At 41.7% G+C, this 121,896-nt stretch overlaps 1 protein-coding gene across 15 annotated transcripts; it reads right to left on the bottom strand.

Moving 5' to 3' along the window:
- Positions 1-6,840: 6,840 nt before the first annotated feature.
- ESRP2 (epithelial splicing regulatory protein 2) lies at positions 6,841-69,854 on the bottom strand. Of its 15 annotated transcripts, none has more exons than XR_010592527.1 (18): positions 69,729-69,851; positions 69,370-69,522; positions 68,344-68,472; positions 38,335-38,448; positions 37,984-38,098; positions 37,145-37,243; positions 36,954-37,014; positions 35,358-35,468; positions 33,262-33,394; positions 32,809-32,851; positions 31,654-31,955; positions 28,329-28,550; positions 26,619-26,817; positions 25,114-25,309; positions 24,125-24,302; positions 21,068-21,218; positions 13,114-13,225; positions 6,841-8,180 (listed from the first exon to the last, which is right to left on the bottom strand). XR_010592527.1 is itself a non-coding variant. In XM_065566994.1 (17 exons), exons 2-16 carry the CDS (start codon positions 69,502-69,504, stop codon positions 13,136-13,138), a joined length of 2,127 nt encoding a protein of 708 aa, XP_065423066.1. In that variant the 5' UTR covers positions 69,505-69,522; positions 69,721-69,854; the 3' UTR covers positions 6,841-8,180; positions 13,114-13,135. The 15 variants fall into 15 exon arrangements, 13 of the variants coding, with proteins under 13 accessions (XP_065423066.1, XP_065423065.1, XP_065423068.1 ...); XR_010592528.1 differs by having other exon boundaries at positions 26,631-26,817; XM_065566994.1 differs by lacking the exon at positions 21,068-21,218 and having other exon boundaries at positions 69,721-69,854.
- Positions 69,855-121,896: the final 52,042 nt, after the last annotated feature.

Here is a 121,896-nt window from a genome sequence, read left to right as displayed (position 1 = left end):
AAGTCAAATTCTACTGAGAAAAATAGAAAGGCGCATAAACTCTGGCAAGTCAAGTGTAAAAGTATAATTAGGTAGACCAAAAAAGAATCTGAAGAGCAACTAACAAGAGAAAAAAACAAAAAACAAAAAACACGGTCAGTTTTTGTAAGTACATCAGTAGGGCAATGGATGGTAGAGGTGCTGAAGAAGAACTCAAGGAAGACTAGACTGCTGCAGAGAAGCTCAATTAATTCTTTGCATCACTCTTCACTGCAGAGGATGTGAGAAACATTCCCACACTCAAAACATTCTTTTTAAGTGACAAATCTGAAGAACTGTCACAGCTTGGGGTATCAGGAAAGGAGATTTGGGAACAAATTGATAAATTAAAGAGTAATAAGTCACCAGGACCAGATGGTATTCACCCAACAGTTCTGAAGGAACTCAAATATGAAATTGCAGAAATACTATGTGTGTTATGTAACCTAATCACTTAAATCAGCTTCTGTACCAGATGACTGGAGGATAGTTAATATACCACCTTTTTTTTTTTAAAAGGCTCCAGAGGCAATCCTGGCAATTGCAGGCTGGTAAGTCTGTCTTCAGAACCAAGCAAATTGATTGAAACTATAGGAAGAAACAGAATTATCAGACATGTAGATGAACACGATTTGTTGGGGGAAAAGTCAACATGGCTTTTGTAAAGGGAAATCATGCCTCACCAATCTATGCGAATTTCTTGAGGGAGGTCAACACATGTGGACAAGAGTGATCCAGTGAATATAGTGTACTAGAGTTTCAGAAAGCCTCAAAGACTCAAACAAAGTAAGCAGTCATGGGATAAGAGGGAAGGTCTTCTCATGAATCAGGGACTGGTTAAAAGACAGGAAACACAGGGTAGGAATAAATGGTCAGTTCTCACAATGGAGAGAGGTAAGCAGTGAGGTCCCCCAAGAATCTGTGCTTGGACCAATGGTGTACAACATATTCATAAATGATCTGGGGGAAAGGGTAAACAGACAGGTGGCATAGTTTGCAGATTATGCAAAATTAGTCAAGCTAATTAAGTCAATAGCTAACTAAGAATTACTCACAAAGCTTGGTAACTGGGCAACAAAATGGCAGATGAAATTTAATATTGATAAATGCAAAGTAATGCACATTATTTGTATAGTTGGGATTATGTTTTCCAAAATGATAACATCTAAATTAGTAATTACCACTCAGGAAACATCTTGGAGTCATCATGGATAGTTTTCTGAAAACCATCTACTCAATATGCAGCAGCAGTCAAAAAAGCGAACAATGTTAGGAACTATTAAGAAAGGGATAGTTAGTAAAACAGAAAACATCGTAATGCCACTATATAAATCCATGATACGTCCCCACCTTGAATACTGCATGCAGTTCTAGTTGCTCCATCTCAAAAAAGATATTAGAATTGAAAAAGGCACAGAGAAGGGCCACAAAAATGATGAGGGGTATGGAACAACTTCCATATGAGGAGAGATTAAAAAGACTGGGAATGTTCAGCTTACAAAAGAGATGACTAAGGGGGGGGAGACTATGATAGAGGTCTATAAAATCATAAATGAGGGGGGGAAAAGTGTTATTTACCCCTTCACATAACACAAGAACTGGGGTCCCACAATGAAATAAATAAGCAGCAGGTTTAAAACAAACATTAGAAAATACTTCTTCACACAATGCACAGTCAACCCATGTGATGGCCAAAAGTATAACTGAATTTTAAAAAGAATTAGATAAATTCATGGAGGATAGGTCCCTCAATGGCTATTAGCCAAGATGCAACCCCATGCTCCAGGTGGCCCTAAACCTCTTACTTCCAGAAGCTAGGACTGGTTGACAGGGGATGAGTCACTCAAAATTGCCCTGTTCTGTTCATTCCCTATGAATCTTCTGGCACCGGCCACCATCATAAGACCGGATACTGGGCTAGTATGGTCATTGTTATGTTCTACTGGGGGGTGGGGGGTAGGAGTTCTTGCTGGTAGATGTGTAATGTAAGAAAAGAAACTTGAGGTGTTCTCCTCCCTTTGTTCCAAGCTCCAGGAACAAACAGAGGTATAAAGCAATCTTGCTATAACTGGCACTAACAAAGTACACCATCCATCAGCATTGCGGTTTGGCTATATCAAATGCAATCAGTGAACAAGTGTAGAGAAGCCAAATATTATATGGGAATGGCTGAGGTGGGGAAAAAGACAAACAGATTAAAACTAAAGAACGTTCTTAACTCTTTAGAGTCATGAATTGCTATTGACCAATTCAGAAACATTTTACAGGAATATTGAAAGAGCTGATGCAGAATGAAGAAGTTCAAAGAGTCCGAATTAGAAACCATCACTAGCAGCCCCTCCAAAAGTGCCTGTCTCTATTGCCCAATACTCCGCTTCTTCTAATTATCTTCATGTTGCCTTTAAATGTATGGAAGGACCTTCCAGAGTTTATCCATAAGACCTGTCCCTCAAAGAACAAAATCAGCAACATTCTTTTAGTTAAGCTTGAGAGGGTATATTTTACATAGTATACATTTAGCTAAGAAGTTGTTGCTTCCCCTACCTGTGGTTTACTATAGTCTTTCTCCCTCCTTCAGCAACTGGATAATTTTAGGCAAGACCAGACAGTGTTTCCTCTGCAACCCAGAGAACGAAGTACAAGTACAAAGGGGAAAAGCAGCAAGTGACGGGGAGGGAGGGGGAAGAGGAGCAAATGGGAACATGACCTTGGGAGGGAAGGAGTGGGCCGGGGGAGGTTCTGGCACTCCTGCTGGAGAGTCCAGTTTTTAAATATTACAAAGTTGGCAACTGTAACTACCACCCTATCAAGAGCCCTGCGTGTTTAATGTTTATACACACACCCAGCAGAAACAAACAAGCTTGAGTCACATCCGACTACAGCTTGTGTCATCCAGATTCCAGTGGCTTAAATATTCCAAGTGAAAATGTGACCACTTCACAGTGATGGCTGGCAGCAGGATTCTCATAATATGGGTTTTAATCAAAGACTAACAACATTTCAAACTGTGAGGCATTTACACACAGCAAAGGGTTTGGCATTAGCTTCCAGACCATTACAGTATGGTGTTTCATATACAGTGAAAGGAGGTAGATTAGCACTTTGGAGAAGAGAGAATCCAACTGCTTGTGCTCACTTAAACATCCCTGGCCTTCCATGAGTACTTCAAACCTACCAAGGAGTTAACAGGTTATTTGGAAGGAAGAGAAGAGAGCTACAGTACCCAAGCTATGGATCAAATTTCCTAACCTGTTAAGGGAGGAGTGGAATAGCATACAAACAACAATGGAAGTTGCTGTAAAGTTGTTTATAAATAGACTTAAGCATCGGGTTCACATAATTTACAGCCAGAAATTTTATAAAGGAACTTAAGAAGAAAATAAGCTGTTTTAACTGAGTGCAAAGATGATGACATGGCAGATTCTTGCCACCTGGAGTGTGGCAGGATGTACCACACTAATGATCTGGCTAGTGCAGGGGTAGGCAACCTATGGCACACGTGCCAAAGGCGACACACGAGCTGATTTTCAGTGGCACTCACACTGCCCGGGTCCTGGCCACCGGTCTGGGGGGCTCTGCATTTTAATTTAATTTGAAATGAAGCTTCTTAAACATTTTAAAAATCTTTTTTACTTTACATACAATAGTTTAGTTATGTATTACAGATTTATAGAAAGAGACCTTCTAAAAATGTTAAAATGTATTACTGGCATGTGAAACCTTAAATTAGAGTGAATAAATGAAGACTCAGCACACCACTTCTGAAAAGTTGCCAACCCCATGGCTAGTGGCTAATGCTCCCTTCTATGGGGAATATCTGAACTGATCAGCTATGTTTCAGAGGTTGGACTCTGCTCTAGCTGTGGAAATTTTAATTTTTATTGGAACAGGAGGATCAGACTTCTAGACTCACGCTCCCCAAGTTTCTCAGGGACTTCAGCAAGCAACATTCCACGACAGTGGTACAGTCCTAGCTAGATCATGGATTTGTTACAATATTAAAAGACAGGCATACTAGCAGCAAGGACCTGCAACCTACTTTTTGCAGGATTTGCTGAGACAAACGTTGGGAAAAGATTCATTCAATCTGGGTAATATAGTTTGAGAGAGGTCATGCCTTTCCGATAGTAAGGAGCAAGCTTCATTATCCCATCACATTTACTTGCAATATTGAAACGTCATCTTGCTAGTTTGAGATGGTGTCCCCATCATGGAAATATTGTAGCTAGCGAGGCACAAACTCAAAAAATCTAAATCTTGCTCTGCTAAGGGAACAAAGGGTACCATGGGAAGTCTGTCTTCCTTGACTGTGGTGAGGGTGTCATATTGTGGCTTAAGTGAAATAAAGAAATTAAATTGGCATATGTTTGTTTTTTTAACCTGTGGGTCAAGTTCAATAATTGGAGTTTGCTCGTTTCTGTCACCAGAACAAAAACATCTAAACAGATATTGTGGTTACATTAAATTGTCTAGGGAAACATTTAATTACAAGGGGAAATATTTACTGTATGTATTTCCTTGCTCACAAACATATATGAAACTATAAATTGTTTACCACAAGCAAACAGAGAACTCAGGCTGTCTTTTTTCTTTTTCAAGTAGAGAATGGTGCCCAATATAAATTTCATTAGACGAGGGACCAGTCTCACTTGCCAGTTGCTTGGTTGTTATTTCACCCTCTTGTTTAAGTGGTACTGGCGAGATAGGCCCCAAATTAAAATTGAAAATCCCCACCCCCCAACCAAAAAAAAAAACAAAACTGTTTTCTTTAATTGTTACATTTGAGAGGGCTGTATGTTGATGCTTATTGAATTTATTCAAAACTCAAATATATAGACACAAACACACACGTCTTACATTCTAGATTCCAAGGCCAGAAGGGCAGTAGCGTAGCTGGGGGGGAGCGGAGCAGCGGCTGCTTCCCCACAGAGCACAAGTGGCACCTTTTTAATTTTACTCACCTGGGAGTGGGAAAAAAAAAAAAGGCACCACCCATTGCAGCGCTTTTACCGATGGGGCGGCGCTCCAGGTGTCTTCGGCAGCGGGCCCTTCACTAGCTCCAGGTGTCTTCGGTGGCACTGAAGCTTCATCGCCGAAATGCCACTGAAGACCCGGAGCGTCGCCCCATCAGTAAAAGCACAGCAGCGGGTGGCGCCTTTTTTTCCCCCCGCTCCCTCCACCTGGCTACGCCACTGCAGAAGGGACCATTGTTATCATCTAGTCTGACCTCCTGTAAAACACAGGGTGCCTTTGGGATAACTTTTAGAATCAAACTAAAACTATCAGTGACCCCAACAGCCCTAAACAATTTTTGACCTCCACCAGATCAACAGAACACACACATACGCACGCACACTTCAGCCCACATCAAGCCCCTTCCTCCCCTAAAGCCCAAGTAACTAGATAAACTTTGAAGCACATCCTGATGGTCAGATCAAGGGAAGAGGGTAGGGGAACCCTTATGGGACTTGCTGGGCCACCACCAGTTTCTTTTTAAAAAAAGAGGGAACATCAACGGACATGCTCAGCTGATTGCAACTGTGAGCAAGGGACAATCTCAGACAGGCAGGTCCCAGCCCATTTAGGTTTTTAAACGTCAAAAACAATACTTAGTAAATATTACATATTGCTGTCCATCTCTAGATCACAAAAGTGCTTAACAAAGAGAAAAAAGGCAAGTGCCATTATCATCAGCATTTTATAATGAGGAAACTGGGCAAGTCACTTTACCTCTGTGTACCTCAGTCACAGAGGGTCAGTGACGGAGCTGGAATAGAACTCGGGTCTCCTGACTCACTCCTGGATTACACCACCTTCCCAATTAGAGCCTCTTCTGTGGTGCTGGACTCAGAGCAACAGCCAAGCTATCTTGATCAAGTAGCTAAGAACCAGAATGTTAAAGTGACCAGTCTAGTTTCACTATCAAAGCAGAGACATAGAAAAAGTAAAGGGCTAAATAAATTAGAGACTTTTCAACATTAATTGTTACTTATTTAAGGTATTAAGTAGTAAGGGCAAGGGCAAGGGGAAAATGATCACAAATTTGCAATTTCTCATTTCACCTGTTTTGCTACTAGCCACATTTCACCTGCCTGGATTAACTTTGAAAAGTCTAAATCTCATATGTACTCATTATGTGCCTTTATGAGACTGTACTGCAAGTTACACATCTAGATAATGAATTGTTTTACAAAATCCATGTATGCTTGATTCCAAGACTGCAAAATCTGAATTTGTTTTACAAAATATACATACACACAGTGTACTTAGAAAAATAATTTGTTGATGGCCTACACAACTTGAGTTAATGACATTTATTAAGAGGTAGAAAGCTAAACGTCTCACAACTGCATCAGAAGCTTCCTGCAACTCCAGTTACGGCAGTTAGAGTTAGATATTTACAGTACAATTGCAATGAACTACTAATGAATGAGATACTGTCAAGCCACCTTTTTGCTTTGGGTTCTCTTTCAAAACACCATCTGAACACATGAAGGCTGAGATACAGCTGCACTGAGAGATACAACTCTCTGTTTATTTTACAGAAGACTGGGCCTGACTGTTTTGTATTACTTCTGAGCTAACTACTTAGATAAATACTAGCCATGTTCTATGGCTTAGTTTAGAGATCCCGATTGTGCGCTATGATTAGCTATTGTAGAATAAATAAACAAACAAGCTTACCTTTTATACACATGACTATTTCAGTATTCTCCATCAGCAAGATATCCTAAGCAACAGTCACACCACCAACACTTTAGTGGGGTCTACTTCACCTTGATGTGTTTGGATGAAGGAACAGAGGCACTTAAAAAGCCAACACACATTGTAAGCATCTCTTTTATTTGTTGTAATATAAAGAAGCATACATCATTCATTCTTTTCAGTACAACTCAAATTGTACACCAATAAAAAAAGATCAGTGTACACAGACATCCATGAGCCTGTCACAACAGGACTCACGACATTTTGCTCTGCTGGTATTGCACTTTGAATAGGCTTGAATTAAGGCACAGTAAAAACAAAATCATTTAGTGCTTCTACAGCAGATGTCTTCTTAAACACATGCTACATGACAAACTAGTTTTTCTAGCTTATGTATATACACACAAAGAAAGGAAAAATGCATGCACTAGAAGGCTTAGATTTCAACAATTTTGTTGCTTCATAATATACAAATAAAGTAGTTTAAAGATGTAAACAAATTGCATGCACATAAACTAGAGCAAAATCTTTAATACAGTATCTGAAAGCTATTATGCTTAAATAAAAAATATAACTTACTAGTACTCAATGTTTATGTGCCATTTTTGTCCTGTAGAAATTAAAAATTTGGGGTTCTTTTTGCTTCACACATTGGCAGCATGTATGTTGATAGGAAAGACTGATATGGCTTTTGCATTACACAACACAATGACAAGAAGAAGCTTCTCCTATTCCATTTGGATGTGGCATCCTGGGTATTTTCCAGTTAAGGAAAGCAACAACAAAAAATCCAATAGGATTTATGCTACAATTTGAGAAAACTGCAAGTTTCAGCAGCCCTTTCTGGAGACATTTTGCTGAGAGTAAATTCTTAAAACCTAAAACAAAAGATTCTGAACAAACCAAGTTTCACTTTCCACTTCAAACACTACAGAACAAAAATTAAGTCTCCCTCTCTCCCCCCCATGGCTGTGATAGCTGAAGTGCTCTTGGATTGCCTCACAGGTTAACTGGGTGGCAGCATTTCAACAAGTACCCTGAAATCAATCTTCCTTCTCTTTCTTAAGGAAATTAGTTATATCGTTTTTATTTCTCTTTTTGGTGTAGGGCAGGAGATTTTTCAAATTAAATACAGGAACAAGTATCACTCCCGCAACCTACCACGTCAGGCTGAGAAGGCACATTTACTGCTGTGTGGCTAGCAAGGGAAGACTTTTTGTTTTATTAAAAGGCACAGTGTTTAGTATTACTTCCCTTCCCTCTCTTCTCCCCCCCCCCTCCCCCCAAGAGTCTTTTGGTTAGACCAGATAGAGTTCTATATAGCGACTTCCCAGGAGCCGTCCATTTTTCTCAGCCACTGCTTTCTTAGCCAGGTCCAGGCTTGGAAAAGTCACCAACGCTTCTCCACTGGGCTGGCCACTAAAGTTGTAAAGCACGAGAATGGAATCTGTGTGGAGCTGCAGGAATAAGAACACAGGGGAGGGGGGAGAGAAACTTAAAACCTAAGATCACAGATGTAGGCTCTGTCCCTAACACTATGTACTCTTGCTGGTTTCTTTAATTGCTTTAGAAAAACAGAAAGGCAGTTCAGAGTTTTATACATAAAAACACTTCAGCTGCCAAGCTTCAGATCATCGTGGCTACAAACAGCCAAGTCGGAGGAGAATAAAGGACGGAAGACTGAACTGAGAGCTCTTTTTTAGTTCACAGCAGAAGGAACTTGAATTCTGCTGATGTACGACTCAGAAAGATCCAGGAGGAGAGTCCAGTACAGAAGTACTGCAAATTACTTAGATTTAAGGTTAGCAAGGCTATGTGTCTACATTATGGGCACTACAGTGGCATAGCGACTGCGCTGTACCACATGGTATAGATGCAGACAGCAGTGACAGAAGGGGTTTTTCCATCGCTGTAGGAACTCCACCTCCTCAAGTGATGGTAGCTAGGTTGTCGGAAGCATTCTTCCATCGATCTAGTTGCATCTACACCGCGGGCTAGGTTGGCAAAGCTACAGCACTCAGGGGTATGAATTTGTCATACCTCTGAGCATTGTAGCTATGTTGACCTAAGTTTGAAGTGTAGACTAGCCCAAGACAGAAGAGGTATAAAATTTAGTAAATGATAGGCAAAGCAAGGAAGGAAACCTCAGCCTGCAGTGAAGTATGCTTGTGCTACCTGGCTTATTGGGTTTTAAAACAGACCCAACGTTTCTGCACCTACATCTGTGATTGCTAACCGCTGGCAGATTAAGTCACAGCTGCAGTATATTGGGGTCAGTCATGAGAGAGTTTTATTCTCCAGACCCAAAACCCAAAAGAAAATAAGGCAGACAGTGACACCAGAAAGGGAAGTATGGATAGAGCAGCATGAGAGGAGAAGATGCATGAGAATTAACAGAACTGAATTAGCCCCCAAAACCAGAGAAGTAAAAGTTGTAGTACTTCAATTGAATCAAAGGAACCTTTGTTAATATGGAGAGAAGAGGGTGGAAAGAGTGGTGAGAAATGAGACTGTTCTCTCAATGTAGTTAATATACTTGGGGTGACACACGGGCCCTGGTATGTTCAAGGATTTAACCTCAAAATATCGAGTATAAAATCCACTCAGCAGATGTGCCCCAGCTTGTCTGTGCCCCCATACCAGACATCCTGGAAGCCCTTGCAGGGTAAATTTGGAAATCTCATTTGTATATTTGATTTAATAAATCTGAACCAAGTTAAGAAATCAAAAGTTGAAGCAGCAAAAACTCTGAATACAAGAGATTCATTTGCTGGAAACTTAAGAGGGGGTCAACTCATTGCCAGAAAGAACACAAAACACTTGCTAAGTTAGAACACCACACAGTTTAAAAAAAAGAGATCAAGCTTAATACTTGCTTTGTAGAGTCTACATCCTTCAGATTTAAAGAGGAAAAACATTCACAGTCCCCCCCCCCAAAAAAATGATGCTACCATATATGCTTGTTACAGTAAAAGAAATGGCAAAACGCTCACTTTTTGGTTACCTCCCATACTAGTTTCTGAGCAACTTTATATTCTGACATGTAGAAGTAAAGCCAGCACATACCAGAACTTCACTCACCCAAATGCTTGGTAGGCAATAAAAGCAGTCTTAAGTTATAAGCAACAAATCATGTTAGGAACTAGAGGTACTTAACGGGGCAGTGAGCACAGACATTATTAGATCCATATACTGATACATTTCTCCCTCCAGAAACAAGGTGAATTAGGAAAGCAGCATGCCGAAAAACATTCAGGAACCTTAAACAAAAATTCCTGTCAGAAGCCCAAATTAGGTTTAGAAATCAGCTTCATAGATTTCAGATTACTAATGCACTTAAAGAGGAAGCACTTCATTTGGGTAGAACCACTGACAAAATTATATTGGGTCTGTTTTAAAACAGATCCAACGTTTCTGCACCTACATCTGTGATTGCTAACCGCTGGCAGATTAAGTCACAGCTACAGTATATTGGGGTCAGTCATGAGTGAGTTTTATTCTCCAGACCCAAATGCAATGACAGCATACGGGAAGTATGGTTACACCACTGAGCACAGGCGACAGCAAAAAGCAGTTTCTGTAGCAGCTTTGGTTTTTAAATCAATGCATTAGATAGGATGTCCATAAGAAAAATAGTGTAGTTATGATAGTAGGGCGTGTGCTCCCCCCCCCTTTTTTTTTTTAATTATTAAAGCAACAAGCAATATCAGTAGCAGGAAACTCGTTTAAAAAACTGTCTGGAAGGCTAACAGAACAGGCTGCAGGTACTGCAAGAGGCAGAGTTGCCTATGTTTGATTAACTCTTTTCAGAGCTCATTTGTGTTCACTTTAAGACACTAACCTATGGTTTTAATGTAGATGCCTTAAGTAAATGTATTCATTTTGGGAATTACAGCTGAAGATTCATTCAGAGGAGGAGAATGACACTCTCACACATCGTGGCAAATATTTATTCTCTCTGGATGGTTTGCACCAGAGATGTTCCTACCACGGTACCCGAGGCTGCATAAAAGTTTCACCACCGCTCATTTTGTAGTCTGTTAGTCTGAGAGAACTCAGCTCCCATCTGGCTGTAGCAAGGCCCAGTTACTAACCCCATTTTCCAGATGATATGAGTGAAACACGAGAGCGGGTGAATAACTTGCCCAGGACCACAGAGAGTGAGTGTCTATGTATCTGCTCAGAATGAACCAGAGATTCTCCTGTCCCCACTCATTTAAACACTACACCACACAGTCTTCAGATGACTTGCTCCCTAGCAGGTCTGATATTTTATAGTGAAATCACACACACACACACACACACACACACGAATGCCTTGATACAAATGGCTTTACAGAAAAGCCGCTCTTACCTAATGACCTATTAACTCAACTCTTTGTAAGTCATCTGTTTCCAAATGATATTATACCTATGGGGGGGGCCAGCTGGACTAATCAGTAGGATTTTTAAAAGGAAGAGACTTGATATTATTGAAGTCATTAATACTTTCTAGGTCATATTAGAATTATGCATTACAACCACACAAATGCCAAAATTCATTATTGTCAATACAATTAATATCAAGGCAGAGGCAAAGTTTTGTCACTTGTTTCAGCGCTAAAAAACTTGGACATTAGCGGAATATTTAAATGCATAATTTAAAATACACCTCTACCCCGATATAACACGACCCGACATAACACGAATTCAGATATAACGCGGTAAAGCAGTGCTCCGGAGGGGCGGGGCTGCGCACTCCGGTGGACCAAAGCAAGTTCGATATAATGCGGTTTCACCTACAACATGGTAAGATTTTTTGGCTCCCAAGGACAGCGTTATATCGAGGTAGAGGTGTAGTACCATTTGAGCTCTCAAATGAATGCTTTGGTTTCTCTTTCAAAAAGTATTAGAATAATTATTTTTAAAAATAAATCTAAGCATCTTTAGAAAAAAAAAGTTGGTTAACTTAGTATTTAAGATTCAGGAGCAAACCTTTTACATGGGAATGAAGCAATACATAACTTAGTGCTCTAGCATTCAACAGAGAACCTGTACAAAGCTTATGGACCTGAGGGCTTAAGAGGTACACATCTTGGGGTTGGCCCTGGGCAAGTGTGAATTTCATCCTGAAGTAGTAAACCAAAGTTTCCAGGCTCCAGGGATAAACTGCCTCCCCTCTCCTACTTTGTTTTCTTTTAATTTCTGAAGTTGTTCCACTCACACTGCTAAATCAGAAGAATACTTTGAACCTACAGTAGAATAATAAAGGTATCTTATCTTAATACTGTTTTGTGCCCTCAAATTGCACATTTTTTCCTATAACTATATGCTCTTTTTTTTTTAAATAGCTTAATTGAAGGATTTAGTAGTTTAATCTATATCCATTACACTTTTCAAATGTCTGTTACCTTTAGGCCTTGGCTACACTCGGGACTTCACAGCACTGCCGCGGCAGCGCTGTGAAGTCCCGAGTGTAGTCGCGTTGCCAGCGCTGCGAGAAAGCTCTTGCAGCGCTGTATGTACTCCACCTCTCTGAGAGGAGTAGCTTGCAGCGCTGTGAGTGAGCATGCAGCGCTGCAGGCACTGATTACACTGGCGCTGTACAGCGCTGCACTCGCTGCGCTCAGGGGTGTGTTTTTCCACACCCCTGAGTGCAGCAAGTTGCAGCATTGTATAGCGCCAGTGTAGCCAATTCTTACTATATGTGAATGATTCGTAAGAAGTCCCAGCTCAGAGGCCAAAGTGTAAGCATGTATTGGGGAAGCCGGTATCAGACTGTAATAGAGAACTGGGATAGTTCACCATTAGCAAGTTTATTCACACATATAAAGAAAACAAACACCTTTATTGACAGAGCAACATTCCAGACCCATTCCAAGGAACAGGGAACTCATTGGTGCAAAGTGAGCAGGAGATATCAGAGAAGCATTCATTTCTAGACAACTTTACAGTGTAAGGAAGATGGAGAAAGGCGGGAAGAGGGTTTAAAAAAAGGAGTGTCTTCCTATTTTTTTTTTTTTTTTTTAAGTCAAGGTTAGAAGAAGTTTTCTTGCTATGTTCAAACAAACAAGAATAAAAGCCCTGGGCTAAAAGCCTCAGATGGAGCACTCAGCAAATGATAATAAACCACTGTGAAAGTTTAACAGAAATTTCTTTGCACAAAGCCAAGCTGTCACATAACCTCCACCATTTCCCACTGCTGTCCCATCAGCCACAGATCACAGGAGTAGCCTCAGTTTCACCAGATTAGTTGATTTTATTTATTTATTTTAAAAAGTCAGGAGTAGGGAAGGTTAGAGCAAGGTTCCCAAACACAAGCTAGGAAGGAAAAAATCTCCACATCACCAAGCCCTTCATTTCCCTTCCCATTCACCATTGGAGACCCAGCTTCTGCCAGTCGCATCTTACCTTCTTTGGAAGTTACAAACAGTTACAAACAGACCCACTCTTTCGGTGCTTGTAACACACTCCTTGCTTGATCGTTCAGCTGAATAAGGCCATTGTAGTCATCAGGTGCATACTACAGTACAAGTGTGATACACGATAATCAGCAATAGAAGGAACAGTTCTTGTACAGCAAGCCACACAGACTACATTTGCAACCTTAATTAAGAGCATCAGCTACAGTAACTGGCAGGAGACAAAGAATTTGACACACACAGCTTATATGCAATCAGTAAAATACGTTACTTGAAGAGTTGGTTGGAGGTAGGTTTATGCAAGAAATATGGGGGAGATTATATACTGCATATAGTAGCTTTTTGTAATGCAAGTCTTCCTTAATAAGGAAATTTAAACCACCAAATACCCTTTTTTCCTTAATATTCATAGAACAGCAGCAAGTAGATATTGAGAATTATGTGCCAGGTAACAAATGACAAAGTCTAAGTATCAGAGAGAGCTATACTATGTTACAGCAGAGAATCTCATGGGGATTGGAGCGCATGCTTTCTAGACTGCACAAATTGACATGAGAGGGGAAGGATTAGGAGAGACCAAGGTCCGAATTCTGATCTTACTTACAGGAGTGTAAATAAGAAGTTAACTCCACTGAAGGAGAGAGTTACACTGGTGAAAAGCCAGCGTGAGGCATTGTCCACACACAAAAACCAAAGTTGTACCTCTGTGCCTAACACCAGCATAGCTAAAGCCATACAACTCCCAAGTGTGGATGCATTTATACGGGTATAAAAGTGCTTGTATAGGTGAAGCTTACCCCTATATAGGAAGGAGAATAAGCTATACCAGTGTAAAGCACTTTTATTACTGATATAACTGAGTCCACATTGGGGTTGTGCCAGTATAACCATTTTGGTAAAAAGAAAAATCACATCACTAACCAATAAAGTTATACCAGTACAAAATAGGGTTGCCAACCCTCTGGGATTGTCCTGGAGTCTCCAGAAAATGAAAGATCATGTCAAATGATGAAATCTCCAGGAACACGTCAAACCAAAATTGGCAACTCTAGTACAAAAGCTGTGTATAGACTAGGCCTAAGAGAGAAGAATCAGGTCAAAGATCTTAACCATGCATGAGAAGGGCGTGTTGTTATAGGGGATGGGGCAAGTCAGAAAACAGATCTTGGTTGATGAGCCCAAATGCTGGTTTATACAGAATCTCTCCAGAAGCGCACATACTGGAAAGAAACGAATCCCAGAGAACACCTGACTAGGTTGTGGAGACTACTGGAATGCTACTTTGCAGCAAAGAGATACACAATACCCAGTTTATATTATGTCCTTTCTGCAGTAAGAAGCAGAATTTTCTGTTTTGAAATGGCTTCCTTTACATGCATTGGTAGATTACGGTATCCCCAAACACACAAGGTTCTATTGCTATGCTGCCCTTTGTTTCTTTTGATACAGAAAGTGTCTCCTGCCAGTTTATAGGGAAGAATAAATATATTTATAAAAGAAAATAAAAGAGACACTTTATAGCCACCTATAGTGAAATTTAAAGAACACGTAATACACCTACCACACAGAGCAACATCCAAGAGCCCAAACACCATCAGAGAAAGAACCCCCACAATCTTCACTACAGATTTCTAGCCACCTTCACATCTAGACCCACTCCATTAAGTACAAACAAACGTAAGAAGTTTTTTCTAGATAGTCTCTACCAGGGCAACCAGGCTGTGCAAATATTAATTATCAGCTACCAGACCTGCCCTTGAAACCAATCTACAAAAAGTAAGTTTGTTCTTTGGAAGGAATGTCTCAATATAGTACATACTTTAGATACTAGATTATCAGCAGATTTACAATAGGTAAAGCCATGTAGCCTCTAGTGAGAGTATTTTTTTTAAAAAGGTACTTGATATGCATAAGCAACAAGAAAAATGAGGAATGGAAAAATTACAGTGTATCAGAAATGGCAAGAAGAGAGATTGGTATAAAGCAGGAGCTCAAGTGTGCAGGAAACTTGAATAAAAAAAAAACCCACCACAATAGTTAAAGAGTTTTTTATTTAGAGGACAGACATGTAAAAGGAGAGATTGTATTAAGTTACGGTAATTAAACAGAGGTTATGGAGTAGTAAGTGCTTCTGAACAGCTCCAGCTTAAAAAAAATTACAAAAAGGCATTATTGTAAATCAAGTTAGGAAAATAATGCAATAGGGTGAGGTCATACAAGAAACTAGGTCTCTAGTGAGAAAATGACAGCTACTCCAAAATACTTGAGATAGAGCATTAAATGAGCATTTCAGATGTTGCCTATATTTCAGAAGCCTCCTAAACCAGCAAGGCCAAGGTCCACGACTATTGGACTGGATGACCAAAAGTGGAAGAACCTGAGGTGGAATATCAGTGTTGCTAGCTTTGAATGCAGGGACATGTAATTAGCATTAAGCCTCTTAATTTAGGCTCATTACTTCTTCTTTACCAGTCCCTACCAATCTGAGATTGTGAAATAATTATACAATAATGTAAAAATACACTGTTATGGATTTGCCAGAAGTCATCCAATGCTACGTATGGTACAGATGACAAAAAGCAACATTGCATAGGTCAAACTCAGAAGCAGATAGCTTAAAAACTGCGGTCGTGTACAATAGCATGTTCTTTGCCTTTGTTCATTCATATAGGCAAAAGGTGAAATTTTCAAATAATTGAAAAATTCTGCTTCCATTGCAATCAATGGCAGATAAGCCAGTCTGAAAATCCCAGATAAGATAATCAGCTGTGAACTCATAGAACTGGAAGTCATTTCGAAAAGCTTTATAAATCCAGTGACATATCAAATTTGGTCTCAACACATCTAACCTGAATATAGATGTTGCACTTTCAAAGACATTCTCTTCAGTGGGCATTTTTAACTCACTCCGAAAACTGGAAGTTTCTGAGGAGAACTTATTCTCAACTGCCTGGCAGTAGCAGCTGACCCCTGTTATCCAATTATTCATTAACAAACCAAGCATCTATTGAAAATGTTTTTCCATCAACCAGTGTCTCTTTTTCCTCTATTTGACAGAACAGTCTTGTTTATTGATACAGATGAAGCGGAGGGAGCTGCTTCTTAGATTGATTTTTCCCTTTACATTTTCCTTTGGTCAGTGACAAAATGATTCCTTTTTCACCCTGAGGTGGCTATCAAGTCCAACTGCAGTTAGTGGGGAGAGGCACATGAAAAGAGCCAAGAAGAGGCTGCACACACATCACCACCGTGGGGTTTCTTTAAAGGATTCCTCATTTGACCCTGATCTCAAGGGCAGCAGGAAATGGTACTCAGTGTGCCCACCTGTACTATGGGTCTTCCAGTGGGTAGGTAGGATTGGAGCCAGGTATGGAGTAAAGTTCGCACCAAGAGGGTAGCTTGGAAGCAGAAAGTAATGCAAAGTAATAGCAAGTGGTGGATCTTTACAGGCTAGAAAAAAAATGGTAAGATACACTGCAGAGAGGCCACAAACAAAATACTGAGAACAGGTGAAAAATGCATCTGGTAGGAATAGAGTACTGGTACCAAGGGGAGTGGATGCTCGGAGCAAAGCCGGTTTGAATAGGGGGAACAAGTCGATCCTTTTAGCAAGCAAAAGTAAGGCTGAATCATTTTATATAGGACAGGATCAATCTCTTATTGACTAATGAGACTGATAGTAGGATTTTCACATTGAGAAATCGCCATCAGAAATCTAGATTTATGAAGGCTGAGGGAGGAGGTAGAAGCAACCCTATTTATCAAATCAAGAGGATTTCCAGACTCAGTAGGTCTTTTCTGGTGTCCTAATATGAATTGGCAAAAATGTAAATGTAAAAGAGAGAAAAAAAGTTAATCCATCCCTTGGTTGTCAAAGGTTGTTATGTTCTGTATCTCAGGTGCATACTGTTAAATAAGTAGAGTTCTACAATTACTTGATCCTGCACTCTACATTTAAAGACATTCTTGTACCATTGTTTCCTTCTTTCTACTCCATGTTTGTCTTCTTTTCTTGCAGTTCCTCAGTACGAGGATTCTATGGCTTTTGAGTGGCAAGTTACAGCACTGTAAGTAGTACTTCGTGTTCCAAGGGAAAGTTGAACCAAGAGTTGCAAACCCATGTGCCATCTAGGTGGACTCACCTCTCCCTCACTAGCAGTAACCAAGGGGCTATTACATTTCCTGCTTTACCTCAGTCCATCCCAAGAGTCACATTCTGTGGCTGAAAAATACTCCCTCTACTGTTTCGAAGGTTAGTTTGATACACGTGATATATAAGCAATACTACAAGCATCCTTCAAGCAGCTCTTCCAACATTTACTAATTTCTGACCCACAATACTTCTGCTATGCTAGCCTATCATCTTATGCAGCGATCACCTGTTCTGCTTCATGAGGAGATCATGCTGCTTTTCCACTCCTTTCCTAAAAAATTAATTTGAACCTAAATCTTTAGAAGCAAAAAAGTTAATGCTCTACTCTCACTGCATTACTAGCCCTACTGAATTCCATTTTCCCCTCACCCTATGTTAGTGCCTCTGCAAGTATCTGCCACCTAAACAGGAATAAGGGCTTGGCTACACACCATTTGTGCACTGATTTAACTAAATGGTTTAGAAACTGATTTTAGTTAAGCCCTAAGGAAATAGGGAAATTAAGGGGAAACATAATAGGAGCTAAGAATAGTTTCCAGCTAGAAAGGAGGTGCAACTTGCAGTCGTTAGAGGCAAAATGGCCACTTCAGAGATGCAGCTGTAGCAATTCTATTCTGGATTTACAGGGCGAGTCACCAGAAGAGTTTGCTAGGAAAGTCTCCTCTGAAAAGGTGACCCCACACCAGAGAATAGGTCCTAGGGAGGGGAGGAATCCCTAAATGTCTGAGACTCTGATTCAGTCTAGATATATTTGGTATTGAAGCAAAGTGCCATAATACAGCAGCAGAGACCAGCTTAAATGTTTGGTGGAAGAGGTAGTAAAGGAGAGACCTGTATCATTCCAATTACCCACCACAATAGTGGTGCCATTAACTGTATTGCTTAAAGTGTGACAAGCAGCTAGTTGACAGCAATGGTAAACAGCAAAATTTACTATCCCAATTTTTAGAGAGGCTCTCTACTTGCAGGCAGTGCTTCCAACTGAAAGATCAATCTAAATTCAGAACCAAAGCAGTATATGTCTGTGAGCTACAGCTGTGTTCCATTTTAGATGGGGAAAGCAAAACAATATTGTCTACTGCTTGCTAGCTTGCCTGCAAAGCTATGCTAAGCTAAGCAAGACTATTCCCCCATCACCACTACTCCCTCCCACCCGCACCCCAGAAGGTGTTGTGACTAGAATTGGCAGCTAGAGGATGCAATAGACATGGATGAAGAAGCTATCCCCCTAGGACTGTGAAAGGCATCAGATTTCAAAAAGGACCCATAGGAAACAGAGACTACTTTCTTTGTTCAAAAACATACATGTCAGGCAAACCTTAATCCAGGGGAAGTCAGCAACAGTGAAGTCTGCTGTCCTGATATTAGAGATAGATGAGTTGGAATTTTGCCATTCATCCATTTCCCCCACCTCCTCATTGACGCTTTTTTTTAAAAAAAAGCAATTAGCCTTGAATTCTGTGTCTATGAAGAGTCAGAGGATTAATACGTTGCAAAACCCTCTATAGCTTCAGATGAGGAATGGTATACATAAACCCAGTATAGGTTTAAAAGGATATTCATTTTATTTTAAGCCTATCCTATATAAAAAAAAAACAGGCACCAGGTTTCCAACCTGGCCCTGTTTCAGCAAGTAGGGACTAAAACTCTCACAAGCTTTAAGCAAGTTTCAGATGTTAACTATGATCCCTCAAAGTCAGTCTTCCCAGCTCATATCATTTCTGACTCTAGTTCTGAATGAAACACAATGCTCTAGTGAACAGGACTACACTGACATCCAGCCTAACTGGGTTGATAAATCTACTTTCAATTCCAGAGTATCACAATTCTATTAAAGGCACATACACTCCTATGAAAGTAGCAAGCATCAGAAGCTTGGATTATTCTTGGAGTCTAGAACATTCCCCTTAATCTCAGTGGTTCAGTTAGTAAGCATGGGAAGACTAATTAACCAATAAGCAAATGTAAGGCTAAAGTGTACAATACACAGCAGATTTAGCAAATATATGTTACATAAATAACTAAAGATAGAGGCAAAAATTACCTTTGCTTACTTGGTATGTATTTACCCTTGCATAAAAACATCACTGTGTTTCTACAAGTGCTAATGGCTGTTCTCCAATCATTCACTTACCATTTACTTAATTCCTCTCAACTTTAATGACAGCTGTTCAGAGTGTTGTGCTGCAGTGACCTAACTGTATAGTTTACTAGTGCTGAATATCATCAACCACCCAGGTTTCCCCCATTCCTTCTCCCTGAGGCCTTGGCTACACTCGGGACTTCCGAGCGCTGCCGCGTCAGCGCTGTGAAGTGCGAGTGTAGTCGCGCCGCTAGCGCTGCGAGAGAGCTCTCGCAGCACTGTATGTACTCCACCTCTCCAAGGGGAATAGCTTGCAGCGCAGCGAGCGAGCGTACAGCACTGCAGGCTCTGATTACACTGGTGCTTTACAGCGCTGTACTCGCTGCGCTCGGGGGGTGGGAGTTTTCACACCCCTGAGCGCAGCAAGTTGCAGCGCTGTACAGCGCCAGGGTAGCCAAGGCCTTATAGACACACAGTTTCAGGAGCTGAAGAGTGGATTTTTATTTATTTTAAAAATAAATTCCAGAAATCCAGTTCTCCTTGAAGTAGAAGATTTTCAAGTTATGATAGGAGCTCGCAGTAAATATCCAGACTGACTCATAGTCCTCCTCCAAATCCCTCCAAAAATTTTAACAAATGATTAGGGAGCTGACGTGCTGAGACCACTGCCAATCATGCTGACCAGTATGGTCTCATTAGTTACGTGTGTTTCCCCATCTGTCTATCTAGATCCTCCGATTGTCTCTTGTCTTATACTTAGGCTATGTCTAAACTACAGACCTTGCAGCGGCGTCGCTGTAAGGTCTCCTGTGTAGTGCTCTTTGCAGACAGGAAAAAGCTCTCTCACTGGCATAATCAAACCACCCCCAATTGGCAGTGGCAGCCACATTGGGAGAGCCTCTCCCGCCAATGTAGCGCTGTCCACACCGGCGCATGTGTCGGTGAAACTTATGTTGGTCAGAGGGGTTTTTTTTTTTTTTACACCTCTCACCAACGAAAGTTTTGCCAACAAAAGTGCTAGAGTAGACAGTCTTAGACTGTAGCTATCTGTGGCAAAGACCATCTTTTTGTTAACTGTACAATGCTCAGCACAGTGGCATCGTGAGCCATGATGGGATCTCCCAGGATTCACTGCAATACAATAATAAGCTACATCGTGAATTATTGGATGGTAACATGCTAGCATTAAATGTTTAAATTCAGAAGCGTATTGCACATTGCAATACAATAGAGAGGGTTTTTTCAATCATCTCCAAAAACAATTATATTAACTGCTCTGTAGATTTTTGTGAGGTTAACTGGAAGCATCATGTATGTTTAACTGTGATGGAGGAATTCTTAACTTAATTTAAAAAAATCATAGGAGCATCTGATGTTCCTATAAGGAGGAAACCAATTTACTGGGCTATTAAATAAAAGATGCCAATAACTCATGAAAATATTGAATTATAATTTTAACACTATCTACTATTGGAAGCATGTACTGATGTTGAGACCAGCTTGTTCAAGCACATGGTAAGCCAAGAATATCTCCGTTACGAGGCAGGTCTGGTGTGAAAGCTGCTTTCAGTTAAGTAGCAACGTGTGCATACATGCAGTACATGAAGCCCTTGAAGACCAAAAGAGATTCAGACAAGGAAACAGCAGAAAATAAATAAAACTTAACTCATCCCTTTCAGACAGGAATACACAAAAGATAAAAATCACCCTTTGTTCTCAGCATCTCAGATCCAATTTCCGTGTCCACTGAAAATCAACTTCAATTATTTTCACAAAGGGATTAAGATCATACCCATGCCAATGGTGGTTAACAAGGGCTCACTTTATAAAGGACCAGAAGCATCGTTCAATACATCCTCTGGGTAGCAGTAGAAAGAGAAGAAATGGGGGAGTGGGAGAGGGAGGGAGGAGATAATGTTAGATTTTCTTACCAGAGACAAAACACTGTCCCAACACAATAAATTATCAGACCTTTTACTTACAAAATTATTTTTCCAGATTACTGCAGGAGTGAGTGTGTGCATGGGTGTGTGTAAATAAAAAAACCTGGACAAGCACATGTATCATGTAGTGATTTCTCAGCTCCTTCACAAGATTCTGATCCCTGATCTACTCAGGGCAGCATTTTCTAAAGACTTAATTCAATCAGTCACTCTCTTTGATCAGCAGTAGGGGACAACAGTAAAATGTGTAAACTTTTAAATATCTTGCTGTGTTCCTCACCTCATAAACTCTAGAAAGATAATTCAACTGGACAAATGATGAAAGACACACCCAAACCCAGCTTCTTAAATGTCATAATGACTAAGCTTCACTTTTAAAATTATTTTTGGGTGGAGTAGGGTAGGGATTTATTTCTTGTGACTAGGGAACAGGTTAAAGTAGGAGTATACATCTAGTTCTGATTTATAAACACATTCCTATACATTTAAAATTTTTAAATATGCTACACACACACTTTAAGCTACCTTCCATTTAAGGAGATGGAAGGGACAAATTAAGCAACAGAACTAAAACCTGTAATCTATAAATATCAGATTTAATTAACACCCAGCTATCAGAAATGGAAAGTTCCTGATCCACAAACAATTGCCTGATCAGTCCCATCCACGGATGGAGGCAGATCTAATTTCACATATTTTCTTATTAGTTACTTTTCCACCTGAGGTTTTGATGCAGGACATAATTCTACATTCTCAAAATAAAATCTCATGTTAAAAGCTAGCAGGGAACAAATGAAAATAAAAATAAACGTAGTTTAAAAAAGTTAATTAAAATCAATATAAATGAATAAGTAGTAGCTGAAGAGTCACTGTCATATCTGAAAAAACAGGTACACATTACTTTGGTTTGAACTTCTTCTTAGAAGAAAATTTCTGAGACAAAATGAAAAACACAGCTGATTAGAAAAACAGTAAGATGAATTTCTTAGCAGAATTCAAGAGGTTGTGCTTGATTTACACAAGAGCTTTGTGGTTTTGAAGCCATTAATTCCCAAAACTGTGTAAAATCTGCAAAATTCTTTCTGAATTAGCAAGACCAGAGCAATATGATTTCAATAATACCAAAAAGAGACCATCTCCACTGTTTAAGCAACACTAATTCTGGAGAAGACTTGGTTTTCTTCCCACCCTAATTATCAGAGAGTTAGCTCCTAAGATATATAGATAAGTGTTTTCTCTGGCCCAAACAAGATCACATGGCTGATACCATGCATTACAAAAAACAGTCTACTATAGACTTAGAAGAATCTTGGAGAAATTAACGTACAATGATTGTCTCCTTATTCTGAGTGTTTTCCTTGCCTGAAGTTTTCCACTACCCAACAAGAAAAAACAACAACCACCCATCTGCATTGCAGTCTCTAAAGGAGAGTAAAAGTCAGAAACAGGGCTGGTAGGGCTGGACAGTGTATTTATAAGCACACAGATGGTATTTTGAGACCTAATGTAACCTACATCTAATTTTTCATTTTTCCAGTGTTTCAGTACAATTTAATCCCTACTATCAAAGGTTTGGAATCTGTACCATTTATTGCTATTCACAGACATTAAATTATCTCCTGAATAATTTTATTTTTGCCTTTGCAAGTGTTCAGTTACAGAAGAGAGATTTAGATAGCAGATTTAGATAGTCATCTGACATGTGCAGGAAGATGTAGGGAATACTAATCTACACATTCAAATATGTGGATATCCCATGGATGCAGCTCAGATTCTTCATCTTTAAAAAAAAATATGGTAGATTGATGCTCACTTGCCCATTAACTGGAATTCAGTTCACCTGATAATTATTTAGATAACTACTGATGGTGGATAGAGCATTTATTCAAGGCAAATCATGGTTTGGAGGATATATTTCGCTGTTGACTGGAATTAGTTAGGCCTTGTAAAATGCCTCTGAAGTAGATAGATAGATTGGTATCACCCTCATTTTACAGGTACATCTCAATTCCTCCCCACCCAGGTCATAGAAGGAGCCTTTCAATGCTGAAATTATCATTCACACCTGTGCTCCGACCACCAGGTCATGCGTCGGATATTTGAAGAGAAAAAAATCAGAATTGCTATATTAACAAAAATGAAATGTCCATGAATATATTGTGGGACGTGCTGATTGTAAAACTTGCCTTACTCACGATGCAACACACCACCATTGGCTGACCATGGGTACATCTACTCTGCACACTCCTTACAGCGGTGTGTAAGTACATACCCTGCACGCCCCCCCCCAGCATGGGGATAAACAGCAGTGTAGATGGTAAGGCACTGCTTAGGCAAGTAAAGACACACCTAAAGCCTCTGCGTAAGTACACTACATGGCTCTCTATGCACCCAAGCAGTGCCTCCCCGCCATCTACACTGCTATTTTTTAGTAGTGTAGTGTGCTGCTATTTCTCTACTGCAGGGAAAGACTACGGTGGTGGGTAAAGGCTCTGGCAGGGGGGAGGCAGTGGGGAAAGTTTCCAGCAGCTCCTGGTTGCCTCCCTTCTGCCAGAGCCTTTTATTGACACAAGTAACTGATTACACACCGCAGTGTGGACTCAGCAGGGTTTTCACTGCGGCGTGTAACTACATGCACCCTCCCCCCGTCACCAGTGGTGTGCAGTGCAGACGAGGCCCATACGACAACGAATGCATAGCCAGCAGGTCCCTTCCTCTTTTCCCCCAAAGCCAAGATTTACTAAGATTGACACAGAACAATAGCTATCAGAAGTCCAAGTCACAGAAAGGTAGATGTTGATGAGAGGGACTGGATACTAACCTGGTATCCCTGGAAGAAACTGAGAATTTCCTTCATTCCTGTGTTATAAGGCAAGCCCTGCATACGAACTAAAGCTCCAGGCTGGGGCAGCATTGGAGTGTGTGTGGCTGAGGCAGCAGCTGCTACAGCGGCAGGAGGAGCTGCAATGTACCCCACCGTGGTAGGCGATACCGGAGGACTGAAAAGGAAAGAGTGAAGCAGGATGGTTATCAGTGACCAATGGGTGGCTTTAGGGCTTGGGGTAGGAGAAAGGTTTGAGATGGGTCAATTTCACTGAAGTTTCAATATTAGGTTGGGGGGTGGGAGGGGAAGAGCTCCTGAATGCTCTTCATTCCCAACCCTACCGCAAACCAAGTGCTACATCAGAGTAAATACAAAATCAATAGTTCTAAACCACCAGGCAAGCGGATAATGGCTCTTCCCAGTACAATCAGCTGGCTATTTAAAAAACTGGCAACAGGTATGTCTACACTGCATCTGGAGATGGGATTGCAGCTTGCGCAGGCATACCCCTAGCAGATACGGCTAAAAATAGCCACGAAGGTGAGTGTCATGGACACCGGCAGGGGCTATGAACGCGAGTATGTACCCATGGTTCTGGATAGGCTTGTATAGCCCATGCTGAAGGCTCTGCCAGCATGTATTCAATGCTATTTTTAGCCACGCTAGCTAGATTAACGCTAGCGCCGGTATGACTACTGAGTTGCAATCACATCTCACATAGAATTGTAGACATACCTAGTGTCTAAAACATCTTTGCTTGCCTGAAGGAGGCTCGATCCCCTCCGGCAAAGGCTAAACCCCACTAAGAGGCCTAGATGAAGCCACCTAGGCAGTCACTGCCCCTGTTGGTAAACATCAGCCACTCTCAGGACTGTCAAGATCAGAACTACAAATTAAAGGTATGCACAGGTGACCCAATAGTTTCCTTCCTATAAAGAAATGGATCCCGAGATCAAGTAGCAGAAGGGAACCAAGCCCCACCGTACCTGGGATAGTAAGCGGTGTAGTTCATATAAAGCTGAGCAGCCTGGGCCGGGTAGTAGGTAACAGTTGGAGGGGCAGCAGCAGAAGCCTGGGGAGTCCTGGTTGTTGACAACAGGGCTTGTGGCTGGTAAAGTGCTGCTTCTGCTGGGATCACTGCTGCGGCTGTTTGGAAAGCAGCATACGCTGGTGGAGAAAGACCTAAACAAACAAACCAGAAAAACAGACCAATCAAAAGAGGAATCGGCCTGGGGTGGGAACAAGATGGGAGAAGAATTATTTATTCCGTGATTACGATCCATGCTAAGAGCATCTGACCCCAATGAACTAAAGCTCACACAACGTCTGCTCTAAACCCTCTCTCAATGGAAACACCTATCCTGTCAACACAAATGACAGGATTTCTGGGATACTTGGAATAAACAATACCTACCAAGTGCATGAAGATGAGTAGCCTCAGCCATATTAAAATGGATACTAGGAAGCTGCACAGTTAGTCAAAGAAAGTATGAAGCCACGTGAATAGATAATGCAGGGCATTGGACGCACATGTGCGCACACTTATATTCTGTTCCTTCTAGCAGAAGTTGCTCTCTGTGGGACAGATTTTCAAAGAAGCTAGGTACACAAGTGTACCTTCAATTCTCAACCGACAGCCTGCATGCAACTACTGCAGCCTGACAAGCATATCAGGATATTGTAAATACAAACGGCTAATTAAATTCATTTGCATGCACAGATACCTGTTTTTCATATAAAGATTAAGCATGTGACTGCAGATCTCATTTTTTTGAAAAATTTGGCCAGCTATAGATTAATGTTTTGAAAATATCCGCATTGTGATTGGGTAATCAAACAAGTTGGAATGGAAGTCATCAGCCCACAGTAAAGCCCCAAATGTTAAATTATAATCATTGGAGTATTTGTATATTCTTAAGAAACAGACAAATTATTGTTATTCGCTGGAAGTGTTCAGTACATAGTAGGGATAGTAATACTGTTCACAGATGACAGCCAGTAAAATCCATCCAATTTCACCACCCCCACTCCATTAGAAATATATCCCAATGGATGTTTCCTTCAAAAACAAGCTATCCCCAAGAGTAGCACCTTCTCAATGCTCAGAGGCAGAATAGCAAGAACATTCACTGGCAGCTATAGTAAAGAATTTCTTCCAATTTGAAAACAAAATAATCCAATTCCAAACAGGTTTCGCTACAGGCAAGTCTACTGCAGAGCTCAGAAGAACAGTACACCCGTAAAAGCAAAAGTGCGCAACATATTCACTGGCAAGGCATCTCTGACATCTATTCACCACCGAAAACATAATAAAAATGCTTCAATCACTCCCATTATTGCCCAAGGGAACAACTTCCAATCTCAGCTATATACAGATGGATGATTATTGATCACGGCAAAACCCAAGTCAAAAAGGTGAAAGGCCACAGAGCTTGAGCACCTACCACATATCAGCCTTTAGCAGCAGAGAGCAGAAGAATTGGAGACTTACATGGTAACTTACATGGCGGTGGGGATAAGCCACTACGATTTAAAGTGCCACCCATTAAAACAAAGTTCATCTCCTCTCCTGAACACTGGAACACTTCCACGTAGCGGTCCTTCATCATTTTCTTGTGACACTTCTGGGCCACCAAAAAGGCTCTATCAGAAGATTTCATTTGGATAAAAGCATCCCCTGATGGTCGTCCCTGTGGAATCGGGAACAGATCATGCTAAGAGTCACTTGACTTTCCAGAGCTTAAGTAGGGTTGCCCTGCCCCATCCTGGTGAAAGTGAGTGAGGGTGGAGAAAAGCGAGCGATGGAGGGAGGGGAGATGGAGATGGAGCCCCAGGGAAGGGGTGGGGCAGACAGTTGGCAACACTAAGCATAAGGTATGCCTGAATTTCAGACAAATGTTAAGACCAAGTGTTTATTGAAACCCTGCAGCATAATAATTTCAAGGGGTGAATGGCCAAACTTACTTCATTAAATCGTTGGTTATATTTAGTAATGGAGGCAAAACACCATACTACCAATTTCTTTGCCAGTAAAAATACAGTTAAAGCCTTACTTCAGTAAACTATAAAGCCATGTTACAAATTGATTCCCAGGTTTGTGGTGCTCTGGAGCACAGAACACCATGGCTGTTCTCAGAGACAGGAAAAAAAAACCCAGATGAAAAATGACTTTTCAAACAAACAATCATTTGTTTTGATTAAAACACTTTTTTTTTTTAAACAAAATAAAAGTTTGTTCAATTTTGATTTTTAGGGGGTGTATGTCTCTCTCTCTCTCTCTCTCACTCCCCTTTAGTAGAAAAAAAAGGGGGGGGGGAGGAAGTAAGACACTTCCATTTTGAATTTTTCATCAAAACCCTCCAAAATCTTGAGACTTTTCAAACCAAACTACAAAATGTTCTCCTTCTTCCAAAATGTTTCACAAAAGCTAAGATTTAATCTTCAAACCAGTCCCAATTTAGCTGCTCTACAAAAGCGAGGGCTTCCTGTGGACCACACCCAAAAGTAGGGATATTATAATAACTCCCTGGAACAGGGAAAAGTTGCTTGCGGTTCCATCTTGTGCTGCTGCTGCTCAGGCAGCCAGACCAGGCTCACTGTTCCCATTGCAGTTCAGTGAACCCAGTAGCTAAGCAGGGATGCTATTTAAAAAGACTCATTCCTACCCTCTATGTTTCCCACAGCACTGGACCTACTTGTGGGAGAAGATTTAAAGATAGCCACCAGTGCAGAGTAGAGATGACTGATCACAGTTCCATCCCCTACCAATCCTGGAAGGGGTAGAGCTCAGAATCATTGATTGAATTTAACCCTCTCCCCTGCCACCCTTATGTCTGACTCCATGCAGCAGGAATCAGTGGTCACTATTAAAAGCATCATAGAATATCAGGGTTGGAAGGGACCTTAGGAGATCATCTAGTCCAAGCCCCTGCTCAAAGCAGGAGCAATCCCCAACTAGTTTTTTTGCCCCAGATCCCTAAATGGCCCCCTCAAGGATTGAACTCACAACCCTGGGTTTAGCAGACTAATGCTCAAACCACTGAACCATCCCTCCGCACTATCCCTGTTTTATTAAAGAGAAGAAGCTACTTTTGCAAGGTCACATAAGATCTGAGGCAGAGCAGGAAGAGAGATCAGGTTTGACTCCCAGGCCTGGTCTTTAATCAGAAGGTTAGCCATCCTCCCTGCAAAGTTCTGTTACCTGTTGATTAAGGACCATGTGGACTCCATGTGGTTTGATATCTGCTGTCGCGTCTCCCATGAATTCCAGGATGTCATCAATGCCAGCTGTGTAAGGAAGGCCTCGGAGCCGGACACAGTCACGGATGCTGCCAGCAGCAATGGTGTAAGGCGGGGGGATGACCGGAATGATGGGAGTTGGAAGAGTGGGGATGAGAGGTGTTGACAAGTATCTGTTAAGCACCTAATGGCAAAAAATATAAGTGGATGGATAAGAGTTAAAATCCCATGTGGGGTGCAAATAGGTCTTCAGCGTACACTGAAACATAACCAACTGTTTTAGAACAGACAAAAAAATATGTTGTATATATAAAATAGTCCCAGCTTTTTTGGAGGAGGGAGGGCGGGGGGGGGCGCTGTTTTGGCACTTTTCAGTTTCAAATAGGGGGAAGATTTAAATAGAGCCATTGACAAATTGAATTTAGAAGGGTCCATTTAGGTTTCTACCACTCTCATTAAATAAAAGACTAAAGTAGATTATAGTTACTTATTTTACAGGATCCCAAAATGCAGCATTTGAAAACATCAGGCTCACTGATAAATCCAAATTGGTCCAATTACCAGTTACAGATACTTCATTAAATTAAGCTAGTTCACATACAGCTATGGATCTTAAAAAAAAAAAGTTTTTTTAAATAAAGAAAAGTTCTACTCTCCTGCTTTCCATAGTAAAGCACTTTGTAAGAGCTAAATATTACTACTACTTAGTCAATGCTCCCATAGCTACCATGTAGAGTTCTTGAATAAAGAACAGTAAAAGCAGTGGATGACCCCTCTTTCTCAGTCCCCCATTGTTAACATTTTATTTGCTCTCTGATCTCTCCCAAAGGAGAAATATAGAGAGGGAGAGAAAGAGATAATTGGAAACACTTTGCACTGCCAGAAGATGCTGTTGGGACTTATTGTTCAAAAGCTAATTACAGTGTATGAGTAATAAAATAAGTTAGGACAGACAAACAAGTTACACTGGTAGGTGCAGCAAATAAGAGGCAAACTTCAGTAGCAGGCTTTAATTTTGTCAACAGTGATTCAACCTAGACTGTTGTGCTTCATTAGAAACAGTAGGAGCAATCTAATGCTCTAAATAGACACATTACTAAAGGGAAGATTTCTCAACTATCAGACGGTTATTGTTTTGACTACTGCAATTTTGTCTATTTTAACACTAGCCAGTGAGCTGGTTCTATGGTTAGGGCTCCCCGTTGCCATGTGAACAACCGGGCTCCAATTCCCAGAACTGGACTATTGCTGCTTGGATCAGCATGATGTATGAGTGCCTCACTTCAGAGACCCCCTCTGGTAAAGCAAGCAGCAGCATATTCATCTAGTATGAATGCAGCCCTATGAAGTTCTCCTTAGTCAAGGAGACTGTAGTAGTAGGACTTGAGTTTTTAGGCACTCAATGGAATTATCCTCCCTCAAGGACACAACATCCAGAAGTAAACAATAATCAACACCACAAGCCAATGCCATTTCATTTACAAAATGGGTTTTACTATCGCTGTGTCAGATTTAATAGACTATTCTATGTCTATGGGCACAGTGGTGTTGATAAACACCAGCAACTAACATGTAGCATAGATATTCTTCCAATTGCCTCACTGCTTACTTGGACAAGAGTATACGATATGATATAGCGCAAACAGGAAAAAAAAATGCAGAAATTACTGGATGAAATTCTATGCCCTGTGTTATGCAGGAGGCCAGACTAGAAGATCATAATGGTCTCTTTTGGCCTTAAAGTCTATGAATACAGTATCCCAAAACAGGTAGTCTGCCAAATCTAGAAGTGCTGTCTCCTTAAATGTGGTAGTTTCAAAGGCTCAGCTTGCTAGTGACAAGATATGTTGTTACTTTCTGAAGTGATGTTTAATTGAAGTGGGCCAGGGTTAATTTTTTACAAATATTACTAGATATTTATGAATACAGTCAGAGAGAAAAAGTAAGTGGAGTAGAGGTGGGATGGAAAGTCAGGTTGTTGGGGGTGGGGGGGGAGGGGGTTATTCCTTGGGAAATTGAGAATTTAATTCCTATTCTTCAAAAATCTGTTAGGTACTTCTCAAAAACTCTAGGTGTCCCTAAAATGACCGTATTTTAACAAGATCCTTGACTGTACCTGAGTTTTAATCACACACCATGTTACAGTTCTATTATAGCTCTTTAAAAACCAGGGGTGGGCAAACTTTTTGGCCCGAGGGCCACATCTAGGTATGGAAATTGTATGGCAGGCCGTACATGCTCACGAAATTGGGGGTTAGGGTGCAGGAGGGGATAAGGGCTCCAGCTGGGGGTGCGGGCTCTGGGGTGGGGCCAGAAATGAGGTGTTCAGGAGGGGGCTCCAGGCTGGGGCAGGGGTGCAGGTGGGGGAGGTAAGGGCTCCTACGCGGAGGTGGAGCCAGGCGACTCTGCTCCCTGCCCCGTCCGCAGGCGCCGCTTCTGCAGCTCTCATCAGCCATGGTTCCTGGCCAATGGGAGCTGCGGGGGTGGCACTTGGGGCAGGGACAGTGTGCAGAGCATCCTGGCTGCCCCTACGTGTAGGAGCTGGAGGGGGGACATGCTGCTGCTTCCAGGAGCCACTTGAAGCAGGGCAAGCCCTGGAGCCCGCTCCCTGGCAGGAGCTTGAGGGCAGGATTAAAACAGCTGAAGGGCCGGATGCGGCCCCCAGGCTGTAGTTTGCCCACCCTGTTATAAACCATTTACAAATGGAGGTTACAAACATGTTACAGATATGAGCAGTATGTATTATATATGGGTTATAAGTAGAGGGAGTTATAAATGGTTATAAACAATTTGTTGGATTCTAATGATTGATTAACCATGTAGTAAAACATCAATAATTTATCAACCCTTATAATCTATTTATAAAAGTAAACATAATAGAACGTGTTTGGAAGAATTCTGTGGTTAGGCACATGAATTTTTGAAAAATGCTGCAGATTTTCAAGCAGCCCAACCCCTGTTGAATATAAAAATACAAATTAAAAAATTAAGTCAGTCTCAAACTTGCTAGGCAAGTGGAGGAAAAGAAATGTATCTGATGATCTCTATTTAATGATATGGGCAGTGTTAAAGAGAAAAAAAAATCAATGAAACAAAAGTGTGGAAAACTATGTAATCAATAATCAAAATGACTTCTTTGATATTTGATTTATGTAATAGAAAAGCTGCTCCCACTATACTGTTTTTGCAAGACCTAAAGTGAAGGTCAGCATTTACAAGTACAGGGTAACATTAGAAGATGCCTGGAAAAGGTAATTTTTCTGGATTTCATAGCCAGTAGTTACAACCTGCTGGACTTCTGCTGCTGTGCTCCTGAAGAGTTCAATGTAACGTTTTCCAAGGATCTCCTTGTGCTTTTTAAGTGCATTCTGTGCATATTCTTCACAGGAAAACAACACAAATGCATCTCCCGTGGGTCTGCCATCTGGGTACTTGACAAAGAGAAGTCCCTCTTTCCCTCCTGTGACTGGACACTCAGGTCCCAAGAACCCCAAGACATCCTCCAGAGTGGCTGTGAAAGGAAGGCCCCTCATCCGGATGATGACTTGATTCTCCTTGGACAAGAATTGGGCTACTTCATTGGAGGTGCCTGGCAGGACAGGAAATAAAAGTGTGTCCATTTAGCTTGGAAACAGTGAGGGACCAGCACAAATAGACCTAGCAACACAAGGTGAGTGGAAACATCTCCTGATAAACTACCAGTTCTGTACAGCCCACGGTACCAGAGACTTGCTCAGTAACCACATCTTGATGTGAAGCTACCCCTAAATACATTGACTGGCTGCTTAGAGCTGGGGAGCAACATAAAGCCATTCAAGAACGAGACAGGAGGATTAGTAGCTGGCACTAAGCAACAAAACAACTGACAAGCATGGAGACTTCTCTCCCCTCCCCCCTTCATGCTCCTGGGTATACCACTTTAAAAGTGCCCCATTTTAAAACAAAAGGTGTATGAGAGTATTTCACATAAATCTATTGGCATTAGCGAGACCCAAGAGCTTATACAAGATACAGGGAATCTCCCACAGCAGAAACAACCTAGGCTTCTCTTCTCCCTCTAAGGGTGTGTATACAGCACTGGGAGTGAGAGAGACACACTAGCTCTGCTAAAGCTAGCGCACTAAAAATAGCAGAGTAACTGCGGCGGCTCAGGCTAGCCACCCAACTACAAACTCCAGAGGTTGGATGGGTTTGTACTTGTGTGACTGGCCTGAGCAGCCACCTGAGCGTCTATGGCCATGCTGCTACGTTTAGTGCACCAGCTCAAGCAGAGCTATAGCGCGTCTGTCTACTTGTGCTGGGAAGCACCCGGTATTTGACCCTATGAACTTCTGAAGTGCAAACGGAAAAAGTCCCTTATTAGTCCTTTCTGTTCTCACCCACCTGAAGAGTAGAAGTAAACATTACACTTTAGTAAATAGGTTTATCTTAAAATTACCCACCTCCAGCAATCTTTAAAAATTCTTCTCCTGTTGCTTTGTAAACCTAAAACCAAGAAAATAGTTATATTTAAACAAACAGAAAAACGTTCAATCGTCAGTACTAAATTGAAAAGTAACATTTCCCAGAGCTCTGTAAAACTTCAGAATGTCTCATTTTTTAAACCACCAACAAAAGTAACTTTTAAAACTCAAATGAAGGATAGGATTTCCAGAAACAGCTAGTGAGGGCAGAGGTTCAGTTCCCAGTGACTGTCAATGGGAGTTGGGTGCCTAACTCCCTTAGTCTCCTTTGAATATCCCACCCAAAGTTAATGAAAGATAATTCCCCCCTAGTTATGTAATAAGTCTGTAGAGCACAGTATTGCACTGGGGAATAACCATCTGCACTAGTTTAAAACTGGCTGCATTCCCAGCATAGTAGTGCGGATATGTTGTCATGCTGTAGTTCTTTACCTCAATGTATCTGCTACCCATGTGATGCTTATGTCTTTCCAATGCCAAATCTCTCTGTTCCGGGTTGACAAATCGCACTAGGGCTTCCCCATTTCGCCTTCCTTGAGCATTCAGGCAAAGGGCAACACCGCCTCTGAAAAAGCAAGAACCAAAGTAAAAGGTAAGCTTGAATCATCAATGCCTTATAATACATCATTGACATAATTCCGCACTCTTTTATTCAGCAGGAAAATACAGAGGCCAGGCTTTAAGAAAGAGCCTGTACTTTCAAAGTTTTTCCAACAACAACATTTATTGACCCAAAAATCATTTAAACAAACAAACAAACAAAATGGCTTTGCTATATAATCCACTTCTTTGGTAGATTAATGATGCAAGTGTTTTACCACACCATACCATCAATACTTTACAGTGGTTCCCACAGGGAACAATGCTTGATGTACAGTTAAAAAGTGAAGTAAATTCAAAAAGAACTGAATAGGTGGATTTAGAATTGTAAATTCATATTGGTAACTTAGGAAAAATCTTTGAAAGAATATGAAAGTTAACAAGCCAAAAAATTTCAAGTTAAACAAATAAACTTGCAAAATTTAGAGAATAATATATAAATATAGAGTTACGGTACACCCAAACAACTTCAATTCGGATCCCGGTAGCGATAGCCCAGGAACAACCAATCAGAACATTATAAATCAACTTGACTTCGCCCCCTTCATGTATTTTAAAAACAAAAAACAAACCAAAAAACCCACAACGTATTGGGGCAGTTACTCTGTACTGTTCCCCAAAGGCATTTTCTTCTCAATAGAGAAATATCGTTAAATACACAGCTGTGTTATCTATGTATAAGCCTCCTAACAGAAATCTCACGTACAGTACTGTAGGGCATTCTAATGACTGCCACAGTGCATTAAATTACACATTCAATCTCTATTAAACCTATGTATCAAACTAATACTGTAGGTTTACTATCTTTCATATTCAAGCTGTAGAAATAGAATAGGTGTCCCAAATGTAAAAAGATTTCAAAATCTTTAGGAAAACTTATTCAGAGCTTTGTTAACTTATTAATGGAAAAATCATATCTTATAAACTAGGTAAGAGTATACCAACTGGAAGATTAAAGTAAGGAGGTGCTGCAGAACCAAAAGAAAGGTTGTTCTGGGTACCTAGCTCTGCATTTCTAGACTTTTCCAATTTTCCCCCTTCTTAAGTTATGTTTTAATTTATCACTTCTTGGCTTTCTAGTCTTTATCATCATTAATAAAAAGGTTCAAAAATTTTCTGCCTTCTAACTGATATATATTTACAACTAACTCCCTCCTCCTGTGTTGTGTCTGGGAATTTCCCTCACTTTTTCAAATGGAAATATGCTGGTACCCCTGCATAATGAAGTATATATATATTCATCTCTAAATATGTAATTAGATATCAGTTGGAAGCTATGCTAAAATTATACAAACATTTCTTCCAAACAATACTTGTGGGCTTCTGAGCCCATTCTTCTTAAGAGCTAGACTAGAATCCTGAAACATTAGCCCCAAATTAATTCTTCCCCAATTAGCTCATATTAATCTTTGACTGAATCCTGACTACTGCACTCAGAGCTTGTAGCTGTAGTGATAGCAACAAGTGAATTTGTGGTGCATGTTTTAATGAAAGAAGTCTCCCCTCTTCATTTACTTGTTCAAGAAATGCTTTGTTTGCTTCACAGTCCTGTGAGGAGGGTGAAGATGGGTATTTTGGTTAAAGGCTAACCCCTAAGAATGGGAGACAGGAAACCTAGATCAGTTCCTTACTCTACCACAAGTCCTGTGTGAGGAATAATCTATTTCATCAATGACAAAACCGGACACAGAGGGATTGTGTCTTGCCTAATGTGATGGCTGGAAATAGCTCCAAGTTTGTACTCATTAGTGCACACTAGAAAGAACAAATTAGTAAAGGTGGGGAAAAATCTTTTGTTGGAACCTTTCCTGAATTTTGTGAACTGCATGGATGAGGAAGACCACACAACGCTAGGACTTCCTTTACAAGATAAAGGCTGATGGTAAAAACAAAGTAACACAGCATTAGACCAGATGTAGCACTCTTACTTGGCAATATTGAGTCCTTTGAAAAAACGGGCAATATCTTGATCTGAAGACTGCCAGGGCAAACCTCTAGCACGTATTACTGTTTCACTGTCTACTGCTTCAGATTTACTACTGCAGAAAAAGAGAATAGTAAAATTCAAGGTGCTTAATCCAAATTTTCTTTTACACTATTACTACCAAATTTCATTGTAAGTACTAATTCAGCACATGGATCACAGAGAATGTCTTAATACCACTGGGATATTTGCTGTTGGGATTTTTCTAATCATTCCCTTTCTTGACTGAAATGAGAAGCAAGCTACTATGAATAATACCTATATACTACCCGGAAATATGCTGTGAGGCCATCTCATCACTCAAAAAGGTGTTTTGTTTTTGTTTTCAATAGCCAGAATGCACAGTAACAAGTCCGCAGGGAATTGAATTTGATTCATGGGATTATTAGAGATGATTTAGTGTCAACAATCCATTGGAAGATGGTTTGCACACCATCACTAACGATAAGTTTGACAAACAGGTTTTAGACAGCAGAACTCCTGGTTACTGCAATTTCTTTCAAAAGCAAAACACATTTTAGATCTCCACCTTTTCTCCCCCCAAGCCACAATTTAGAATAGCACAGAGACAAAAGGCAATATAACTTGAGACATTTCATAGTACAGTTACAAAGGGCAAGCTCATCTTAATTGCCACTTTTGATTGGAAGGGGGTAGGTTTTCCTTACCCCTATCCCTTCCAGTCTCTTCCTTTCTATAACTTGACTGGAAAATTCCAGCAGAGAGAGAGAGAGAGAGAGAGAGAGAAAGAAATAATTCCCTGGTCACCTGTGAATTATCCACACCAGATGCTGAATACCCACTCATTAATATACACAGTACACCACACAGTAGGGCGTTATATGAACCTAAATGCACATTACTAGGGATACCAGCAACTAAAGTGAGAAAGAGCCAAGGTTCAATTTATGTCAGCACTAATCAACAACTTCTGTTTAAAAGTTTGAGTGAAAGCAGCAATCCACAGAGGTCAGAGAATCTGTAGGAGACTTCTCAATAGGCTCTGACTGGACAGCAAATAATGAGCATTTACATATCACGCAGCTCTCTCACTCTTTTGGCCGTAAGAGTGCAAAGGCTCCCTTCTACTAAGGTCCCAGAATCCCTCAAACTATCTTCTGTTCCTTACATTAGCTTCTACTGCAGTTTGTAAGACAGTTTGCAAGACAGTGTGCAGTACAATTGCTCCCTTTGACCATCCCTCTGTACTGAAAGAAAGAAAATGGTATACAGCATGAGAGATTATACTGGTTTAGTGTGTACAAGATACTATCCCTGTCTATGCTAGAGAAAGTTTCTAAATATTTATCTTCTACTGACTAAATGGTTTCAGCTCCACTGATGTTAGTCTAGTCCATCACTAGTGTATGTGGACCACCAGCCTTTTATTCACTAGAACAATTGCACATACTCAGAGCAGGGCTAGATGACAGTGCTTAAGATACCAGTGGCACCCTGTCTACACTGGGGCTTCCCAACATTACTACCACCAGTGGGGCTGAACTGGTTAGCTAAGAACTGTCGCAACAAAGGCACTTACCAGGGACCTGTTTCATACTTGTATTTCACAGTTTCAGGGTCAGTAAATCTGCAATCTGTAACTAATAAGAGATTAAGTTAAAATATAGTCCTGAACAACCGCTATTTCAGCAGCAGTGAAAATGCCCTTGATAATTTATTAAGATAATTTTGCCTCTTCCCAAGAGCATCCCATACAAATATCCCACTTACTGCAGGTTTCAGAAAGCATGCTGAAAATAATAGCCACCATGGTTTTCACTTGCCATACACCAAAGTCCTCCTCTGTTTCATCTGTCTCTAAGCCTATATCTATACAGCGAGTCAAAGAAAATAAAAAGGATTTCACAATCATTTATCAACAAGTTATAAGGCTTTGCTATTGTCAACACAAAACTGACAATCCAATTGGATCAACTTTAACAGCGACATGTGACCGCTGCATGTGTGTCACTCTGCTCTTAAACTGGTTAATATTCACTTTACTGGTCAACATTCTGAAAACTACCGATAGCTGACATCATCTCAGCCTAAGAGTTTACAAAAGCGGGAGTCGTTCCTACTATCCCTGGTAAACACACCTGATCTTTTGCTGTATTCATCTGGACCACAAAATTCCTCCCTCGGAGTAAAGATTTTTTTTTTTTTTTTTTTTTTTTTTTTTAACATTAGCCTCCCTCTGGGTCAGACACTCAGAACTATTACCAACTGCAAGTACTAATGCACTTGGATGTGTACCTTCAGGTGCTCAATTCTAGAGAAGATCATTTTACTCAAGTGCTAGATAAGCATTTTCTTATAAGGCGAAGAATTTAAAAACCCTATAAGTACACTGAACCCATTCTAAATCTCATTACTAGACAGAAGACTAAATGTGAAAAAATATGTTAACAGCTGAAGATTGCAACAGTATCTTCAGGGTTATGTTAAAAACTCCTTCAGCTCTATGTAGAGATGAATTTTTAAAACCAGCTTCTGATTAATTTAGTGGGATGAAAACTATAAACAATTGCACAGAGAATTATGGTTTAGAAGCGACATCAAAAGGATACACTCTGCCATGGATTTGATAGTTTGATCTTTCACGGGGGCTGAATTGGGGTAGCACGTGTGAAACTCCTTGCGTAGATCATAAAACGAATAAAAGCAGTCTGACAGCAGGAAGTTCTACAAGGAAGGAAGGGAGAAAATTAATTAACATTATGAATGCCACATCCCAGCAAAGGACAATTAGGTTTTTTTGGGGGGGGTTGAACAAGGATCTTACCTGGCCAGAGTTATATCATATATTTATATCATAAATTTTTATTTTATACCATATCTACTCTTTCCCTTTCTGATTACAGAGCTGCATGTCACTCATTTGACCAAGACCAGCCAATTTAATTCTCTTATTCTCATACCTTTTTGGATGCTTCTGGGTGGAGGACCTGCCGAATGAGCAACTGGCCATCTGTGCAGAGTGTGTAAGAGCTTCTTCCCAATAACTTCAAATCACTGGCGACCAGCTGGCTAAACTAAAAATAAAGTGGTAAAGTTCATTTTTATTGATGGTTCAGCTTGTCAGTCCATCTTACTGCTTTACAATTTTATTTACCAAATGCATTTCCAAAAGATAAAAAGGAAATTAAACACAATGATAATCTCTGAAAGACCACAACTGATAGAAGAGAATGGGGCTCCCGTTATCTGAAGGGCAGACAGACAGCTATTAGGCAATTACAGGACAGATTTATACCACAAGGACAAATACTCCCCCAAAACCAGCAAGCGGGCATTTCAGCAGAGTTAAAATTGTTGGAAGCTGTAATTGTAACAGTAAGGTTCAAACATTTGGACTCCTTACTATCAGTTTTCTGTTGAAAGCAAGAGACTATTAGACCAAGCAGAACACTGATTTTGCAACACCACTTCTAGAACTAAATTGGACTCAAGTTTTATTTTCTTTTTTAAGCTTAATCGAAAAAAACATGAAGAGCTAGGATGCTACTCTTTAGGGTTTATTGGTATTTTAACAACAGCATGCTAATCAAAACCAAACAAATTGAGGTCTGATGTCTTGAGTAATGAATTTGTAAGAGTCTGTGCAAAGGCAAAAGAATGTTAGTCAGAGATATGGTACAATAAACATTAACACAAAGCTATCCCCTCTTTTCAGGCTTCTAACAGCGTTGAGCCTCACTAGGAAAAGGATTGTTTGCCCCTAATTTCTGGATTGTTAAATGTTATTTTCCATCCTTGTACATAAATCTCTGTCCTTTTGATCAATCTATATCAGTGCTAGAGGCCCTGATATAGGTATTGCCATAACTAACAAGCTATTTACTGATTTGATAAGCAAAGATAATTTTCAAGGGGACAAACATAATTAGTTTAAATTTCCCCCTGATGCATACATTCTTTCAGGGAGGGGGTTGCATTGTACCATAAACAAAGCAATAATTAATAGCGTGATTCATCATCCACACGTTTCTTTCAGTAATGGCTTTTCCTTGCAGTTTGCTTTGTAGACTAGTGGTCATCTTTGCACTATGGCTTCACCTATTCATTTAGGCAAGCATACATGGCACTATACAGATCCACAATTCGTCTCTGCTCTTCAGACATTACAGTTTAAAGGCTTGATTCTGCAGCTATCACACAAGCAATTAGTCACATGAGATCATGTGAGCAAATGTTGCAGTATCAGGCTGTAAGACGTAACAAGGAGAGACAAGGCCAGAGGATATGAGTGGTTAAGGCAGAGTACTTTTTGTAGCACCCTCATTAGGTCTAATTTTTGGTAATAAACTTTTTTTTTTTTAAATGTTGATTAATTTGAGTCAGGTGAGTTTTGCAGACAATGTTGAAAGTGAACTTGGAGGAGGAGGCAGGTTGTCAATATAAAGGTGTTACAGATTAACATGAGGGCTACTTCTGTGCACAGATTAGAGGTTGAGGTTTGAATGGGTGCAACTTCCATCAATTTCAACGAGCGTTTCATCAGCTTATGTCAGGCCTGAATTTTGCTCTATTCACCTCTACCCCGATATAACGTGACCCAATATAACACAAATTCGGATATAACACGGAAAAGCGGCGCTCCGGCAGATCAAAGCAAGTTCGATATAACGCGGTTTCACCTATAACGCGGTAAGATTTTTTGGCTCCCGAGGACAGCGTTATATCGGGGTAGAGGTGCATGTTGGAATGTGTTCTGCCTAGAGACTATCTGAAAAGAGAGAGACAGGCAAAGTCAGAGCCACTGAGCCTTGTCGAAGGAAGGGGTAATAGGGTTACCATATTTCAGGTTCCTGAAAAGAGGACACTGTGGGGAATGGGGAGCTGGAGGGGAGGTAAGGCTGGGGGAGGTAAAGGGGGTACCTGCAGTGGGGTTACTCACTGGAGGTGGGGGGCGATATCACTCACTGTCACAGTGGTAGGGCGGCTGGCGTAAGCCCAGGACACAGCGACAGCTGTCAATCAGTGCTTCCCTGCGGGACCCCCTCCCCAGGTCTGGGAGCATGGACCAATCCAGCTGCCGATGCAGGGGAGGGAACGATCAGGAAGCTGAGCAATTGGGGCTATTTCTGGAGCTGCAGCCTTTGCTCTGCAAAACCCTGGACATTTCCTGGTATTTGAAAAATCCGCCCAGAGAGAGGATGGAGGTTCAAGAGTGAGGCAATATCCTGGAAAACCCAGATGAATGGTAACCTTAACTGGTATGAGTCAGCCATAGGAAAAGCTTTTCATCCCCTACGCTGGCTTTCATAGACTTCCTCTTCCCCAGAGCTGCGCACTTCACCAACAAGTCACACTTGGCTTTTTTTCCCCGGAGGCTGCTGCAGAGCACCGCTCCTAATCCACACCTCTCCTCTGGAGAAGGAATAGGAGGGACACAGGAAGATAGGGTTACCATATGTCCTCTTTTTCCCGAACATGTCCGGCTTTTCGGCAGTCAAACCCTCGTCCGGGGGGAATTGCCAAAAAGCCGAACACGTCCGGGAAAATGGCGGCTCTGCTCCTCCCCTGACTCTTCGGCTCTGTTTAAGAGCCAGGCTGCCCGAAGCCGGCAGCGCTTGGGCAGCCCGGCTCTTAAACAGAGCCGAAGAGTCGGGGAGGAGCAGAGCCGCCACGGCTGGAGGCTCTGCTCCTCTTCGGCTCTGTTTAAGAGCCGGGCTGCCCAAGCGCTACCGGCTTCGGGCAGCCCCCATGCCTCCGGGCCCTGCACCGCCGGAGCCCGGGAGGGGAAGTGCCCGGCTGGGGGCGCAGGGTCCGGAGGCATAGGGGCTGCCCAAAGCCCGAGCGCTACCGGCTTCACCGTTTGCCGGGCAGCCTCCAGACCCTGCGCCCCCAGCTGGGCGCTTCCCCTCCTGGGCTCCAGCTGCGCTGGGGAAGCGCCGGCCGGGGGCGCAGGGTCTGGGGACTGCCCGGCAAACAGTGAAGCCGGTAGCGCTGGGGCAGCCCTTTTCCCGTGGCTGGGAATGGGAGGGATGAGGGGCGGAGTTAGGGTGGGGCAAGGGGTGGGGTTGGGGCGGGGCTAGGGTGGGGGAAATGGGCGGGGCCAGGACCCGTGGAGGGTCCTCTTTTTTTATTTATTAGATATGGTAACCCTAAGGAAGAGGAGTTTGTGGAAGTCTCTAGTAATAACTAAAGTGTGCTGCATCCTTGGAGGAAGGAAGGAGACAAGTCTGCAAACATTCCTTTTCCTTATTTCCTTCACCCTACAGAAGCTATAGGCAGGCAGGCCTGCACCCTTCCCAGTCTCCTCTCAGTTCCCCCTACTCTCCAGCAGACTCAAGATTCCAGTATTCTACCCTGTCCAAGACTCTCTTGCACAGATGGATCATTAGAGGCAAAGGAAGAAGATTAAGTACTTCCACATGCCCACAAACTGTACAATGGCAGGTTCCTAGCAAAGCAGCCAGGTCACTAATGATGCTTTTCTCCGTCCTAGCACTCCTCTCATCCAGGATGCATTTGTGCTCATTACTGTAGTATCTAGGCACCATGTGGAGATGGAAGCTGGGAAACTCAAAATTGACTTACAACAACGACAACAACAACAAAATCACACCAATCCAACTGGGGGTTTAAGTCTGAAGGGGATTTGGTTCTCATCCCAAAAAAAGTACAAGTTTCCATCTTTGACATGCTACTTTGACCTAAAATTGCTACTTCAGCAAGATATCTGCCACAGTAGTAGCCTCAAATTACTTACCTTTCATGCACGCATACTACTGAAATGAGCAAAATGATAAACTTCCTCCCCTTTAACAAACAAATATGACTGGAGATGCTGTACTCGTCTACCGTTTGTTTTATAGGTGTGTAGCGTGGCACAATGAACATTTGATTCATTCTGTGACCAAAGAAAGAGATTCAGGGACAAGAGTTCATTGGGGCAAAAGCTACTGTAGAGCTAGGGTAGCACAGAAGGCACGTACACACAACACAGTCTCGAGAAGACAAACTCTGTGCTTCAAGACTAATATGAGTCCCCTCCCAAAATATGAACTGATCTGCTTAGGAAGATTCTGTGTAGCAAACTGCACAGAATCTCTCAGCCTGTGAAACCTACTCAAGTCAATAAACAATTGTTTCATGAACTGTCACAACTGTTTTGAGACATGTATCTTGGTGCCACTCTATACAAAGGCTATTCAGCATCAATACTCAGGTTTTCATTCCCACTCGGCACGTATCTATTTTAAGCATTTACTAATCCCTGGCAACTACTGGAAACTGCAGCTTAAAAGTTTTAGGGCCAGAGTTTCAGACATTTTACATGTGCAAGTGCATCTCTTAGTACCACAATTTTACACACAAACCAAGTTCCTTGGTTTTTGAATTGCAATGCCCAAAGGCCCAAGTAAAGATCAGGGTCCCATTTTGTTAGCTGTTGCACACACACACACACACACACACACACACACACACACAGGAAGACACGGTCCTGTGAAAATGTATGTACTGAGCTCATTTTGCTTGCCACGATGGTAACTGCACAAGCAAATTATGTGCAAAATTTGCACACATTTTGTACAAGGAATTGCATGCCTGAAGCTTCTAAAAACCCTGCTCTGCCCTGCTCTTCCGCCCTCCCAATATTCACTGGTGTTCAGTTGAATTCCACATTCAGGTAGGGCTGAAGGAAATTTACACCAGGAAAGAAATTAATCAAAATCTGAAAATGGTTCTGTCACATTTTGCTCCAATAGCATAGTCTCACTATCCATTAAAGCAATCAAATCAACAACAGGTTAACCAGTTAAAAGCTTATGTTACAAAAGCAGGTTTAATTTTTTTCAAATGAAACAAACAAAACAAAACAAAACAAAAAAGTTGGCCGAGCAGTTTTTCCACCAAAAAACATTTCATTTGATAAAAGGGAAAAAATTATTTTGAAAAACAATATTTTTTTTAAACAGTAAGACACTTTCCCCATCTCTCAAAGAATTACACCCTCTTCCCCTCCAAGGAAAATAAATAAAGAAATAAATGGTGGAGTACACTGTTTTTTAAGATTAGAAAGTAAAAAAAGATCACTCACCCCCCCCCCCCACACACACACTTTTGCAGTGTAAAAAAGAGGAAGAAGGATGAGAAGGTAAATTTGGGAAAGATACTATTAGATTTCTCTCACTTTTTTCCTGTGGGGGCTGGGGGCAAAGGGGAAAGAGTATTAGTAATTCTTTTTCCAGTGTAAAAAAAAGGTAAGTGTTGCTTTTCTCCACACACACTTTTCAAGGGTTTTTTTTTTTGGGGGGGGGGGGGGGGGGAGGGAGAGAAGCGGGGGGGAAATGTTATTTTCTTTCTTTCAATTTTCATATTTAAAAAAAAATGTGAAAGGGAGAGAACATTTCCACACACATACACACCCATCACTATTTTTTTTCTTCACAGGAACAAAATAGAAATAACTCTCTCACAACAAAAACAACCACTATCACAAGAAGTGAGAGAAAGTAAAACAAAATGTTCAAAATTAAAGATTTTTCATTGTAAAAAGTGATATTTCTTCACTGTAAAATTTCAAACAAAACAAACATTTTCTTTTGAAGTTTCCACAATAGTCCCTCTGTCTACATTCATCCTCGTACAAAAATTTCACCAGCTCGATCCACTATGGGCTCAGAAGGATGGTCTTCTAAACTATTTAGCCTGTGGTTTAAGAATTCATGTTCAGAGCAGATGAGAGTCAAAGGTCTGAAGAACATGAAACAACACAGCAGGTTATTGTTTAAGGAAGACTTTCAGCCACTGCATAAAACCCAGAGATTAAGATCTAAGAGTGCTCAAAATACCTCAACTGCAATATAAACACCAGTAAGACAAGCAAATTCCAGAGGGGTGGAAGCCCCTCAGAGGTGCAGCTCTGGAGACTGCCAAATCCACATCCCAGAAGCAAATAATAGAAAGTGGGGAGCTGTCTGTTTTTTCATTAGATGCAGCACCTTACTGTTTTGCTGTAGCTATTTTCTGTGATTGATACAGTAAAGGAGAACAAATATTTGCACACAAAAAAAAGGGGGGGAGGGGGACTAGAAATAGCTGTAGGGTTTAACTACAGATACTCAATGAAAGGAAACCAACAGTGAGCTTTGTGCCTGATGCTTCCGAAGATGCACAGAGTTCATACAAAAGAAGTGCAAGCAGTAGATATTTTAAATGTAATGGAGAGTTCGTGAAGGAGACAGATGCAGGACAGCGATTTCATGTGGCAGGAGCCTTAAAGGAGAAGGGTCCACGACTAACAATGAGGAGTGGTTATATAGAGTGACAGATGAGCCCAATACTAGATGAGCAGAGGGGATAAGGGAGGGAGTAGAGGCAGTATTTGAAAAATGGGTTGAACCAAATCCGTGGAGGGTTGTTGTTTTTCTAAAACCATCATAGGATATTTACACTGCATCTTTATGAATATTAACAGTGACATTTAGTGTAGCAGCACCCATGTCTACTGCTAGAGATATGTTGATAAAAATTAGGGTTACCATACGTCCGGATTTTCCCGGACATGTCCGGCTTTTTGGGCTTCAAATCCCCGTCCGTGGGAAAATCCCAAAAAGCCGGACATGTCCGGGAAAATCGGGACATGCGGGGCCGGCGGTGCTGGGATGGGGGACGGGGCCGGGCCGGGGGCTGGGCCGGCGGTGCTGAGCCAGGGGCCGGGGCCGGGCCAGGGGTGCTGGGCGGGCTGGGCCGGGGGTGCTGGGCGGGGGGCTGGCCCGGGGCCGGCACCCCAGGGCCCGAGCCGACCCAGGCTGGAGACGCCGAGGGGGTCAGACTGGGCCGCGCCTCCTCTCCCCACCCCCCTCCCTTACCTGCTTCAGGCTTCCCGCGAATCAAATGTTCGCGGGAAGCAGGGGAGGGGGCGGAGTTGGGGCGGGGGTGTGGGCGGGGTTGGGGCCCCGTGGAGTGTCCTCTTTTTGGACCCTCAAAATATGGTAACCCTATCAAAATCACCCACCCTAATTAACAGAGCAGGAGCGGATTTGCCATGAAACAAACCGTGTGGTGACCCAACGACAGGGAGGCCCCCAAAATGCAGGACAAATCTCATCTGACAACCTGCCCCTGAGTCCCGGCCGGCGGCACAGTAGGGCTCAGGCAGGCTTGCTGCCTGCATGCCAGAGCCAGTGGCCCCACGCCGCTCCCAGAAGCGGCCGGCTGCTGGTACATCTCTGTGCGCCCCTGGTGAGGGATAGGCAGTTCTGCGCGCTGCCCCCCGCCCTGGGCAGCGCTCGGAGACCCGCTGCCACCCACCCCCCTTTAATGAAGACATTAAGCAACTGTTAGAGGAATAGCAAAAAGTAGTAAAGCCTTATCCTCCACCCATAACAATCCCAACAGTCACCAAGGTCTGGGAAGTTTGAATATGAACTGCATAGCTCAATCTAGAGTGACCAGATAGCAAGTGTGAAAAATCGGGACAGGGGGTGGGGGGTTTATTGGTGACTATATAAGAAAAAGCCCCAAATATCAGGACTGTCCCTATAAAGTCAGGACATCTGGTCACCCTAGCTCAATCCCAACTCTTGTTACCACAGACTCATGTAGGGAACGACACGGCTTTAAGGAAACAGTTATGGACAAGTCTTTTCAGATGGAGTTGGAGCACATCAATGTAGAAATGGTCATCAAACCACACTGAAATAAAGGCCAAGAAGTTCAGGCTTCCAGTTAAAATGCTGACTTCTGCTTCTCTTACTACTTTCCCCCTGTGCCCTTGGCTCCAGTAATGAAAACCACCTCACCTCTATCTCCTCTCACTCATCTTTACACTTTATTTCATGATGCCCCATATAGCTGGCATGCCTTCATTTTAACTGAGAGGGTATGTGCCTTGCATGCCAAGATCCCTCCTTGAAACTCACTTCTTCCTCGAATCTCACAAACACTAGTGTCTGTTGGCAACATGCTGACACCCATAGGTGCTGGAACAAGGGTTTTTGGGGGTGTGGCAGCACCCTCTGGCTTGAAGTAGGGTTTACAGTTTGGTTCAAGGGCTCTCAGCACCCCCTCTATACAAATTGTTCCAGCACCCCACTATTATAAAACGACTACGATTACATCATCATCTGGGTCTCTCAGTGTGTTTTCACAGCCAGTCTTTGTCTTTTTAGATTGTAAGCTGCTCAGAGCATGGAGAGCATCTTTGTAGTGTGTATTGTGCAGGGCCAGTCACTTTGGTGGCACTTTAATAAATCATTTCATGCATTGGGAAATCATTTAGTGGTTCAACTTTGAAATAAAAGTTGAACAAAAATAAGTTCTGTGGCAAACAAGCTGCTTTGTAGTTAACTTCTCTGAAGCCAAGACTGTTCTTAGAGGAGGAGGGAGAGTGTTTGAATGCCAGATTGAAAAACTGGCTGAACAGGATTCTGGTCAATCAGCTGAGAGTAGAGAGAGAGAGAGAAGCAGAGAGACATGTTTAGCCAGCAGCATGCTGGATGCGAGCCAGCACAGACTGCTATGTTTTCTGCAAACCAATCCTAAGGGGCTGAAATGACATAGCCCCCTTCCTGTTGCCTTAATTATAACTGAACAAACGAGCTGTGGATCTTAGAGAAACGTGAGGATTCTTCAACAGGCCCCTTTCCATAGTTATGATTTATAAAGCACTAATATAAGAAACTGGCTGTTTGGATTGCCCTTCTCCCCAGCCCCCCAAAATACTCATCCTTGAAAGGCCACCAGTCATCTGCATCGGTTTCATGCAGCATCTACAGTTAGCGTAGAAGTGCTGCAAGGACATAGTTCAATTGCATAATCCATCCAGATCAGCTTGATAGAGTGAACCATATCTAGCCGTAAGACACTATCCCAATAGTGCACATGTGGTTCTATTCTAAGGAATGGCAGGAAATACATCAGCTTCTCACTCACCAGATCTGCTCCTTGCACATATTCAGAGTTAGATCTACTTGCTTGAATGTCTATAGCAAGGGCATTTCTTCACTACCCGCCGGATCGGCGGGTAGCGATCAATCTATCGATCCCCGATCGCTCTGCCATCGACTCCGGAACTCCACCGCAGCGAGAGGTGGAAGCGGAGTTGACGGGGGAGCGGCAGCGGTCGACTCGCCGCCGTCCTCACAGCCAGGTAAGTCGACCTAAAATACGCAACTTCAGCTACGCTATTTGCGTAGCTGAAGTTGCATATCTCAGGTCGTCCCCCCGTAGTGTAGACCTAGCCTGAGTGTTTGGTTTCATGCCTGTTAGCCCTACAGAGCCAACACAACTACAGCAGAGCAAGCTGTGTCCTATTCCAGATCACACAAACAACAAAGTTCCAGGCCGAGTTCTGTGCTCTTGGTGTAACCCAGAGTGGAATGGGGCTGTAGAACCTTTTACCGTCATGAGACACAAGGAAGATGCAAAAGGTATTGAAACCCAAGTTGTGTTCTAAATTTCAGCTACGTCATGACTATCCGTGTGTAAGTGCACCCAGGGTGTAAAAAAAACCTTCCCAGCACCCTTTGTTCCCCTGCACTCTGAGCGCATGAACCTAGCTATGACAATGGTGAGGGTCAAAGATAGGACATGGCCATGGCTCTGCTTGCACCAACCAGTGCAGTTGGGCAGCAGGATCACAGTTGCACCCTGTGAAAGAGTGTAAGCAGGAGCTATTCTGGCCTACACCTTGCTAGGGGAACAATGTAGGGTTACCATACGTCCAGATTTTCCCGGACATGTCCGGCTTTTTGGGCCTCAAATCCCCGTCCAGGGGGAAATCCCAAAAAGCTGAACATGTCCGGGAAAATAGGGAGGGGCCGGCGCCGCTGGGTGCTGGGCTGGAGCCGGTGGTGCTGGGCCGGGGGCTGCAGGGCCGGGGGCCAGGCCAGGCCCGGCGGTGCTGGGGCCGGGGCCGGCACCCCAGGAGCTGAGCCAGGCTGGAGACGCTGGGGCCGGGGCCAGCCGCCGGAGGGAGCCGCTCGGTTGGGGGGGCCAGACTGGGCCGCACCTTCTCCCCCCACCCCCCCACAGCTTACCTGCTGCCTGCTTCAGGCTTCCCGCGAATCAAATGTTCGCGGGAAGCAGGGGAGGGGGCGGAGACTTTGGGGAAGGGGTGGAGTTGGGGGCGGGGCCCCGTGGAGTGTCCTCTTTTTGGACACTCAAAATATGGTAACCCTAGAACAATGCCTCCACGAGTTGCTGTCAGGCACGTTGCCTCTGGGAGCTGCAGTGACATGCTTCTGCACCTCACTGCATATATATCATTTACAGTAGCTGATATGCCACAAGTGTCCTCGGCTGGCAGTTGAAGGGTAGGGGAATTCAGATTAAATAAATTCACTCTGGAGGCAGACATGGAACCCATGGTTTTACATGTACACGCACAATAACTGTTCAACTTTACTCTTAATGCAGTAATATATAGGACCTTGAACAGGGATGAATGTCACACACACTGAATAATTTAAATAATCATATATTTAAGATAACCATGTGATTATATCCACCTACATTCAAGTTAATTTAAAAGCATGTACATTTATCCTTTAATGTGCATGTTAGTAATTTTGATTTTAAGTCTCACTTCAGCGTGGGTCACTTTTTGCTTGTAGCATCTCATGTATTGTTTACTTTTGCAATAATAAGAAGTGTGAAAGAACAGAATCAAATTGTTAAAATATGTCAGCCATAAGACAGGCCTATTTTGATGGTGTCATGAAGTAGTATGTTGTATTCTGTAACAAATCGCATGGTGTGTGCATTTTAACGTGAAAACTCTGAGATAAGAAAGTCATTGCAATCCTACAGCTTCTGCTTGGATGGGCAAACTATCACAGCCCATGCACTATAGCAGGGATGGGCAAACGTTTTGGCCCGAGGGCAACATCTGGGTATGGAAATTGTATGGCGGGCCATGAATGCTCACGAAATTGGGGGTTGGGGTACGGGAATTGGGCTCTGCGATGGGGCTGGGGATGAGGGGTTGGGGGTGCAGGAGGGTGCTCGGGGCTGGGACCGAGGGATTCAGAAGGCAAAAGGGGGATCAGGGCTGGGGCAGGGGGTTGGGGCACGGGAGGGGGTCATGGGTGCAGGCTCCGGAGGCGCTTACCTCAAGCAACTCCCAGAGCCAGCACCATGTCCCACCTCCAGCTCCTATGCGGAGGCGTGGCCAGGCAGTGTGCGCCGCGTCATTGGTTGGGGTGGGGGCAGTGTGCAGAGCCCCCTGGCTGCCCCTACGTGTAGGAGCCGGAGGGGGGACATGCCGCTGCTTCCAGGAGTTGCAAGCTGTGGGGCAACCTCCCAACCCCGCTCCCCAGCAGGAGCTCAAGGACCAGATTAAAACGCCTGGAGGGCTGGATGCGGCCCCCGGGCCGTAGTTTGCCCAGCCCTGCGCCAGAGCCTAATCTTGAGAGAGACCAAATAACCACAACTCCTATTGCTAAAAAAATCAATGTTTATGGAGTCACAGGTACTGAGGTCCTAAGAGGAGACCTCCTTTGCTCCCTTCATTGTGCATTTTGCTCATGGTCCAGCTGGGACACGGGTCCATTCTTGGATGCCAGCAACACTTAAAGACTTAAAAACAAACAAACAACCCACTACACTATGAGAACCTCAAAGTCTTCCACTGCTTCTCACCAATACAAGACCTGATGTTTCCAACAGGACAGCAGCAACAGCTCAAATTCCAGTGGCCCTTAAAAGGAGTCAATTAGCATTACAGGCAATGCCTAAGCACTCTATGTGCAATTCATCAACTTGCTATTAGACAGAGGTATGAATATATTCTACATTCCAACACTCCTTGACTTCAGGAATATTCCCATTTGGACGGTGTATGTTGGGCCCCCTCTTTATGAGTGATCCACGTTTCAGATACAATCTGAACCAATAGTTTTCTGCTCCTTTACTCTTCAGATGTTAACTACCTCTGCCTTATCCCTGCCATGAGGAATTTAAAGCGTGTCAATACTATAAAGAGGTGTGTAGCTAGTGTTTCAATAGTATTGGCAGGCATGATAAACCTTTATTATGTTAGGTAACTTTTTAAACAGAATCTATAGTAAGCCTTTTCTTTTGTTCATCTGTTAACTGTTATTCCATGCAGCTGACAAAGGGTACATAGTGACCTTGTATTGAAATCACCATGTGCAAAAAGTGTAATCCATCAAGCTGTGACTAAATTTCTTTCTGCTTCTGGCAATATAGAAGAGCTACTGTATCTGGATACTACTCTGGGCCTCCCTGGCACAAGAAGAAATGTTCTAGTGGTTACAGTCCTCCACAAGGGGGAAACTTCATGTTAACAACATAATTATAGGGAGAAAACACACCCATCAAACCCTCCCTCCTTCTCAGAGCTAAAAAGCAATTCTGCATATGGAAATGCCCTGCTTTTGCCCTATTGCACAGAAATATGGGAAGCACTGTCCAGAGGGATAGGGTGCTAGCCTAGGAACTAGGAGATGAGGGTTCTATTTTCTGTTCTGCCATAGATTTCCTGTGTAATTTTGGGCAATTATTTAATCACTCGGTGCCTCAATTCCCATTCTACCTCACAGAGGTGTTGTGAGAAATACATAAAGACTGTGATGCGTTCAGATAATACAGTAATAGTAGCCATAAACATGCATACAATAGGTTGATATCAGAATTAATAAGTTTAACTAGAGTAAAATATTACCCTAATCTCAGTGTTCAATTTTGCTTCTGAGTTTCCAGCCATTATAAACATCATCTTCCTTGAAAAATATTATGTCACTTTCTAATAGATATTAACCTGATCTCTTATTACTGTTCCAGCTGCATTTGCTGCCACTCCAATGCCAGTAAAATAGCTAGCGTGAAGTGGAGTTTCTGCTCTCCTTTCAAGTCAATTTCATCTACATCCAGGGTTCATATGAAAGACAAAATGATTAACGCAGGGGTAGGCAATCTATGGCACATGTGCCAAAGGCAGCATGTGAGCTGATTATCAGTGGCATTCACACTGCCTGGGTCCTGGCCACCGGTTCAGGGGGCTCTGCATTTTAGTTTAATTGTCAATGAAGCTTCTTAAACATTTTAAAAACCTTATTTACTTTACATACAATAGTTTTGTTATATATTATAGACTTATAGAAAGAGATGACCTAAAAACATTAAAATGTATTACTGGCACACGAAACCTTAAATTAGAGTGAATAAATGAAGATTCGGCACACTACTTCTGAAAGGTTGCCAACCCCTGGATTAACGTATCATGGTATCAGTTATTTGTGAAAACCCATTTCATCTTCCTTTATAATTGGCACATGCTTAGGGATAATAAACAGCTTAACATTGTTCTTATAAAAATTAGAGTAGGCTTTGAGCTCTGATGTTATAGACTAACAAACAGCAGCAAACTTTCTTCAGTGAAAAGAAGAATTGTTTGGGTTGTTTTTGTTTTTTAAATTCACGACAAATTAAAAAAATTCTGTTTATGGATATTTTCCTCAAAGTCAGTTTTTAAAAAAGTGATTCTTTCTCCCCTTAAAATTTTCCACCCTTTCCTCATGCTCAGGTGCCAAGAATCCCACATTTCAGGAGTTGATATGATTAACATCACAATGCCTTACTACTGGGGAAAGTGTAACTGTGAAGTCTTGGGAAAAATAAAATAAATAAAAAGCACATGTAGCTCTTACAATGGTGGGACAAAGTCCAAGGAAAAAGCTATTAAGGGCATTACCCAGAATAAAGTTTCGTCAGATCCTTTCAGTTAACAACAGAAGGTAGACAAATATAGAATTATGAAGGGAAACTTATTTGAAAAGTGTTGGAAGGTTATTTGAAATGTGCAGGGGCTAATGTAAAACTAGTTTGCTGGGTATAGATAGGCAAGGGGGAGAAGTAGGGTAGCCCAAAGAGGAGACTGGTGTAAAATGTGGGAGATGTGGGAAGTTCATACAAAATGGCTCATTTGAACTAATTGGTTACCTGCTGCTGTAAAATCGACTGTGACTCAAACAGCATAAGGCAACAAGATTACCAGAGGAGCTTCCATTGTGTATACCTTTCTTGCTTCATTTGAACAGTTTGGGGTTTTATATGGTTCTTGAAAGTAAACAGCAGCTGGTTGCCTAGCTTTTAATTCTTTCTGGGAAAGAGTGTCAATCTAGCTTTTAAGTTACTACCTAAGAGAAAAAACTCTCTGAGTCCTGCCCCTCTAGAATATTTATGGCCAATTTTGATTAATTATTTCTTAGGTGGAAGTTTGCAAGAGCCAGAATATTTTCATGCCTGTCAGCTACAGGCATCCATCCAGCTCAGGGGACACAGTAAAGCACAAAAGACAAAATTATGATTCAGGCCACTGGAACTTCATGGTAATCAAAATTCAAAATACAAAATCAGGTTATTTTAATATCTAATGTTGAAAAAAATATATATGGAAAAGGCCGAAGATGAGTCATTTGATGTGGTACTTCTGTAAGACAAACACATTCCAAGGGTTTATAAAACAACAGGGACATGTTTCATTATTGTTAGTCTTGTTTTGCTACTGTATCTCATGATGGGCAGCAACTGAGAACTACTGAAATGTTTGCTTATTGAGAGGTGGGAAAAAAAATCCCTCCCACCTTCAAACTAATTCTCTCTCTCTTGTTGGATCAGGTAATGGAAGCTAAACAAGCTACTGCACAAATTTGCTAGAGAAGTTAGGCTTAACACCAAGTTTCAGAGAAGTTTTGAGTATTCTAGTCTTAGTGATACACACAATGGAAGGCTTTTGTTGGGACAGAAACTAAAAAATAGTGAGAAAGGGTAATCCCTTAGGATGGAAATGAAGCTCATAAACTTTGTATAAAAGGAGTGAGGGTGAAACAGATTGTGTGGGAAGAAGAGAAAACTGTGTAGTGCATATCTTTCTGGACTTGCCTTTACCCCCCAAAAATTTAAAAAAACCCTACACACCCTGGTAAAACACCATGTGCTGAAAGTGAGGTTAGTTTCCTGGTTAACATGGAAGTTGATGGAGGGAAGGGTTCTCTCTCTCTCTCTCTTTACCCCTATCCCCCACCCCACAGGAACAAGATAATTCCGCCTCCCATGGCTGCGAATATTTGGAAGATCACCACTGTAAAGCTATACATAGTATCAAAATACTAATTCCTTTCCCCTTCATGGGCCAAAGTTTAAACGTGGATAAGGTTATATTTCTGCCCCTAAGAACATATTTTAAGAATGTTTAAGGTTAGGAAGTGACGCAAGATGGGTTAGTGCATTTGAAGCTCTTGAACAGTGGCCACAAGGACCTTCGCCATAAAAGTTCTAAAAGTTTCCTCCAGTTTCATGATGATACATGCTCTACTGCAGGGGTCCCCAATGCGGTGCCCCATGGCGCCCGCCGGGACGTCTAAGTGTGCCCGCGTACGGTCCGGCGGATGAGCATCCGCTGAAATGCCGCCGACAAGCAGCGTCATCCAGAGGCGTCGCCAATTGGCGGCATTTCAGCGGCGGCGACGCCTCTGGATGACGCTGCCTGTCGGCGGCATTTTGGCGGCGATGCCTATTGACATTGCCGCTTGTCGGCAGCATTTCGGCGGATGCTCGTCTGCCACCATGGTCCTCCGTGGCTCATTGTCTGGCGCCTGCCAGACAAAAAAGGTTGGGGACCACTGCTTTACTGAATACTACCCTCTAGCATGAACACGGCTAGCTGTTGAAGACTGCATGCAGATTACACAGGGACACACACACACACCCACCCTTTTAATGAGTTCCCAATAAAAAGCAATGGGAAACAGTAACATTTTATGGCGACACTACTTCATGCTCGATCGTTTCCTTATGCAATCTATCCATCCACACACACAGAAACCTAAACTAAGAACCACATTCAATAGCCTGCTCCCCGGTCATCTCTTTATTGAAGAGGAGACCTGAATGGTCTAAGAGTGTACAAAAGAACCCCCTCCCGCCCCCCCGATACCACACCTTTAAAAATCTAAGGATTAGTATGCATTTTGAAAGTTTTACTGGCATAACTATGTTGCTACGGCTATGTCTACACTGCGCACCTTACAACGGTGCGGCTGTGCCGCTGCAACCATGCTGTTGTAAGGTGCACTGTGTGGCCACTTTATCGCCAGGAGAGAGCTCTCCCGTCGAAAAATAAAATCACCTCCAATGAGGAGTGATAGCTTCGTCACTGGGAGTGCGGCTCCTGCCTCATTCGGAGTGTGTGAGTGTGTGTGTGTGTGTGTGTGTTGGGGGGGTGTTGGTGTTTTCACACCCCCGAGCGACAAAAGTTTTAGCGACAAAAGTGCCAGTGTAGACATTGCCTAAGTGATGTGATTTCCCCCCCCAACATAGTTATACCATTAAAAGCCTTACAGTAAATGCAGTTATATCAGTGTAAATGTGCCTTACCAGAATAAGCTATATGGACATAAGCACTTTTATACTGTGCCCTCACTAGGGGAGTTTTGCAGCTTTAACTATGCTGACATTCTAAAAACAAGGCCTAAAAAAAGTTAATCAATCCAAAAAACTCAGCTACGTAAACTACTCCTAGCAGGGAAAAACCAGTAACCAGGAGGCAAGCTACCCACTACAAAAGGGATAAAATCCCCCTTGGTATAAGGCGTGAGCAGAAGTAATAGCAGATGAAAATTCTAAAAATCCATAGAGCTGAAAAGTGTGTCAAGAATAAGACCATGAAAAAAAAAAAAGGGGGGGGGGTGAGGGGCACTATAATAGTGTCTCATTGCTCTCAGTGGCTCGTGGCATTATCAGTAGTACTCACTGAACACGTTATTTCAGCCTGAAAGACAAGATTTAACACAGTCCCCAAATTCTGTGTATTAGTTAATATATTCTGGTTGTTATACCCTAAAGTCAAGTCTTGGGCTAAGTACAACTGTGCTCATATGGTATTCAGTATTCCCTCTCCTCACCCATCTGTGTTTCAAGGACAAACTTTCATTAGCAATGTGATCTTTAGCACTGGGTCTATTGATTGCAATGCATAGTGGTACTGCTGTGTTTACTCAACACTGTCTCATTGTTTGTAGTGCAAGCCTAACCAGTTGGAGGACGACAGCCAATACCTGTAATGAGGGAGAACGCAAGTATGTTTTTCTCACAGTAGTTTTTAAAGGATCTCTCTACCCTTCTTCCCTCCTCCCCCCATTCTTTTCTAAAATCAGGAGATAAAAAAGAATGGCTCTTTTCAACTCCCTTCACACACTGACCCCACATACTTTCATCTTCTCAGGGATTCTCTCATGCTTCTGCCTTCTGCTGCCCCTTACATCTTGCCAAAGAAACTAAAGCACTCATGAGCAGAAGGGGGCTCCTGGGTACACACCCAGCCTTTGGGTTCATGACAGAACATAGCTTTCCAAAAAAGATTTTTTCCCTATTCTTTGTGACGAGCACTGGAAACGTAAACCTGTGTAAACTCGCTGAGGGTTAGAATGTAGCTGGGCTCGGCTATGGCAGCAGCAGATTTCCCTTCCCCGGAGCTCAATACACTTTTAAAAAACAAAATGGTTCATTTAAGTTCCGGTTGCATCCCAAAGAATCATCCCACTATCACTCTCCAGAATTCTCAGCCCAGATCTGGGCTTGGCAGTGTGATCTTGGGGGACAGGAATTGGTTGTATCACAGGGAGAGAGCAAAATAAGTTTCAGAAACAAAAATAGTAAGGCTGGCTTTACTTGCTAAATGTTCTGCTTTCTCTGGGAGCTCTTGTGTTGTCCCTCCCCCAAGTGCTCCAAAGAGATATGCATCACATATCATTGCACCTCTCCTCAATACAGAAGGGGACAGAAAGAGGGGGCAAGCTTCTGTTCCCCTGATTGCCAGCCCTATAGGATAGCCCCACTGGTGGCCTTCCTGTACAGTCCCAGCTTGAAGCCTGGGAAACTGGTACCAGGGGAAAATTGGAGCACTGTTCCCCTGAACTAGCCAGAGACCCAACTCCCTCTCACTCACCAGTCAGGAGCATCCCAAACACTTCAAAAATCAAACAACAACCTTCCCCATCCAGCCACTCCAGTACAACTTGTTATGGCCAGACACCACTGGACAACCCACCAGCCACCACCATTTGTTGTTCCTAGAGAAGGGCAAAATTTAATTCACAAATATGTAAAAGACCAGATATCAAGTACCATATTGTTGCAATATGTAGTAAGTCATGCAGCTCCTCAGAGGTCTACTCTCAGCTGTTACAAATAAATTTAAGTACACACTGACGGCTGTTGCCTTTCTTTTCCCAGTCTTCCTACCTCCTCCTTAAAAGCCTGGTGGCCTTTCGCAAGTTCCTCAGTAAGCAAGAGTTCATCCTCTAACAATTCTGATTTGCTATAAGAAATAACACTCCAATTGCTACAATGGGGATGAAAATCTTACTTCCTGCAATCCTTCAGAGCCCTGTTCTTACTACCGCGCCACGACCCAGCCTCATAAAACACACACTCTCCTTCCTCCCAACCAACACAGAACACGTCCTCTCCCAGGATCCTAAAGTGTCAGACATCCAAGAACAAGCATAAGGTTTTTTCCTCAGCTGCAGAAGACGCTGCGAGGTCAATATCTTTAGAACCAATCCCAATATTTAGGCCCTGGAAACACATATATAAAGATTTACACTAGGAGGAAAGCCTCCCTACACTGTTTTCCATGTTTCTTTAATCAGTGGTCTCCACATTTGATTGCTATTGCTCTATTATAGCATTATATGGTTGTACCCTGAATATCAATGTAGTGGAATGTCTCATTATGATCCCATTCCTGCAAAGTCTTATGTGTGTGCTTAACTTTAGATGTTGTGCTTGCAGTGAATAAAGTTCAGCACATGCATAAATCTTCACAGGATCATGGCCTTAGCCTGGTCATGAAAGATCAAGAGCCATATTACTGACAGCTAACAGAAGTTCTCCTTGAGCTCACGTGGTAGTGTGTGTGTTTAGTCAAAAGATCCAGAACTTTTATGGGAGCCAGACAGACTCTAGAACTCACTCCCATGAGAGATAAGACTGACTGCTAATCTCATGGCTTTCCAAACTAAGTACAAAGCTAATTTCTTCAGCTTCTCTTCCTCATTAGCTCTTCACATACGTGGACCGGAGGCGGAAGGGGGGGGGGGGGAACCCTTTTGTTATCTTTCTATCTACTGCAAGAGCTAACGTGGGGGGAATTTTGTTTGTTCTTTTATTAAATTATAAAGTGCTCATATACTAAGTATTTAGGCTTCTATTCCCAGTATTTTATGTATACTGTTTAGTACGTTACTAATGTCTATGTTTGCAGCACATGGATACACTGGGATGAAGAGCAGCTTGGCAAAGCAGCTATTCCATTTCTGGACCAATAAAAGACATTACCTCACCCACCTTGTGTCTCTTTTACAAAGCAAGACATTTGCTAAAAGAGTGGAACGATCATCCTGTAAAACTAGGAAACTAGAGTAGAGTATGGAACTAATTCAAGATCATCAACCCAAGGAGACAAATGTATCATAGAGGTGAGGCAAATAGACTACCAGAGAGAGGGTACCAAGGAAAGCATCTTTCTAATCCAGTGTCTGCCAATGATAGATACATGAAGTTGCTTTCAAACAATCCAGTCCCCACCTTTTGTACTGAAGCGAGGAGGTAATTGCAATAAAAGGAATAAGAAAAACTGGTCATGCCCAATAGAAATGGTGGTCCAGGTGAGGCTCTGGGATTTTATGCAGGGCAGCAATTATAAGGAAAGAAGCTTTTCCAGGAATATATGGGAGGAAGAGGGCCACTATTTGCAACAAAAACATAGCGTTTATAAAATCCAAATTATTTTTCCAGTGACTTAATGGGGAGGAGAAGATAGAAAATTCTGATCCTCCTGGGACGTTTTAGAAAGAACACTAGGTGAGTTTAGCAAACACCTGTTAGTCAAGATTTATCTTTGATGATGATGTGTCAGGACCGAAAATCCCACATAACTGATATACCAGTAAACCCTAATCCTTCCAATCATAATTCCTTCCCAAATCCTTCTACCAGTGACCGACTGCAGCAGCAAGTTTTTATTGTTGTGACGCTGGCAGACCAGGTGTGAACTCATGCTGAAGCCCCAGGCCAATTCACTTGTGTATAGTATAGAGCAAAGTGATTGTTAAATATATAAGAATGTATTTGATGTTTAAACTTCATGAAATCTAAAGGGATGCTACTTGCATTGTTTTCATTTATCTGTATCATGTTATACACAATTTAAATGTTTCCTACTACGTTATATCCATGTAATGAAATATCCCATCAAAGGAGAAAGAAGCCTTGTAGAATGCAGATGAAGAACTCTAATAGAGAAGAGCCAATTTCAAAGCAAGTGGTCAGCATATGTGATGATTGAAGGTCAAAGATTCAAAATGCATCCCTTACACTGTCATCAAAGGAAAAGCCCACATGGGTAGTGACCAGGGTTACCAGATAGCAACTGAAAAAACGTGAAAGGGGTGTGGGGTGATACGCGCCTATATAAGAAAAAGTCCCCAAAAAGGAACTGTCCCTTTAAAAAGGGGACATCTGGTCACCCTAGTAGTGACACTGTCAGCTTGTTTTCTGTGACAAGAAGTATGGATTCAAGAAAAGATCCTGGAGCTCTGGACTGTTTGGACTCTTACAGGGAAGTGAACCTGATGCAAAGCGGAGATACCCGGAGAGAATCCAGGTACCCTGACAAGACTTTTGGGAAACTGGCAGTTTAGTATATCACTGCCATCATTTGGAATGACAGACTGTGACTCACCTGTACATATATTTTATGCGATTTAACCGCTCAATGACTCTCACATCCTTTAGTTAGTTTACTATAGAATTAGCTGCCAACATTATCTTTGGTATAAGATCTAGAGTGCCAATTGATCTGGGGTAAGTGACTGATCTCTGGGGACTGAGAGCAATCTGATGTGGTGTGATTTTTGGTTTAAGTGACTTTTTAATCACAAACTCCAGTTTGTCTGGGTGGCAAGATACACTGGAGAGACTAAGGGGACTGTCTGTGACTCCATGATAAGACTGGTACCATGATCCAGGAGTTCACATTTGTTACTGGCTTAGTGAAATCTAATTATACAACACACCAACAGCCTGGGGTGTCTGCCCTGTTTTCTGACAGTCTGCCCTGAGGTATGCACTCACGGTCAGGAGCCACTTCAGACAGCATGACAATTGTCAAAGAATTATGTCACATTAAGACTATGCAGAGTTCCAGAGAAGTAGGGAGTCGCACATCAGGTACTTTGTCCGCATTTGTGGATTATCAAAATATTTGTAGGTTGCTAAAAACTCTCTCCTGGTAATCAGACCTCCAGATCAGGATGTGATTTAGGATAAATTTTAGATAGCAAGTTCCTCGCCCATTCGTGTGCATTAAGATTCCATGGCACTTTTTTCAAATAAACCACAAGGTTCCTCTTAAATTAAATAAAGTTACATTTTGTAGTTACATTCTGCCCATCTAAATACTCTCTGCAATGTCAGTTACATAGAGTATTCTATGCTTTTCATCCTAAACGTCCGTGCCGTGTTATTAGAGTCAGAGTTCAAGAACAGACGAGACCATCGGATCATCTAGTCTCACCTCCTACCCACACACTAAACCCAGCAATTTATTGCTGCTCTCAATCCCTGAAATGGCGGACTTGATAAGATAGATAGAGGAAATCACTAAAGTTTGGAATCTTTGTATGAAAGGAGTCTGTCAGTGAGACACACCAATATCCATGTAATTACAGTCATGCAATAGAGAGAGAATTAGAGGTTTCATTTCTATAAAGGGAGTTTTGTAGCTTAAAAAAAGAAAAGGAAAGATATGAACCAAAGGACTAAGATTAGTCTTTGAAAAATAAATGGAACTATCCCTACATTAAACATACAAAGTATTAAATGTAATGGTTTTGCATAAAGCAAGCGTTATGAGGGCAGTTACTCTAAAACCAAACTCCAATTAGCCTTTTTATAGCTCTCCATAATCAGGGCCGGCTCCAGGGTTTTGGCCGCCCCAAGCAGCAAAAAAAAAAAAAAAAAAAAAAAAAAAAAGCCGCGATCGTGATCTGCGGCGGCAATTCGGCGGGAGGTCCTTCGCTCCGAGCGGGAGTGAGGGACCGTCCGACGAATTGCCGCCGAACACCTGGACATGCCGCCCCAAGCATCTGCTTGCCAGACTGGTGCCAGCCCTGTCCATAATACTGCCTTGCTACCTCTGCCAATAGCCAGAGTCAGCATCTATATGCTTTTCTCTTAGACTGACTATTTAACCTAGATGTGCCACAACATGCTGAGTAAGGTGTTGTCTTCATCTAGCAGCAGTTAGCTACCCAATGTTCACATGCATGAGGCTTAGAAACTCTTAAACAGTGCTGAGTAGAGCAACATGCAGAAGTGAGAACTGTGCAATCCTCTAGACAGCTGCCACAAGAGCCAGATTGTAGGATCATAGGAGAGCGGTGAAAAACAGAAGCTCTAGAGATTTACAAGATCCACAAAAACAGTTTCTCAAGCTGATGGAACCATTTCTCATACAGCTTGTGTGCCCCTCCCCCACCCTTTTTTTTTTAAAATGGTAGACCCAGGATTTTTTATTATGAATGGAAATTTTCAAAAGCATGTAAGGAGTTATTCAGACAATAGCATGACGACTCATTACCTTATTACAGTAAAGGAAGGAAGTCAAATAATCCCTTAGGATCATGTGCTCCTCACCCAGCAGTCTTCATTTTCATACATATTCCAATGCTATTTTTAAAAAAGGAAGTAAATATTGTCTCAAGTTCTGCCTGACACAATATGAGCATGTCAGACTACATTAGTGGCATATGCCAGTGAAAAGCTACTTGGCTTTCAAGCACATCCATCTATCCCATGTGAAGATATGAATTGTTTGGGTGACTCTATACAGCAGGTATCAGAGGGGTAGCCGTGTTAGTCTGAATCTGTAAAAAGCAACAGAGGGTCCTGTGGCACCTTTAAGACTAACAGAAGTATTGGAGCATAAGCTTTCGTCTGATGAAGTGGGCATTCACCCACGAAAGCTTATGCTCCAATACTTCTGTTAGTCTTAAAGGTGCCACAGGACCCTCTGTTGCTCTATACAGCAGGGATCACCAACCTTTGGCACGCGGCCCGTCAGGAAAATCCACTGGCGGGACGGGACGGTTTGTTTACCTGCAGTGTCCGCAGGTTCGGCCGATCGCAGCTCCGACTAGCCACAGTTCGCCGTTCCAGGCCAATGGGGGCTGCGGGAAGCAGCGGCCAGCACATCCCTTGGCCAGCGCCGCTTCCAGCAGCCCCCATTGGCCTGGAATGGCAAACCACGGCCAGTGGGAGCTGCAATCGGCCGAACCTGCAGACGCGGCAGGTAAACAAACCGTCTCGGCCCGCCAGTGGATTTCCCTAATGGGCCACGTGCCAAAGGTTGCCAATCCCTGCTATACAGGTTGTTGCAATGGTTTGCTATTTTATAGCTGCTACTCCACCCCAATCTGATAAGAAGCTTAAAGTTACTATTTAACGTTACCAGAAGTAGGCAGCAGCATCAGGAGAGAATGTCCAAATTCTCCCTCCCTGTATTAGAATGAAGCTATTATGAACACTCACCAACAGTGACTAATATGGTCCAGTGGTTAAAGAATGACAGCACTGGTAGCCAGCACTACGGAGTTTTATTTCCTTGTCTGCACATCACTCATGATGCAGCTCAAAGCAAGTCATTTAAGCTACCTAGGTCTCAATTTACTCAGGTGTAAAATGGATCTAAATATACTTCTTGGGGGTATACAAGGCTTAATATTTGTACAGCACTTGAATCACTCAGATGAAAATATTATGATTTTTAGTCATGCGAAAAATATTACTATGCCCCAAGCCTCTGTGGAAGATAAACCTTGCCAAGACTGCACACTGACATGTGACACGATGGTGCTTTCGAAGAAACCATCTTAGGTCTGAGCTGTCATCTGGCCTAACTGACTGTAAAGCAGAAAGTGTTCCAAATGCAACCTGTAGGGACGTGGACAGCCCAGAGGATTAGCAATGAAAAAAAAACATCAGGCTCCACCTACAGCATCAAAAACAGAATCACGGCTAGATTTGGGGAAACTACGTTTAACCATCCATCTCCACTGCTAATCATAGGAAATCCCATTATATAAACAAAAGCCTGGAACCAGGCAAAAAGCATAAAGATCTGGAGGAGCTATAGATAATCACTTTATAGACTGCTGAAGCTCCAAGATTAGGTGCAAGACTTCACCTAAACTAGCTCTATTTGAATTTAGCAATGAACTGCCAATAGAAAAGACAAGATGCAGGACCAGAGTACTGCACAAAACTATATCCTGTAGATATGCCAGTAGTAATGTTCAGTTTAGCAGACCATCCCAACAAGCTCTTAGCAAACACAACCTGTACTTTAAAAATAAAAATGGCATATCTATAGTGCTAGGTAAGCCTCGAGGAAAAGACAACCCACAACAATGTATCTGTTTGGATATCAGCATTGATACTAGCAAGCATTCAAGAGTCAGATCCCCAAAATCAAGAGATTGGCATAAAAGTGAGATTTGTCAATATAAGTAGTTTGGGGTTCTTTTTATTTGTCTTCTGGCCTCTGAGGCTTTACAGTAAAAATCAGTTCATGTTTTTAGGTTTTTCCTCTGTGAACATATGGATTAGAAAAACTCATTTCTTAAAAATGAAAGCTTTAACACAGATACCAAATATCACCAGAGTCGAAAACAATGAAATAGGAACAACCTTTACCACCACACTATGGAGAAGAGGCTGCAGAACAAGTTTCCCTTTAAGTTTAGTTCCAACTGATTAATCAGGCTGCAGGAATCCACTGGTTCTACCACCCCTTGTCCTTTAAAGGCTCAAACAACTAGTTTGTTTCCTGCCAACTTGGTTGATATTTGGCAAAATATACCAACCCTTTGATTCTACTGCTTGATCAACAAGAATTAAAAAAAAAAAATATGGAAGTGTAAAAGGAGCAATTTGTTTTCATGGCCACTTAACTTAATGGCAAAGCCCACAGTATTTTCAACTTATGCTCAACGTAAGAGAAAAAGAAATTGGCATGTTGCTTGATTCCAAGTTCTTTAGGCCTAGGGTGACCAGACAGCAAGTGTGAAAAATCGGGACAGGGGGTCGGGGGTAATAGGAGCCTATATAAGAAAAAGACCCAAAAATCGGGACTGTCCCTATAAAATCGGGACATCTGGTCACCCTATTTAGGCCAGAGAAGACAAAGTAAATTTATCCCTGGTCTATTTGCTGCAATATATAATATGATGAAAGGCCAGCAAGTTTAGGGCAGTCCAGCAGGCAAGTATTTGAGTGGAACTAAAAGATGATTTCATATCGTTCCATAACTGAATTTTGGGGGAACATTTTCAAAAGGAGTCACGCACACAACTCCCACTGAAAACTCATGCTTTATGACTACTGCTCAAAAGGAAATCAGTAACTGGGAATGGAAGCCACCAAGTGTCTTCATATCGCAGGCATTTCTCCACCATAATTACTAATTTTTCTTCAGCTTTTTCCTCTCTCAGGATGACAAGCAATAAGGCTTAAGCAAAGTGAATAAAGTTGACTCAGGTCATGCCTTTGGTAGGGTGTGGAGGAGTTAAGATATTTGCAGAGTTGCCAATTCTCACAATAGCTGGTTTTCCTCAAAGCCCCAGCTGCTGGAATTAGGACACTATGAGAATCTCAGCTTTCATTTAAAAGCAAAAGTAGACATCTAGCTCTCCTGGTTGCAAAGAAAAGCTTGAAAATATGAAGTAAGTGCACCTCAAAGGCTCAGAAACCAAAAGGGAAATAAAATGATTCAAAAAATGTATTATTTAAATAAAGTCTCATGATTCATAAGCCACTCATGATGGGGGGGGGACGACAATTCACGAATTTTGAACTTTTGAGGTTGGAAATATGGCATGAGAATGACTGAAAGAAAAAGTCCACAGCTGGCCATACTTTCCTTTTAATGTCTAGACCAGGTACTTAGGATGCTTTCCTCTTTGTAAGAGAGCGACGGCTATTTTTTACTTGATTAGATTTCAAAATGTAGTTGATGGGGCATTTCTTTATAGGCAAGGACTGCTTTAAAAGCTTACTTCACTGGATCTAGTGCATATAATTTGTGATGAGAAGCATTGTGCAAAGAGCTTCCAATCTGTTTTGTCTTTTGAGATGTTCAATTCCACTATACCATATGACTGCCTAAAACTGTAACTACTTTAGGTCAGACTGTGCAATATGATTCTAGTATGGAAGATAAAAATTCCTACAGTGCAAGACATTTTTAGTTAAAAATAAAATCAGTCTGATTTTATATGGCCTGGAAATTAATCTCTATATGCACTCAACTTACTGAGATATTTATTATTTTAGAAGAGTTTGAATTGCATTGAATATGAAAGGAAACTCTGAAGCTAGGACAATGAATCCGAACCAGTAAGGAGCAGATCATAGGCTTTCCAAAACTGTAAGGATGTCGTACTTGAAAGATACGTCTTGGAATCATTTCCATTTTGAATTCACTGAATACACAAAGCAAACTGACTAAAAGGGTGCAGATTTAGGATTCTGGAATCCCTAACAGAATTTCCTCCACTAAGACAAAAAGATACCTGTACACACAATGTTACTGTGCACTGTGCATCATCGAATGCAACCTAGCCCTTGGATCGACAGGCGCTGGAGTTTGTTACTATGAGCAAGGACAAGTAAGTTAGAGACACACAGTGTAAATTGATCATATCATGCACACTCAAAATATTCGTTATTTGAAGATTCCCTTTGATCTTCAAATACTATTTTTAAAATAATAAAACAAAACGTTGTGGAATAATATAACTACACCTCTACCCCGATATCATGCGACCCGATATAACACAAATTCGGATATAACACAGTAAAGGGGGGGGGGCCTGCACACTCCAGCGGATCAAAGCAAGTTCGATATAACGCGGTAAGATTTTTTGGCTCCAAAGGACAGCGTTATATCGGGGTAGAGGTGTAGTTTATTCATGACCATACAAATACAAAATTTTCCCTGTACTACCACCACAACAGGTAAGTGCATAAAAAAATAAAGCCCAATTTTGATTTAAAGACATCTCCTTAAATTGTTAAAGCCTAGTCCACTAGTAATATATAACTTGAACCACAACACATGCATTTTAATGGACCATGTGCCAGTGCTGGAAGGATAAACATGCAGTACTATTATATTAGATTGTATTTCTGCAAGCAGGGCATTCGGGATCTGGTCTAAAGAAGTGGTGTGTAGGGTGACCAGATGTCCCGATTTTATAGGGACAGTCCCAATTTTTGGATCTTTTTCTTATATAGGCTCATATTACCCCCCACCCCCATCCCGATTTTTCACATTTGCTGTCTGGTCACCCTACGCGTACCCATTGAAGCCAGTAGGAGTTGAGGGCACTCAGATGAGGCTCATTCATAATGCAAGCTGCTACTGTGCAAGCTTCCCTTTCCCAGTGATGCCAATGCTCCTGACTAGAAACAACAACGCTGGGCTACTTTCCAGCAACAAATGCCAGTCATTATAAGTTGTGTGGGGGCTTCAGAGGTACCAGATGAAGACGACTAGCTTTGTGATCTCACCCTCCCTCTGCAGAGTTTGCAAGTGTCTCCAGAGGTGAATAACGTTTAGTAGACTGATCAACTGATCTACAACGTGGCCTCCAATCTAGGTATAATTTGTTTTTTTAAAATAACCACTTTGTCTAATTGCACTTTTAATAATCTAAATTTTAAAAAAATCTGCATTCATTGACAATACAATAGAACCTTGAATTTACAAACACCAATCATATAAATATCAAGTTACACAAACCATTTTTCTTCATAGGGGTTGGAAAGACAACAAACAAAAAAACACCTGCACACAACAAAATGTTGATGAAGAGCAGGTTGATATCCTTTCACATTCCGATTCCTTGAACACATTGAAAAATCACTTCCCAGTGGTTTGAAGGACAAGAAGAAAGCAATGCAGTGCACCCAACTGCAATTTATGTACCATACTTACTATAATTTTGAGATGTTCAGTTTAATGAACTACTTAATCCCCAATTATTCCAGGCAATAAGGGTTCTAGTGTACCTGAAAACATCAAGTAATTTTTAAGAACCTAACAGAATATCAGCTCCTATAATTGTGGACTATAGATTCTACTTTTGCTACCATAGTACATGACTATCTCAAAAACATGAATATATCCTCACAACATGTATCTGACTTCATTGTATTGTCATTCTCTTTTTACAGGTGGGGAAACTGAGGTGCTGAGATTAAGTGAAGTGCCTAAAGTCACACAGGAAGACAGTGACAGAGCCAGCAGTTGCACTGCAATGCTTTAATCACAAAAACATTCTTCCCCAATTGCCAAGATATGCCACCCAAAATGAAAAAAATACTTTGCAAGAGTCTCCTCCACACCCATACACAAAAGCTAATATTTCTCTTTATATGCTGGAGTAGACCTACCTACAGAGCAGTTTACGGCAGTAAGATACAATCGCTCATAAAAGTATCGAGTATAATTAAAGGGTGTGCTATAAAGGTAAACAGGGTGTACTTTGCTAAGCTGTTCCAGATGCCTTTAGTGCAAGATCTGGGACAAGCTCAAACCTGCAGCTTTACATTTTCTCAGAGTTATTTTGAAGCTATACAAATCACTTTGCACTCTCAGCTGGATTCTTGTGAAACTTGTGTGTCATAGAAAAACCAAAGAGTGTAATCCACATTTAATTTTGAAAAATAAATGGATGTTGAATGCACAAGGGTTGTGTATTTATATTTAAGAAATTATTTAGTCCAGGTACAGTGAATTGTTAACCATTCAGTATCAAGTAAGGTTAGTTCCCATTCTGCCAAGTTATGTGTATGTCACCAGAAGTTACAACATGAACCTGTCCTACTGCCTAAGCAAGTTTCTCTTTCAAAACACACCCACAATGATTCAAGCAAGGTGTGGAAAGACAGCTTTCATATACCCCATAAAAATGCACTATTGTATTTTTCCAGTCAAGTTCAGTTTACTAAGCTATCACATTTTAACGAGACAAAAAAGCCATGTGTATATACACTAATTAAAGTAACTAGCTGCCTCTTTAAACCATAAGGATTATAAGAATTTTCAGGTTATCATATTGCCTGAAATTAAGGTGACGCAGAATGTTTCAAGGAGCAAAATGCAACAATAGCAGAAACAACCTTATAAACAGAAGGCAGGGATGTTTGTATTATGCATTTGGACATCCAAACTCAACTTCTGTCTCACTATAATTAAGCACTTCACTATCTATTAATTTAAGATAATTCAGTTCAACTTTCTAGAGAAGTCATGCACACACTGCATGTGTGGTATTTTACAGAAATTATAATTTGGTATGTGCAACTAATTACTTTTAATAGTGAATTATTTTTCTTCACAACACGAGAAAGACAAGGTCTTATATTAACACGGATAATCTTAGGAATCTGTATCTTTAGTATAATGGTATTTCTTTGATCAAACTTCTCTGAAAAATTTTTGTTAGCACCCTAATAATTTCTGATGTGTTAATTATCCTGCTACATCCTGTTAAGCCTTGAATAAGAGAACTTTAGGGTAAAAAATGGACATGGGCCTATTCAGAATAAATTGAAAACATAGGTCAAAACTCTCAAAACAAGAACACTGTCTCAAAAGTTTTGCCACAATGGACTTGAGCTATTCCCATTCTTCTCCAAGAATCCAATTTCACATAGCTCAAGATCTCTCTGTGGGGCAAACCCTGACTGAGGTATTGCTAGTTTTGAAACAGTTTGCTAGGGATTTCAAATTGAAAGGCAAAACCAAGTCTATTTGCTTTATTGCATCAGTTCAATCCTGCTCCCAGAGTTAACACTCAAATGCCCTTGCTGGTCCTCACCTGTTGGAGAACTCGGTCCAGAGGCTCAGCTTTGCTCAGTCCCTCTGGTGCTAAGCCACTCACTTCTCGACATTGGTCACTTATCTCCAAATTGTCTGCTTTTACCAGGGATTTGTGCAATGTCCCTACCTGAAAACATGTAAGTGAGGGAGAAAAATGAGGAGCAATGGAATGAGTTCATTATTACAATGCATTCAATAGCTTAGCAGAAACGTCAGAGAGGTCCAGTATCACTTTCCAAAAAATGTATTTGTCAATTTCACAAATCAAAAGCCCTCCTTAACTTTTCCTTCTCTCCTGCCCCAACACTGGGTACTTGCTATGGGTGCTCATGCATTCACAGGGAGAACATGTTTTCCACTCAGCATTGGTTCGTTCTGTAGTTGTTAGTTTTGGTGGGAAGATCATATAGCTTTACACTATTTGAAGACTCTGCTCAACAAAATGGACAATTGTGTATATTTGTGCGTGTAGGGATTAAAAACAAAACTTTACATCGAGCAGCTTCTGAGTCATTTACATTGCAGTAATTAAAAATAAAAAAATTACCTTTAGAATGGCCTAAAATAAGATACATATTTTAAAAAATAGCTTGATCATAAGAAAAAACAAACAAAAAAAACAAGGCCATTCAGGATCTGTTTTCCTTATGGAGATAGTTTCCATTAAACCATGCACGTTTGGTGTACCAAGCGTGCATGCGGGGACAGGGAAAGAGGATTAGAAGCCTCCAAAAATGAGGAGAAATCTAACATTAAAAGAACAAACGTTTAAAGAAAAACAAATTACCTAATTTAAAAAAAATCTTGGGGGAAAAATAAAATAAAGCAAAAGGCCTTTGTAGACTTAACCTCTCCCCACCCCCTCCCTTTTGGTGCATTTGTGAAATGAACAAACAGCCCCAGCTGAGGTGGATATGTGATACTGACCATAATGCCTGCACCCGGCCAGCCCTGGGCTAGGGGGTTGCTTCGCTTGCAGTGTACGTACATAACACAACCTTGTATCAAGACTTTGAAGCCATACCTTCTTGCTGTGTAGATCCACAACTTGCCACACCAAGAGAATTAGTTCCCTCTCATCCGAACCCAGTTTAGCCCCATATGCACCAGCTGTTGCCCCAAACAACACCACCAAAGAGTCACTGTGCGAAGCCGTCATGACCACAGGGGGAAACAACTACAATCAAAAGCAGAGGTCAAAAAAAAAAAAAAAAAAAAAAAAAGACAAAGGAAAATAAAATAAATCCCACAGAGACTCACCCCTTCTTCCAAGTGATCAAAGGGGAAATAAAAGGACAAGGAGTAATAATATCAAGAGAAGAGAGCGCGCTATTGGGGGAGGAGGGCTGAGACAAAAATGGAGAAAACTTCTTACAGCTCTACCTGTTCCCAATGATCTCCTTCTCCCCGGGTCTGATTGGGAGGTGAAATTAACAAGCTGTGGGTTTCTCTCCCTCTAACATCATGGCAGGAACCCAGCCCGGGCTTAGGCTTTTTTTTTTTTTTTTTTTTTTTCCTCCTCTCCTAAGTTACCTGCCCTTGATTCAGACCATGTGATTGAAGTCAATCTCCCAAAGAGACAAAGCCATTGGGTCTTTGGAAAAGGTGTAGGAGGGACGTGGGGAGAATCAACGCCTGGCTGACCCTGCCTGATTGGTTTTTCAGAGAGATCAGAGGAAAACTCCCATTCTCTATTTAATTCTGCCTCCAGGAAGTGCCTTTACCTGCCTGCTTTCAGTTTTACAGGATTCCTTTATCAGCAACCAGCGAGTGGAATGCAACATACAGCTGAATGTTAAAGAGACATGAGGCCTCTCTGGTTTGTTCACTCAGTTCTAAAGGTGTTTGGCTACACAATTTTGTTGGTTTAAGTTTGTCTAGAGATCTTTTTCACTTGGGCTGAATCTACCTATGTGGAAGTTTTAAGTATTTATTAATATAGCTGCTTTAACATGGTACACTGTTTGATCTCTGAAGCATTTCTTTCAACTTAAATCTAGATTTCAGAGTAGCAGCCTGTTAGTCTGTATCCACAAAAAGAACAGGAGTACTTGTGGCACCTTAGAGACTAACAAATTTATTAGAGTATAAGCTTTCGTGGACTACAGCCCACTTCTTCGGATGCATATCTAGATGTTTTTTCAATCAGTGTACCAGTGGGTGTGTATTCAAATCACCAAGGACTGCTAACAAAAATAAATACAAATTTCATACTGTAATATTATAAGGGAAAGCGGTTTAATGGGGGCAACATTGTAGCCAGGAAATATCATGCATTTAGGTCCTGATCTTAAATATTGTTCCACAAAAGCAGATCCCAATTTAGTCAACAGAATTCTGTATTGACATAGGGGTATGCATGGAACAATTTGATGTATGCCTGAAATGTAAGGCACTCCGGAAATCTTTTAACGTATTGCCACACTGTATGAGCAGTTCTTTAGCTATTACTTGCAGCCTGATTACAATAGTTAAGTTTTTCTTCTCTGTGTAGCCATATGTCACTTTTTTTTTCTGCTTTACCAAAAACAAACTGGAAAAATTTTTTAAACTGAGGGAAACACACCAAAAATGAGAATTGAGGAACTTTACCACTTTTCCATTAACTGTGTCTACTCTGGCTAAAATTGGATGCACAATTCGCTACCAGTAGTAGCAGTTGGGGAATTTGTAGTGTGGAGGACTCACATGATTTTAGCATCCTGTTGCTTAACCCTGCTCTAGTTTTAAAATAATAAACAAACCCTTATATCTCTCTTTAGCAACATCTTCAGCTATTGCTACCACTGCTGGAAATGTATTCATGGTGAATTATGTGTCTAACTGGATATTAGGAAAAACTTCCTAACTGTCAGGTGGTTAAGCACTGGAATAAATTGCCCAGGGAGGTTGTGGAATCTCCATCATTGGAGATTTTTTAAGAGCAGGTTAGACAAGCACCTGTCAGGGATGGTCAGAATACTTAGTCCTGCCATGAGTGCAGAGGATTGGACTAGATGATCTCTCAAGGGCCATTCCAGTCCTACAATTCTGTGGTTCTCTGATCATTTTTGTAGTGCAAAGATTGCCCTTTAGTCCAATAGGACTACTCAAGGTGTCTTCAATTAGAAACTATATTTGCCCTCCGATAAAAGTCGATGGGTGCCAGATAAATTTTATTTAATCGACAGTGGTGTAGCTATAATGATAATTGATCTCTTTCACTATGGGAAAAGGCAGAGTTGTACATTTATTCATGGTTGTCTGATTGATTGTTAAAGTATAGAGAAAATTTAACTTTAAAAATCTAAACCAATCTATTATTTTTTAGGCTTTAAAAGACTTGGAAACATCCTACAAACACTTAAGCTTGTATTTAAGTTTACTCCAATTGATTAAAATTGAATGGCCCATGATGAAGTTAAATTAAGCACCTGCTTAAGTGTTTGCAGGATTGAGGCCTATGTATATAATTTAGTTTGCAAGTATTTACATAGTAAAAGCCAGGCAGCGAAATCTCACAGTGCACAGGTCTAACTCCTTGGAATTACAAAATACACCAGTTAGAGCAAGTAGCTAACTGCCCTTCAGCCTCTGCCATTACTGCTTCTGCTAATCAAGTATGCTGCTATTTGAGAAGCAGTCTTAAGGACATGTATCCACCACATCAAAGAAAATAAATACCCACAAACCTTTGGACAAACAGGCTAAAAACCTTACTGCATCCATAATATATGAATTTAGAAAAAAGCATATCTTCACTATCATGTTCTGGGGTTGTGCTCGTCTTTGTCTCTGTACTTTAGTACATGACAAGAACGCAATAGAATTATAATTCCATAATTTCATCAGGTGGTCAGATATTATGGTGATGAGATGGCAAACTCCTCTAGATGAGTGGTTTTCAACCTGTGGTCCATGGACTCCTCTGCAGACAATGCCTAAGATTTCCAAAGGGGTCCACACCTCCATTTAGGGTGACCAGATGTCCCGATTTTATAGGGACAGTCCCGATTTTTGTGCCTTTCTCTTATATAGGCTCTTATTTAGGGGTCTGCAAGTGAAAAAAGGTTGAAAACAACTGCTTTAGACAGATGTAATAGAAGCCTATCGTTTACTCTGTATGCAATATATGAACACAGTTACAGGCTGAATGGCTTTCCTGCGAGTGTGTGGGTATGTACATGTGGGGATCATCCTGCTCTCACTGAAATCAATAATCAAAACTATAAACTCTATTGTCTTCAATGGTAGTAGCAGTAGGCCATCTGTGTCCAATTATACACAAAGAGTGTACATTATGAAGTGAGACATCTGATTGGGAAAGATTCCAGTCGTGCAGATATTCAGTAAGTACCTAATCAACCTGACCATCCCTTTAATTCCAACATTGTTGTTCTAAACAAAGGATATACCAGCAAGTAATAGGGTAGTCTGAAATGTTTGCATGAAATGCCCCATCCTGTTAGCAGGTGTTGGTCCTGCTGTGGTGGATAAGTGAGAATTTCTTGGATGTGGGCTGAAGAACCCTGTGGAAAGAACTCTAGTAACAGCCATGTCCGCTGAGAAGTTTTGAGCTGAACTTTGCTGCATTATTTTTAATTTCTGTTTAGCAAAACCAACTCCAGAAAAGGAGTGAGCCTAGAGTCTAGGCTGTGGACCACATTTGAAACCAGATTGGGAAAGGCAGCAACTCACACAACACTTCAGCAAAACCTCTTGTACAAAATTCCTCTTCAGCATCTGTCTGCTGTTTCTACTCTAAGTGAGTTGCTACAGGTAATCTTAAAGTTGATATTGTTATAATCAGAATAGATTTTCCAGAAAGACACTTCAAAAGAGCCATCTGCCTAGTATTCAGTGTAGTTTCTTCTAGAATACTCACCTTTTTTTATGTTTGGGTTTCCTCTTTTTGTGCATCATGTGCACAGATCTGTTACACATAGTCCGAGCTGGGGTTAGAGTTTTGAGTGTGTCTACACTGCAATAAAAGACCTGTGGCATGGCTGTGGCTGGCCCAGGTCAGCTGACTTGGATTGTGGAGCAATAAAATTGTAGCATGGATGTTTGGGCTCGGGCTGGAGCTTGGGCTCTGAGACTGTGCTGCAGGGTTTTTATCGCAGTGTACATACCTTATCTGTCTAATAACCTAATTAATTAGGTTATTTCTGATTTACAACAATGTAAATGAGAGCCCCTCAACTCCAGCCTTCATGTAGCTTATGGCGATGTTGGAACAGGGAATAAAATCATTAGAAGATTATAGGTAAAACTTTCAAAGGTGCCTAAATGACTTAGGCAACTAAGCTCCATTTTCAAAAGTGACTTAGGTTGCTTATGGACTTAAAGGAAATCTTCTACATTTTAAGGCCAGATGAGACCCAACTCACAGAGAAAACATTCTCTACACTTCTCTCCTTCCAGTTAATTTTATGTCAAACAAGTCTTCCAAAAAGCATCTAAACAACACTGATTTCCATAGCATTTCAGATGTTTTCAAAATATCAGATTATGCAGGTAGTTTCCCATTTCCCTTCGACACACCATCTCCACACACAACTCAAAATAATAATCTATAAAATATGATCTATTTTAAAAACTCAGAGGAACGCGATAGTCTGTTCCCAGAAAACAGCGACAGGATCCACTTCCTGAAGCAACACATGTGCTAAGCCCTTGTGCATTTAGTGCCTGCAAAGTTAATTTGTAACCAAGATCTGGCTGAACTAAAGAGTGACTGCTCACCTTTAGCTTTAATTCTGCTAGTCATATTTACAAAGGTTCTTGTTGGCAGGCTACACGTAAGGAGAACGTCCCGCAAGTTTTACTGACTGCAGAAAACGTTTTAAAGATAGCCCATAACTGTTGTCCAAGTTTAGTGCTGCTGCTGCTTTCGATCAATCGGAATGAAGCAGTCCTGGAAAATGGAGATGTTTTACAGTTTTATCACATGAGTTTATAATGAGAGAGATTTATTAGATGGTTTATGATTGTACTAGACAAATCTTCACTGAAAACTTCAATTCTTACAGTATGAACTCTACATTCCCTTGAATGTTTAAACCATTTCTTTAAAGTTACATTGCTTTTGAAAAGTACTGAATTGAGAGCCCAAGACATTGAACTCCTGTATCTATGGTCTAGTTGAGAGAGCATGAGGCTAGGAGACGAGATCAAGGATGAAATCCTGGCCCCTTGAAATTCATGTAAAAACTCCCACTGACAAGAGGTGCTGGAATTAGGAGTGCTGGGGGTGCAGTAGCACCCTCTGGTTTGAAGTAGTAATAGCCAATACGCAGTTTCAGTTTTCAGCACGCCCACTATAAAAATTGAGCCAGTAACCCTGCTACTGACTTAAATGAAGTCCAAGTTTTCAAATCTGTCCTCTATTCCCAATTTGTGTGACACTGGGCAAGTTGCTTCTTTATGCCCCATTTTACTTATCTGTGAAAAGGGACACGATGATACTACCTCATAAAACACTTTGAAGACTAACAATAAAATGTGCTAAACTCATTAAGTACAAAGTCTTGTTTTTTATCTAAAACAAGGATAACGTGGGCAGTAACAATATTGTATTGCCATTAGGATGAGCCTTTCTGTGCTGGTGAGGTTTGTTTTTTTGTTTTTCAAACACTTGGTTTAATTCTTAGTGGACAAGTCAACATGATCAGGATTTTCCTGACATCTCTCTTTTGACAAGGAACTATCCTAAGAAAGCAAGGGAACAAATCCTTAACTGTATTCCCTGAGTGACTGTCTCAGATGTTTTGAGACATCAGTTTTTCCCTGTGCTATCTAGCTCTGCCATGATTATAATGCAGGTAGAGACCTCCCAAATGCTTGCACTAAGACCTTTACAAAAGTATATGAATACATGGAAATCCTCTAGAACCATGACTTCCTGATGAGAATGGCACTGGATGCATTTGCTCTCTATCAAACACTACTGCAGGCACTCACTATGTACACATTCTCTAACTGTATGCTGCATATGCTTACTCAATGTATGACTTGCACGCTAATGTTACAGTAATAAAAACAAAATGGTTGACTAGCATTGTTTAAAAAAAAAAAAAAAAAAAAAAAAAAAACCACCCTAAAATATTTCCTGCATTATTTTACACAGCTCCTTTCCCTTCTCATGTGTGGGGAGACTAACAATGTAATGCCCTGATCCTGGAAACACTTCCTCATGTTAACTTTATGCACATACATAGCTCCCTTGGCTACCTTTGGAGTGCACTGTCTGACTATCAAATACACTGAGCACATTATTTTCTGTATCAGTCCAGTGGAAATGAAAAAAGGCATCAGGGTTGAACATCAGACAGATTTGAATCTTCACTTTTTATTGGAAGTTTATCAAAGAAAACATGCATACATCCCAGCAACAAGCTGTTTTTCTGAAGTAAATCCTTTACTTAAGATTCTTATAGGAACATAATTGAGCTAAATAAATAGTTTGCAATGAATACTTTATCCAGTGAATTTAGACTTTTCCCTTTCCTTTTGCAATGTCTGTGAGTAGATCAGAATTTCCTCTAAATCATTTATGATTCAAATATTTTCAGCACAGTTTTCTGGGTGTTTTTACGCTGTAGCTTGATTGCAAATAGTTCACAAACTATTCCATATTTGAACATTGGTCAGGCAAGTCACTTTGTATTGTTTCTGTTACATGATTGGATAAATGTATAAGTACTTCCTGTATAATTACTCTTATGATTTTGAAATAATGAAATAATCAATCAGTCGTTTGATTTTGAAAATTCACTTTCTCTGAACATTCATGCCAGTAAAGTTTGATTAAATAAATGTTTGTGGAAAGCCAAATCAAATGGAGGCCAGCATAGCAAAAGCAAATACACTTATACAATTGAACAGATATTTATGATTTGGTTTTTTGCAGTGTTAGCTCAGTTGTCTTCCAGCCTTCATCTACAAATTTGTGGGAACTAGATGGCAGAGGAAAATGAAAACCTGAAATTGAGCCTTTCATCTCTAAGTCACAGGTTCAAATGTGGCCTAGGCTGGCCAAAGTCCTAATCAGTGACCCATGTGAACAAGTGATGGTGTGTAGTCCCATTCTTAGCGGCTGGGCCTTAAAGAGATTACAACTTGTGATGATAGTTTTGTGAGATCCCTCATTTGGTAACCTCTTTGATGGTCTCAGGTGAGACATGGAAAATTTAATTCATTTGAAGATGTTAATTCCATAACAGGATTGAAGCTCATTAGTGGGGAATTGTTGGGGAAAGCGCTTTCTTTCCCTGGATAAATGGAGGACATCGGCCTCTAGGCCTGTGAATCTGATACCAGATTCACCAGAAACAAATTTGCTTTGCTTCTTTGTAAATTAGACTTAACGTCAGTTCCCCACAGCTGCCCCCCACTCCACATGCTTCCACCGGTACCCCCAACTATTACACTTTAATGAAAAACTCAAGTACAAACTTGGACAGTGCATTTTTGACTACTTTAAACTTTTTGGAGAAGAGTAAATTTTCTTCAAAAGGCAGAAAGAACGTTCACTTTCATTTGCTAACATAACGTGCATCATCCCATTGCTCTATTAACAGTACAATTTAAATGGACTTCAGTGGTATAAATTTTACATCCTCTTGCTGAGAGACCAGCTGGATCAATATCCCTTCTAATAGCACCTGAAAATCAGATTGACCTGAACAGGTGATGTCCCTATGATGAACAACTTGGATTGTGCAGTTTCAGACCCCGTGTTTAATAGACAGACTTAGAACTTTTAATCACATGGATAAACAAGTGAGAAGTTACTAGCTTTGTCCAGCAAGCCTTTCACTTTTGCATATGTTCTCGCACATTTTAGCATACCCTTACACTGCACTGATCACATCCTACCCCTATGGAAGTGTAAAGGTTTCAACAGTTTGGGTCCTTTTGCAAACAACAGAATGCTGAGATATTCAAAGCTTTCAACAATTTGGATACCCAATTCCCATTACTTCTAATGGGCGTTCAAATCTCTTAAGCAGTTTGAAAAAAATCTCTCAATATCTTCCTGAAAGCTGTGTGTAATATACCCCTTTCATCCAAGGAGGGCTAAGAACAAGCTCTGCAGTGTGCTGGTGATGGGAGAATAAAGGCCCCAAGTGAATAAATAACTCCATGCAGTGGAAGTCTAGATTGCCCAAAGAACAAGTACCACACCCAAATAGCAATTTAGCACTTCTCAGGCTTCCTTGACAATTAGGTGATGATGAGAGACAGTCTTGACATGGATCAGTCAAATAAAGCTTTATCTTTTGATCCAAGTGGTGCCACACACCTCTTTCAGGCCTTGATTTCCTGATAAATCCTGAGGGGTGTGTGTATGATTGTTGTTGTTTCATTCCCATTTGATTTAACTGCTCAGAGGTGAATAGCTTTTCAGGTTCCCCCTCATGTATCCCTTTCTTATAATTCAGTGTACTCTAAATATGGACAAAAATAGGCGGACCCAGGTTGAAAACCATTGTTCTATGATAACGACAACCTTGAACCTTTCACAGACCCCTTAGACATAATCTGCGGACCTCCAGGGGTCTGCAGACCACAGGTTTAAAACCACTGCTGTAAACGCTTAGTCTGGAGCCATTCCTGCACCTCCTCAGCTGTCTGACTATGCTAGTGGAGCTTTCCCAGTTTGTCTGATGGCCTAGGCAGATGATATCTTAGTTTTCATCATGTCCAACAGGGATGTGCAGGAACTTTGCGCTTGTATGAACAAGCCTCTTCTGTCTCCACTAACTGGGCTAAGAGCAATTTGATCTTACTAGACTCTTGCAGTGTTGCTGTCCCCCTTTGTTGCCCCAACAATTTCAATGGGGCATCTCCATGATTAAGGTGTGGGGGGGGAGAGGTGTCTTTTTTTTTCGATCTTAGCATATATTGTTCAGGCAGTGGTTCCCAGACTTGTTCCGCCTCTTGTTCAGGGAAAGCCCCTGGCAGTCCAGGCTGGTTTGTTTACCTGCCGTGTCCACAAGTTCGGCTGATTGCGACTCCCACTGGCCGCGGTTCGCTGCTCCAGGCCAATGGGAGCTGCTGGAAGCAGCACGGGCCGAGGGATGTGCTGGCCACGGCTTCCCATTGGCCTGGAGCAGTGAACCACGGCCACTGGGAGTCGTGATCGGCCGAACCTGCGGACGCGGCAGATAAACAAACCGGCCTCGCCCGCCAGGGGCTTTCCCTGCAGAAGTGGCGGAACGAGTTTGGGAACCACTGTGCTAAGGAACTGGGATCAGTCTGAGGAGGAGGTGTAAGGCCACGTGCAAAAATGGTGCTGGCTCCTTCCTGAACTTCTTTTTCAGGGATGGGTTTTCATTGCCAATTATCTTGTGGTCTCAATGTTGTGGCACCAGCTAGTGTGTCTGGACCCTCCACTGGACCATTTGGACCAGATTCAAAAAAATATGGTTAGTATATCTCTGAAGTCTTACCACTGGTTGCACCCTGCTTTGCTGTTCCTGCCATTAGATAATGGGGGCCAGGCTCACTGATTTACTCAGCAGGGTGGTGGCCTTTTGCCTCCAGTCTGTTCAGCATTTGATATGCTCCGACTCCACACTGGCCGGAAAGTCCCTTGCTTTTTCTTTCCTTCTTCATGATGGGGGGGGGGGGGGATGTGCTTTGACTCTCACTTATTTTTGTTGGTTCCTGGTCGATTACAGAGTGTAAATTTGCCTCCATTCTATAATTTTTTTATTTTTTTTATTATTTTTTTTAATGTCTGGTTGCTAATGCAATGTGTGCAGCCAAACCAGGTGTTTTCCAGCTTGTGGCTCTTGGGAGAGTTGCTTTATTTTAACCCATGTTTCCCCTCTGAAGTTCTCTCCTCTGGGAGCCTGTTTCCTGCCTTTACTCAGGCTGGGTTGACTAAGATGTCCCATCTGATTGTTCCTAGCTGGACAGTGACAGCTCTTGCTGTTCAGACCAGAATCTGATCCATGTGGGGTTTTTTTTTTGTTTGTTTGTTTTTTTGGTTAAGGTCCTCTCTGAATTCCAGGCAGCGCTCCTTCAGTGGGCTGCTCGGTATTTGCAGAAATTTTTTGCAGGGATTGTTTTTCCAGGAGGGAAACCTGTGTTCCATTAGGTGTCCCTTCTTCTGTGGGTGAGATCTTTGTGCAACCAGGAAGATGGTTGGCCTGGAAGGGTTTGGTGAATCTTCCTTTTTCAGTCATGACCAAGAAGCAGCTCTATGGTATAAATTTCAAGGTGTGACACTATGCCACCTTCTCTGAACTCCCTGATTCAGCTGGGGGATGCCTGTGTTCCCAGCTTGGAGGACATTGTACAAACCTTCTCTTCCTAAGCACTTCAGTGACTTTCAGTGGAGGTTCCTGAATAGCATTGTAGCAACCAATTGTTTTGTGTACCATATTGCCCTTGGGGTGTCTGCATGGGGCCCCTTTTGTTTGGCTTCAGACATGGTGTTTCATTTTTTCCTCTTCTGTGTTTTTTTGCAGCAGCTTTTGGGGTTTGAGACTTGTTTTCTCCAAGCTCCTGTTAATTCTCGGAGTGAGATACCATGCTCATTATTCATCCAGCTTCCTGTCTGATTAACTTTTTGCTGAGTCAAGCAAAATTAGCCATTTAGAAATCTCATTAGAACAGAGTGGCTGGAGATGAGCAAGGCAATGTGCTAGGGCTGTTCTGAACACTGATTGTGGCCTGGCTGTGGACTGATTACACCCTTTATACATTGATTTGTAACTTGGACATTTTTAGGTTGAATTAGTGTGTTAACAATATTTTGAGTGAATTTGGTGATGATGATGTTTTAATGATCCATGTTTATCGTTTGCTGAAGACATGTTTTTGCTTTATTTTATTCATATCTTTTTATAAAATCACATTAAAAACTATTAAAATAAATAAATAGTTTTTAATGTGATTTTATGTGAATAAAGTATTTTTCATTTTCTCTCTCTCTCTCTCTCTCTCTCTCTCGGAGTAGCACAAATATAAATGTAACTTAATCCTAATATTAAGTTGTTAGGCTTTGGTGAACTTCCTTTTCAGAATGTGCTAAGGAGTGAAACTTTGGGCAACCCCAATAGACATGAATACAATGTTTACCTGAGGAAGGTGCCTATCACTCAGTAGTTTCCACCTACTCACTGACCGTCCATCCTCAGTATGTTAATTTCATTCCTTTCCACCCCCAGAAGCTGCTCCATGCTTTGGGTCTCAAACCTGAGATTCAGACTGTCAGACATGCCTGGTGCCCTCTGCACTGGTTTCTACCTGGTTGGGAATGGGGGAAAACTTGTCACACTGCTTCAGGCTGCTGCTCTATGTGCAACAATCTGTTTTTGTTTTTACTACCTCTGGGCTAAAAGAAGTACTGGGGTCCTGAAAGTGTTAGGTCACATTCTCACCAGACTGGTTACCAGCAGACCCTGAGAATGGGTCTAAATCCATCTCTGGAAGCCTATAGAAACTTATTTTCTATTGTACCATCTGCATGAGTAGAACATGCAAGAGTGTCCAGGGCACATATAGTTCTCTAGTGGGCATCTGACTTTCATCCATTATGGCATACTAGTCCAGGTGCAATTTAGTAACTGCCACTTGTGGGCTGATATTACCTGGTGATGTGAATTGCTCACAAGCAATGGCATGATATATTGAATAGTGAGTAAATGTAGCAAGGTAAGGGTGTCTATGCAGATCCCTCACATTGTGCAGTACAGAAATTTGAAACTTAAGAAGTCAGATGATGCAATTCAGTGCATTTTATCCCTTTTATAACCACCAGAATTGCTCTGTAAACATTGATAATAACTCACCGCATGGCGAACAGGTGCTGGGAGTTCTACCCTTCTTGTCCCTAGTGAACTGGAGCTGTGCTAAGGAGATACCATGACAAAAGCCTTCTATGTGGCTTCACCTGCCAATGCCAGCCTACCTCTTTTCTTTGCTACCCTGCTAGCCTGGCATACCCTTGTTTGACAGGAAATACAATATAGGCTAGGTTGTTTCTCTGTTTTGTTTTGTTTTTTTAAGTGTTTTAACTACAATGTGAAATATTCATAAACTACAACATGTCTGTTTCATAAAAACCTAAAGATTTTGCCCTTATCACATAGAAGCTGTCTGATTCTTGCACTTTCTTCACAGTTGGTCCCTTTTGGGATAGGCATGTAGGCATGACTGAGGAAAGCCTGAAGTATGTAAAAGTGAAGGAGGGGATGCTCCACACACCCCAGGCTGCTGCCTGGTTTACTCTTCCTAGGGAGGCTCTAGCTCCTACAGGCAAGTGCTGGGAGCGCTCTATACACACAGCCCTGTCTGCCGGGTGTTGGTGCAGAGGATTAGTGGAAGATGGTAGACTGAAGGAATGCCAGGGGAATGCTTGCATGGTGGGCAGGGTATGTGTGCCTGGCAATGCTAGGGGTGGCGGGGGGGGGGGGGGGGAGTGCCTGGGCTGCAGAGGCCTCTCTTCTCCATGTTTCAACCTGCATTCATAGCTGGCCTTTCGCTAGCTGCTCCTCTCTGCAGCTGGAGCTGTAAGTAGGGAGGTGGAAGCCACCTGGTTGCTTGCAAAATATGAACCAGAGGCATCTGGATGCCAGAACAGAAGGGATTGCTACAGTAGCTATTCCAGTCTGTCCTAGATCATGGCTGAGTTCTGCCCTGCACCAGGGGAAGGAAAAGGAGATGCCTTTGCATTTACTAAAAGTAACCCCTGATATTACAAAGCCTATCACTGGATGACAAACATAGATCTGTGGAAAGCGTTGGCAGGCAAACTGCCCACAACATGAAACTTGCCCAGCTTCATGTCAGATTGAAAACTCAGACTCTCAGCCCAGGTTTGCTGAATGGTTCAATACAGTATTCAGATTTTTCAGGTAACCCTGGCCCAGTTTGGAGCCCACATGGACTTCATGTTGAACACAGGCACAACGTAGCAGGTTTGGGCAAAACTCATTTTGATTTTTTTTTTGCTTCATTCAAAACAAAATTTGGGATTTGAAGCTCTGCAGCCCAGAATCAGGGGTGGCTCCAGGCACCAGCATAGCAAGCGCGTGCCTGGGGCAGCAAGCTGCGGGGGGCGGCCTGCCAGTCACTGTGAGGGCAGCAGTCAGGCGGCTTTCAGCGGCATGCCTGCAGGAGGTCCGCCAGTCCCACGGCTTCGGTGGCAATTCGGCGGTGGGGACACCGAAGGTGCGGGACCAGCGGACCTCCCGCAGGCATGCCACCGAATCCACGTGACCGCAGGCGCACCGCCGAAAGCCGACTGCCTGCCGTGCTTGGGCGGCAAAAAACATAGAGCCGCCCCTGGCCAGAATAACTCTGGAAAAAACCCTGCCATCCAAAAGCACCAGGCTTCTTAGAGCTTTAGTAACAAGCTTTTAAAACAGCGCACAAGACTATGGGTTCCACATCAACCCATTTGAAGACTGGTGTATGCTGCAAATACCCTACGGGTTCACTAACATTAAACCCATTTGTGATGGGGCGCATCATGTGGTTCAGAGGGCTGCTTTCGATAAACAATAAAGAATGTGGAGGTGCCCCAAAACCCCGCTCTGCAAAATTGGAAATGCAAGATCGTGAGAACATTCTCTTGTGAGATTTTTATTCCTTCCTGTTTCTGGTGGGGCTAGCAATAGTATGAGAACAGTGGCTCAGGTTGTATTTTGATATTTCTACTTCTGGTGCCAACTATAAATGAGAAGGCAGAGTAAGGTGACCAGACAGCAAATGTGAAAAATCAGGACATGGGGTAGGGGTAATAGGAGCCTATATAAGAAAAAGACCCCAAAATCGGGACTCTCCCTATAAAATCAGGACATCTGGTCACCCTAAGGCAGAGGCTTGTGACTTTTTTTTTTTTTTTTTTTTAAAGGAGGGGAAATAATTTAAAATTTGGGCATCAAATAGGTTCATCCCAAGTGTTCAAAGGATAGGGATGGCCATGGCATTGGGGTAGGTTCTTATTCTCTCTTAGCAAGTTTGTCCATCTCTATGTAGCATCTGATCTGTAACTTAATCTATAAGCAGCTCCAGTGAGATTCAAGAGCCTGAAGCCACCAAACACATGGTGACATAGCTACATACTTTCTGCCATACCTGCCCTTCCTGAAAAGCCTGCCAGTGTTGTTATATTATATACCTCACCCACCTTATCTGGCTAATGTTATATTGTTAAGTGACATTTTAAGTAATATTGGGAAGCCTAACACTTTCCTTGCCTTTATTTTTTTTCCCTTTTATCTGATGGCAAAAATATTTTTTTATTGAGCAAAATTCATTTTTGGTGTATATCCACTGAGTCCAAAGATAAATGTGGACCTATATGTATTTTTTTTTTTTCAAAATAAAATGTTTGTGACCTATAGTCTTCAAAAAATCAAAACTCCAAGATAACCACCCATTTTTTATGAGTAACCCACATGTAACAAGTCTATATTACTAAATTGCTCTTCTAAAAGATGGTGGAAAATGTGTTTTGTTATAGAAAAAGATGTTTCAAGTTTCCAAGCGATTATTACAAACAAGTCTAATCTAAAAATTTTTTAACACTTTTAAAATAGTGAAATATTATTTGATAAAGTCCTACAACCCTAGCAAGGAGAAAACAGTTTGTAGGTTTTTAAACATGCTAGCAGTAAACTAGAAACTGCATTGTCTTCATCTGGATTTTACAGTGTGTTAGTTACCACATGGTGAGAACCATACCTTTTTTCCTTGTGAAGACAAGGCCAATGATATTAGTACAAAAAAGGGGGTGGGAAAAGGTAGGGTTTTATCTTGTAACTCCGCCACTTGTGGTGTGCCATTAACTATGGGACAGTGGGTTTACTGAGTAAGGGCTGTAGATCTGTTCCCCTGATTTAACTTAGTTTTTTATGATGATTTAATTCTGAAATTATTTCCTTAATAAGGTATCCTGTAAAAATGATTGATTGCATAGAGCATTGTTTTTTTTAACATTGCCTTGCACTGCATCCCAATGCACAGGACTTAAAACATTCAAATCTGATGCATTTGTTGGGGGTAGAGAGATGAGGTGGAGCCTACTTTCTTCAAGAATAGCTGCTTTAATCAAAGAGATGTGAACAGCTTGCATTCTCTGCTTTTTGACTTCCACAAAGCCTGTTTGTTTTACTTAAGGCTATATTGCTACGCCCCTGTTTCCATGGAATTGCTAGGGAGCTAAGCCACACCTTTATGAACACCAGGAGAGGTTTCCTGAGTAGAGCAGCTTTATGAGTATAGGAGACTCTGCTCCTAAGAGTAATTGGAGGTTTTTAAAAAAGGCATAAATAAACAACTAGATCTTAAGACTTTGGCCTGCAGATGATCTGCCAGCGCATGTCACCTGTCTTTGTGTATATACTGCTGTGGCCAATGGTATTTACGCTGAGATTCTGACCTGTGTGGAATTTGATGTGTAGCAGCATTTAATAACATTTCTTGGAGGGTTACTGATAGTTCAGGGAAATGTTAATGAGAGAGGGGGCATTTTTTGCAACCCATTTACAGGTTCAAACCCAGCTCCTCTGCTCACCCCTAGTAATAATGATCCCGCCTGGTAAGGTTCAAGGTATATTCGCAGGGCAGCATGAGGGAGCCTGTAAAGCTGCTGGGCTGCTCATTTTATTGGCTCCTGTCCTGTTCATTTATGAATTAACTTCTTATCTTTGTCTAACACAGTTGTCAGTCCTGAAAGATAGTAAGATGCCTAACTTCTGGAATTTTTATGAATATTGCAGTTACTGTTGCATAGTAAAATTGAAAGAGAACATTTTTTCAAACATGTGGCGACACTATAAAAACCAAGCACAGAAATCCTTAGTCGTGAAACTTAAGCTGTGCAAATATTCCACAAGCATGCTAAGTATGGATATTAAAAAGCTTCTCCTGTTGGTGAATCATTGCGGAGTTTGTGCAACCATTAGACTTACCACTCCCTGTGATTCAAGGCGTAAAATCATGGTTGGTTGCTTTGTAGCCATTCCCTATTGTGATGGGCTAGTAAGAGAGTTTAAGTGAAAGCAAAGAGGTAATGGTTGTTACTATTCCGTGAGTCCTATAAAGACCCAGGACTTTAGGTTATTGCTTGGTATTTGTAAGTGATTTCATGATATGTTTTACAAATTACAGCAGCGTCTAAGGCCTCTGGATAGTAAAGACATTTCATTTTGAGATACACTTTTTAAACTGGGAGTAAGGTGGAGTAGCTATGAGTAATTGTTTTCGGTGGGAACTTATCCAGCATTCTCTTTAATTGATGAGGGTGAAAGTATTTTGTAATTGCTGCAATTAAAAATTGTGAAGCATATTTATGCTGCCTATAAGAGTTTTTTGGTTTGTTTTTTAAACAATGGAATATTTAAAAATTGGCATCTTAGAATACTGAGAACTTTGGTAAGCTTGATCTTCGCTAGGAACTTATGTCACTATAACTACGTCGTGCAGGATTTTCCACTCCCCGAGCGACATAGTTATTCCAATTTAGCCCCCAATGTACACAGTGCTATGTTGATGGGAGGGCATAAGTAGCTAATTGCTGCAGCTGCACTTCTGTAAGTATAGACAAGTCCCTACTCTTAGGCTACATGCTACACACTCAAAGAACATTTGCTCACTCAGACTTTCCAGAGAGATCTGCTTTAGGTGTGTCACTAAATAACATCATCTCAAGAAGTTATACAGCATCTTTGAATCCACTGGGCAAAATGCTGGCGCATCCTTTCTAGACACATAAGCCCAAATGCAGTGGAAAATGTTCCATGTTTTTAAAGTGTCACTTGTTAGTCACAGAGGGGTAAAAGCAGCAGAAGAAAATCTACACAGGATATCTTAAATGCCCCAGGGTATCAGAGCTACACATAGCGGATAGCCACAGCTCATCACTAAGCAGGGTGGGGGAATCCTGGTCAGTGGATCTATACACATTGTAGATCTACTGGGCCAAAACCAGAGGGTGGGGGAAAGCACCCAGCAGCATTTACCTATGTGCTATAGCTATACCCTGTAAAAGGGGCTATGGCCTGGCTGTGCAAAGAGCCTGGATAGTTGAGGTGGAGAAATCACTTTCCCAGGTCTGCAAAGCAACACCTTTTTGTGGGGATTAGCTCTCTCTTTCCCAAGATCATACTCAAAGGGATTTACATAACCACTATACACTCACAATCAGTCAGACAGCCACTTCTCTGCTGCCTGTCAGACAACACACTACACAACAGTGGGAGGGGAAACTTTTTGTCCTAGCACATGGGAGAAAATCCCTATTCTTAGAAAAGTTCCCTGGGATCTTTAATGTTTGTGCAAGACTGATAGGATTATAAAGTGACAAGGAGGTTGAGGTAAAATCTTTTATTGGACCAACTTCAGTTGGGGAGAGAGACAAGCTTTCAACTCAAACTTACATAGAGCTCTTGTTCAGCACTCTATAAGCTTGATTGCTTGTCTCTCCGTCAACTGAAGTTGGTCCAATAAAACATATACCTCACCCACTTTGTCTCTCTAGTATCCTGGGATCAACATGGCTAGAACAACACTGCATACAGAAATTGTTTTGTTTTTTTTCAGATGAGACTTTTTATAATCTGCCTCGGGAGGGGAAAGCCAACCCGTCTGTAAGTCAAATCCATGGGTCTGGGTATTTCACACCTAATGATTGAACCACAATGCCATCCACTGTGACAGGAGTTGCTATTTATTACAGATTTTGAGTCTTCATTTTTCTTTCCCACAATACATACTGCGGTAGGAAATCAAGGTCCGATAACCTGAGAGCACTGTCATATTCCATACAACGCTACAATTTAGTTTGTGACATTTTATGTTTAAAAAAAAATCATATAATGTTTGATAGATTTGCTATAAATAACAGGACTGCAGCATTTAATACATTATAGCAGAGAGAAATTACAGGCAAGGGAAAATATATTCTCTGGCAGGATTTGGAGATGGACAGTTGATGAGGCAGAGGTACAGAAGGGCTGTTCTAGATAGCAAGAGCTGCATGGGAGAAGGGTCTCAAACCTACAGCGCCCCTCTTTACACTCTTGATTACAATATGAAACTTACATCTTTGACTTTAGCAGGAGTTTTGCATACATAGAATAAAATGTACGACTGTATTTGGCCCAGTGTCTTTGAAGATCTACAAATGGGTTGTGACTTTAAAATCGTGGTCTATGTAGGAAGATAATGGGAGGAAAAAACCTAAAACTTGGATCGCTGGAAAAATTTCTAAAACACACATACTAAACTGCTCTAAATTACGTTTCAACTATTGCAACGGCTTCATTGTCAAATTGTTAGGAGTCAAAAAAGAGGCTGGAAAATGGAACTGCTGTTGTCCTCTAAATAAAAGCAGGACATTTCATCTAACAGATTTTTTTTATGCCATATCTATAAAAATAAAAGCTGATCTAAAATGAACTTGTGTACACAATTCACTCCTACTATGTTCCTATATTACACAGTGGGCCAGGTTTATACGTCTTCTTCTTAAATATCCAATACAGGCCACTAGTGGAAACTAGATGGACCATTGGTCTGTTCTGGTATGACACTTCTGTGTTTCTACGTAGTTATTATTCATTTGTGCTCCCTCTCAAGTACCTGAAAATAGGAGATATAAATAGACCACTGTTTTGAGATAACAACTGCTATTTAAAACAGCCACCTCAGGGAATACAGTGTTTAGTGCTCAAAACCAAGCAAAAGGAAATGTTACTCAATCATAAACACACCTAATGGGTTAAATTCATCTCTGCTGTAATACATTAAAGTCAACACATTTACTCTAGGGTTGAATTTCGTTTATTCACTCTTCACCAGCTTTCTTAGGAGCAGTACCTATTCCAACATCAACAACAAGGAGTCTGGTGGCACCTTAAAGACTAACAGATTTATTTGGGCATAAGCTTTCGTGAGTAAAAACCTCACTTCTTCGGATGCATGCATCCGAAGAAGTGAGGTTTTTACTCACGAAAGCTTATGCCCAAATAAATCTGTTAGTCTTTAAGGTGCCACCAGACTCCTTGTTGTTTTTGTAGATACAGACTAACACGGCTACCCCCTGATACTATTCCAACATCACTTTCTCCAAGGAAGACACTCCCTCTACATACAGCACCTGATTACAATACCCTTCCCCCTAAGCCTAATGTTCCTATATTTAAACAGCTTCTATCTGGGGAAATAATACAAAGGCACCTGCTATTCATTGTCCAGCCCTTAACAGACTAGATTAGACTATTGCAATGGGCTGTGTGTGGGACTACATCTTAAAACCATTTGGAAAATAAAGCGGGTGTAGTACGCAGCAGCTTGCTTACTGACCAGGGGATTTCACTGGCAGTATATGCAGTACTGCCATCCCCGAATGTTCAAAAATCATGAGTCAGGGTCACCAAAAATCATGAAATTGGCTTTAAAATAATGAGATAATATTAAAATAATAGATTTGGTGTTCTTTGTATTCGCCTTCTACTTTTGTGAGCCTTTAGGGTGCACTGGTCTAGAAACTTATTTTTTTCTTTAAGAATGAAGGCTGAAATCATCACACATCCACTTGACTCCAGGAGCTGGGGCTTTAAGGGAAACAATAATTATCATGAGACTAATGAGAGTTGGCAACACTGTTTGTGACACCACAGTGGGATCTGCATTGGCTGACGGTGAGTCTCGAATGAAGTTTAAGGTATTGGATATCATCTTTAAAGCCATAAACAGGCTAACTCAGGGGTGGCCTCTTTCTCCAGGCTGTGTTTGTCACAGCTGCAGCCAGTAAAGGCACTCACCTCGATCCCAATTTATAAAAAAGGGGATAGGTAGCAGAACATTCTTTGTGAGGGCTCTAGAATGTACTATGAGCTGAGGGGTGAAAACATTATTCCTTGATGTGAAATAGCCCTGAATTTGATGACCTTCTGGGCATGCGGCGAAAGACCTTTGTCTAAGGGGTTTTGGAGAGGGCTCAGGATACAGTTCCCACAATGATGAAGTGTAGAAAGGAGTTTCTGTAAGTGACTGTGGGATTGTCTAGACATACAGCATTGCTGCGCCATGGTAGCGCTTAGTGACGATGCTACCTACGCCAATGGGAGTAGGTGGCTACTTTATCTCCCTAAAAGGTGGTAGCTATATCGACAGGAGAAGTCCTCCAGTCGACATAGAGCTGTCTACACAAGGAGTTAAGTAAGTATAACTGCATTTCTCAGGGATGTGGATTTTTCACACCTTGAGCAAAATATTTGTAGTGACACAAGTCTGTAGTGTAGACCAAGTTCTTGAGTTCTTCTGGAAATGATTACTTACGTAGGGCTGGGATTTTATTGTTATGTTAGAGCACATAGGAGCACTGGATAGGCATCTTTTTAATTATTTTAAATCTAATTAATAAAATAGTGTCCTACCTCCATTATCCAGATAAGCAATAGCTATGCTATGACTCTACCCATATACTTTCTGCATCCTCGATACTTTCTGCCACTGGGCAGATATTGCAAAGGTGAGTGCATGCTATTCATTTTTCCTTTTCATTTTATTTTGCAGTGTCCGTTCTTGCCACTAAGCGCATATCTTTGGCGATCCCTCGAGGTCAAGGATGATCTCTTTCACAGATATTTATTTTTTATGAGACCTTTGGTGACTGAGAAGTCCAATGTTTGAGCCATAGGCTCACTGGCAGATGTTCCATGTGTTGTTGAAAGTTAGGGTTGGGCTGTGATTGCTGTGTTACAGTTGTCTGTCTCTTCTTTTCTGGTGGTTTTTTTTGTTTTGGTTTTTTAAATTAAGCATCATATCAGAAACGTACACTTCACAATTGCATAAGGCTGTCAACTGGAGTTTCACTTTCCCTTATTATTTCATTCGATTCATCCTCAAGCTCTTGGAAGAAGATGGTCGAATTATTTTTAGGTTTTCAGGTACCCAGAGCTTTTTTGGGGGGGGGGGGGGCAAATGTACCAAAACAAGTAATTTCCCTAAAAAATACAAGGATAGTGTTCAAATGACTGTGTTAAACTTCATATGCACTACAAAGGATACCCTGCATAATAGCAGGCACATCCAATTACATATCTGTATGTTTAGGAAAGATATGAAGAATAGGAAGATGCCACTATGGCTCTATCAGGAACTCTTTAATGACCTGAAAATCAAAAATGAATCCTACAAAAAGTGGAAACATGGACAAATTACTAAGAAGGAGTACAAAAGAATAGCACAAGCATGTAGTAACAAAATCAGAAAGGCTCAGGCACAAATGAGTTACACCTAGCAAGGGACGTAAAAGGCAAGAAGAAGAGGTTCTTTAAATATATTAGGATCAAGAGAAAGATGAAGGAAAGTGTCTTAGCAGCGAAGGAGAGTTAATAACTGGTGACATCAAGAAAACGGATGGGTTTAATGCCTATTTTGCTTCAGTCTTCACTAAAAAGGTAAATACTCAGTAAATTAATATTAACAACAAGGGGGAAAGAACAGAACCTAAACCAGGGTTCAGGTTAAAGAATATTTAGATAAGTTAGATGTATTCAAATCAGCAGGGCCCGATGATATTCATCCTAGGGTACCTAAGGAACTAGCTGAAGCAATTTTTGAACCGTTAGCAATTATCTGGAGGAGAACTGGAGGACAGGTGAGGTCCCAGAAGACTGGAGAAGGGCAAACATAGTATCTATCTTTAATAAGGGAACAAAGAGGTCCCAGGGAATTGTAGACCAGTTAGCCTAACTTTGATACCTGGAAAGACTGTGGAACAAATTATTAAACAATTTGTACGCACCTGGAGGTTAATAAGATTATAAGAAATAGCCAGCATGGATTTGTCTGGAACAAATAATGCCAAACCAACCTAATTTCCTTCTTTAACAGGTTTACTGGCCTTGTGGACGGGGGAAGCAGAAGAAGTGATATAGCTGGATTTTAGTAAGGCTTTTGACACAGTCCCACATGACATTTTCATAAGCAAACTAGGGAAATGTGATTTAGATTAAATTACTATGAGGTGGGTGCACAACTTGCTGAAAGACCATACTCAAAGAGTATTTATCAATGATTCGCTGTCAAACTGGTAGGGTATATTTTATGGGGTCTTGCAGGGGTTAGTCCTGCATCCAGTACTAATCAATATTTTCATTAATGTCTTGGGTAAGGGAGTGGAGACTGTGCTTATAAAATTTGCAGATGACTCCAAATTGGAAAGAGTTGCAAAACAATTTAAAACAACCTTGACAAATTGGAGAATTGGTCTGAGTTCAACAAGGTGAAAATCAGTAAATACATGTGCAAAGCACTTCACTTAAGGAGGAAAAATCAAATGTACAGCTACAAAATGGGGAATAACTGGATAGGTGATAGTACTGCTGAAAGTTGATCACAAACTATATAAGTCAAAAATATGATGCAGCTGAGAAAAAGACTGGTATTCTGAGGTGTATTAACAGGAATGTCATATGTAAGACACAGAAGATAACTGTCCCACTCTACTTGCATTGGTGATGCCTCAGCTGGAGTACCGTGTCCAATTCTGGATGCCACGCTTTATGAAAGATGTGGGTAAAACTGGGGAGAGTCCAGAGAAGAGCAACACAAATGATAAAAGGTTTAGAAAACCTGACCTATGAGGAAATGTTAAAAAAACTGGACATGTTTAATCTTGAGGAAAGAAGACTGAGGGGGGGGATCTGTTAACAATCTTCAAATATGTTAAGGGCTGTTATAAAGAGGACTGTGATCAATTGCTCTCCAGGTCCACTGAAGGAGGTAGGACCAAAAGTAATGGGCTTAATCTGCAGCAAGGGAGATTCAGGAAAAACTTTCTAACTATAAGGGTAGATAAACTCTGGAACAGGCTTCCAAGGGAGATTGTGGAATCCCCATCATTGGAGGTTTTTTAAGAACAGGTTGGACAAACCTGTCTGGGTTTATTGGCTCCTGCCAGAGAGCAGGGGGACTGGACTTGATGAGTTCTCGACAGGGCCGGCTCTAGGCACCAGCAAAGCAAGCAGGTGGTTGGGGCGGCAAATTTGCAGGGGTGCAAGAATCCAGCATGAGAGCTGAGAACCAACAGGGAGCCCTGGGAGCTGTAGTTCTTGGTTAGCTCCCTGCCTATAGAGCCAGCCCTGGAGCAGGGAAAGAACCACATTTCCCAGCATTCCCTCGGCCGCAATTAACAGGAAAGGGAGGGGGAAGGAGTGTAGAACTGAAACTTCATGCTACAGCTTGCTGTGAATGGTAGGGACAGAGCCAGCTCTAGGTTTTTTGCCGCCCCCCACCCCAGCCCTGGGCTCCCCCCGCACCCCTGTGTTGCCCCAGCCCTGGACTCTCCCCCACCTGCACCCCCTGCTGCCCAGCTCTGGCCCCCACCCGCACCCCCCTGCCGCCCCAGCCCTGGGCTCCTCTCCCCCCCTCCCACCGCACCCCCTGCCGCCCCAGCCCTGGGCTTTCCCTCTACCCACATCTCCTGCCGCCCCAGCCCTGAGCTCTTCCCCCGCCCCACCCCACCCGCATCTCCTGCCACCCCAGCCCTGGGCTCTTCTCCCCCCCCGCCCCGCACCTCCTGCCATCCCAGCCCTGGGCTCTCCCTCCACCCGCACCTCCTGCCATCCCAGCCCTGGGCTCTCCCTCCACCCGCACCTCCTGCCACCCCAGCCCTGGGCTCTTCTCCCCCCCGCCCCGCATCTCCTGCCTCCCCAGCCCTGGGCTCTTCTCTCCGCCCCTGCACTCGCACTCCCTGCTGCCCCAGCTCTGGCCCCCACCTGCACCTCCTGCCGCCCCAGCCTGGGCTCTCCCCCAAAGAAAGAATTGGGTGGACTAAATAGACATTGCACCTCTCTATCTGAAGCCTAGAAAGGCAGGTACGTGGATCCCACTAGAATTTAATATGAAAAGCAAGGGAGGGGAGGCTCTACTAGACTGGGCAGCTTTAGATACAGTACCAGGCACGTAGGAGGATTTACCCTTCTGAGCCATGGAAGCAGAAATTGACTTCTTTTCTAGATTTAGCTAATATTCAGAAAGGGAATCCAGCACCTGCCTTCCAGATTTGAACGCCCTCAAAATTCAGGAGTGCTCAAGCTCAATTTGGGCAGCTTTTACTTCATTTCTCCCAAATCAAATATACTGATCCACTGTAACTTGCTGTAGGAAAAAGTAGAATAAACTGAGCAAGAAATGCTTCCCAGTGGTTATTAGGACTGGAATTGCTATTTTCAACAGCCATTGCTTTTTTTTATTATTATTATTTTTAAGTTTTAGTTTTATTTGTTTAAAAGGAAGACAGTGATATTGCATTGGCAGAATTCCCCATAGAAACAAAGAATGGAACAAAAGAATAATAAAGGCACCTCAACTTTTCCTCATTTATGTAGGACAGTCTTATAATATGCATCCAGATAGCCTTCAATCACACAAGCTGAAAATTGTTCCACTTTACTGCAGTTCTGTAACCATATGGGAACCAATCCTGTCTGTGTTCTGTGCACATCCAAAATTCCTGCTGAATGACCTGCCCTGGGAGCGAGTTACCAGTGACCCAGGGCTGGGGCGGCAGGAGGGTGCGGGGGTGGGGGAGCAGTCAAATTTTTTTTTTGCTTGGGGCAGCAAAAAACCTCGAGCCGGCCCTGGTTCTCGAGGTCCCTTCCAGTCCTACATTTCTCTGTTTCTGTGTTTACATATAGAATAATGATGTGGGAATCAGACTTGAGACATTTATATACATGGGGGATGATAGAGTGACAATCCTGAGGATGCCAAAGGAGGACTCAGGGGGATTCTCTCTCTTTCCACCTTCCCATTCAGTAGTCAGTTGTGGTTTATAGCAAACCCAATACTAGGGTATTATAGCCGCCTTTGAATTTGGTCTTCGCTTAACATGGTAAAGGAACTTGTGCAGCAGATGCTCAATACACCTGATACAAGAGGCCACATGTACCTCTCCTGCTGCCCATGTACAGTATGTTAGCTGGTTTAAAATTATATTGCAAGTTTTTGGAGAGAACCTGGATCTGTTTTATGCTTTGAGTCTGTGGTTTTGGGAACAGTAAATGGAGAGTTAACAATCTGTACAATTATTGAACAATAGAAAGTATTTTCTAATAAAAATACTCCATGTACGTGGATGAATATTTGCACAGCTTAATTTTCACTACTAATAGACTAGTAACTTCTTTGGCTGTCCTATATAGTAATCTGTGCATGTACTTTATATGCTGTTTAAATCAAAAATAAAAACACCTGCTTTAACATTATAGTAAACTACTCCATTCATTCCTCCCTCCCTCCCTTTCCATGTTAATAGGTTCAGTAAAATTAGGGTAAGAAGCATAGATTATTAGGGTTGGAAGGGACCTCAGGAGATCATCTACTCCAATACCCTGCTCAAAGCAGGATCAATCCCCAAATGGCCCCTCAAGGATTGAACTCACAATCCTGAGTTTAAGCAGGCCAAGCTCAAACCACTGAGCTATCCCTCCCCTTGGCAGGTTCAGTTTCAGGTATTTTTCTGTCTATTTTGTTTGATTTCATGATGAAATTAAGGGAATTTGGATAATGTTAGCTGTTCTCTGAAATTAATCTGCTACTTCAAGGGTGGGTAGTGAAACGAAAGGAAGGCTTACATAGACCCCTGTGAAATGGAACTGCTGAATTCTGCACTGCTTAAGATACTACCCAGAAAAAAAAGGTGGCAGAGTATTATTACTCATATTGCATCTCACTATATCTAAAACACGAAAGGTAGATTACACATGTGGAATTGGGTGTCTGTTAGGTAGCTATGATTTTAGCTATCTTAGAGGGACCTCCAACTGATCATATTAGAAAAAGCCTGCCACTTTCCCCCATATTCAGCTCTACAGAAACCTAATATAAATATTGACTAAGAATGATATCAGAATTCAGGTTGACACCTAGAACAGACCTCATGCAAGTTTCATAACTAAAATATTATGACACATTTTCCATTCAGCCCACTCCAGGCCCAGTACTAGTCTAAAGATATCAATTATTCATTCCACGGAAATCTGTCACAGCAACAGACGAAGCAGCTATATGAGATTAAACAGGAGGTAGCCAATTTTCCATGGGTTGTATGTTCATTGCTATTTAAGAATATTTTTTTATTCTAAATATTTACAGTAAATATATGAACCCATATGATGTCCTGGTGACAAATATTCATAGATCTCTTTATAATCACTCTTAGAATTGTACATTTTCAAAGCACCTTGCAGGCACTAACTAATAGTGATGACATGTGCAACAGTTAAGTGACATTGGGCGTGAATCATGTAACCAAATTAAAGCAAGAAGTCTGCAGTAAAATATTATCCTGTTTAAGCCAGCAGGGCTAACTGTGTGTATAAGAGTTGATGGAACATGTCCTTGATAGCCCAAAAGGAAACAAACTGAGCCTTAATACAGGAGTAGGTGGGTGAGATTCTTTGGCCTGCGTTGTGCAGGAGGTCAGACTAGACAATCATAACAGTCCCTTCTGACCTTACAGTCTATGACTCTGAGTGTCCATTGCCAAGTAAATCACAAACAGTCCTGGATAGAGGGCAATCATTTGCAGCTGGACAGGAAACAGGCTCTACATATCAGAGGGGTAGCCGTGTTAGTCTGAATCTGTAAAAAGCAACAGAGGGTCCTGTGGCACCTTTAAGACTAACAGAAGTATTGGGAGCATAAGCTTTCGTGGGTGAATGCCCACTTCATCAGACGCAAGTAATGGAAATTTGCGTCTGATGAAGTGGGCATTCACCCACGAAAGCTTATGCTCCAATACGTCTGTTAGTCTTAAAGGTGCCACAGGCTCTACATATTTAGCTGTGCCTTTGGACTGAACACTTGCCTTTTCTTTGTATATAGATAGCGGTGAAAATAACTCCTAATAACTTGACTTCCTGATTTATTGCCTGGATCAGCACCATGAAACAGGTACCACTTCCATATTCCATCTCCTCATTCTATGGAATCAGCCTGGTCATCATAAATTAACTGATATCTTTAGTGAAAATTCCAGATTTTCAGTGTCTAAGGCATTTTGAGACAGTGCTGCGTACAGTGGTCAAACAATGTTTTGTTTCTATTTTGAAAGGTTCTACTGACTGGTTTGAGAGAGATTACCTATCATTAAAATGGGGAACATCTGTTTTACCTCTCAAACTCATTTGCTATCACCCTGTTGGTACCTTCCTTCCTCAGTGCCCCATTCTTTATACCAGTAGGGAATTAATCCCATTAATCCTGATGGCTACTGAATTTGCCTTTGTGGCAGGTGTGTTTAGTGTAGCTTGGATTTCGCATCTAGCTGGACAGTCCTTCTTTTAGCGTTTTGTCTGTTTTTGACATGTGCCTTTGGGCCCGTCTAGGCACATTCTTTTGTATTGCAATAGCAGTATCTCTATTTCTAAATGGACACTTATACCAGTACAAAAACTGTGTATAGACAAGCCCTTAGATATTGACTTCTTTAAAGTGCGCTTCTAGACTTCTTGAAAATCCACTCAATTTTATAACAGTGATACAGGCAGCCAGACTGCCTAATAGCCAGAGTATTAATTCTAAAAATGCTCTTCACCTGTCAGTTGAATGAGTGCTACTCATGAATAAAATTCCACAGACCCTATTTTTGTTTGTTTGTTTGTTTAATCTCCATCTTTTAATAGCAAAAGCAGCCTCAGGCCATCAGTCCCTCTCTATCAGTTGTTAATCTCCAGAAAATGGCCTGCTCCTCTGTTGTTGTTGTTGTGTAAATAATAATAATGTGACATTAACACCTGCATGGATCAGCACTGTGCTGCTACTAGCTGTAGCTCACTCTGTTTTCAACAGCCTGATAATAAGAATGTGAGCCTGGAAATTTCAGGGCTCTCAGATGTCCAACAAAAACAATAATTAAATTTGTGAAAAATTCTGCCTTTGGTTCCATTCATGTAATCCCATTCAAGTCAGCAGGATGATGTGGATGTAACTGAGAACATAATTTAGTCCTTGCTGGAATTTTTGGTTGTTTTTAGTCTTTGACTTCCACTGTAGCACAGTTATCTGCATTTCCAAAGCTCCTATTGCTGTAATATCTACATACTGTGAATGGAGTATAAAAAACCCAGAACTGTGCAGAACAGTAGTCACTTATCTGTCCTACACTAGGTATGAAGCTGGGTTGCTACCTTCAAATATGATGATTGCTTTTCTTCTGATCTGGTTCTTTGGAGAATGTTGTGATGTGTCTTGCAGTCTGACCTGAACCGAACATAAGGCTTTCAATCTGTGTTTCTCAATGACCGGTCTGTGGACTGGCACTGGTCCATGAGATCTCCCTGACACAGTTTAGGAAGGCAGCAAGCTGGTCCATGGTATCAAAAAGATTGAGAAACGCTGCTCTAAATGATCTATTTCGTGTGGATGTTTAAGAGCCCAGGGAGGCCCCTGGTTCACTCTCTTGTCTGCTGCACCTTTGAATCTGTATCTGGACTCTGCTAAAGATTACTCACTTGAACATAGAGTTTGAATCCAGCTACCAAAGGTAAAGACACCTACTTAATGTTGGCATGTCCCAGCAGGAGAGGACTCAAGTAGTGTTCTTGCACAATCCCTACACCACTTTTACAATATGTCCTGCACCAAGCACCAAATATTACAATGATAGAGAGTGTTCTGCAAATGCCTAAGATACATTGAGGAGCTACAAGTGCTAAATTATGAGTGGGGAATTACTTTTCTTTCTGATCTGAGTTGCTTAATAGGAGATTGGCAAGGACAATAAAACTGGAATGGAGGAAAAACTGATCAATAGATTTGCTAGGACCTTTTTTACACAAGTGTATCGTTTCAAATAAAATCTTTAAGTGAATGGCTGAGTTCCCTTGGTCTCTGCCATTTTGGAATTCTAATTCATTCCTGTTTACATCCTCTAAGTTCTCTTACGTGTCTAAGTGGGTGGAATGATCTTGTAAAATAGCAACAGCTGCAACCGGCACATTCTTATCCCCAATTCTTATAGCAAGAAAGTAAATTAGGCTAGCACACAGAAGAAACACCCCTTCTTCTCCCCTCAGGCCTCTCCTTCCTGGCTGGGGAGTGTGACCTACCTAAACATGTTTTCTCCCAACCACCCACTCTAGTAGTGTTTTTCTTTACCTGTAGATGCTCTACTTATGGTCTCACCCACTGTCCCCAAGAGGAAGATTATAGTCTGGGTTCTTGAGCAGTCCCTGGTGGATGGCCACAGGCGCTGCCTTAGGTTATGTCTATACTTTGAGCTTGGAGTTGTGATTCCCGTATCGAGGAGACTATCCGCACTAGATCTAATCAAGCAATGCACTAAACATAAGGCATGCCGACAGTGCAGCTGGGAGGTGTCATTCCCAGCTTGGGCAGATATACAGCTTGAGCTATTGCCTAAAAAGAGCAGCGTGACTACGGTTCCACGGTCTAGTTTCCTTGAGTCCAATCCCATGTAAGGTACTTTTCTGGGTCTGCTAGTCCCTTCCACTGCTCATGCCACTGTGGCAACACTCCCTTTGGCAACTACCGCAATTGCTTACATGGAAGAGTGACATGAGGAAAGGATCAAATATACTACTTCTTAATGCAGTTTATCAGCTGGAACTACAGAGATGCCAACATCATGAGACTAGCCATCTGATCCATGGACCATAATTTGAAACCTCAGAGAGGCTAAGTAAAGAGATGGGCTTTATGCAATGTCTTGAGGGTTATGTCCCAGATTCAGGTTGTCCCACAAAAGTGCAGAGCTTCTTGCACTGATGATATCAAGGCTGCACCTAGATGCGAATAGGGAGCAAGCACAGTCTATGCAGATCTGATATTAACAATTACTCCAGAAACAGAAGGCAACAATACACCATGTCAGCAGTAGAAGAAAAGGGCCAAAATCAAAGTATGACATGCACCAAGGAAGCAAAGGCTTAGAGAAAGCTTGTATATAGAGAGAGCAGGGCGGCATTTGCCTTTGTGTGCCAACTTTTATGATCCTGATAGGGAAAAATAAACAAGGCTGGTTTGAGATTGTCAAAGAAAAATGCCAAACACCACAGTCTTCTGCCAGTTTGGTGTTCGTTTAAACTTACATATGGAGGGAAAAGGAGGAGCCCATCTCACATGCTTTTGTTGCTGCCTAACCATTTTGTTTTGTGTTTCAGCTGCTGTTGGCTTTGGGAACAGTGGCAGCCTTGTCTCAGTGCCTGATTCATGTACATTCAGTTCTTTTCCACACTGCTGAGCCTGCCAATAAAATGGCTAGTTACCCTAATAAAAGAGCACTACAGTCATAGATTGAAATGATAGTAATGATACTGCAATATCATAGTAATGATACTGCAATATTTGGGTAGTTATTGGAGTACTCTTCTTTCACAAATAAGATCAGTGCTACATGTGTTGGTGGTGTTGTGGATAACTATCCACTGAGAAGTTGAGTGAGTACCATTAATGCATTTCACAAGCTACTGAATAGCCACTGTGATAACCACTATCAGTCACTATGCCAACTTGGACTGGAAGCGGGGGCTCTCTCCTAGCTGATCCACAGTAGTTCTGTGTTGCCAGACAATCATCATCAACAACTCAAAGGGTCCAGAGGTTCAGTTTGGATAAGCACCCACACATTCAGAGGCTGCTCCAAATATCGAGTTTCAAGACAGGTTTTGGACTCAGTTCTGTCCACTCTTTCTGATGAAGTTTCAATAAACTCTTAAACTTTATCCAAACCTGTTTGCCCAACCCTAGTAGAATTAGAAAGGTAGCAACTCTGCCCACTCAGCTTCCTGTGTCCGAGTCCCATGGCTCTGTCAAACCGTGGCTTTGGATGCTAGTGTAACTGGCCCCCTCACCGCGTTGTCAGAGTCTCTTCCCTATTACAGTTTTGAAAGATTCGTTGTGTGAGCTCACTGCCTCCTTCTTGTGGGTTAGCACAAGCAAGCAGTGTCTCTGGAATGACGACAGTGGCGTGAGCTCAGTGACAACAGAACATGTATTTATTACTGGCAGAGAGGTCAGAGGCATCTCCCTTCCTGATCTCCCTTCCAGTGGTTCTCAACCAGGGTACACGTACCCCTGGTGCTGCTCAGGGGGTACATCAACTCATCTAGATATTTGCCTAGTTTTACAACAAGCTACGTAAAATGCGCTAGCCAAGTCAGTACAATCTAAAATTTCATACAGACAATGGCGTGTTTATACTGCTCTATATACTATACACTGAAATGTAAGTTAAATATTTATATTCCAATTGATTTATTTTTTAATTATATGGTAAAAATGAGACAGTAAGCAGTTTTTCAATAATTGTGTGCTGTGACACTTTTGTATGCTTATGTCTGATTTTGTAAGCAAGTAGTTTTTAAGTGAGGTGAAACTTGGGGATACGCAAGACAAATCAGACTCCTGAAAGTGGTACAGTAGTCTGGAATGGTTGAGAGCCACTGTCCTAGACAACTGTCCCACAGCCTCAGGCAGGAAGGACCCCCACCCCTCTTAGGGTTACTTCCTGGACTAGGGGGAGAAGCCACACCTTTTAGGGGGCTGTGTGTGGATGTGTCACAAAGAGCCAGCCACCACAGCAACTCTATTAGAGATTTTCAGCATCAGTTGCTATTATCTCTGGACAACATAGCTGACAACTTCAGGAAGGAGATAGAGCCGGTGTTGGGGAAGGTAGTATGTTCTCAAAGGAAGTGAAATCTTCAAGATCAGAACACTGGTTCCTGCTTCTTAGTGGGATTTAAAACATGGTGTTTGTTTTGTTTCTAAAAGGCTGTGTACAGGGAAAATTGTGCTGGAGAGAAGATTGTATTTTATATGACTCAGTGAAGAAGCTAGTTACTAAGTAAAACAAAAAGAACAGGAGTACTTGTGGCACCTTAGAGACTAACAAATTTATTAGAGCATAAGCTTTCGTGGACTACAGCCCACTTCTTCGGATGCATATGCCACAAGTACTCCTGTTCTTTTTGCGGATACAGACTAACACGGCTGCTACTCTGAAACCTAAGGAAAACAATGCTGGGCTAGATTCTGAGCACAGTGACGCTATCTGGAGTAATACTATTGCTATCAGTAGTGTTACTCCACTGACAATAGATCTGAATCTAGCTCACTTTCACAGAAATAAGTGATTAAGATGCTGCAAATAATAGCTGTCCAGAAGAGCACACGGTGGAGACATATACTGTAACTCATTATAATTAGATTTGCAAGATACAAGAACCTGACAGCTTGCTTAGTTACATTCAGGGTCCTTATTCAAAGACAATGAAGAATGGGGAAAGCAAAAGACAGCGTGTCACAAAGGAACAGTATAGTGCTGCCAAAGTTGAGGGCATGTTGATATTTCCATTATATTTTTAAATACTATTTCTGAGATCTTATACTGGTACTCAGCTGTTTGATAATATGAGGGCCAGACAGGTTCTTTTCTGACAGTTCCACGTTCCTTTTTTCTGCTTTATAAAAGAGGATTAATGTGGTCCAGGATGGCTCTCTAATGGACTGCGTGTGGCAAATAATCAGACACATAAATCCAGTTTTTATCATATAGACTTGGCCTAAGTTACCAGTTTGAGATCCACCTACACTTTGGTGCTGCCAGGTCACGGTTGAGGGATGCTGGGCAAGGCCCGTTGGGGAAGCTTGTATAGCTGCTGCCTGCGCTGTTTTCATTCTGTAGGTAAATGCCGTGGGTAAATATCTTCACTCTCAGGGGTGGCAACTTTCACCGGCAGAAAAAAGCCTTACATTAGAGTTAATAAATTCTAATCAAACATTTATAAAAAATGGTATTAAACAGAAATGAGTTTTGATATTAAAAAAATTAAATCCCAGTTATAGTTCAAAGGTGCCTCAGCTATTTTAAACATTCATCTTATGACAGTGAACTGTTTAACTTTGGAAAGTGACCAGTGAGCATGCTTTCTATGCTTTTCATTCTACATATGCTAAGTATGCAGTAATATATGCAGTGTGTATTAACAGTCCTGTGGGGATTTTGCACCATAAATTATTTGCATTGAATTGTTGCTTTCACATATACTGCACTGGTCTACAGAGCAGACAGTGTACAGCATCATCAGTTCAATAGAAAAATTATACACGTCTCCATGAGTGCCAATGGGGAGCTTATTACTATTGGTACCAGTATCTTTACAAGTGGTGAAGAACAAACACTAACATTTCTATAGGACAGACTCAGTGTTTTGTAGAAAGCTAAACCAACCATGGAATTGCAGGATGTAGCTAACCAGGCATCTCCTCTGAGCAGCATGGCAGGCTGGAAACGGTATAATTTTTGGATGAAGTCAGCACTCAACACAATTGTACACTAATTACTTAAATGAGCCACAGGGTTTGGGACCTAAATTTGCATGAGTAGAGAGACCTTTTCTCTTAAGCTGTTTGGATGTTGGATTTTTTGTAAACAGTTTTTACTACAATTTAACTAGAATATTCAAAAGGTAAATAAAAGTCAAACAGTAGATCTCGTGATTTGCTTTTAATATGATTTCCCTAAGCCTTATAAGAGCCATTATATACAATTGTCTCCAAGGTTTGTGGCTCATCTGGCACCTCACTCAGAGGAATTTAATATGCATAGGTTTTCCCAAATGTTTGATGCCATCTCTCTGTTACGGAGGAGGATAATCCTCAGCTCAGGAAGGAAAATGCAAAACATGAGTTTACTTGGTTTTAAAAAAAAAATCTTCAGGTGAATGATTGGTTCTGAGGAGATTGCGCCCTCATAAGGCTGAAAAATAAGAGCACTCATCCATTGGTTCATGGGTGCAATATAAATTGGAGCACCCAGGATGTCTGTGATGAGGTATTTTCAGGTATCTTCCAAAGTTACAAGTAACAATCTTTCCAGTAGTTTGATGTGACTAGATTCACTTGAGTTTGTCAAACTTCTCTCTCAGGCATGCGCTTGCAAAGATTAATTTTTCATTTAGTTCTCCACACTATAAGATTAGTAGTCAGTCCTCTTATCCAGAAATGAATTAGTCTCAATTTAGCTTCTGTAAAAGTTCTATCCCAGGCACCCATGAGTGTCCCCCTACTGGTGGACAGTTTCCTTTTTCTTGCAGAATGTAGCTGTTGAGAGATTCTTTTCTGTAAGTTCAGTGTTTTATATAAATAAAAATATAATAAAGAATAAAAAAGCCAAGAGTTTGCCAGGGCAGTCGTTTGATTAGAGAGGTCCCAACTAAGGAAGGCAATCCATGGTTTCTTGAGCTCTAGGTCTCCTCTTCTGCTGATGATATTAGAAAGGATATTTGTTACTGAGGCTACTTTTGAACCCCTAAAATATAGGGCATCAAAAGAAGTCACTGATCTTGCTAATAGTTAAGGTCAGCCCTGGAGCTTTAAGGAGTAGATAGTATTATCACCAGCAAGTCATTAACTTTCCTTCTCCTATGAAACTTTTGAAATCTTGTTTGTACATTGTAGCAATTCAAAATGTAAATTCAGAATAAGAGAGCAGCAAATGTTTAAAAAGTAGAACAAACATGGGAACCGTATTACAAAGGGTGTCACTTGTTTCACTCTCAAATTTACTTCTGTCCCACCCACACCTGCTGGCAGGATTCCCATTTTAGCACTATATGCAGTATCAGTAGTGCCAAATGAGTCATGAAACAGCCAATGCCATTTACGGCACAGAGATTAATCCTCACACTCAAAGCCTCCTGCAATTACTACCTGTTATAACATATCCAGGCTGTGTGGTGTAAGGGTTAGCCCTGGAGGGCGTGGGGAGGAAGTGGGAAAAGACACATTTTCCATCAAAGACCTCATGTTCTGCATCTGAGTTAAGGCTCCTTTAGACTTCAGTAAATTTACTACAAGGGCTTAGTAGAACTCCCCTGCCTATCTGGGAAAAGGAACAAAACCATATAAGCCCCTGTGCGATCCATACACCTCCAATCTCACAGATAAGCAGAATAGGAATTATTCAGTTTTCATTCCTGGTGGGGGGGGAGACATTTGTGCTTATTATACCAGCACTGCCTCCCAGCTTCTCGCCTATGCCTTTCTTCCTAGCTGATCCCTTTCTTTCTTTCCCCCCGGTTCTCCCCCAACAAGGGCAATCTCTCTTCCTTCATGTCTTCTCTAATTCAGTAGAGGGATAGTTATTTACTGTAGTGCCGATGGGTGAGTGAGCTCTCCTAGTGCCCAAGCTGCTGACGGTGCAGTGGTGTAAGATGAGTCAATTAACTGGAAACCACTGCAACTCAGTATTTTGGTGACTGCAGTCCTCATTTCACAGTGACCTATTTCAGCTAAACCCTAAGTCTTAACTCATTTTTTCCAGGGAGACGTTCCCTTCCTCACCCCATGCCTGTGGTCAAACAAATCCCAGGGCAACAAATTAGGCTATTGCGTAGACATAGCCTATGTCGGCAAAACTTATGTCGCTTGGGGGGTGGAATATTCACACCTCTGAGTGACATAAGTTTCACAGCATTATGTCGGTGGGAGAGCTCCTGTCAACATAATAGAGCCTCTTCACCAGATGTGCTGCAGTGATGCAGCTGTATTGGTACAGCTGCGCCACTGCAGCGCTGTTCTTCTAGACATACCCTAACAGATAAAGCAGAAAATTTCAGAGAGATTCATGCAGTCAGGTATTCACAACTACATCCATTCTGAATTGGCCTAATAACCCGAAACACTACAATAACATTAGTATAAACTAGACTGTTTAGTGACATTGCTGTAGCTAGCTCTTGTAGTAAAAAGGAATTGGATACCTTCCCTTTAAATGATTTGTGAGCCCTTTCCTGGCTTATTATCTGTTTCAGAAGCCACTGGAACCCTGCCAGAGCAGCAGCAAATACTGTAGCTAAACCTTGTCTGTTGATTATAGTTAGAAAATACAGTTATTGGGATGCACTGTATGCCTGTGGTTCTTCCATAGTGTGTGTGTGTGTGTGTGTGTGTGTGTGTGTGTGTGTGTGTGTGTGTGTGTAAAGAGCACAAGACAACAATTCTTTTTTAATTGCCTTGAGGTTTTTAAGAAGAGAGTGTACAATGAAGCATTATACAAATTACCTCCCCAAATGTTCCACAGCCAGTTTCTGTCATCATCCAAGCCTAAACAAAGATCAAAAACCTTACTGTTCTAGTTTATCACTTAAGCTTTGCGTTTTCATCTCCCTAAAAAAATGCTTAAGTAATTCTCCATTTTATCAAAAGTCATTGCTAGCCTCCTATGAAGCTTTTGAAAGAAGTAAAATCTAGACATATACAAAAGTTTATTTGACAACTTGTCTTTGATGCCAGGAAATTAAAAGCTAAATATTAAATACTTTAGCAAAGAATAAAAGTGCGCATGCAACCCCGCAGGTTTTCATGTAAACATTTTGATATGGAAACTTAGAGTACAGATGAGAGTTTTAAATTTGACCAAATGATGGTGCTGGAAATGTTTCCCCATGCACCTGCTCAGAGTATCTGCCATGTCCCTTGTCCCCTGAGGCCTTTACTCATTAGCAGCCTCTTTTTGATTCAGTGCATTGTTAAGGGACACAAAACTCCCCAACCTCACTAGAGAGATCAGATGACTGGAATCAATTCTGGAAGTCTGACAAAGGGATTGAGAAAGAATGGACTATTTAGCCACTAATTCATTATGTTGCTTTTAAGTGTCAATTATTCTGCACACTGCAATATTTACAGATTTTCTTTTGTGAATCAAGAGAGCTGGGTTTCATTTCCTCTGCCACAGATTTCCTGTCTATGACCGTGGTGAGCCACTCAACATTTCTCCCCTGATACATAGGGATTTTTGTTCCCTAGCTAGCCAGGAGTTCAGTAAGTTATTTTACTGATTTTTTTTTTGAGGTGCTCAGATATGGGGATAAGCACCACAGAACTGTCAGTAAAATGAAACAAACAGATAAGTGGCACAGGGGAGGATGAAGTGGGGCAGTGCAGTTCCTGGGATGAAAGATTGGAGAAGGAGAGGGAAGGAAGCAGAAGCAATACAGACAGTGGGGCTGTGAGAGCTGGCTTATGTGGTTACCAGCTACAGCTCTACGAGCCAGCCTATTCCAGAAACAATAGCTGTATGCCGGCAATCAAGGTGCGCAGCTGCATGCCATTCTCCAGCGGGTTTTGTGTGTGAAAGAGAAGAGAAAAGTCTAGGGGAAGAAGAAAGGTGGTCTAAGCAGCTAGCACATAGGAGTGCTGCAAATGCTGGTCCAAAAGCTGTCTGGGAGACAGACCAATCCTCACTTACAGACAGCCCCTGAAGCAAATACTCACCATCAACCACACAACAAAAACACTAACCCAGGAACCTATCCTTACAACAAAGCCCGAAGCCAACTCTGTCCACATATTTATTCAAATGACACCATCATAGGACCTAATCACATTAGCCACGCCATCAGGGGCTCGTTCACCTGCACATCTACCAATGTGATATATGCCATCATGTGCCATCAATGCCTCTCTGCCATGTTCATTGGCCAAACTGGACAGTCTCTATGCAAAAGAATAAATGGACACAAATCTGACATCAGGAATCATAACATTCAAAAACCAGTAGGAGACCACTTCAACCTCTCTGGTCACTCAGTAACAGACTTAAAGGTGGCAATTTTGCAACAGAAAAGGTTCAAAAACAGACTCCAACAAGAAACTGCTAAGCTTGAATTAATATGCAAACTAGATACCATTAACTTGGGTTTGAATAGAGACTGGGAGTGGCTGCGTCATTACACGTATTGATTGTATTTCCCCATGTTAAGTATCCTCACACCTTCTTGTCAACTGTCTAAAATGGGCCATCTTGATTATCACTATAAAAGTTTTTTTTCCCTCCTGCTGATAATATCTCATCTTAATTAATTAGCCTCTTACAGTTGGTATGGCTACTTCCACCTTTTCATGTTCTCTGTATGTATATATATTTCTTACTATATGTTCCATTCTATGCATCTAATGAAGTGGGCTGTAGCCCACGAAAGCTTATGCTCAAATAAAATTGTTAGTCTCTAAGGTGCCACAAGTACTCCTGTTCTTTTTGCGGATACAGACTAACACGGCTGCTACTCTGAAACCTGTCACGTTGGGAAACTAAAATTCTCTTTATCCACAGATGGGATACTTCATGGGCATTGGCAATATAAGCTTCCTTAAATTGCCCCATTAATGTTGTTCTCCTCCTGCTAGTGGTGACAGGTTTGTTCAGTCTCCAGGTACACACAATTTATGGCTGTTGTAGCATTCCCTTCTGTGCAGGGGATAGGGTTTGCAAATGAATCTGTTGATTTGCCATAGGCATTGTAAATCCAGATCAATAACAGCAAGTTCTGCATTGACTGTGATAGTTGAGAACAGTCTAAGGCTATGTCTACACTACCACTTATGTTGCTCGGGGTGTGATTATTTCATCCCGCTGAGCGACATAAGTTACGCAGGCATAAGCGCTAGAGTGCACAGCGCTATGTCAACAGGAGAGCTCTCTCCCATGGCATAGAGCAGGTACTCGAGAGATATTACTGCTGTCTCATCCACCAAGCCTAGTTCCTAAGATCCCTTACTAGCAGCAACTGCAGAATATGCGACGTGCAACACAAGGGGGAAGTGCAGAACATATCTGAAAGTCGCTGTGCTAACCATAGTATGCAACAACTGACATTCATACACTAGAAAAAATCCATTCCTGTTTTGTCCTCCCCAGTGATTATTTAGGACAGTGCCCTTCTTCATGTATATTACAGTTTGGGAAAGTAGGTGAATGGCTTGTTTGTGCAGGAAGAGGAGAGCTCCATAGAAATCCTTAGCCAGATTCCGATCTCAAGTTGGATTTACACCCAAGTAAGTAAGAGCAGAAGTTAGCCCCTGGGCTTCAGCAAAATGGATCAAGGTTATTCGTGGTGTAACTCCCCTGGTTCCACATGGAGTTACATCAAGAGTAAATGTGGGTGCTTTGTTTTCTGTCAAAGGCTTGTGAGTCCCAGCAATTTGGTAACTGCTGACATTTCCCACCAGCATATAAGCCCTCAGGCAGAGGCAGATAAGACTCAGCTCGTTCACATTTGATTTTATTACCTCCTCCTCCCCGCATTCATCTAGCTCACTAGTCAAAACATGTCCATGTTGATTTTAGTTCTTGATGGTCAGCCTCATACAAATTGAGGTGTTTCCCTATTTGCTTCTAATTATGATTTTAATCACTTTCAAATTTGAACTTTTCAGTTTTCTTGTCACACGTTGAATACACACAGTATGGGTAGAGGTTAAGGAGCTTGCTGGATGTTTTGATTAAGACACTGAGCAAAAATACAGATAAATACATGGACCTGTATATTGTGAAACTGTGCCCTAGACAAGTGACTCCACCCCAGCGTTACTGTCTGTACATTATGGAATGATCTTACTTTTACATAATGCTTGTCATCCATATAGCCCAGACACAAAGATTTACAAAGCAATTACAAAGTACATACAATATACAGGGACTAATGCAATGCAAGGACTCCTACGTGAAAGATCACAGCCTTCAGAGAGGGCCAATAACACTAAATATCTTAGGATAGGAAGTGAAAAATACCTTGTCTAATTGAAATTAGAGGGAAGACTTTAGGTAGGCAAAATGTAATTATCTAACTGGAGTTTGGCCAGGACACCGGGTTAACTCTCTTCTTACAAAGGGTGTCAGGGAATCTTTAATGATCACATGCAAAGAGCACCTTTGTTTTGAATCTTCTCTGAAAGATAGCTCCTCCAGCAGCACATGGACACCTGACACCATCCTGGGTAGAGCACGTCAGAAGATTGTTTTTGCCAGTCACAGAAAATTTAGATGAAAAATGAAAACTCTTTTTATCAAAGAACCCTAAACAGAAAATTTTTGAACAAAACCTTTGTTCAAAAGCCACAAACCTTTATTTTGTTTACTCTTCTTACAAAGTCAGAATTTTCTACCAAAAAAAGCAGACCCTTTCTGTGAAAAGTTTACTTTAGTCAAAAATCCACTTTTCATCAAAAACAGTTTCAATGGAGAATTTTTGACCAGCCCTAATATTGGTGAATTGTTTAATTCTAGTTCAGAGGGAGGAGAGCCACCTAGTGATTCACCAGCACCATTTCCTACAGCATACAGATTTTTTTTTCTTGGCAGATTCACATCCACTTCCCTACCAGCCAGTTTTATGATAGAGAATTGCCCCAACAACATAGCCTGTAAGACATCATTCTTTACTTCCAGAGAGAGAATGGTATTTAAAAAGGTAATTTTGATACCTATGAAGAGTGCAGTTAAGTGACCAGTAAAAACGTAGGAAAATTATCTTTTTGGTTCCTTCTTCCCCATCCCGAGGCCCCTGTTCTCCAATGCCTTGTGCAGTCATTTACACTCTGCAAAGGGGTATAAAACACATCAGAGCCAGATCAGTGTAAAGTCACTACGCAAAGCAGTGGAGAATCAGGCTCCATATCTGACTTTGACAAAAACTTTCTGTGCAGGGAGATACGAGTTGAGGGAAACATAGACTTGGCCGCTTTCGAGGAAAAAGGCTCAAACGGTCAGTACAGACACTGGTTAGACCAAGTTAAAAATGGCATCAGTACTACCCCTTAGAATAAAATGACTGTTTCCTTCAGCCAACCTGAGACTCACATAAGCCCAACTGCAGCTACCCAAAAAAATAAAGCTCCCTGCGATTCAGAGACAAAGGTGAAAATGTCTAATCTCTCCAAACTGCCAGCAAAGCCTCTCAAATGAATTTATGTCCACACGGTCATGGGGACTCAAGTGTCTGCTGGCAGTTAGCCTTGATAACCCAACAGGAGCTTCCTGCAGGTGAGGTGAGGATGCTGATAAACTTAATCTCTGGTAGCTGTGAGGTCACCGGCTGCCTGTAATGGCTGTATCAGGCCATTTGAGGCCCCCTGCTGGAGGCCTCAGGGTCCTACTACACCCTATCCCAGGAAAGAGAAGTAGAGGTGGGCCCACCAGGCTGCACAGAGAGGCTACAGGGAAGCAGCTAATCAGAACCCAGGATACTCTTATAAAAGGAGCTGCTGGACCGATCAGTTCTTGGCTGGAGCCAGAGAAACAAGGAAGATGCTCCTGGTTGATGATTGGGACTTAGGCAAGACTTTGGCCTTGAGATAAGGGTGCAGCTGAAAGTGCTGGGACTAAGAAGGGAAATTGCCCAGGGAAATGCAGCAGCAAGCAGTTAAAGGGTAGCAGCTGGCAACTGCTATTTATAGGGTCCCTGGGTTGGGACCTGGAATAGTGGGTGGGTCTGTGTCTCCTCACCACAGGCCAAGCAGGGATCTTAACTGTGCCCAGATAAGGGGGCAGAAGACCCTGAAGAGGGTCAGCATTTAATTGAACGGTGTTAACTCTGGAAGGGAATCAAACTGAACTAGTGACTCAGCAGGGGTCAGGAAGGCTTGTTACAGAGCGAAGAGTCATCAGGGAAGGGCCCTGGGGCACTGCTCCATAACAGAGTAGGTACCACTGGAAACTAGCCCGGGGGAGCTGAGGCTAATCAGGGTACTGTGATAGGTCCTGTTAGACTAACTGAGAACCGAGCCTGGAGACAGGGCTATGGACTGAGACATTACAGAGGGCACCATCAGAGGCCCTGTTGGACTTGTACCCCGGAAGAGGTCTGTTTTGTTGTACACCTACAGACTGTGTGTGACTCAGCTGGAGGGCTGAGTCACTGAAAACCGGCTCAATAAATTTAACTATCAAGGGATCATAGCAAGCAGAGCAAAGTTGAGAATGCAGATGCAGAAACCCCCAGCCAGCAGGGGCGCTCACATGAGGTGAGTGGCCCCGTCACACTGCCCAAGACAAGGTTTAAACAGTAGTTGCCCAGTAGCAGCATGCTAGGGTCACATAGTCCATAAATTAAAGAGAAACCTTTAAATTTTAAAAAATTATTTATTCCCTGTGTATTTTATTACATTCTCTGAAGAAATATATAGCACTGTATTCGGCCTGGATCATGCAAACACTTGTGCACTTAGGGAGGAAGGATGGTCTGTTTATTAAGTTGATGGCCAGGGACTCTGAAAACCCTGATTCAATCCCTAGTTCTACCTGTATGACGTTGGGCAAGTCACTTAATCTACCTGCTGCCTAAATTCTCCCATCTGTACAACTGGAAGCACTGTGAAGAAGAGCTCTGTGTAAGTCTGAAAGTTTGTCTCTCCCACCAACAGAAGTTGGTCCAGTAAAAGATATTCCCTCACCCACCTTGTCTCTCCAATTGGAACAGTACTTCTCTACCTCAAGGGGTGTTGTGAGGATAAAAATGCACTAATAATTGGGGTACTTAAGATGGTGATGAGAACAATATAAGTACCTAGAAAGATACTCATGCTTAACTTCAAGTATATGACTTCTAGATATACAACCTCAGTGTATAGTAGCTACACAAGGTGGAAGGCAGTGAAGAGTCAGACCCATTCAGTGAATTTACAGTTTTCTTTTCAATGGAGGCATTTCCCTGGATTCATATTTGGTAAGGTTGCTGATATAAAGGGTTCACCAACCCCTGTGCCACACTTATTTTGGTATTGCTGGAAACCATCATGTAGGCCAGTTGCCTGAAGTTGAATATCTTTAAATCACACACAAATCAATCCAAAGCGGTTTAATGGTGTGACAGGTATAATATGTGCTTGCTGGACAGACCTCACCCATTTGAAAGACATGCATATTCCTGGCAGTTAAGCCATTTTCTACCACTTGGAAAAATATAAGTGTAAGCCACCTTCATTGGCTCTACAACTGATCTTGTGCCATGGCCTAGGAATTCTCCCCTGGCTCTTACTGGCTTCTTAGCAATCTATAGGGGCAAAGCCGGGGGGAGTTGGGAGTTTTGTTGTCTCATTGTTTGACAAAAGAAAGGATATTGTCATTATATGCTAGCAAGCAACTGCTTTGTTTTATGAGAAATTACAGCATTTCACAAAGTTCAATGGAGTACCTTTCCATCCCCTATACTGCAATGAGTACTGTGCAAATGGATCTCTGTACCCATACAGGACATGACAAGGCAAGAGCCTCTGCAAGAATAAAATGTAAAACAGGTTTTTGTTGCATTGCTATGCCACCATTCTTTTATCTACTTATCTGCAGCACTAACATTTAGCTTCTTTAATTCTCTCCTTGGCTAGGCAGCCTAACATTATAGCACTGTAAGTACAAGAGTAATAAGAGGAAAACTGCTTGGAAAGCAGATAGTCTTGTACTTGCGCCTTCATTTAATACGTTTTTATATTCTCCCGATATACGATTCTGGGGGAGAACACTGGTATAGCGTCTGATTCTGCACCCATTGGAATCAATGGCAAAGCTTCCATTGACTTCAGTGGGCACAAGATTGGGGCTATACGGTCCTAAAGATAGAAATGCTGTAGGATAATATTTTGATAGTATTTAGTAAATTAAAGAGAATCAGCATAGGCCTCAAACCCACAAACTCTTGTGAATAAAAAAAATCATATTTAAAACATCTACTCAATACTCCTTTTAAAGTGTGACTTCACCCTTGATCCCTTTTATCATTAAACTCTCTATAGGCTTAATCACGCTAATTCGGTGCTTTTTTTTTTTTTTCCTTCCTGGAGCTCTAGTTGAAGATTTTGTTTTCAGTTGATCCTAAATAAAAGAGGAAGAGGTGATTTCTTTGCAAACCTTGCCAAACCCATGGTTGAATCAAGTTTTTCCCTGCAGCAATTACTCAATGCAACAAACATGTTTTTACCCTCAACTGCTGATCCATCCTCCCAGCCCCAAGGCAAGAATGCTGCCCTACCTGTCAGCATGCAAATATGTTAGGTATGCTCAGTTGCACTCACTGGGGGAAAAAGCAACATCCCAGACAGCAACAGACCTGGATGTTTCCTTAATCTGAGTTTGCTTAAGGCTTCTCATTACACATGTTTCCAAGAGAACAAAAAAGTGGTCCGGATAGATGTTTTGGAACCAGAGAAACTCATCTTGCAAGACTCTTGACACTCCCCTGACATACAGTTATCCCTGAAAAAAAGCTACAAGAAATCCATAAAGAAACTACCCCGTGAGTTTCTGAAACCCAGATGTAAAACAGCCTACGGGCTTTTCTGTTAACTGTCCCTCATCTGAAATGCAAATTTTTTCTTCTGCCCACATGAGCCTAGCATTCTCTAACTTACCATTGAAAACCATTTCTCATAAATCCAGAATCACTAAACAGATCACAAAGCGTTAGTTGTGCTAAATAAGCTAAAGTCACAATATCTGTTTTTCTTGTCATTTTATGTAATATTTTGTCCCACATTTATACACAGACACTGAGAGGCAGTGTGTCCTAGTGGTTAGGGCTCTGGACAGGCACTTCCAGCTTTGCCACTGTTTTGCTGGGTGACCTTGAGTAAGTAATTTATTTCCCCGTGCCTCCATTTCCCTATCTGTAAAATTGGGATAATATTCCTGACCTTCTTTATGCAAGAGCTAGATATCATTTACAGAGGTGCTGGTGGAATCTTCCATACTGGAATTCAAGAAATTAACAGAATGAATTATCAAGATACTAGTGGGATATAAATAGGATCATAGAAATTTGAATTGGAAGAGACTTTTTAGAACTTTTCCCACAAGTGCAGGATGTCACCTCCATTTCTCCATTATTCTCTCTCCCACCCCCTGCCACAAGGTGGTGTCATATCAAACTGATTTAAATTTTTTATTAAAGTTAATGTTTACAGTTAAATATACACAAGTTAAGAGGGAAGGTACTGTACATCTGGAGTCAGGCTTGAGTTATGAGGGATTACAGGTATTGGTTACCAGGATCATGAGATACATACATATCACATAACCAGCATAGACCCAGATTGGGGTGCAGGAGTTTTTAAAGCGTCAGTGGATAAGTGGACTTGGGTACGCCACCCATGGAATGTATTAAGAGCATAGGCGCCAACTTCCTCCAGCGCCAGTAGGTGCCCGCGCCCCCAGCCCCTTTCACTGCCTCTGACCCCGCCCTGACTCCACCCTTTCGCCGCCCATGGCCCCGCCCCCATTCCAACCCCATCCCCAAAGTCCCGCCCTAACTCCGCTCCCTCCCTGCCCCTATTGGATCCCTTCCCCAAATCCCCGCCCTGGCCCTACCTCTTCCCCCAGCACGCCGCGTTCCCCCTCCTTCCCATCCCTCCCTGCTCCATGAATCAGCTGTTTCGCGGCGCAAGCACTGGGAGGGAGGGGGGAGAAGCAGGACGCAGAGGCGCACTCGCAGAAGAGGCAGAGATAAGCTGAAGTGGGGGCGCGGGTTGCTGCTGGTGGGTGCTGAGCACCCACCAATTTTTTTCCGTGGGTGCTCCAGCCCCAGAGCACCCACTGAGTCGGCGCCTATGATTAAGAGTCCAAGTCAGTATCGGTGTAGCGATACTGCACTTCATCCTAGTCAAGAAAGCAGATAATTGATCGTGTGCATGTGAGCACACAGATGACCATAATTAAACTAGTCCCCAAACCTGGGGTCAGGAAGGAATCTTCCATCCGAGAATACTGAGAGGAATCTTGGTCTGGAACATTGGTTATGTGCTAGGATCAGATGAGACTACCCCACATGACCAGTTTCCTATGTTCACTAAGGGAATGGAAAAATGAGAGTGCTTGCTCTTTATCTTCTTTTTAAGAGAAAGTGATATATCACCTTACTGGTAATGGAGGCGTAGTCCTCTCTCATTTCAGAGAATTTACACTGGATTCATACTGGCAGAACTGAGAGCTGAATCCGGCCCTTAAACTTAAAAAAAACCAGAGAGAGACAGGCAGTTAGAGCTAGGTTGAAGGCACTAAGTTCAGATCCAAATTTGAACTTTCAAAAAAGTAAGGGATGTTTGGAACTACGTTTTATAAATTTGCTGTACATTTGTACATTATTATTGTTTAACAGTGCGATTAATTGTGATTATTTTTTTTAATCACTTGACAGCCCTAATATATATAAAATTGTCTTGAAGCCTGTTAACTATGCAAATAATTAGTCATGTGTTCCTAATACTATTGTTCTCATTCTCCATTCCCTCTGTTAAACCGGTTTACTGCATCTTAACCAGCAAAATGAGCCTCCAGTCTTTATTGCGGCCTCTGAAGAACTACCATAATACAAATAACATAGGGGAGGATTTGACCCCTGAAGACCATACATCATTTTTCTGGTACTGTGCTTGTAAGTGCTAGTGTCTTCAGGGTAGAGCTGTTTGGCAAAATCACCTAATGTACTGAACAGTCACTTACGCTCATGGGACTATATAAAATTTGCCACTGTTTTTCATGCATGCTGGTTTGTAATTAAATTTGGAAACAAACTTGTTTTCTCCTTCACTTTGTTAGTGGCATATAACAGAATTTACTTTTATGTGGCAACCTTACAAACCAGGCTAGCCCTCACTTCACTCCCTCCTGTGCATCCCAAGGAAAAACCTCAGTGATCTGTTTGATCGGACAGGCAAAATAATGAGGCAAAGAAAAATAAACGTACTAGATACTTTATGGTGTGACTTAATATAGACCACCCGTGAGAAAAACAAACTAACAGAACTAGTCACTATATGATGGTATCACTGTGCTTGTACAACCTCTGCAGTAGTTCTCAAACTTTCTTGCACCGCAACTCCTTTCTGACAACAAAAATTGTCAGACCAGTAGGGAGGACCAAAGCCTAAGCCCCCCCGAGACCCGCTACCCCATGGGGTGGGAGGGCGGGGGAAGAGGCAAAACGAAAGCCTGAGACCCACTGGCCCGTGCAGTGGGGACTCGGGCTTTTGCTTCATCCCCGGGCACCAGCAACTCTAATGCCAGCCCTAGTGACCCCATTAAAACGGGGTCACAATCCACTTTGTGGTCCTGACCCACAGTTTGAGAACTGCTGCTAGCACAATAGGGTCCCGGTCCAAGGCTGGGGCTCCTAGAGCTCCAATAATATAAATAAATGAAGAAGAAGAAGAAGAAGTTAGAGATGGATGCAATAAACCTATTAATAACACTGCCTCCACACACACAAACTGGTTAAGGACCACTCCTTGCCTTGTGAATATATGAAATCTTATTGCACATAGACAGAGGATTTTATAAAATTACACTGTAACCTTTTAAAATACAGTATTAAAACTCTCTTAGACACCAGCAGATCAAAACAGCTGCTTTGGGGCCATCTAACATGTTAATGCTTAGCAGATGAAGGACTCCCTAGATATGCACTGGCCCAGAAAACAGGGTAATTCGTTATGGTCTATTATGTCAATAATCCATGGATAATAGGTCATTGGGAGATTCCTTTGAATCCCTGCTTCAATGTGTCAAGGATGTAGCAAGGTATGTAGAGGGTCAATACACCTCAAAGCATCCACAAAATACCTAGCCTAAAATCACATTTACTAGGGCCCTGTCAGCACTGGTAGGAGAGTCACGCTCTGCAATTGACAAGCTGTTTTTAAACAGAGTTCTTGGTTTCAGCACAGCTTCAAGGTCGAATTACCAGCCAATCTCAAAGCAGACTGATTATGTGAACACAGTGTAAACTAACCAGTGAGTACACAAATCTGACAACTAACTGCCAGTTTGTACATGACATTACACTTACAAACAAAAATTGTAAGCAAGGGGAGGCACACAAAATATCGTAACCGCAGAATTAGTCTCCATCTGAAAATTCAGCCCTCTGTGTGTTAACAGGCTCTCTCTCTCTCTCTCTTTTTTTTTTTTTAAACAGTCTTGTTGGTAGAAATGGTGACCCAGAGTGGCCTCTATCAAGCATAGTGTGTGAACCTAAAGTAGCTTACAGGCCTGTCAATTATGGAGACAAATCATGTTATCAACATGTGAAGACTGTTTTTTTTTTTTTTTATAAACACTTTTTTACAAGGCTTTACACCAAGACTGTATTTGGCTCACAAAGAAAACTACAATAATCCCAGTGACATAGAATTTCAATTCATCACAGCTATGTTTTCACCCTCTCCCCATATTTTGACAAAAATCCATGAAATCCTGTAGGATCCTGAGAAGCAATATTAAAACTGACTGAGCAGACAGCAGGCAAAATGTAATACTTATTTTAATATTAGTGTGTGCACCCCCCTAGAAGTGAGTTAAATGCTCTGATAGCTATTGATTAGACATGCTCCGGGGAGGGACTGCCTAGATCTAGAAAAGACATATACATTTGAGGCTGATATAGAAGTCGGATTAAGATTCAATAGCACAAAATGGCAGGCGGCCTGAATTATTTGTACACAAAACATTAGAAGAATATTGCATAGCTCTGCTGGACACAGAAATAGAGTAAGGCAGTGAGACAGAAGTGTCCCTCAGACAAGAATACTAGACTAGTGGGCCAGCCCAGAGTCTAAGCTGTGCCTGAACTATACTTTATTGTTCAGGAAGTGGAGACAAAAGTTGAGTTTAAGCCAGCTTTGTAGCCTCCAGATTCTGGGGCAGGCCAGAAACCCATCTGGTCCCTGGGATAAATAGAATACCCCAAATGCTACTGTTATGTTTGGTTGCCCATAGCCCTAAAGAGATAGCCCAGCAGCTGGAACTAGCCAGAGGCACCCTAGGGATGTCCTGTAATTGGGTAGCTGCATAAGCCTGCTTTCCAGATGCTTTGCACTGCTGAAGCGGGGGCCAAATTGTGACCTGTAGATTCGAGTGCGTAGTCTAGATGTTATGTTCTGGATGAAAGAATAGTGAGTACTAAATTCTGTGCAAGGAAGGCTCAAAGTCAAATGGAGAATAAAGTGAGGAGAATGAGAAATGGTAATAGTGACAATAAAGATAAGAAAGCACACTAGGTTACAGGAAGAAATTGCTGCTTCTCTGCCCCTGGATACTAGCTGCGGTGCAAACATGTTCTACTCTCTGTCTGTAGATTATTAATTTTATCACTACTCTTTCCTAGGGACTAAATTCAGTGAAATCTTGCTCATGCAAACAACCCCATTCATGTCCACAGAGCTTCTCCGGTAAGAGCTACACATGTGCAAAGATGGTAGGACTATGTCTGTGGTGTTTTACCAGCAACCTTGCTCAGTAAATTAGATAAGGAAAAATAAATTTCTTAGTCTGTTCCCTTTTTTCCCTCTCCTGAATTTGGTCTGTTTGGTAACTTTGAGGAAAAGTAGAAGTTCTGATCTAGCCTTTTTAAAGTGCCCAAACAAAATAGGTAGAACAAGTTCAACTTGTTTAAAAAGCATGGTCTTTTTTTTTTTCCTGAGGCTTTTTCCTAATTCCTAGTAATTGCTTATTCTGTCACAATTTCCAACATCTCTTGCTGAAAAAGCAAGACTGAAAAGAGAAAGGGTGGAGCAAAATAAACATGTACAGAAAGTGAACAAACAGAGAGAACAAGATTAGCAAATAGCAAACAAGATACCTACTGGAAAACTCAATCATACAGTCAAAATAGGTACAGGAAAGCACAAATAGTGAAAAAACTGAAAAATTCTCAGAGAACAAAAAACTGAAAAATTCTCAGAGAACAAAAACCAATACTGAGAACAAAAGATACTCTAAATGTCAGTGAATCATGGGGGTAAGAAGAATTGGAAACAAAAGTAGATACTGGGGGAAAAAAGTAAAGAAATATTGAATGCATGAGATAAATAAGAAAAAAACAACCACCACCAATCAGGAAACTTGAGCAAGGAAAGTACTGAGAAAACATCACCATCTTCAAGATAACAGAGATGATATCAAATGGAAGAAATTATCCATTTAAAAAATATTTACTGAGAGCAGGATACTACTTGTCAGCTTGCTCTGCACATTGGATCAGGACTGTTGCCATTGTGTCTGTGCTTTAACAACTTGACAGTCATCTGCATATATACTGGATGCTCTGCTAGTATTCTCCTGGGCTTTGCAGAGGCAGGATCTTCAGATTCATATGCCTTCTGCATTTGTATTAGTAAAGCCACCCCAAAGGAGTTTGAATAAAGTGCAATGTCTTGAGTCTCTGACTCCTGGCCTTCCACCCCCCACATGCTTACTTTCGTATGACACCACCTGAAATATTATAGGTGCTTAAGTGAAAGCTAAGATTAGAGTTGTACGCTTGTGATTTTAATGTGAGTCTCCTGAGATTTGGTGTTTTTATTAAAGCCCTGAAATCATGTGAATACATCAGAATCTCAGTTTTCATTTAAAAAAAAAGTTTCTAGTCCTCTTTGTTGCAGAGACAAGCCTTAAAACACAAACGCTAAAGGCTACAAGCCATCAGGTAGATAAAAAGAACTCTAGATGTATTTTAAAAATCTCATTATTTTTAAGGCATGATGTTTGGGGCCTTACTCATGATTTTTAAACACTTGAGGCTGGCAGTTCTGAGACCTAGGTGATAACTGATCAATCAAGTGTTCTTGGTATATAGCCAAAGGCTTTGCTTCTGACTGCACAAAGATTTTTTAAAAAAAGATGAATTCAGTAAGCAGTAGCTAATATTGCAGTCATGCTACTATACCGTTGGAGCAAGCTTTGCCTAGTACAAAAAAGCAGTGTAAAGTGGGATTCATCCTAAATGGCATTTTACCTACAAGGGTCCATGTATCCTTTTTTACAACTACTTTTCCCCCTTGTTTGTAAGATGAAAGGAACAAAAGCCAAAACCACCTGCATGCTCATTTTCACTCAGAGGAGGTTCTCCCCCCGCACTCCAATAACTGCTGGGTTGTGGTGGTAGCAATGTGACTGCTAGTTTGAATGTTTGGCCTTTGAAAGTCACTTACCCTAATTGTGAGCTCAACTGTAAAAAAGTTTAATGTAAGTTCATAAGATGTCACAATTACCTAGACCAACAGATGTGGGTGGGGAAAGGTGCAGAAGTGAGACACAGTGAACTGGTCTAAACAAAAACGCTTACTGATATAACTCAAAAGTGTGGAATAAAAAATCAATGGATCAAAATGGTGTGTTAGAAAGTAGGCCTACTTGGGGGACACAGTAATGAGGGGATGGGTTATACCTCCCACTGCTCTCGTTTTGGGTCCTTAAAGAAACAAACTTTGGAGAGAAAAATTTGGCTACTGGAGTAAGCATCATAGTCATGGCTGCCATCCCCACTGTCTCCTGAGACCCCCTGCCTTTGTCATTCTGATCCTAAGAGATGTCCTGACCAAACCAGGCTAGAAAGAGGGACCCAGATGACATTGCCACCTCTGGTGGCTTCAGTTGAATCCCAAATGCCACCTGGGATGTGAGACTTTGTCTCTCTCTTCCCCTGTCTCTCTCTCCCCCCTCTACCCCCATATGTCCTTTTCCTTCCCTATCTTTCTCTTTTCCATCATTCACCTTTTTCCTTCTATCTAATAGGAGTTGGCTTAGCTGGCCAAGATTGGCTATTTTGCAACACTGCTGTAAGCCTGTGATCAAAGAGGTAGTTAAAGGCAATGCCCTAAACAGACCAGTGCTGGTACAAGTTTGCCAGGTCTCAGAGAGCCTTATAAAACTATGTGCTGGTTCTGTGTTTTCCAGCAGTGAGGCTGCAAGTGAGAGCCAAGATCAGACACAGAAGATGCATTTCTATCTTTGCTGTTCTTCTCTCACACTTTAGTGTGTGTGTGTCTTGTTTTATCTGCTATGAAACGGGATTGGACTTTAACAACAAGAGCTTCAGCCCATCTTAACTAATTCTTCTTTCCCCAAAAAGGACAGTTATTACCATCTAAGAGACAGAAAAGAGGTTTTTTTACCAGACGAGGTTTTTTACTCTTCTTACCAGACAAGAGGTTTTTTCCTTCTAAAGACTCTCCAACAAAAGGGAATAAAGGATGTTGTTAAATGAATGTTCTCTTTAATACTTTACATTTCCAATGCTTTAACTGTTTTTCCTTCTTTTTCTGTATCTTTAGTAAAAGGTTAAAAGGATTCTTAATGGTGTGAGTGTCATGGTGCTAAACAGGCTGAGATCTGTACACAAAACCCCAAATCTTGTTTCAACTATTTAATGTTGAACAGTGACTAGGTTATGTTAACATCTTTGACTCTTTGGGCCCATATATTCCATCTGAATTAATACAACAGGTCCCTTCCAGCCTCAGTTTAGAATCTCTCTCTCCTTTTGGTGTTTACAACCTTTAGGTACTTTCGGATAGTTGATTCCAACCCCCTCTTTTTTTTGGCCTTCATTTGGTCAAACTATACATAGTTAGCTCTTTTTAATCTTTCCATCATCCTCTTAAGCAATTTTGTTATTAGTTTCTAAATTTTCCCGTTTCCCAGCATCTCTCTAGTGGCAAGGTATTCAGAACTTATCACAATATTCTAGGTACAGCCTCACCTGTTTCAAATACAGATGAATCTGTCAATTGACTACTATCTGTGAAGAAAACTTTATTGTAGACAAGATATCAAAAAGAAAAATGGGCTAATCACACACTGAACATATTTTATGGACCTTCTGCAAAAAAAAGTCCTTAGTGCTAAACTTCTACCCTCTTTAAGCCCAGGAATTATCAGTTTTAATTACACTGTTGTGAACAGTTATATTTTGTTTCTACTCCATATCCAAACATAGGGACCCATTTCTGCAGACTT

The sequence above is a fragment of the Chrysemys picta genome, chromosome 14 (assembly GCF_011386835.1).
Source record: "Chrysemys picta bellii isolate R12L10 chromosome 14, ASM1138683v2, whole genome shotgun sequence".
In the NCBI taxonomy this organism is placed as follows: domain Eukaryota; kingdom Metazoa; phylum Chordata; order Testudines; family Emydidae; genus Chrysemys; species Chrysemys picta.
This window is presented reverse-complemented; position numbering and strand designations above follow the sequence as displayed.

Bases quoted from the DNA above. Each gene is read 5' to 3' on its own strand.
- ESRP2 (XM_024104083.3), bottom strand. From the start codon at position 69,504: ATGACGGCTTCGCACAGTGACTCTTTGGTGGTGTTGTTTGGGGCAACA. The intron at 68,473-69,369 runs GTATGGCTTCAA...ACATGTTTTCAG, and splicing joins TGGATCTACACAGCAAGAAG to GTAGGGACATTGCACAAATC. The intron at 37,244-37,983 runs GTATCCTTTTGA...CTCGCTGTATAG, and splicing joins TATCAAATCCATGGCAGAGT to ATATAGGCTTAGAGACAGAT.